The sequence below is a fragment of the Fundulus heteroclitus genome, chromosome 2, assembly GCF_011125445.2.
Source record: "Fundulus heteroclitus isolate FHET01 chromosome 2, MU-UCD_Fhet_4.1, whole genome shotgun sequence".
NCBI lineage: Eukaryota > Metazoa > Chordata > Actinopteri > Cyprinodontiformes > Fundulidae > Fundulus > Fundulus heteroclitus.
Window position 1 is genome coordinate 31036827 of NC_046362.1, and position 122180 is coordinate 31159006.

At 39.1% G+C, this 122180-nt stretch overlaps 2 protein-coding genes across 6 annotated transcripts; one reads left to right on the forward strand and one right to left on the reverse strand.

The window, feature by feature from the left end:
* The first annotated feature begins 28524 nt into the window (after window positions 1–28524).
* ndrg4 (NDRG family member 4) lies at window positions 28525–116006 on the forward strand. 5 transcript variants are annotated; one of them, XM_036124946.1, is made up of 18 exons: window positions 28525–28658; window positions 73844–73934; window positions 75604–75762; window positions 82096–82134; window positions 94352–94457; window positions 99955–100075; window positions 100971–101033; window positions 101357–101417; window positions 102376–102462; window positions 102581–102637; window positions 103704–103807; window positions 103915–103971; window positions 104260–104311; window positions 108145–108192; window positions 108900–108935; window positions 109069–109120; window positions 109269–109307; window positions 111824–116006. In XM_036124946.1, exons 2-18 carry the CDS (start codon window positions 73857–73859, stop codon window positions 111976–111978), a joined length of 1314 nt encoding a protein of 437 aa, XP_035980839.1. In that variant the 5' UTR covers window positions 28525–28658; window positions 73844–73856; the 3' UTR covers window positions 111979–116006. The 5 variants fall into 5 exon arrangements, with proteins under 5 accessions (XP_035980839.1, XP_035980856.1, XP_035980849.1 ...); XM_036124963.1 differs by lacking the exon at window positions 75604–75762 and having other exon boundaries at window positions 28533–28658; XM_036124956.1 differs by lacking the exon at window positions 109269–109307 and having other exon boundaries at window positions 28536–28658.
* A 768-nt stretch (window positions 116007–116774) lies between these two features.
* Window positions 116775–121188, reverse strand: si:ch211-194m7.5 (olfactomedin-4). Its single transcript, XM_036124985.1, has 7 exons — window positions 121080–121188; window positions 120841–120971; window positions 120543–120762; window positions 120237–120393; window positions 119844–120071; window positions 118990–119158; window positions 116775–118072 (listed from the first exon to the last, which is right to left on the reverse strand). Exons 1-7 carry the CDS (start codon window positions 121131–121133, stop codon window positions 117613–117615), a joined length of 1419 nt encoding a protein of 472 aa, XP_035980878.1. The 5' UTR covers window positions 121134–121188; the 3' UTR covers window positions 116775–117612.
* Window positions 121189–122180: the final 992 nt, after the last annotated feature.

The following is a 122180-nucleotide window of genomic DNA, read 5'->3' on the forward strand; positions in this document are numbered from 1 at the left end:
ATCCCTAAAGTTATTCATTATTATTGTGTTTTAGTGTTTGAAATGTGCTTAAATCCTTTTTCAAGGCCTTTTTGAGGTTTTCTCTGCTTATTGGTTGATATTCCTTTTGCTCTCTAGCCAGTTTCTATCCTAAAAACTGTCTTCAACAGAGAAATTGTCATTCAGCAAAGATCTAATACAGAACCTGACAGATGCATCTTCCAGCTGATTACCTGCCAAGTCTTCAGCTACAGAGTTTTGCGAAAACTACCTGAACCGTTTCACATTTTATGACATAACAACCACAATTCAAGTACACAAAGCCAAGCAGGATTGTGAAGTGGAATGAGAATTATTCATTGTGCAGAGGTTTAAAGCAGGGTTAGGCTGTGGATTAATGTCCCATGCTTTGGATATCACTTCCATCATCCAGAAATGGAACGAGTATGGCACAACTTCAAACCTGCCAAGACATTGATGTTAACCTGAACTAACAGGCCAGCAAAGGAGAGCAATAATTAGAGAGGCAGTCCAGAGGTCATTAGCGACTCTGGAGGAGCTGCAGAGATCCACAGGTCAGGTGAGTCTGTTGACTAGTAGTTTACGGCTAGCTTTGCGTGGGTCACATCAAAGATTTGTAGCAGATGTTTTTATTCACCAGGGAAATAGTTGCTGTGAAGATGGATGGAGCTAAATGCTGAGTAATCCTGTTAGAAGACCTATTAGAGGCTGCAACATGTTGGAGTCTGGGGCGGAGGTCCAACTTCCGTCACGACAATAATTCTCAAAATACAACCAGAGTCAGAGCACAAACATGACCTGCTTTGTGTTGATTTCTCTGAATAACACACACAGACCTTTCTGGTTGTTGCCTGACAAGCTGTGGAAAAGTTTAACGGCAGATACTTTTGCACTGCGCTGTAATAACTCTTTGTGAAGCCCGGATGGCAACACTGTAAAACATATTTGGCAGCAGGGTTCCCAGAGATTTAGAAGAAACCAGTTCTTTGATAAGGTATCTGTTATGTGATGGAACAACACTGGTTCATCCCTTTAGTTTAGGAGCCTTTGTTTCTTGATTTATATGATTTATAGGTGTTAAAGTATATAAAAATAACATGCTCTTTCTTTGCTTGTAAAGCTGGGTGGAAGAACTCCATCAACTGACTCTCAGTGCACAGACAACTCTCTGTTGTATTTTTTTCTTTCTTACATTTACCGTTATTTTTTTGAAAAGCTTTATATTAAGCCCCATGGCATGTGTGGATGGTTGGACCCTGGTTGCATGCTGCTGTGTTGAACACGGGTCAGATGATGGATTTAGATGATAGGTCACTGGTTATGTAAATATTGACATTCCCTCTGGGCTGTCACTATTGACCCTGACAGAGGACCAAACAAGAAGCATTCATTACGTCATGGCTCAAAAAGTGTCACACTATTTCTGCACCTTGTCAGGGAAATTAAACGGTTTACTTTAAAGGACATACTGTCCAGACATCCCTCTGTTTATCTATCTATCTATCTATCTATCTATCTATCTATCTATCTATCTATCTATCTATCTATCTATCTATCTATCTATCTATCTATCTATCTATCTATCTATCTATCTATCTATCTATCTATCTATCTAGCTACTTAAAAAACAGTGACTTGTTAATATAGAAGCTACAGTAGTGTGATATTTGCAATACAAGCCAAAAACAATTAATATTTCTCCTATAGGCCTGCAAGGAATCTGAGAAAGAAGAAGTCCATTATATTAAGTTGGGGTTTTCCAAGAATGCTTTCTAAATAAAAAAAAATTAAAGAAAAAGTTATTGTCCTGTAAAATTTGACTTTTTTTGGCCTGCCTGTGTTTTGGATTGGGCAATTTTGGACATTTATTTCCCACTGAAAAAGTTGCTTGCTATTTTTCTATTTGATTCATAAATCAGAGGTTTATTTCAGCACCTGTATCATAACCTCATGGACGAATCTCAGTCCTTGTAACTTCAACGAATCTAATTTGTTCTTTTGATCGACACATTCCTGTCTGGAAGCAGATCCGTTATCCCCGTCGGTCCTGATGGGCAGTCTCACCCAAAGGTTTCGCTGAAGCAAAGGGCAGACTGAGGGCGAGTGTCCAGAACGCTGACATACCAGACACTAATGCTGCTTCTGGCTTCTGTCTTCTTTAAGAGCCTCTGACATTTGGTATTTGTTGGAAAAGCATTCGTGTACATAATAAAATGCTGAGGGGAGCCCGAGGCTCACTCTTTGTCTCTCAGATTCGACATGCAAGCTCCTAAATTGTAATGACGTTTATATTATTGCCATTATTTCATTGAAAGTTCATTCACAGTGTCTCCGTGCCAACCTCACAGGTTAACCTAAATCACCAGAAAGTTTACTTCACAAGGCTTCTTTACAGCTCTTAATTATCTAACTTGGGAAAAAAGTACAGCTGAGTTTTAAAACTTTTTTTTTTAATATGAGTTTCTTTGCCAAGATAGCCAGGAGAAATAAATCAAACATACACACATTTTTTAAGATATGAATTAAAGGATCTAGAAAACATAATTTGAAAAATGACAGCGAAGGTACCAAGACTTCTGGAAATGTAATTACCAGAGTCATCACACTTCAAAAAGGGTCAGGAAGGTTCAATCTTCACAATGAGAGTCACACATTTCTGCCTCTGGTGTTTTTAAAACTAGTTTGAGCTGAAAGAGACTTTCTCATCACAGGAGGCTGTAGATGAATATTTGAAGCTATGGTCTGAGCATAGCCACCCCTATACAATGTATTTGAACATTCCCCTCACAAATAAAGTTAATACATGAATTAAAATTGATAAAGAGAGATCCTAACATGCCCGAGGCTAACAAAGAAGAATGATGACGATACAGTTCTTGTTAAAGAGGGTGAAGCATGTCTCAAGGCAAAGAGGGAAAAAACCCAGAACAGATTGACTAAAAAACAGCTTTTAAAAACCCAATAAATATAGTACAAAAACTCTAATAAAAAGTTTAGGTTTAAGGAATATAAGAGCTGGAAGCGGGAATAAGATGATATATAAAAAAATAAAAAAAACCTAGAGCTAATCAACAAGTTCACAGCAGATATCCATTCGCAAAATAAATGCACCAAATACACTAAACTTTAACCTTGTTCTTCTCATTAAACAAATGAGCTTAAGAAAATATGTATTCTAGTTGGGAAAAGGTTATGAAGTCCAACTATCTAATGGCTGGTTTTTAATCAAAGTCTATTTGCTGGGATTCTTTTCCTCATGCATACACAAAAGAAACACAGTCTTTTCAGATTAATTAGACACATGGTGCATTTAACCCACATAATTAAATAAATCAAAAATACAGCAAAACAATCCCTTTCAAATTAATCCCATTCATTCCTACCCATGTAACAGACCCAGGTCTGAACGCTGTATATCCACACCTGGCATGAGAGAAAGGTGCACATTCATTTAAAAAGAATGAATCTGAGAGATAATTGTACATTTTAAACTGTAGGAATGGACCCCATGTGTTTTGAATATTTCCCAGTAGAGTGTTGGAGACAGCGTCATATTTTGTTTCCAGTTTTAAGAAGTCATGAGGTCATATGACCGCTCTTTGTAAGTGGCAGGGTCAGCTTCCCTCCACCTGATTAACGTTGCGCGCCTCGCCAGCGGGGAGGCGAACAGTAACGCCTGTCTTTTAGAGACACTTCATCCCCACTAATGCCAGAGAGCCAGTAGCGGGTTAGGCGCTAACGTAATATTGAAGATCTTGGACCGCGTGGGTTAAACCTATGTTCGGAATTGACCTGGCTTGGACAAGTAAAAAAAAAAAAAACAATTGTAATAGTTTGTTTCGCCTCATTTAGCTGAAATAACTTTAGTCAGATACTTATTGCAGCCATCCACTAGTCTCTTGACGTCAGCCTGAGGAAAGTTTGTCCCACCTGTCACTTCCAGCTGTAAGATGTTTGAGGGGTTTCTCAAATGTTCAGATCATTTTGAGTCACTCCACAGCATCTAACTAAGAACATGTTCTGGACTTTGACTAGGCCTAGGACCTTCCATCTTTTTATTCTGAGCCAATCCTTGGTGTATTGACTGGTATGGTTTAAGTCATTGTCATGCTGTGGGCTCCAGTTCTGCAGCATCTTCGATTTCTTTTTTAACAGATGGTCTCACATTTTCCTCAAACACCGTTTGAGCTGTCCTGTAACTGCTACAGCCACAGCAAAGTATCCCCAAAACCATGGCGTTTCCACCTCCATGCTCCACAGTTGGAATGAGGTTCTCTTCCTGGAACGAGTTTGTTTCATGATCTTTTACTTTATTACAAATCCCTCTTTGAGTAGAAAAAACATATCATGACTCTTTTTATTGCTGTTGTCCAATTAATCGTATTGCATTTTGTTTTTTGTTGAATTTATTTATTTTTTGATGGGTTCAGTTTGACATGAGTAGGCTATTGTCAGAGGGGTTTTGCCTCACCGTTAATAACCACGTTGCCACATTGCTGGATACTCCTCCTCGCGTGTTCAGTTTGTCACATGAGCTAAATTCACAATCATCTCCTCCTCTCCACCGCACCACCCTTTTGTCCCTTCAGCTAATGCCCACGAGGAGGGGGGAGAAAAGGAGAAAGCAGGAAAGTCTGAAGAGATGAGCCTGAAGACAGCGGGAGGGGAACAGGAGAAGAAAGAAAAAAGGCAGTAGCCAGACACATCTCAGCGATGAGGTGTGAAGATTAGCTGTATCTGAGGCAACGCCCCCGCTATGCTCTCCAAATACATATTATCTCCCTCTCAAGCCCTCCTACCCTGGTTTCGGCTTGAGCAACAGCTCGTACAATGGCATGTTGTCAGGACCGGGAGGAGGAGGAGGAGGAGGGGCGCCGGTACTCTGTTGGCCTCGCCATATTATCTGAAGCAGGTGGCTGGCAGCAGGGAGGACAACATAGGCAGCTCTTTGGTAGCCACTAAAAAATATTGCCATTACAAGAAGTTATTTCTCTTTGAGGTCTAAGGTTTGATGTCTAAGAACATCATAAATCACCTTGTACTTGACCGGTCTTGAGTGGTTGGGTTTTGCAAGTTTTTCAGGAGCATATAAAACAATCTACATCAATTTATTAATCGCGATGCAGTGCTATAGCTGTGGATGAGTCTACACAAGCACACACCTTGATGTCAAGGTGGTTTATTGCTGTGGTGCAGCATACACAGGTCCTGTGTGGAGTTTGTTGCAGCATGGTTGGTCTGGTCAATCTTTTTGTGGTTGATTTGTTAAGAATTTGAAGCAGGAATGGACTCATATCTTTGATACATTTGTATTTCAGAGATACTTTCTGTTAATGGGATTTTTGCTACAGACTACTGACTTGATGGTTGTCTATTTAGCAGACAGACATTGGTACCCTCTACAAGGAGGGCGAGCCAGTAAAAGTTATCACTAAAGAACAACGTGCTGTTTTCAAGTCTACGAATGGAACGTTGACTGGATGGAAAAACTGTTATGGTAAAAGATGCACAAGCAACAGGGCTAACCACAGCCTTTAGAGGTTTGTGAAACAAAGTTTGTGTTTTTTTTTTTTGGTAAAAAGCAACAAAAAGTGGTATGCAGCTCAATTCCAAGATTTGAGAGCCACCACACAGCCATATCCAGGACATGGGCTACAACGGTCTCAAGTCAGCACAGTCATCTACCAGGAAATTTTAGAGCGTTTCATGCTTCCCTCTGCTGACAAGCTTCTTAGTGATGTTGATTTCATATTCCATTGAGATTTAATACCTAACATCATTGCCAAATGTAGTAATTTATATAGCACTTTTTAATAACAAGAGGATCCAAGGGCCGTGTGAGCTTTACTGGCCAGCAAACCAGCCTCGTCACAACACCATGGTCAATCTATGGAGTATTGTGATGAGGAAGAGCAGAGCCTGTAACATTTCCCCTCCTGTCAAGGTTTTGTTTACCAATGAACTCAGGACGCACACACGGGACTAAAAGTTTGAGTTTTTATTGAAGGAAGTATGCTGGGTGGTGAGTGATGAAGACCGGAGGTTCAGGACTGCAGAAGGTCAGGGATGAATGTGATGGCAGGAGCTGACGGCCCGGAGACAGAGAGTCCACACTTGCTAGGTGATGCTCGGCTAGCAAGCCTCATAGCACTCAGGTTAGCAGTTCATTGGAGACACCAGGGCACAGAGCTGAGCTTCTCCAGGGCGGCTAGTCCAGTTAGTAGTTCTCTGGAGACACCAGGACACAGAGCAGAACCTCTCCAGGAACAAACAGTCTTTAGAGTGACTGGCAGGACTAACCTTAACAACAGGAGCAAAACAAAGCTTCCAAGGCAAACCGGGGACTGGCATGGAGAGGTGTGGAATGATGACGGCCCAGTGCTGAACTGAAGGCAGAGGGAGGTTTAAATAGAGCACTTCACAGGTGGAACAAGGGTCTGGCTAATGCGGTACCGCGCACGTGACGTCACCGTCTCAAGAGCAACGCCCCTTTTGCCGCTTAGGTAGGGCATACAGGAGAGAAAGCACGGATAACCCAGCTATTACAAGCGCAACAGAACCAGCGATCTGACCGACTTTACAGCCGTTAAACTTTCCCAAGACGATGTTCCAGGCGCACGGATTACTGGCCGCACTGTCGAAGAACACACCAACCTTCAGCTCAAACGATGGCTTGAGGTTCGAGGGCTTAAAAAAACTGGAAAACTGGCCGAGTTGATCGAACGGTAAGCTTTGTTTTTTTTTCCTGCGCGGCGATCATGGCAGTGTCGGCCGTTTTTTTTTTTATTGTTGTTTGCAATCACCGTCCAGGAATGGGTATATGTTTAATGTTTGTCTCATTTGAAATGTTTTTCAGTAAGCTATCCTGGTAGCAGGCTATCATGTTAGCGCCTGCTACCATGATAGCCTATATGCTGTCATGGTAGCAGGCGCTACTTTATTAACGTGTCGGCCACCAAAATACTCTTACCTTGACTTGATGTCGCTGGAATTGGGTCAGGATGTTCTTCGGTTGTGCCCTTTCCTCTGACAAAATGCTTGCTACATATGTACTTGAATTTGGTAACTTTTTTCGGGTTGAACTGTTGTGTAGGCCGACCGCCCCGGTGTTCCAAGCGTACACATTTCTCCTTGGCAGTCTTGAAGAAAACATCCTTCATATGCGGCCGATCAGCGTACCTCGAGTCGCTGTTGCACGATCCATAGCAACAATGTTTAAAAACCATGGTCTTAGATTTGGAAAAAGCAGTCGTTTACCGAGTAAAACCTAGGCTAACGCATGTCTCTTTTAAAGCAAAGCAGCGGCGGGTTTCAAAAGTTTGCCCCACTGCGTACCACGTGATATGACGTCATTGTGACGTTGTGTTTCTAAAAATAGCTCGCGCGCGGTACCGCATTGGCTGGTAAATGATTATCAGGTGTGACTGACTGCTGAGGGGGTGAAGTGAAAATTGACAGAAAATAACTGATGACTGAAAACTAACAATAAATAAAGTCAAACCTAACCCAAAAGAGATGAAAAAATGAAAGTAACAGAAAAACAAAGCCAAACCAAAACTCAACCATGACACCTCCAAGCCAAGATAAACATATATATATGGTGATTCTCTTTTACTTATCCCTCCTTAGTGGTTCGCTTGAGCGTGAATATTTTCCCCGGATTCTCCAAACTCCTCAATTGTTTTTTACACAGCAGCAAATTACCAAAAAAAAAGTAATCTCATGCATCTTACAAGTGAAACAGGATTGATTCATTAAAAAAATAACATTGTTTCAACATTTTTCTCTGTTTTATCTGTTTTCTCTACTTTATTCGTGTTATTGCTACAAAGTGGAAATTAAATTGGATCTAAAGTTATTTTCCCATCACTGAAAGCAAGCAGGCAAAGAAAAATGCTGTGCTCTGTAGGTCTATCAATTGATTTTCTCTGCTCTCATAAAAGACCATCAAATCGAGCCGACAACACAGGCGTCACTGTGACCTCAGCAACCGTGGCCTTACTGAAGAAATGTCAGTTTGAAGAAAACTAGCTATTTACGAGCAATCTATCTGGGTATAAAAAAGACGCAATATGATTTTAAAGCCACAATATTTACATCCTGAGGTTTTCCAAAAAGGAAAGAGCTGGTGTCTGTTATATCCATGAAAGTGGTCCAGTTCAATCTGATGCACTACAAGACCTGTTTGAAAACAACAACATTTGAGGTAGTTAGTTTTTTTAAGGCATTATTAGATGAACCAAGTGCAATTTGTAAAATCTGGTCACTTATAACTGGAAGCCATGAAAAGTGGGGTAATAAAAATCTCACACAGCAACTGGATTCACAGAATGATGAGAAATCCAAAAATTCTTGCATTAAATCTGTCAGCATTGGCTTCCTCTGGTTTCCACAATTAAAAACCATTTAGCACGAGTTCCACAGAGAGTACACTACACTTCCAGTCCAGCAGGTGGCAGTAATAAGAAACCAAAAACAACCAAAGCCTGCCCATATTCAGCTATTTGTCCACAAAACAAGATGGAGAATGCACATTTGGTGTATGTCCTAATACTTTGGTGTATTCTTGATCACGAAATGTCCTCTAAAATATGAACATCGAATGAAGTAGAAAACAACAACAACACACAGGTGTGAGCAAAAGTCTCTGCTACAAAGGACCCACAAAACATTGTTGATTGTGTTGAAACAATGAGGTCATGTCTTAAGGGGGACATATCATGGTAAATACACCTTGTTGTCTACTTGGAGTCTCTTGGAGTGCAGAAAAATGTAATGTAGTCTGTCTAGATTCTGCACAGATATCTTTATATTCTTTTGGGGCCATATTTTTCAAGCTGTTCAGGTTTCTATATAGTATTTACCGTGGGGGTGCTAAACATGGTTACGGAGGTAGCTTACCAATTTCCAGACCCCCTCTGTGAGTCAACGCCTACTGTATCCGCGGTTGCTCCGCTCTGAGTTCCTTGGAGCTCGAGGAGAGTATGCAAGTAGTACTAGTTCACGCCATAAGAAGAGGATATAAAGGAGCCGGAAACAAAACAAAGTTTTTATTCATCCACGTCCGAAAACTTCTCTGTTGTTGATTATACATTGACATATACATATACATATTTTTACTTCCATCAAGTAAAGGTGAGTACATTGGCGACCAAAACCTTATATGTTTCTGTATTTAAAATAATTTAATTGTGTTTTAGCTTACGTTAATAGACATTTCAACCCATGCTTCACTATTTATAGGAATTTCAGTAGAAAATAGTGGGCTATTTCTCTCTAGCTGGAGTCCGACGGACTGGAATGGAGCAGAAAATAGACTTTTTCCTCTTTTGACGGTGAACAACAGAGAGCTTGTCTGCTGATGGTGATGTTTGGAGAAGTCACAGAGAATGTGGAATGGTTCTCATTAATTAAACGTAGTTGCTCCGTCAGAAGGACGTGCACCGGCGTGAACAGAACGAAGCGGTCATGGAGGATGTGGTATTTGGGGGTTACACCGTCCCCTGGCGTGCTACAAAAATGGATGAACTGAGTCTTGGGGGAGGGGGGGTAACTACTTTATATTTAAAGAGACAGCACCAAAACAAGTTGTTGTCAGACACACCTGAGAACAGGGGTAAAAGGGTGGGTGGGGTGTGGTATGGGGGTAAATTCAGATCAAAACATTGCAGTTCTATTTTATATGGACTGCAAATTAAGAATTTTAATATGAAAAGGAAGAATTGAAAAGAATGATATGTCCCCCTTTTCTTTGGTCCCCTTTTTTGGTTAATGTTGCTATGGACCAGAAGATGGAAAGATCTTGTGGATGGAAAAATGTCAATGGATATGAACAAATAATAGCTGTATCTGTAATGTTCTGTTCTGGTTTATGTTATTATTTTGGTTTAAGTTAGTTTTCCTATCTTGGATTAGTTTGTATGTTACTTTGGTTCAGTATTTTGTCTAGTTCAGTTCTGTCCTGTTTCCTGCCACTTGTCCTGTTACTCTTTCAGCCACTTCTTCTCCTTCTGATTAGTTCCACCTGTTGTGTTTAATTAGCTCTCCCTCTCTCCTTTGTTCTGCTGCCTATTTATACCTGCCTCAGTTCTCTGCTCCTGGCCAGAACGTCACATATGTGTTGCTTTCCTCATTCACCTGTCCGGTAAGAGTTTCCCAGCATTCTTGTTATCTGCCTGTCTGATTTCTTGTCCTTATCCCATTGCCTATTTTTTGAGTCTGCCCAGTTCGTCTATTTTTGTTTTTGCCTTCCTTGGATGTGTTCTCTGTACCTGGCTGTGGATTGTTTTCTGTATACCTGCCTGATCCTCCCTCGTCATCACTCCAATAAATCCTGTGAAGCATAGAACTCTAGTGTCTGGCTGAATACCGGGTTCATCTTCTGATCACAAATCATTACAGTATCCAAAAAAAACCTAATGAAATCCATCCATAACTCATGAGTAAAAGACATAAAAGACAATAAATTGACTAGAGCCTGTCGGCCATTTCTAATTCAGAAGGTAGTATAGAAACTGATTATCTTCAGATAAGAATATGATTGTGGTGCAAAAAATTTGTGGCACTTGTGTTCCTGACAGTTTCATGGTTCAGTGTTCCTAACTTTTGCTGATGATCTATGGACTTTTTAGGGATGGGTGTTCATTGATGAGCTTATTTTAATTGAAATCAATTACCAGCACGACTATCCGTTTTTTTAATGAACTACTCTTTGTGTTTTATTATAGTGTCTTAATTATTAATGTCTAATTAATAATATTAATTTCACAAAATGAGAACAAGTTAAGTTTTGCTATTATCTTGAGAGATGATAAATAGATCTAGATGGATGGATTGGGTTTGAAGATGGGGAGACTTGATGATTAAGGCTTGGGAGGAAGAAGCACAGCATGGGGGTGCAGTCTTAGGACCCCTCAGATGGAATTTACAACAAAGAGAAAAGCCTAAAGAATTAAAATAGAAGTAGGGATGAGGGGGATGAGCTCAAGAGGAGGAAGAGGAATGAGGAAAAATGGGGCTGAGGGTAAGGGATGATGGGGTTGGGACAGCGGGCCAAATTGTCAAGGTTTGGGGAACTGGGTATAAGTAGACTATATATAAGAAGGTATAATTAGAGGTGTGGCCCTACTCCAGAACCCGAGTTAACGTACTAACTTCGTCAAGTAGAGGCGATTAGCCACTCAGCCGTGGTGTGCCATGTTAAATTACAGAGTGGGTTCTGTGGATGATATTGTGCAATGAGTCAAAAGGTCAAATGCAAAGTCATTAGCTACAGATGTCCAAACTTTAAGCAGCTTTCACATTAGCTTGAGAACGACGCAGAGAGAGTCTATAGAATAGGTTTCCACGGTGGAGCAGCTGCCTCTGTAACTTACATGAACAAGTGCAAATGCGAAGCGTTGGATGCAGTGATCAAAGCATGGTGTCACTAGACTCTAGAGCAGTGGAGACCTGTTCTCTGGAGTGATGCATCATCTCTCTCTCACTGGTAAACCAATGGATGAGTCTGGGAGTTGCCATGTGAACAGCATTTGCCTGATTGCATTGTTTCAAGTGTGAAGTTTGGTTCAGAGGAGATTATGGTGTGGGGATGTCTATACTTGCCAGGCCAGCCAGACTGACTTACGACATAAACATGGCATATGAGACTGGAAAGCAGCGAGTAGAGCCTGACTTCAAAGGCGAGCCCAGGGCAGGACTAACAGGGTCAGCGGAAATAGCTTTGAACCAATGCAATAACTAACGCGCTCTGTTTTAACTCTTAGAGCAGCCAGTTGTTGAGGTTTTAAAGGTATATCTAGCTCATTAAGGAAATAATTAAGGGCATCATTAAAACATCGCTCCTTTGCGGCCGCCATCTTGGCTGTTACAGGAAAGTACTACTGCATTGTGGATAATTCTGCCACTAAGTGTGACGCCTCATAAACTTTCACCTTAGTCCGGTAAGTTTTAGACTGGGGAGTCCAAGCCTGCCCAGACCAACAAGCTGTGTATTGAATAAACATGGCGTAAGTCAGTCTGGCTGGCCAGGCTATCTCTAAACATGGCTGGAATCAGCCGTCTTATCTGACATCAGTCTCACCTTACGAATGCTATGCTTAAAGAATGGTAAAAAAAAATCTTATAAAGAAACATTTAGTTGAAATCATAAGTGTGTGAAGGCAGATGAGTAAAGACTTATGGGTTTTTGTACTCTTCTGGCTACTTTTATACAATGAGATGATTTTCATGCCTTTTTAATTTCTCTGAACTCTATTAAGGGAAAACCAGATTCACTGTAACTGATGTTAAGTTTTTACCAAGGAAAACTGAATGCTGAAATGTAATGAAAGATTGCGTTAATCAAGAATTGGTTTAAAGGTGTGCATAGTTGTTGCATTGGAGTAGACACTGTTAAGTGCTGCTCTCTGTCCCTTGCCCCTGACTTGCAGCATAGGGGGACGTATTTCACTTTGAAATGGGATATTATTTTAGGAAGGTGACACAACATCAGGTGTTGCTGATTCTGCAAGGTGAGTATGGCCTTACCGCATCATGTAAACAGCTATCCAGCCAGCGTCAAACTCAATGCAGCCTTGCGGTGGAATGCATTAAACTAGAAAGACCATTTGATGTTATGTCTTTGTATCTGTGACAATGTTCCTTTAACTAAGAAATCTGATACTATTTCAACATCTGTTTTATGGCTGTTGACAGCAATTGGCAATTATAACAAACAACATATACAGCTATGCATCTAATCATTCATTATTAGTGTTGCTGTGAGAGTAAAATATCTGATATATTCATGACAATGTTTGCTTTATTGTATGCTTTTTATGGATAACTGAAAGTGATACAATACACAAAGCAATAAAACCACAAACAACCCCAATTGCCCAGTCTTTCAAATCCAAGGTGGGTTGAACTACTCCTCGGTGACCATTATATACACATCTGAGGCATTCAAAGTATTATGCAGAGTCCAACATGAGCGGCTCACTCCTTTAATAGCCCTTATTTAATATACCTCTTTCACACAGACGCTCACCGTGGGATAAATCTACAGAGGCCACTTTGCAGTATGACCGAGCGATGAGTCATTCTAATAATAACAGCAGCTCAGCCCTCCCAGGGGTCAGTCTGTCTGTTGGCAGCCGTCACATTGAGCTCTCCTGTGGTGTTGCTGCATTGAGTGAAAGCTTTTTAGGTTTCGATCATTAGGGGTGAACATTTGGGACAAGCATGGGTTGGCTTTGTGACAGCCCCACCACTGAGTTTTAAACCACTTCCAATGTGTTTGAGCATTTGTGATTCCTTTGTGCTGGCATGAGAGTGTAGGTTGTACAGATATGCATGCATAAGGTGCAGTGGCTGAATGTTTTGCATTGAATGATTTCCATAATGTTTGGAGAGAGAACCTTATAGCTGCTGAATAAAGCTGAGTCTATGTGGTCATTAGCATTATAAGTATACAACGACAATTTGTTGCATTTTAAGATAAAACTAAAAAAGACAAACTTTTTTTTTGGAGCTTATCAAATTTTATACAAAGATCATGTTGCAGCAAGACAGATCCTGGAGGAAAACGTAGACGTCCTCCTCCTCCTCTAGAGACGTTCTATAGCCTCTCAAGATAGATCTGAATTTGAGGATTATGGCTTCTGAGGAAAACTAAAAAAAAAATAGTTTAAATATTCCAGAAGAAATATGAAAATATTATTTTTAATTCAGAAATCTGTCATGTACAATTATATGGAAGACTACTGACTTGACAGCTGTCCAACAGATGGTCACATGTATACACACCCATACTGAAGAAACTGCTTGTTAACAGTTCTCCATCCATGATGGGAAGTTTTGTGGAAGGAAAAAGTTTGGTAGAAAAAGCGGCTTGTTGTCCTCTTACGTACATTATCGGTAACCTCAGAATATGAAAAAAAAAATCCAAAAAGCATGGATACAATCCCTGATGTATTGTCTAACTGCCTTACAAGTGAAAAAGGAATGTAATGGGATAATCAACAAGAAAATGCACTACAGAAGGGCCGAAAAAGAGGAGAATCAAGCTGCTGCAGTGGCACAGTCAAAGTTCAGACCTCAACCTGACTCTGTGCAGGAACTTCCTGAAGTGATAATTATGAGTTGTGGAATTTGCTGTGTGCTCTGATTGGTACGTGCAACAGTGCATGTTAGACATGTTTCTCTGCTGAGTCCTGTAAGGCCTCGTCCTCCTGCAGCTGCTGCAGGTTAAACGTGCTCAGCTGGCTTTACTGTATCCATCAGGAGCACAGCACAAAACTGTGTGAGACACTTTTCTGATTGCTAGTTGGCCATCTGGGCATGTGAGGACTGTCAGAGTTGGTGGTGCTTTTTCAAATGGTGTTTTGGCCCTCTTGGTGGCAAGGAGGAAGGTGTTGTGCTGAAACTCCTTTAGAGTAGGAGAGTGAACCCATGATTTGGTTAGGCAGCAATTGTCTTGTTACTGAAAGTGCTTTATAAATAAACTTGCCTTGTCTTTTATTATAAAGTTTTGTCCGAAAAGTTATAGTGGACAATCTTTTTTCAGTTGTGGTATCACCTTATTATGATGTGCTCACGTAAAGCCAATGTGCGTGTTCGTTCCTTTTTTCCTCTTACTATGCATGCACACTTCTAGTGTTTATGTATCCGGTGCGTTTGGTTTCAGCCGTTCATTGTAGCTCCACTGCTCTCACCATATACTTTGAAAATGGCTGAAAGTTGCAAGAAACAAACGGTTTTAAAAGTTTATGAGAGGAAGAGGAAGGCCTCAGTTGAAAGAAATAAGACCAGAGTGGATTTGGGAGATTCTTTCATGTGATCCCCCTGAGGAGCGGAAGAGATGGTAGGGTGGTTTTGTGCAGTTGTTTAATAAGAGACTTGGGCGTGTCTTACCTACATTATCAGGAAAATCATCCACTCTACCTTAAAGTAAATAGAAATAACTTTCTCTTCTCTATCAGTTTTTATATATTTATTATTGGGTTTTATCAATAGAAGTAATTTAATTCTCTGTTGCTTCTTTGTCTCTGGTTACTTTACCTATTGTTATGCCTCTCATCTCTGGACAAATACAGGGAATGTAATACGGTGCACATGAGATTGGATTTATAGAAGGAGAAAGACCTGATCATTTCAAATAGTCCCAGATATTCAAAACCTTGGAACAATTATAAGAAAGTTGTATTTTTCCCCCTTTCTAATTGCTTTATTTGACTTCTGTTTTCTTTAATGTGGCCCCTGACTTACAGTGATCTTAGGTCCACCACTGTTTTAGACAGATAAATTGTCCAACATCTCCTTGGAAATTAATTATGAGACTAATGTATGAATTAAGTGCTGTTTAAATGGTTTTAATTCAGGTTGTGTAACAGTTACATTAAATGATTATAGAACACTGACTGCAGTGAGGAAGCTGCTCTCATTTGTGAGGCTGAAACTGCCTGTGAGAAACAGTCCATGTCCAATTTTCTGGGCAGTTAACACCATGACTTTAGGATTTGATAGAAAACCTTTGTGGCATGTGTCCTTACTTATCAAATGATTCTTCATGACATAAACATGTAACAAAAAAAATAAATAAAATGCTGCTGCCTACTGTCAGCAGGTTCAAGAGCACTTCTCACCTCTCGGCTTTCGACCAGAACTACCTCAAACTGTGTTGTTTCGTCACGATCGACTGAAAATCTTAACCTCTTTTCCTGCAGTTGAGGCAATCGGCTGACATAGTCTTCTGCGTTTTTCAGTGAGATAAAGTGCCCCGCGTCTTTTCAGCTGCAGGCCATTTTGTGCAGATACATGACTGTTGATGGACACGCTGGGAAATTGTAGAGATTGAGTCTGAGGTGGTCCAGTTTCAGAACAGTAATGGTCAACACACCCTCACTGTAGGATGAATCACCGGGGCAGCATATTGAACAATAGGGCTATACAAAACAAAAACGATGAAAACATTTTTATGCAATCCAATCCACTTTATTTATATAGCACAACTTTAACAAACACAGGATTTCCAAAGTGCTGTACAACAAAATAAAACTCGCTAAATATATATAACACAATAAAAACACAATAAAAGATGAAGTACACCATAGAAAGATAAAAGCAGTAAAATAAAAAAAGAAATGAAAAAAATAAAAGGCATTGCCCACACAAGATAAAATATGCATGTATACAGATAAAAATCAACACTCTACATGGTATTAAAAGCCAAGGAGAAGAGATGGGTTTTTAGGAAGAGATTTAAAATGAGATGCCTGTCTAATATGCAGCGGAAATTTGTTTCAAAGTTTTGGAGCTGCAATGGCAAATGCTCGATCCCCTCTAAGCTTAAGCATAGCTTTAGGCACTGTCAGGAGCAGCTGGTCAGCTCGACTAGGAGTGTAGGGTTGCAGCAGCTCAGAAAGGTAGGGTGGGGTGAGGCCAGTCAAGGCTTTAAAAGAAAAGAAAATTATTTTAAAATGAATCCTAAAATGAACAGCCAGTGGAGTGAAGCTAAAATAGGTGAAATGTGCTCATACTTCCTCGTGCCAGTTAAAAGTGCAGCAGCATTTTGTACAGGTTACAGGCGAGCAATGGAGTACCCAGTATGCCCCATATAAAGTGTGTTACAGCAATCCAGCCGAGTGGACACAAAGGCATGGATTACTGTTTCATAGTGCTGTTTTTCAAGGACTTGTCTTATTTTTGCCTGCTGCCTTTACTGGAATTCACTGCAGCGTTTATCTGGCTGTCGGATTGAAGATCATCGCTCCCTTTCACCCCCAGATTGTTCACAATTGGCACACGATACTTTGCCAAAGAAGCCAGAACAACTAAGGGAGGGGGGGGGGGTCACATAACTGCCATCACATCACAAGACCATGACTTTTTTTTTATTAATTAAACATGCATGCTTTAAGGTCATGTAGGCACTCTAGCAGTAGTTTAACAGACTAAGAGTCAGATTTTTTTTGAGGGGGACATAGATCTGGCTATAATATGCATAGCAGTGGAAAGAAACACCATGTTTCCTAAGAATGGATCCAAATGGCAGTAGATACAGAGAAAATATAAGAGGGCCAAGCACAGAGCCCTGTGGGACACCACATGAGAGAGGAGCAGTGGAGTACACATAATCAAGTCTGACACAGAAAGTCTGATGAGACAGGTAGGGCCTGAACCATTCCAGTGCTGTGCCTCTGATGCCCGCCCACCGCTCCAAACAAGCAATCAGGATTTCATGAGCCAATGTATCAAATGCTGCAGTCAAATCTAAAAGTACCAGGACACACCAGTAACCAGAGTCAGTAGCTAAGATATAATTAAAAAACTCTTAAAAGCGCTGATTATGTACTGTGTAATGTTTTAAAATGTTTAAATACAAATGCCCCAATAAAGAAATGAAAATAACTGTAAGATAACAGATAAGATGTGGAGTAAGAAGCTTCAGAAATCCATTAGATTAATAAATAATATTTAGAGGAAAAATTCACTATAAAATGAACCAAAATCATTCTAATTTTTCACCCTGAATGGAAGTAACATTCCCTATGAACAATCGGTCCTCTCCATTTACAATATCTTAGTCAAGTTTTTCTCTTTTCAAAATTAGAGGTACGTCGTGGACATATGTTGAAGCAGAGCTACTCTAACCTGGGTTAAATCTTTGGATACTCTACCAACATCTTTGTAACACTAATAGAAAGTTTTAGAACTTTTTAAAACTCAGACCAATCTATGGTCAAGATATGCAGTCTTTGAAGAAACTCAAATATTTTAATTCCTCATCAATCAAGTTGTGTTTTTCACCCTTTGGTCTGCTGCAACTTCAATTTTCTAGTATATGCTCTCTACATTTCAACAGTCGTACTTGAAATCTTTGGTGGCCCCTGAACAGACCCCCAGGAGAGAGCTAGCCTACCTTATAGGTTTACTTGCTAAGGTTTATCAGCTTAGACAAGGCTGTATTAAAGTATTGATGTAATATGATAGTATATTATAGTTATACCTTTTTATTAAGGGACGTCGTCTAGTCATACAACAAACTAAACTGCATTTCCCTGAAGAGGTTCCTTTGTTGTTTATTATAATAAAGAGTAATCTTGATATGAGGCTCATGTATTTTCTTCTCTGTCTTCTTTCTTTCCTCTCAACTCCTAGTCAGCCTTGTCAGAGAGCTGCTCAGACTGGCTCAGCTGGAGGTTTCTTCCTGTTAAAGTGGAGTTGTTTCTCTCTACTGTTGCCACAGGCGTACTCAGGACAAGGGAATACCAAACAGTCAGTGACTTGATATAATTGACTGGGGTTACTGAAAAATGTTTGTGCCAGTTGCCATTTTATATTATATTAATTTTATAAAATTATATTCAAATTTAATTTTAAAGTTGCTTACATACATAATTACGTCATCTCCTTCAACCCTTTGTTAGAGAAACAATTACAAATAATCCTTGTGTATTACATTTACCATTACATCAAATATAAATAAATAAGTGGATAGGAAATTGGCTAATTTCTTAAGGTGTATTTCATCAGGAATTGGCATCATAAAAATAAACTCATTTAAACAGAGTTGAAATTGGTACAAGTGGAACATCTTTCTAGATGAGACCTGTTAGGTGAACGTAAGTAAGTAAATGAGATCACAAATGTATAAAGGGCCCTGTACATTTTGAACCGTAAATACAATATATGAGAACTTGACTTTTGATATAGACTGGGAGCCCAAGACTGGAGTTATGTGCTAACATGTCTTAGGGTCAGTCAGTAATTGAGACTGAGGGGGGCATTTGTTTAAAGACTTATGTAATGAAGGCATTAATGACTATTTCTAGGTCCTGATGCAAAACAAAGTAAGTATTGCAACACTAATTTATTGATAGCTTTTTTTATCAACTGCTCTTACTGTATAAATAGGGTTCTGAATCTGAAATTAATTTGGAATTGTCTTGATGTTAAAAGGTCAGATTATGTGGTATTTGTTTTTCTGTCAGGAAGCACCAGCATATAACAAGAGAGATCGCTGAAAAAGGCAATGATTGCTGCAATCAGCTGGACCTGTTTAAACAATCTTCTACCACTGGACATTGAATTATCAACTGACTTTGACTGTACTCTTTTATTGTTAGGACTGGATTGGATTATACGTGCAAGGTAGGGAAATATATTATTCCTTAACAGATTTTTTTGTATTTGCTTTTTTTTGCTACACAGATGTATCTGTATGCTCCTCTTCCAAAAAGTTCACCCTTTTTCTTAATCCCTACCTTACTTTTTTTTTTACAAGGGTCTTGGGGATTATGAGAGTGTTTAAAGTGAAATTTGTGAAAGGCCTTTCTGGGTTTTTTGTTTTGGGTCAGCATTGGTTTTGGAGTTCTCCCAAGGTTAACATTTATGCCTGGTCTCTTTCTTATTATTGAATCATGACCACTGCCCCTAACTGGAGCAGGTAAGGCCTGCAGTGCTTTAGATAATATTTTGGGCTGTTGAAAACGCAGTTAATCACACTTAACTCATGATTTAACAAGGGGTGGGGGGAATTACTTTTTCACACAGGATTAGATTGATGTTGGCAGCTTTCCCCCCTTAATAAATCTATTTGTATTCACTCTGGTTATATTTGTCTGTTAATACAATTCATTGTATGATCTGAATTATGTAAGCGTAACAAATCTGTAAGGGAGTAAAACAATTTTCACAGCACTATTGAATCTGAATAGGACTTTATGATTGGGACACATTCATTTAAATTAATTCTCTTCAGATGTTATTATTTGAGCTTGTGCCTTGAGATGAAATTTGTTTTATTCACTTTATTTATATAGCGCCAGTTTACAATAAATGCCGTCTCAAGGCATTCATAAAAAGGGCCCAATTATACAGATTCCAAGACTGCATTTTAAATCAAGTTATCATTCAGCACAGTCATTTTATCATTCAAAATGGTTAAAAGGTTTAATACCTAAGGAAAGATGTATGCAATAAATAAATGGGGAGAGGGTGTGGTAGGCAGAGGACTAGAAGAATGCTTAATAAGAGATATGAGGGAACCCCCTGCAGAGCTGAGCCAGTAATGCTGGCCCTCTGTTCAAGGTTGACTGGGTTAATGTTATTATCTGTTTTGTCAGAGGTAGCACTCAGGTCTAATAAAATCACTGCTGCCTTCCCACCAGAGTCTCAAGTGAACACCAGACCATTTACCACTTTAGGCAGAACAGTTTCAGCGCCGTGATGTGTCTCAAAACTTGATATAAAGGGTTCTGGTATAACTCTAATGGTGATAGGACTTTATTTTCCTTAAAGGAAACTTTCATACCAACTATAATGTCTTTCTACTTTATTTCCAGGCAGCCATAGATTGGCTGAGATCCTTTCTGAAAGTCTTTTCAAGTGCATTTCAGTTGATTTTTCACTTACCTTCAGTGCAGTTCTCATAACTGACCTTGACAGCAAATTGTTAATTTTGTGGACAGTAAGCACCAGTATCTGAAGGTCATGTTTTTGAGAAATTTAGGGGGAGGGGGGTCCAGCATTCACCTGATGCAAGACCTCAGGGTTGCATAATTTTTTAGTTGATCAAAGACAAAGGTTTCAATTTATCTTTAACGTACTTCCCATATTAATCACTTTGGTTGTAAAATATTATTTTCTGTGTTTCAAGCTGAATTGCTTTTGGTATTTTTCACACATTGAGCAAAATAAAAATACTTCTATTTCTGACAGATTGTGAGGAACAAAGTGCCATGACTTTAAATGTACCATTTGTCCATTTCTAATTTGTCTGTTATATTTAAAACAACACTGGTGTCAACCATTGGTAAACTCCATCCTGGGTATTAAATAATGCTGGTGAGTGCTACAGGAACCGGGGCGTCAGACATGTCGGCAGAGGATTTGTGCATTCATGCATAAAGGTGACACTTCAGGGCTTGTGACAAAATTGCTGCAATGTTTAAAACAGATCCTGTGTCCTTCACTACCAGAGTCCTGGTGTCTAACAACACATACAGGAAAGGGATAAGGTTAAGTGTTTTTGTATTTGTTAGTTTTGTAAAGGGATGTCAGATGATGTTTGTTGTAAATCGGTACAATGCACAACCATGCAGTTGAACCATCATGTGACAAAAAAACTCTAGAATTTGTTTCACAGGTTAAAATCTACTGGTATTTTTCTCTTGTAAAATAATATGTAGCAGCTAAAACATATACACCCACAAGCTAGAGAGAAACAACATGCTTTTTGTGCCCATCAGCAAGCTTCTAGCATCATTCTGTCTAGATATTAGACCACTCTTCTCATCAGAATTAGTGGAGCTTATTTAAATTGATTGCTTTCCTGGCACGGGCCACGCTTCAAAGCATAGTTCATAAATTTGCAACAGGATTCAGGCCAGAAACAACTCAGAAGCCCCGTGATAGTCTGTTTTTATCCATTCTATTTATCCATGTGAGTTTAGGAATAATATTCTGTTGAAACATCCAGCTGCGTACAAGCTTCAGTCATCAAGCTGTTGTTGAGTTGAGGATTTGCTAAATTTGGGGGTAGTCATCATGTTCATTATTCCATTATATGTATAGATTTTGGAGCAGGGGCATTTTCTCTCAGCTGTTCATCATTTTGGAGGAATGTTTCTGAATGTCCCAACTGGTTACCTTTTATCTGAGAAGAACAGTTTGTAGTAGATGGTTAATTCTATAGTTGGTAATCCCGTTCAGAAACACTTTTTGTTATATTTGGTAAAATCGTCCTTCCATCCTGAAAGTGGTCAATACATTATGTATTCAGAAAAAGGAGGTTAAAATAATCCATTTCTGTGGGCAGTGTTGTAGTCAAGTCTCTATGCCTCGAGTCCGAGTCCAGGTTCGAGTCACCAGTGTTCAAGTCCGAGTCAAGTCCAAGTCATTAAAAAAAATCTGAGTCGAGTCCGAGTCGAGTCCACTACTCATCCGAGTCAAGTCCGAGTCGAGTCACTATTGACATGTGATGTATGACATGAAGCAGTAACATTCCATTGCACTAATAACTCTTTCGCTGTAGTTACCCTTGGTTTTACTCGGTAAAACTACCGCTTTTTCCAAGTCTAAGACGTCTCCTAACCATGGTTTTTAAACATTGTTGTTATGGAACGCGCAACAGCGACTCGAGGTACGCTGATAGGCCGCATATGAAGGATGTTAAAGCCGCAAGCGGCGTCGATCGGCCCTCGCAGCCAAGCGCGCTCCGGCCTATTGGCCACCGCCGTGGCTCTGGCCGGCGGGCGGGGTTCGCTCACCGCCGCGGTGCCGGACGGCGGGCGGTGTTCGTGCACCGCCGGCCGCCCGCCACCGCAGATGCTGTTACGCATTTTCCTCGCCCGTCCACCGGGCAATTCCCACAAACGCGTTCGGCAGCGTTCCCCCATGACTCACAACATATCTGGTGCAGATCGGTCGATACAGCGAGGAGATACAGCCGTTGGATAATGATAATGCATTTGGCCACCGGACCGGACTAAATTGTTCGGCGGGCCGGAAAATTTATACCGATTCTTGGACGGTGACTACAAACAGAAAAAAAAAAACGGCCGATGACGCCATGAACGACGAGCAGGAGAAAAACAACGACTTACCTTCCTATCAACTCGGCCCGTTTTCCAGTCTTTCCGAGCCCTCGACACTCAAGCCATCGTTTGAGCTGAACGTTGGTATGTTGTTCCACAGTTCTACCAGTAAAATGGGTGCCTGGACATCCTCTTGTGAAAGTTTAACAGCTGAAAAGTCGGTCATATAGTTGTGTCTGTTGCATGTGTAATGGCTGGTTGCTACGTGCGCTCTCACACTGTTTGCCCAACTTTAGCGGCAAGGGGCGTTGCTCATGAGATGGTGACGTCACGTGCGCGGTACGACATTTAGATATTAAAATCATACACCAAATAATATTCTAATTACATATTAAAATTATAGCCTAATGATACAAAAAAAGTTGAGTCTTTTTCTCAATTTCCGAGTCAGAATGATCTGAATGTAGGAGTCCGAGTCCAAGTTCGAGTCATCAGTGCTCAAGTCCAAGTCAAGTCTCGAGTCTCTAAATTTAGCTAATGACTCGGACTCGAGTTCGAGTCTCGGACTCGAGTACTACAACACTGTCTGTGGGAGCAGCAGGCCTGTCCAATCAGCCTTTCGCACCTAAGGGCATGGCTTTATCGGAGTTTTGTTCCCGCTCTCACCCATAGACATTACATACTCACCCCTCTCTGTCCCTCAAGTTCTGGGGTTATCACCTTATCTATTGGTTGTCCCACATGCCAATCATTCTGACGCGTTCACATAACGCCACTGTGCGTGTTCGTTCCTTGTTAGTTTCCGATTGCTGGCTGCAAATGCGCACTTCTAGTGTTTATGCATCTGGTTAGCTTAGCGATTAGCTGCGATGTTAGCCGTTTATTGTAGCTCCGCTGCGATGAACTCATTGTATACTCTGAACATGGCTGAGAGTCATAAGAAGCAAACCACGTACAAGTTTACGAGAACAAGAGGAAGGCCTCAGTAAAAAGAAAAAAGATCAAAGTGGATTTGGGAGATTTTTTTTCATGCGATCCCCCTGTGGAGTGGAAGAGCTGGTAAGGCGGTCTTGAGCATGCACAGTTATTCAAAAAGGGACTTGGGGAAACTTCAGGAAAAATCGCTGACTCTTGCTTAAATACTTGGACACACGTGGGTCTTCCAGCAAGACAGATCCCGAACACATATCTATAAGGATTTTGTTATGGATAAAGCACGCTACCATTAAGTGCCTGAATAGACTCAGACACCAACTCTATTAGAAATGAGTTGACAGTGCTTGAAACCTGAATCTGAATTAGGAAACCAACTGATTTAAAATGAGCTCTGCTAATTCTGATAAGGAAAGTTCAACCTGGAGAGACTCACACAGACAAAATGAGCCAATTAGAGATATTTATTGACATAAATAGAAAAGTTCTTTGGCACTCGGACCCTGGCAGACGACTTATAAACTGCAAATGTCTGTGAGCTTGGATGTTCATTTTAGGATTAGTATTAGGATTAGTGAAGTCTTCCCCCTCCGGGTCCGAACACTGGTGGTAGAGGCCATAGGACAAGGATAAGGTGCTTTGTCATTATACATACAATAAACCTTCGTAGATCAGATGGAGGGTTAGCCTGAGCCGCAGCAACTGAGCGTGCGGCTACGAATGGCTGACCTGACCATTATGTCTTTGGTGGTAGGGGAAACTAGAGGGCCCAGAGGAAAACGGATGAAACTCCACACAGAAAGGCCTCTGCCGAACCTGAAGCTCGAACACAGGAACTATCACAGATTTAGACTGGTTTGTGAATAATATTTGAGGGAAATGGTGATATTGTGTATGTGGAAAAAGTTTTAGATCTTTGAATTCATCTCATAAAAAATGGGAGCAAAATCAAAAGTGTTGCATTTATATTTTTGTTGTGTGTAGTTCCTTAGCTTCTTTTTATCTTCATTTTGCTTAGTAGTTTTAGTTAAATTTCAGTAGCCTAATAGAGAGGATTTGTTAATTCAAATATAGTGTTAATTCAGATAAACAGCATTCTATAGTGATGTTCTTGGGATGTAAATTTTTATTTCTGTTAATAAACTCACTCCTTTATTCTATATGTGTGCAGAGTTTTCTGTTAAAAGAACGCCAGTGCTTGAATCATTCCTTTCAAACTATTGTCCTAATATCAGCTGTTTGGGCTGATATTCACCAGAAAATACCTAACAGACAGAGTTATTTATTAAACATTAAATAACTTAAACAGTGTGTACTAGCACAACAAGGTGTACATATAAAACATGTGTACATCATTTTGACTCTGTGTGAATTAGAGAAAAAGGTACGTTTAAATAAAAATTTTGCACCTATTTCAGTTATTATTTCATCATTTGAGGTTATTTGTTGTGTTATTACAACACCTTCAAAAAAAAAAGGTTCAACTGTGTTTTAAAAAGCTCAAAATTAAACGGACATTCATTCTGAATATCTGTGTATGTAGTCTTCTTACCGGCTCTGAAATTCAGATACTTACTTCCCAAGAAAAGCAACACACTACGTTCTTGAGCATTTTGATGTTAAAGAGTGGCCATTTTTCCTTTTAAATTAATTCCACCCGGATCTTCATGATATTCAGCGGCATCTAGTTGCACCGCCTGTACAACTTAATATTTCATTAGACTTATCATAACCATGTGTTGCTTCCATCTGACAGAACAATAAATATACATTTGCATATTTAATGCTTTTATCCGTTTTCTTGTATGCGTTTTACACCATTCAATGACTTTGATTGGGCTTTAATTTAAGAAAATGCATGAAAATTGCATGAAAAAACGGTGGGTACTGATTATTCATAATTCCTTTCTTACATTAATTATGAATCGATTAGTCCACCAACTCATACGACAGGTTAAAAGTTTGTCACATCAGTGTACATTAAATGTAAATCAGCTTACCAGAATACTTCCAAAGTCATCTAAACTTTATTTCGTTTTATTGTTGTTTCGTGTTTGATGTCCAATTAGAATGCCTGCTCTGTAATTTTTCAACCATGCTTCAGTAACACAGTGGTCATACACTGAAGGGTTATGTAATGTTTCACACAGCTGAGAGCTATGGCAGGTTATTTTGGTTGTGTTTGCATCATGAAATCACACATAAATCAAATCAAGGCAAGGCAAGGCAAGGCAAGGCAAATTTATTTATATAGCACAATTCAGTAGAGAGACAATGCAAAGTGCTTTACATGATTAAAATATAGGAATAAAAGCAAGTAGGATGCTAATCAGTCCGTGAATGAATTACACATGCTTCAATCTGAGCAGAGTAACAATGTAATTTTACTGTTTTTCTCCAAGAATATGTTTTAAATAACATAAGCTGTCTTGGTGACTTGGTTGCAAAAATATTTTTGATCCAAGTCCATAAATACTTATAGTGTCTTGCTAAAATATTTACAGCCCTCAAATGATTTGACATTGTGTTCCTTATAAAATCAGAGGTAGGTCAGATAATGGTATCTAGGTGTGACTGTGCAACAATCCACCCCCAGGTGGAAGACCCGCAACTCAGACCAACACCCAAAACATGCTCACACTCATAACAGAAATGTAGCCATAAGATTTCTGGAGACTGTTTTTTTCCCCCATTCTTTTTGCTAGCTCAAGCTATTTCAAGTTGGATAGAGAATGTCTGTGAATCTGAATTTTCAAGTTTTGCCACTGATTTGCTTTAGGTCGAGACTTTGACTAAGCCATTCAAACACATGGATAGGATTTGATCTAAACCTCTATATTATGTTTAGGGCTTTAGTGTTTCAAAGCCTTAAACAGGTTTTTTTCCCCCAACATTTCCCAAGTACCTAGCTCCATCCGTATTTCTCTCAACTCCAATCAGCTTAAAAAAAAAAAAAATCATCCCCACAGATTGAGGCAACCACCGTGTTCCATTGTGAAAATGGTGTGTTGAGTGCGATGTGCAGTGCAAGCTTCCTAGCACATGAACTTTTGTATGTGACACAAAAAAAAATGTTTTGGTCTCATCTATCCAGAACACCTTGTACAGGTTCCCTGTATCTTGTACATGACTAGTTGGAAACTGTTAATTGGGCTTCTTGGGGGTTTCATTCAACGATGGCTTGCCTCTTGCCACTCATTCATTTATCCATCCAATGTTCCCTGCTCACCAGAGATGGGGGTAACGGGGCCAACCAGGAAACCAAGACATCCTTCTGCCTAGCGACAGTATCCTGTTCATTCTGGGGATCCCAAGGCATTCCTATGCTAGAAGAGATATATACCCTCTCAAGCAGGTTCTGGACGTTCCCTTGGGTCTCCTCCTAACCAGATGGAGCTAGGAAACCTCTAAAGGGAGGTACCCAGGATGCATCTTGATCAGACGTCTGAACCATTTCGACTCCTTTTGATGAAGAGGATCATTAGCTCTGCTTTGAGTGTCACCCCTCCCCCACCCCCAGACATGAGATCTCCTCACCCTATCTCTAAGGCTGATTCCAGCCACTCTGTGGAACAGGCTCATGTCAGTGTATGCGTATTTTCCTCTTTATTGTTTCAAATCTCTCCAAACCTTTAGCTCTGACCTGTCTACTGCGTGCCTTGGTCTCCATGACCCTTTTTGTTCAATAACACTGTTTGCTAATGTTCTTTATTTATGCTGGGACTGCAGTACACACATGTTGACGCTCCTCATTGTGACTTCTGAAGGTAAATGCTTCTACGGGATTTCATTGGGGTGTATCAGCGTTAACGGTACAGTGAAAACAACTGCACACCACACTTGTATCCTTGTGTCCTATTCCTTGCAATAAAAATAATAAACTTTATTGTCATTGCAACATGTAACCCATCCCTTAGGGAGCAGTGAGCTGCAACCGTGCAGTACCTGGGGTATCAAGTGGTATGAATACTTTTGGAACACCTTGTATGGCACTTGGGACAATCCGGCAAGGTAAAGACTCCTTAGTTCATTATTTATGAGGTTCCAGTTTGTCTGACACTGAATAATACATGGCACTTTTGAAAGCACAATAAGCGCAAACCATTCACTGCTGCTGAAGGAAAATGTATAGCTGCCCCCTCCCCCTGCCCTAAAAACCATGATAGCTGCAGTGGTAGGGCCCCTGCCCCGTCTCCCTTTTATGTTTGGTGGTATCAGTCATGATCCTTAGATATGAGCTGGGAATCAAACATGTTTTACGATAGCGGATTGTCTCCCCCCAGGATGTCCTCTGGATTCATACAGGGCACAGCAGTCTGGAAAAGTCAGACGAGCGATGATTAAACGTCTGGACGAACTGCTGCTCTACATCTCCTATGCATCCCTAATGCTCGCATCAACATTTGCACATTCATCTCTGGAAAATTGCATTAAAAAAAAAAGAAAAAGAATTACCCAGACATGATTAGGATGGATATATCTTCCTATAAACCGGCGCTGTGCTGAAGAAATCAATCTAGCAGAGACATGTAAATGTTGCTATCAGTGTTTCTGTCACTTCATGGCCCACTTGCCCAAACATGGTCAGATCCTTTGACGGCAGCTCCAACCAGACAAAATGTTCCCCTGTTTGCCTACAGGCTGTTGAGCTGGTCTGCTTGTGTTGAGTGTGTGTTTATCTGCGTGTGTGGGTGTTAGGATGAGTTGAGCTGATATGGAGTCATTTTGTGTCACGATTGCTTGTTCACAGAAGGATTTTTTCCCCCCTCCCTTTTTCAGATCAGTTTGAATATTTTCCAGTTTTCCAGCACATTCTTTGATCCCAGTCATTGCCAATTCAGAGTGGCGGACCACGCCCGTTAAATGGACATCCATGCAATTTCCTCTTTTTTTTGTGATCCTCTATTTTCATCTTGTCCATCCCTTTCTGTCCTTTGTTTCTCTCCTCATTTCTCGGCGCTGTGATTTTTCTACGTGCTGCATCGTCGGTGAAGCCACGTGCTCTGTGTTTATCATGAGGAAGGGGTGGGAGGCAGAGTGACGGCGAGATCATTTTCTCTTTTTTTTTTGTCCACTGAAACCACAGGCACACACTCCCTCTCCTTCCCTCTCCTTCCCTCTCTCCCTCTCTCTTTCATCCAGATTGTGGCAGACGGAGAGGCAAGGACAAAAACCCAACCACGATCACTGAGAGCCACACCACAGGTACAGTAATTTTGATCTATCTGCAGCTTTTTATTAATCCAACCATTTTAAATGGACAATAGAAAGGCTGAATCTCTTCGTAGTGCTTCAACAGGCTTATATTTTGCATACATCCTTCGCATTGTCCACGATAGTAAGACTTGACGCCTCCCTTGAGAGGTGGCTGTTTTGTAGAGGGTAACAACAGCAGAAGGAAGAGGAGGAGGTGGAGGATGTCAAAATGAGGACAACATTCTTTTTTTTTTTTTTCTTGGCAGAGAATCTGTGAATACTGATGCTGAGGCTTTGTACTTGTTTACACACCCGCGCTGGAGGCTTCTGCATTTGCGTGAACGGAATGTCGACAGGTTGAATTTGTTGACCCTGCGGGGAACAAAAGGGCACCATTTACTGAAAGACTGCAAATGCATGTCTAAATATTGGACTCTTAAGGGGCTTTCGTCACCGAGGCGGTGGCAGAGAATAATGTCTGGCTGTCACAGGCTGAGGCGGCTGAATGATGGCTCTACAGTAGGTGGAAGTCATAAAACTTGATTGAATTTGGTGCAGGCTTGCGTTAGCGGCGCCTCATATCTGAATGCATTTTCTGAATGCTCCTGGCAACACCTAACAGACTCTGAAACTGCAAATCGGCTGTTCTGTTGAGAAGTGAAAATATGCATCTGGTTTTTGATCTGCCAGTTCTGATTTTGTCAGCGGTAACCATTGAGGAGATTACATTGAGATTAGTCCTTTGTGTCACCAAATAACAAAAAATTGCATTATTAAAATGAAATCTTCCTGCCAGAATTGCCTTCTTCTACATCCAGTGTGTGTTTGGTTTTTCCACCCTTTTCCCCCCATTCCCATTGAAGTCGAGTCAGTCTTCCCTTTGGGAGTGGTCTGTTTCCTTGCTCTGAATTTATTAATAGACCTACAAAGACATAATAGACTCCTGCTTTTTGTTCTTTTACCAGCCACACATCAGCTTTAATTTAGGCTGTATCTCTGTTCTGTTAGGCTCATATTTGACATCTGAATATTGAGATTTTTGACGGTGGTTAGGAAAAGAACCAGATCAACCCGGAACCCTGTGTGAATACTAATGTGTAGAATTGAGCGCTTGCTGAAATATTCATTCTGGATGTATCTGTTGAATGTTTCTTTGGCTGCACAGTAATAAGCGACCTACTCGCGCCCTCTATTTATTATGGTGTGCGTTAGAATTGGTCCACACAATTACTTAGGCTTATTCTGCAACACAATCCAATAATATGAATTAAGCCAGATAAAAAGCTAACCCTCTGTAATCTATTTGTTTCCATGTTGTTTTGTAAATTACATTTTTCAACTGTTTTCATTTGGATGTCTTAATAGCTTCCTTCATTTTTTTTCTTAATCAATGGAGTCTCATGTGCTAATCACTATGTATATGCTAAAGGTTTAGCCTTATTTTCACATTATAATCACATAATAATGTTAAAATGTTTCAAGGGCTGAAGGTAACTATTTTCACCCTCAAATCTACATTAAACATATGTTTTCTTAACAGAATAACCAAAACCAACAAATTGAGGAAAGCCATATCCTCAGTAAGCAGGCCAACTCAGTTAGTGTGTTTTGTAAGCAAAGTTGTTTATGGCAGGTTTTGCAGAACTATTTTGTATATAAAGTTTAAGGTAAACATTGAAATTTGTTTGTCAGAATACCAAAAAGCTAATTTTTGTTTTGAAAAGTCATGCTTAATAAGCAGAGCCAAGTTAGCGATGCTGTCACATTAGCAAGCAATTTTAATTTTATCACATTCTATCGAAGAGAACGCTATACTTCCTCAAGCTCAGAGTAAAAAAAATACCACAATTTCATTAACAGAATAGCAAAAAGCAACATTTAAAGGCATGGCAAGGTAACTGTGGATCACTTCTGGTTACTGGGAACCACTCTTTCTCGAGCCCTAAGATGGTCCAACTCATCATGCGTAAAAAGTGTTTGAAAGAATGCTTCAAGAAGTAGAACCTTCCACAGGAGCTGCTGGTCATCCTCTATACAACCATAATTCAGTTTGTCCTGTGTTCGTCCATCACTGCATGGCTTGACTCATCTACAAAACACGACCACTCCAAACTACAACAATTTTGTGGTTGAACTTCTGTCAATCCACGACTTGGATAGGTGTAGGGTCAAGAAAAGGGCAGCTAACATCTCTGCAGACCCCACAGATCCTGCACACAGACTGCTTACTTTCAGGTCAGTGCTTTACAGCCAATTTCTTACACCAGCCTGTCAGTCTGATGAACAGTACCCAGATCCATACCATGCATAAAAAATATACTATACATACATACCATACCATACACATAAAACATTTCGTGTTATTTCCCTGTTGAATGTATATATATATATATATATATATATATATATATATATATATATATATATATATATATATATATATATATATATATATATATATATATATATATATATATATATATATATATTTTTTTTTTATTTTTTTTTTAATGTCTTAATTGTAAAAGTTGAATCAAAGTCAAATTCCTTGTTTGTGTGCCCAAACTTGGTGAATAAATCTGGTTCTGAAAGAGCTGTGCTAATCATTGCTACTGTAAGTCAGAAAAATTTGTAATATTAAGGTAATATAAGGTAAACACACCAATCTATTTAATGGAACCAGCAAATACAGCATTTTAATGAAAGGCTACATAAAGTGAGCAAAGCCAAAAGAATAAAAGAAAGAAAACTTTGAAATGTGTCTTGGGTAACAGAATTGTATACATTTTCCCAGGGTTCTTTAATTTTGTAACTGTATTTTTTTTAGATAAATATTCATTCCAGAATCTGTAGTGTAGATTATAACATGCTTCAGGAGAAGCAAACTTCTAAAGGCTGTTTAGACAAGACTGTAAAGACATTTTCTATAAAACTGCGGCCTCAATGCATTTAAGGTGGCAGTGGTGGCCTAGAGGTTAGAGCATTGTGGTTGTGAATGTATGTTGCAACAACAATAACGATTATTATTATTATTTTTATAATAATAATAATAATAATAATAATAATAATAATAATAATAATAATAAATCATTATTATTATTATTATTATTATTATTATTATTATTATTATTTGTATCCTACTAATGTCAGCTGTTGCATATTCCACAAATACCACAGATTGTATTGTGAGCACTTTGCCGCCCTCTAGTGGTTGGACTAATTACCATATATGCATAATTTAGCAAATTTACATGCTATATTTATAAATACATTGCCATGGTACATGCAATATTAAAACAAACAATCAGTACCTAAGCTAACATCTACCTGACAGGAAATATATAAACACAACTGTAAATACTGTGACTCCCATCGCAGGTTTTACTTGTTTGTGAGTCTTGCTGTTTTTCCTGCTTCTTTTTGTTAAAACAAATCTCTCTCCCTGGAGTCTCCAAACCTCTCTCTAAACATCCATCTCCCTCCCACCCTGTGGCACTCTCAACAGCCAAACAATGAGGTTGGCACTGTGAGTGAGCCACTGGAAGAGCAGCCCTGTTATTAGTGCGTTCTGCATGCTAATGCATTTCCCTTTTCGCAAGATGTTTCGCCCGGATTGCTTCTCTCATTTCGCTGCCCTCCTCATGTCTGTGTGAAAACCGGACAACCGCATTCGTTTTACAACTGTCAAAGATTGTCAAAGCCATTTTTGTTGATAAACGTCGGTTTAAGATGGGGGGGGGGGGGGGTTTAGCTGCCGTTTCAATGAATTTGTGATAGTCGCAATCCCATCAGTTCAGAAGCATCAATATTTCAGTGCCAAATATCATATTCCACAATTTTTCATGTTCACATCGATAGAAATACTTAAAGGATCCTTCTAAGTCTGTTCGGTTTTCCTTTTATTTAGTGTGAGGAGCTGAATTGCAAGAAGTCTTCTCATAGAATTATGTGAAAATTATTACAACCATAGCCCCTTGAATGCAGCCACCAGCATTACTATAGAGCTTGTCTGTTGTATCTTTATACCGGCTGATAGATGGCGCGAGGATTGCTTTGGAACTTCCCTTCCAAGGCTGTCTGCCTATTGAGCCTCCTGCAGACCATGTACGTAGGACTGTAAAGCCACTGTAGCAACATAATGTGCCATACCGTGCTTCACTGTCCCCTCCCTTATCCAGCTTGCCTGAAATTGTTTACAGCATTTTCCGTTCATCTGTTTCATTCTGTCAAGCAGTCCGATGTTGTGCATATTCATTATGCAGCAGTCAGCCATTAGAGAATCATTATCTAGTAATTAAACAAACATGCTTAGTACATAAGTAGTTCATTTTTCATGTCATTGTTATCCGTTTAGAGATAATTTTATAGTCACACCAGGCATTAGAATTATGCTCAGAGGAAAGCTAATGTTCAATCTGAAGATTTTATGCACATCGTGTGGCTTCAGGTTGAAATTCACAGTTTTCTGGCTCTATTTTAGCCTCACAAAGTTTATTCATTCCCCAGATTGTTTATTCATTGAATGATTATGCTGTGTCCATTTCAATACTGCTGCCAAATGTCTATCCCTCCTGGGCCCCTGGATATTTTCTGACATTCATATTTGCTTAACTTTGCCTGTGTTGGTGCAAACGGCATAGCGTTTGGCCAGGTTGTGCATTTTGTGGTAATTCTGAAATTGTAATGCTTTTTTTTCTTTTTGAAATCTTTCATATACATTTGTTTAATTACAGCAATCTGTGTTTCTTTCTGCTATTTTTTTTTACCACTGATTTATAGTCAAAATACATTTTTAGTGGAGCTACAGAATTAGTTTTATTCCACCAGTTGAAGACATTTTTCAGGTAGTGTACATAAAACAGTTTCCATGTACAGACCAATAAGAACACAAAGGCCATTTGACGTTTTTCAAAAACACCTTGATGAGTCATAACTTCAAAAGTGACACAAGGATTACATTTTGTGTAGTATGACTTCCAGAAAAAGAGCATCTTACGAATAATCAGATGTGGTCGTGGTATTGTAATAATCTTGGACTGCTTTGCTGATTCACAATCTGGATGTTTTGAAAGGGCCGTGGATTTGTTTCTTAAGCCAAAAATCCTGCAGGGAAATCTCTGCACCCTACGCTCTCTGTGACTCTAAGCAGCAAGACAAATATCTCAGGAACATCAGGAAGGCCACTTCTAAATGTCTGAATAAAACACATATAGGTTTTGGAATAGCCTTATCAAGGTCTGCATATACAGTATATCTGATTAAAGTGCTATGGCATGACCTTACACGGGGCAATCATGTTTTAAAAATATACAGTGTGGCTAAATTAAAACAATTTTGCAAAGAAGAATTAGACAAATGTTCTCCACATTGATGGAAAATACCAAATAACCAATTGATGTTGCCAAAAAGGATGACACAACCAGGAATCAGATTTAGGGGGCACATACTTTTGTAAACAGGGTCAGATTTATATTTTTCCCCACTATAACTTAAATCAAGATGTGAAAATTGTATTTTATATTCAATCATTGTCTGTCATATATAAAAAATGTGTAAAAAAAAAAAAGCAATTACTACAACTAGAATTAAACATTTTGGGTTCTATTGATCATTTGAATGGTAATCTATTAAATAAGGAATTGTATGTAGGTATGTTAAGTTAAATGGGTAAATAATATCTATATATATATATATATATATATATATATATATATATATATATATATAGTCTAAGGGACACAGCAGAAACTCAAGCTGAAGGGATCCTAAAGGCTAGGGTTCAATTATTTGCCTTGTGCTTTCATTAAAATACATTTTAGTTTAATACAGAAGTTTTTATGATAAAAATAAAATAAATCTAGGGAAAAAAACCACAATCTCGTGGTTTTGTGCTGACAATACGTGTACTACTGGCTTGACCAGTTCTACAGAGTACAGAGTAGTGCACTAAACGCAATTAGAACACATTGCTAGATTACATTTTTACAGAAGACATCTATTTCACAAAGGATTAGATATTTATTTGTATTTTTTAGCAACTTGTACGGCCTGTATTGGATTAAAACATGACTTCATAGCACCTAAATAATACTCACTAATAAGGCTTACCAACAGCAACATTGCCCTACTAATATTGTCCTTATTATGTATTTTCAGTCCAATGCACAGCAGTCAAACTGCTTTTGCAGTTATGACAGAGCAGTTTTTCTGTTCAGTTAAAGAGTATGCAACTCAGCAGGGAAAAAGACTTTCAAAGGAATCAAATTCTCATTTCCTGTTAATGTTTTACCCAGACATGAAATGGAGCGTATCAGCAAGCTCTGCTGTTACACATTTTTTACAAATATTGTTTTCTTACCCCGCGGTGAATGTGTTTTAGCAGTTACTGTTGAAATACCAGCCTGTGTGCTTGGCTTACCATGGCTACCGTCTCGGTCAGTCTGCAGGGAACTTTTCATTAATATCTCCACGGCATTTGCAAAATACAACCAGTTATTGTCAACTTGTGTTTTCGCGATCGCTACAGTAAAATGCTGAATGTTTAGAAAGTACTTTGCAAATGGAGATTGATCAAGTGAATTATGCACCGACCTATTGGTAATTAGATTCATGTGCTTTGACACTCTGTGGTCACTAATGGAGGCCTTGTTTTATAATGTAGGCTGGCGGGGTCAACAGTTCATCCATATGCGTCTTTCTCTGGTCAAGAGGGGTTCAGGATAGTATAAATATATGTGGGTACTGTTTTTATTCCTGGTTGTGCAGCAAGTATTGAGTTAATATGAGCCAGTCATAATGTGGTCCTTGATGTGTCAAACACACCACAAATAAGTGAAGCTTTGTAAGGAAAGTTTACAAAGAGAAGTCTAACACACTAAAACAACCTGCTAAATGGAGCTAAATGCGGAAATTCAGTCTGAAGAAACTCATTGCTTACCTCCATCAATCAGGGACTCATTCGCCTCCGACGCAAGCCAATCAGCTTTGAACTGCTCCTCCTCAAAGCCAATCAGTGTCCTGGATCCGTCTTAAAAGAACTTTAAATCCAGCTCAACTTCTACCCAGCAAGCAAGCAGTCGCTGTGCGATGTCTGATCTGGACTCAACCCATGACCGGTTTCAACCCACCTCCATCCCCTTCTCCACCATCATAGCAGCTCCATCTGGCTTTCCTATGTGCTCCTACAACCTTGTTCCTATTAGAGTGTAATTCCTCCTGGACTCTACAGAATTCACTGTCATATCTCAATCGGTCCGGCAGAAGACCGCCATGTTGAGCCTGGTTCTGCCAGAGGTTTCTTCCCAAAGGGGAGTTTTTCCTCTCCACAGTCGCTTCAAGCTTGCTCATCATGGACAATCATGCAAACCTGTGTTTATCAAATTGGACATCTAGCTCAAGCAGATCATCATATGGACTAAACAAACTTCTTCTATCTCCACTCCACCACCAGTTTCAGGCCTGGGGGATCATTCCTATTCTCATACACCTGCTTATGCATATTGAAGTATAATTCAGCGTGAATGTTTCCTGCCGAGGTCTGAGCGCCAAAGTCTTAAAATATTGTATCAATAAATTCTTCTAATTGTCTCTTCTTTCTGTGTGAGTTTTTCAGATTGAATTAATATTCAACATTTTATCAAAAATGTTAGGAATTTGACAAGCTGTCATAATGAGCTAACATTCTTTCAAAGTGTCAGCTTTTTTACAACACCTTACCTGACTTAACATTAACTAAACCTGAACTTTATCAACATTTTAAGGGTTTCATTTGCTTCATTAAAAAAATTATATGATCTATTTTGTTAGTTTGATAAGTAGAGAATTCAAACAATCATTCTCTACTTAACTTATGATTAGTAACTCAGTACTTGAGTAGCCTTTTTACTGAATACTTTTTTACTCTTATTCCAAAAAAGGTAAAAAAACAAAGCAACTGGACTTGTTTTCCGTAGTTGAAGACGTTTCGCTTCCTCTCCAGGAAGCTTTCTCAATTCAAAAAGGCTGGAGTAATGTGCAGTACCAAGCTTTATACAATTGGCAAACAAAGGCCTTGTAATGGCTTAGATCAGGGGTCTTCAACAGGGGGTCCGCGACCCATAGGGGGTCCGCGGAGGTACTGCATCGGGGTCGCGAAAGTTTAAGTTAAGTTTATAACAGGTATGTTTATGCATGCCAGTGGCACTAACAAGCATCACTTATTTTCCTTTTCACATTTATGTTTTAAAAATGTCCATTTAAATAGCTTTTATGCATGATTACATGTAATTGACAGACATTGTTGATCTTGGCAGGTATCAGTTTATTGTGTTATGTTATGTTTATAAATGGAAGTGGCATGGCCACCCTACTCACTGTGCCTCGCACATGTTTAAAATAAAAACATGAATATATGAACCTGTGTTTTATTTGAGTATCTTAGTATTGAATGCACAATAACAAGGTACATTTACACATGGCACTATAGGACCAGTTTGATATAACACAATTTTATACAATATATATAATTAGGGGGTACCCGCTCCATCTCGCCATCAGTTTGGGGGTCCTTGGCCTGGAAAACGTTGAAGACCCATGGCTTAGATAACATGCAAATTCAACCGAAACAGGACCACCCCTTAGTAATGGGTGGTCGTTAAAGCCATTAAGCCAGCAGATTGGACCAAAACTGGTCCACTCCTCTGTAACGAGGAGTCGTCAGGGTCGTTATTGGCTTGGCTTAAAGGAACAATGTTTTGATCACCCGAATGAGGGTGAGAGTTAAGGTGATGGTTGGCTGGAATTAATCCTATAGCTGTGTTGTAAGTTTTTGAGAGTTGAAACCTAAGCCCCCCTCCTCTGTTCAAAGTTGTTTTTTCACTCTTAACGTAGATGGCTTCCTTCACACCTCTTTCAAACCATCTGTCTTCTTTGTCCAAAATGTGAACATTTTGGTCCTCAAAAGAGTGTCCTTTGTCCTTAAGGTGTAAGTGTCCTTAAGAGTCTTGTCCCGAGGAGGTAGCTCTCCTGTGTTGAGCCATGCGTCTGTGGAGAGGTTGTTTGGTTTCTCCAATATAACGATCAGAACATTCCTCACTGCACTGTTATGAGGTCAAGAACACTTTTCATTCTCATTGCAAAAATTCACGCTAAGATTTTATAGTCTTTGTTAGGAAGGCACATTGTTCACCAATTATAAATGAAGGTTTTTCTAGGTTTTTGAAGTAAAGTTAAAAGGCCTTGACACAGAGTGGGAGGAGGAGTTTAATTATAAATGCTTTCTACAAAAACACAATGGTGGAGGGGGGTGCCAGCTGTTCTGACAAGGCAATGAGGAATTCAGACGTAAGGCCGTCAACTCCTGAATATTTAGATTCAGATTTTTTGTGTTGTGATTCATCAAAGTACTATAAAATGGGGAGAAATATTTGGATATTTCTTTGGGATCATTAGTGACACTCTATTGAGTCTTTGAACTGAACTGGATTTACCACAGGCCATTTCTAACTGAAAGAAATAATCAGTGTATGGTTTCCCCTCCTCCACCATTTCCTTCTTGAGCTTAACAAGGCTCCCTCTGCTTTCACTCTGGGCACAACATTTCATTTATTTTCCAGTAGTGCTAAATCTCCTAAATATTTTTTAGATACATTTTCGGGTGAAATTTGAGCAAGCTCGTTTATTCTAGATATTGCATTTCTTTCTTTGCTGGATTGAGATAGTGAAGCTCCAAAACACTTTAAAAAACGTGATTGTTTTCCATTTCTAGAGAAACAGTTTGCAATTTAGGCCTTGTTTCAGTAATGGTATATTAATGTTTTGAGTTTTAAAATTATAAGTTATTTTTTTTAGGGGGGGTTGTTGAGTAGCCAAGTAGCTTGTAAATGTGTGAGTAATGTTTGAACCAAAAGAGGCAATTAGCGAAATTGTTTTAGGGTCTGTTAATGGCATTATTATACTAGCAGTAATGTTATTCTCATCTAAGCAATTACAAAACTTACAAGTAATCAATGCGAGACATTTAGGTGCAAGAATTATTATTCCATGTATGATGTTTTGCATTAGATTTCTCTCCCCTCCATATATCTAACCAGATTAAATTATTGTCGGAATGTGGGCAGATTGGAAGCAGATGTATTGCAGACACTCAGAGCATTGTTGAAGTAGAGCGTTTGGGTATTTTGATAACCAGTGTAGGTAACTAGATTCTAAAACATCACATAAAAAGTAATTTTCTTTTAGGTTTTGTATTGTATCCATAAACATTGGCAAGAAAGATAATAACGTTGTTGAAATTCAGGGTTTATATCATGTAATGGCCACGAGGGTCACTTTCTGAGTGTAGGACAACACCATTAAAGTTTATTTTTAATAATACCGCCTTCACAAATTTGTAAGCCATGTAAAGACCAAATGTCTTTTCCCCATTGAGTTTTCCAGAAGGAGGCATAATCTCTGTTTGTGACGTTTTTGCAAATAAAATAAATCTTTGTGTTTAATATTTCCTCTTAAACCCCTGTAAAGATGTAGTCAATCTACTTTTTCCAATGTTGATGTTATGATTGCTCATACTTTCTAGATTATCAGCATGCTGCACCTTGATTATATTAGCCATGTTGCATTGCAACTGAGAGAGCGCCAAGTCACTTTTCAGTCATGTGGTTTAGTATCAGGGTTGGAATCTGGCTGTGGGGACAATTCTGGGGTCTGTCAGCCCATGATGAAGGGGCCAGTGCAATCATGTTTGAAGACAGAGATTGTGGCAGCTGTAGAATAAATCCGGGGACTGCTGGTTGTTGGCATTGTCTCTTTGTGCGAGATTGCCGATATATTCTTGGTTTTTCCTTTCTCTTTGGGTTTATAACCATACTTGGCCCGTAACGTGGTACTAACTGTTTTAGTTCTGTACGTTCGTCTAGTTGTGAAGTTAGCTTGTTGACAACAGTGACCGTTAGCCTTTTGCTGTACTCACCAGACTTTAGCAAAAATGCAATGTTAGGGGAGCCACCCTCTTGGTCAGATTAAGCAGTGATATTTAAGAAAATGTTGCGAAAATACATGGTTAAAAAAAAGAGCATAAATATATCCAAGGATGAGAGAAAATCGAAAAGTTTGTTCAGTCATGTATCAGTATAAATGTATTGGCCTGCATCTACATAGCCGCTTCTGAGTTTCCTCTTTCTCCAATTAAATCACAAGTGTAGGCGCCAAGGCTCTTTACAGTTGTGCATTTTTTTTTTAAATAAAGCCTCCAGTCAGTTTTTTTTCCCAAAACCTTGTCTTCTCTTATCTAACACAAACAGAAAAAAAATTGACATCAGCATCAACAAACCAAGCCAAAATTTCAATAACTAAGGAACATTCATAGTCCTGATGCAGTGTGTATTGTGCATTTCTATTTTCTAGTTCATTTTAAAACATTTACAAATGAATTTAAATCTACCTAGAACCCATAGAGGTTTGGGAGGGACCTACAGATCCATGCGTCATGTTTGTAAAATTTTCCTTAAAGGGAGCGACTAGAATGGTCGTGCAACACTGACATCTTTTTTCGGCATAAATTCTGCATCAGAAATTTCCCCATACCACTATTTTCATAACAATGAACTCAGAGTGGTGATCCTGTTGTTGGCCAAGCAAATGCTTCATATTTAAAACATACACTTCACCTTCTTGTCCTTGATGTTGGAAATTATTTATGAGTTGTTTTAAATCACTATTCCTTGCTACATTTAACCAGCAAGCAAATTTGTCAAACTAGCATCATATGAAGCAATAACTTTATAAAAAAAATTACTCTTTATGATAAACTTTAGCAACAGGCCAACATATCAAGCTAATATTCTGTGAAGAACTAAACGTCTAACAAAACCAACCCTGCCTTTTTGTTACCTTAACTTTGACTTTGGCAAACAAATTTTAGTGTGGCTTCGGGAAGATCAACAGGTCAAACACTTGAAAATATTAGGTTGTTTCTTTTGTAGATTATTCAACAAGAACATCAAAACTGGAAAAAAAAACATTAATATTTTATGTGCTTCATTTTCCGTTGTGTTTATCACTTATACACTAATAAAAGAACAGGAAGAACTTTTTTTCCTTTATGGTCAATGTCTGCTCCATTTAATTTTGGTACTGAAACAAAGTTTACGCAAATTAATTTGCATGTAAGGAAAATCTGAATTGGCAGATCAGACCTCAAAGAAAAAGGAAAAAGCAGGATTGGACGGAAGTTAATTGCTAATTGTCTTAATTTTGTCATTAGCAAGAAAAGCAACATTTGTTCAGCTCAAATCTAATTACACACCAGGATAGGATATTGCAGTTATCTTATTAGCCTTTGTAGAATATTACCAGCCTGTACTTCTCAATATTTTGTCATTTTACAGTCAATTTAGTCACTAATAAAATACAGGCCAATTACTGCTGTTGGTTTAATGGCGCAATAAATACAAGCAGGTCAGAGAAAGACAACAAGTAGTCAGAAAAAAAAATCTATTACAACAGATTGCTCCTTTGGGCTTTGATCCTTGGCAACCAGTCCAGGAAGAAGTCCGATGAAGGTTTCCATCTCTTATCAATGATGACTGGTGGCCACACACTGTCCATCCGTCTGCCTTGTCGAAATCCGGCGGAACTATAGAAACAAAACTAATATATTGGGCATGCAGTTGCAAGTTGTTGTTTTATTCCAACAACCCAAGATGGTCATTTGTGCTGACTTACAAAGGGATATGAATTTACTCACATGTACATTCAGTTTCTTCAGCTGATGAAAACATTGCTGCTCAACTTATTCCCAGAACAAAAAGAGAAACACATTAACTTTGCACCTGCCTCCCTTCAAAGTTTCCTTGTAAACGTCATATAGGCAGTAAAATTGTACTGGTCTTATCCAAAGCCTTACATGGTCTTCTCACTGAATACATTTCTTGCCCTGGAAGACTGGTACGAACAATTATGATATGCAGATAGTGTTGTTTACCATTCCAAAGTCTCATTTTGTGACAAAGCTTTTATCACCAGCATGTTAACATTTTGAAAATTTAACTCTAGGACACAAGCTCAGCGACTTCTTTAAAATTCCTCCTCTATCCATAAAAGTGAGTGAGTTGGAGCCAAATAAATACACCTTTTTCTGCACACTGTCTGAATGCTATTATCACCATTATAATATGTTAAAAAAAGAAAAGAAATGCTTTTGGAAAAAGTGCAAAAAAATAAATACAGATTTTTCTAGGCAGGTACGACATTCTCAGGGAAACTTTTATTTAGTGATGCATTGGATAAGTTAAACAGTAATGCATAAACAGAGTTCCATTAAATTAATTAAATTCAGTTTTATTTATATAGCGTCAGTTCACAGGACATGTCATCTCAAGACACTTTATAAATCCAAATTCAATCAAATCATACAGACAGGTTGGTCAAAAAGTTTCCTCTCTAAGGAAACCCAGCAGGATGGATCAAGTCTTGACAAGCAGCATTCACTCCTCCTGAAAGAGCGTAGAGCCACAGTGGACAGTCGTCTGCATTGTTGGTGGCTTTGCAGCAATCCCTCAAACTGAGCAAGCACGAAGCGACAGTGGAGAGGAAAACCTCCAGCAGAACAAGAACCAGGTTCAGTGTGAACGGTCATCTGCCTCGACCCACTGGGGCTTAGAGAAGACAGAGCAGAGACACAGAAAGCACAGAAGCACAAATTGATCCAGGAATCCTTTTTACGTTACATGGTAATGGAAGCTGATCTGCCACCCAGGATGACATCACAGCTACCAGAACGCCAGACCAGGTGTACCTACTATGAAGAGGAAAAAGAAAATAACAGAAAATAATGCAAATTGGAAAACAGTAGGAGAACATTAACTACTAGTAAAATAGTGACAGTAGCTGCTGAATGTGTCTGTGACATTTTGCTGCACGACTTGACAGCATACACCTCACTGAATTGGGGAAAAAAACATCTTTCTTGCTTCATTCTCGCAGTTTGCATGGTAGAATAATACTGAAGGAGGATAAGACTTTTTGAGTAAATGAAACACAGTCCCAGGGCTGTAAGCCCTCCACCTCCAGCACCTGTCACCACGCTGTCAGACGAGTAACATTCTGGTGGGAATCTCCTGAATAGAAGTGTGATTCTAAACTTGCCTGAAGCGAACAATCCTATCTGGCAACATATTTCTACAGCTTAAGCTCTGTGTGTCCTTAACCTCATTGAGCTGCTGCACCTTTGTACCCCACTTAATCTCTCAGGTCAGTAGACTAGCTGCTCCTGAGCATCCCAAAAAAATGGGAGTCACCTCCCAACAAGCTAAGATCCTGTGGGACTTCCAGATACAAACAAAATTCATGGTAATGGCCAACCAACCGGACATTGTGGTCTTTGATAAGCAGCAGAGGACAGCTGTTGTGATCGATGTGATGGAAACATCAGGAAAAAAGAGCACAAGAAACTGGAGAAATACCAAGGGCTCAGGGAAGAACTAGAAAGAGCCTGGAAGGTAAAGACAGTAGTGGTGCCCGTGGTCATCGAAGCACTCATGACAGTAACCCCCACTCTGGAGAAGTGGCTCCAACAGATACCTGGAGAAACAGCAGACATCTCAGTCCAGAAGAGCTTAATCTTAGGAACAGCTAAGATCATAAGAAGGACCCTCAAGCTCTCAGGCCTCTGGTAGAGGACCCAAGCTTGAGAGATAGAGAGCCACCCATCCTGCTCTGGAATACGAGGGGTGGGTGAGAGAGTATTTTATATGTATATATATATATATATATATATATATATATATATATATATATATATATATATATATATATATATATATATATATATATATATATCAAGTTTTTTCAGTAAATCAAAAATATTGGAAAAACAAATAATTTTAATAATGAAATGTTATGTTATGACCTACACAATCGTAAGGAACAGTGTTGAATTGACCAGCAGTAATTGACATCCTCCACAAGTATTGTAAACTGTAAGAGGCTATTCCTAAACAAGTTGGATGTTCACAGAGTGCTGTACTAAAGCATGTAAGTGGTAAGTTTGGAGGAAGGAAAAAGTGTGGTCTAAGAGAGTTTGTTAGTGATGCTTTACCATGATAGAAACAAGGTGACCGATTTACATGAGAAAGGGACAATACATTGGTATTTATGCTAACTGGCCGTCTTGGTCGTGTCCTCTCATTTATACAAGCCCCACTGACTACATGTTTTGGACCAAGTTTATGTACTCTGCAGCAGGATGTTGCTTTATCAGTATACATCATTTTTATACTTTCAACTTTCCATCCAGAAGCATAGAGCCTCTGTGGTTGACCAAAATGCATCTATTTGAAATCTATGTAATGGCCTCACTTCTAACAGAACCACACCATGGTTTTGTGTTTATTTGCCTAATGCCTTAATTTGTCTCTGTGTTGTGTCTTGATGGGAGTGATACAGGGCCATATAGAGGCCTATCATAGGTTTTTGTTTCATTTTTGTGGTTTTATCTTGAAACCGCGTTGTTCGCAAGAAGCCTTTTAAAGAATGACAAATAGAAAGATTGCTTTAGAAAAAACCCTTACGCCCATGAGATCTTCCTGTTTTTAGTTTTCCTGGTAAAATTGTGGGATCAAGGCAGAACTTGGTGTTAAGCATCTCTTATTCCAGCCAGATGTAGCGTCCTTTTTTTTTTTTTTTCATTGGAGCTCATCTGTTGTGGTATTTGAATGCGTTTACAGGAGAACAATTGTTCTTCTAAAAATATGTAAAAATTGTACTAAAATGTCATTACAGTCATTTTCAGACAGATGGATGCAGCAGTCACTTCTGTTTAGCACCTAATTGAAATTCTGAGCCGCATCAACAACTTTGTAACACCACCAACACCAATGACTACATGTATGAATACTGATGGAAAGCACAGACTTGGTACTTTATCTTCTGCACAAAGCTATTTGACATTACCTCCACAATTGCATGTTGGCTTCCATTTGTTGCGTTACAAAAAAGAATTAGGGGTGGGCTTGTCCTCTTAGACCTAACCCCCACTGAGAGCTCAGGCAAAAATAGATATTTGAGCGAGAGTTTTGTCATAAGAGTGATTTCCCCGCTGTGTGACCGGACACCCCCTGCATCTGCTCTCTGTTCTTCTTTATTTTCTGCATAAATCCACCAGGAATGATGAGTATAAAAATGCATTTTTTTTTATTGAGACCAAAGCCAGCTACAGCATGTAATGCTTTGCTGGACGTCGTCTTTGAGACAAGGGATTTTTTGAATGCCAGAAGAGAGGTCTGATGAGTGTCTGTCTAGAGCTGAGAGCTGATATTTAATATTTAATCCTCCTCTCAGAAATTATATCTGTGCTCCGTGAAGCTTCTCTGCCATTGAGGGTTCCTCCAGACGCCCAGCGGGTATTAATAATTAAAAGTTTCACTTTAAAAAGGCACAAAGATCCCCTCTGCGTTTTGCCATGAAGGTTATAATACCGCCTGTGTCAACCGGTGAAGTGTTTCCGCTTCCAAGATCACTTGGAGACCAACAGGTTGGATGATGAGGAGCGGGGGGCGCGACGTCAGTCAGGATTAACATCCGCACACACAAAAAAGAAAAGCCTGCATACTTAGCTCAAAAGCTCCGACATCCAAAGACAAGATATTGGCAACACATCTGGGAGATTGCGTCATACTATTGTTTTCATCAGCCTTTAATTTAATCAAATTATTGAAGACATTGAGGGTTTACACTCATTAAAACAGAGGAGATAATCCTTCATTTGTCTCAGAGATGAGAGTTTGTGTCTGGGAATGAGATCACATCCAGTTGAACAAGTTGGCAGTTGCAAGTTGAAAAAGCACTAGTATTTCAATCTGAAAAACTCACACAGAAAGAAAAGGCAATTAGAAGAATTTTATTGATACAATATTTTAAGAGTTTGGCGCTCAGACCTCGGCAGGAAAAATTCACGCTGAATTATACTTGAATATGCATTAGCAGGCGTATGAGAATAGGGATATTTCCCCCCGGGTCTGAAACTGGTGGTGGAGTGGAGATAAGCAAAGTTTGTTCAGTCCATATGATGATCTGTTTGAGCTTGATGTCCAACTTGATAAACACAGGTTTGCATGAACTGTCCATGATGAGCAAGCATGAAGCGACTGTGGAGAGAAAAACTCTCCCTTGGGAAGAAACCTCTGGCAGAACCAGGCTCAGCATGGCGGTCTTCTGCCGGACCGTTTTAATGAGTGGCTGGGAATTCCATGAGAGTCCAGCAGGAATTACACTCTGATAGGAACGAGGTTGAAGGAGCACCGTAGGAAAGCCAGGCGGAGCTTGGTACGATGGTGGAGAAGGGGATGGAGGTGGGTGGAAACCGGTCGACAGAGTCCAAACCGGACACGCGCAGCCACTGCTTGCTCGCTGAGGACAAGGCCGAGATGAGGATGTGGAGTTCTTTTTAAGATGAACCCAGGATGCTGATTGGCTTTGAGGAGGAGCAGTTCAAAGCTGATTGGCTTGCGTTGGAGGCGGATGAGTCCCTGATTGATGGAGGTAGGCAATAGTGTTTCTTCAGTCTGAATTTTCGCTAAAGCTGCATTTTATACTTCAACACAACACAGTTGGTAGCAATGTTGCCTTGCAGCAAGAAGGTCCTGGGTTGAACTCCAGGCATATAAGTTTTCATGTTCTCCCTGAGCACGCATGGGTTCTCTCCAGCTTCCTCCCACAGTCCAGAAAATTGACTGTTAAACTTGTTTCATCTCATTGTGTTAGTTGTTTGTCCTCTGTTGTTTGTCCATTGTGGTGAAGAGAGAGCTGAGCCAAAAGGCGAAGCTCTCGATTTACCGGTGGATCTACGTTCCTACCCTCATCTATGGTCATGAGCTTTGGGTCGTGACCGAAAGAACGAGAACAAGGATACAAGCGGCCGAAATGAGTGTTCCCACCTAGTGTGTCTGGGCTCTCCCTTAGAGATAGCCATGAGGTGAGGAGCTCAGTCATCCGGGGAGGACTCAGAGTAGAGCCACTGCTCCTCCACATCGAGAGGAGCCAGTTGAGGTGGCTCGAGCATCTGGTTAGGATGCCTCCTGGACGCCTCTCTGGTGAGGTGTTCCGGGCACGTCCCACCGGGAGGAGGCCCAGGGGAAGACCCAGGACACGCTGGAGGAACTATGTCTCTCTGCTGGCCTGGGAACGCCTTGGGATTCCTCCTGAGGAGCTGGCCCAAGTGGCTGGGGAGAGGGACGTCTGGGCCACCCTACTGAAGCTGCTACCCCCGCGACCCGACCCCGGATAAGAGGAAGACGATGGATGGATGGATGGATGAATGGTTTGTCCTCTAATGGGCTGGCAACCCAACCGTGGTGCACCCCACCTCTCGCTAGTGACTGCTGGAGTTAGTCCTTACTACCCTGCACTGACAGGCGGGTATAAACGATAGATGGATGTTATTACTGCTGAATTCACCTCCCTCTGATAATGACAGGAGATGCTGCATACTAATATAGACACTGGTGAGAAATGTCATACTATCTAGGACATAATTCAGTTTCTTACAGGGTGCTGTGATTTATGCATATGAAAGTTCAGATGAAGAGCTCCCTTGAGTCATTCCTCCGTCGAGAGGAGAGGAATGACTCAATTTAGTTTGGGATGTGGGAAGAGGGTAAACTAATTGGGCTGTCTAAAACTACACAATTAGATCTGAATTAGAAGTGCTCTACTGAGGGTGACGAGGATTTTCAAGGAATATAAGCAATTAATCCTTGAAGAGAAGCAATTAGACGCAACATTGTTTACAGTCTGTTAGACTTCACACAGACTAATCTGCTTTTACTCTTAGGAGATATGGGTTTGTTGTAGATTTTTTACTTTTTTGTTTTACCAACTGAATATGTATGCTCAAAGTTCCCACTTTAGAGATCACAAAAACAGAGGGTTACTACAAGGTTCATAACCTAAAAAGGCCAAGTCGCTGAACTTCTAATCACAGTTTCTAATATCTTAGAATAGCTTAAAATAGAAGTATCCATTATTGTCCTTCAGTGGGGAAATTCAGTTGGACCAACAGAAAAATAAAAAGGCAAATGGAAACATGCAGATGCAAACAAAAGTAGAAAAAAATATACAGTATGAGAAAAAAACAAAGTACAGTTATTAAAAATAGCAAGCTCAAATTAAAGAAATGTGCAAATAGGGTGATTTCAGAATATGTGGAAGAAAACAACAACAGACTATTTACAACTGCTAAAAAAAATTGTAAATAGAAAAAGGTGTAAACCTGATTATTGACCTATAAGAACAATAAGCGGAATTTCATTATCATTATCATTAGATAGAAAGAACTAAATGTGTCCTTTTAGATGGACTTTGGTGTGACGTCACACTATTTCTCTGTGTTGTTCTCCAATCCCTTCTTTACATAGCTGGGTTGGCTGCTCTTGCACGTACGTGCACGTGAACAGCTGCCACTCGGGGCTTACCCACTCCCTGCCCATAAAATGCCACACCCAGGCACAAAATGGTGAAGAGCACACCCATTGGATCAAAACGATCTCTTGCTAACAGTATTATAAAGTTATGATTTACTTACTTCTTCATTAGACATGTTCCTTACTTCTTCACTAGACATGTTCCTCTGAAAGGTGATGCTGTTCTGCTGTTCATTTATCCTTTGCAAATAGGCTCATACGAGCCAATGAGTGAGAGGTGACAATGGGTGCCGAGTGTTGGAGCGAGGTAAAGGCAGGTGTGGCTTGATTCACGTCGTGTTTTAGTCTACAGACAGTGCTCAAGCTCCACCTAGATGTGAAATATCTCTTATTGCTCCTTTAATCTTTATGTGTAAGCAAGCAATAATAGAGCATAATTTGAATAATCCTGCGAGGCATTGTGTCACAAATAAGGCAAAGACGCTTATTTTTGTAGTGACAAACAGCCAGATGATTACTGCATTTTATTTATTTATCTATTAAATCTTGTGAGGATAATGCATTCAGACTGGCTTTTATTGCTACCATGACAAATGGTCCTTCTGCCATGAGTCATAAGCTGCCAGTGAGCAAGCCTGGTTATGGCGACGCCCTCCCATGGATGCTACAGATTTCCTGCAACCCCTTTAGACAATTGTTTCACAGCAGACATTTTCAGTGAAATGAGTAGGGAAAACATGAGTGGGTTTTTGGAGACCTGCACTCCACTTCTGTATCGGTGCATGTTGTTTGTTCGGTAGAATGTGTGCAAAGCCAGAGCATCATCAAATGAAAAGCAGCCCTCTCATCACATCATTCAAAACAGAGATTGTTTGCTACTTTTGTACTTCCTGTTCACAGATACATTTTTCTCATGTTTTTGGAGACAAAAACTGAAATCTTTTGAAGGGGCTTTTTTAAAGCTGAGATAAAAATAAAAAAAGTTGTAATCCTGGTCCGTTTAGGCTGACTGGATATTCAGAGCTCATATAGATTCTCAGAACATTTAAATCACACATAAGGCCAAAAAAGCATGCATAAATGTTATTTTTAAGCTTTCATAATTATTGGGAAGGCTGTTGACCTAACAGTCGATGACACCTTCAACCTTCACCAAACAGGTGCGCTGTAAAAGCTCATTGATAACAAAGCTGGTGCTGGTACGTACTGTGGGTTGTTGTCTTAGATTTGATTTATGTTGTAAGGGATGGACACAAAAACATCACGATTGTGTCACTTTCGGCTCATGCACACTCGTGCCCTGTTCAGAGCTTTGAGAATGAGCCTAGCTTAAAGGCAATAGGGATGATAACATCCTTGAGAATATTATGAATCAAAGCTAAATCAAGCGTAATCAGGTGTCAGAGCTTTAAGAGACATGGACGTATTCTGGACAGGAGCAACATACGTATTTGTTAAGCCACTCCCAATTCTGCGACAGCATCAGAAGCATCTTACCAGGGCTGAGGAGTGCTGCTCAATTGTCCAAGTAGCTTGAGGTCTAGTGTGAAGTTTCCACAGTGATGATTTGGGGGGGGTCATGTCACCTGCTTGTGTTGGTCCACTGTGTTTTTACCAAATCCAAAGTCAGCACAGGAAATTTTGAAGCACTCACCCCGAGCTCACACTGACTACGATGCAGGTACAGTGCGGGAGCTCCAAGGAACCCAAATCAATAAACTCAGTAGCTATGTGTTCACATACACAAAATTTCCTGATCGGATTGAACTGTATTTGGATTAAAAATAAATAAATAATCGAATTGTACCATTCAAATTTCCACACAATCAACTATTTCGATCATAAGCACAGGAGGGCCAGCAGCTCGGGGCAAGATTCAGCAGTCCACCTGCTCCTCAAAACAACTATTCAATTTGTGTGACAAATGGGAAGCTGTAGTGTTTTAACTAGAGGCCCCTTAGCTTCTTATGGAAGTCTAACCTTAAGTGGCGGTGCTGCTGCAGGTTTTTATCTCATCCCAGTCTCGGAGAATTGATTCATTGCTCGTAGATCAGATATGATGCTTCCCCTTCTCATTGCTGTGTAATTGATTTCCTGACTGACAGAAAGCTCTTCTTTATGCTTACAATGCTTTACAAAATGATCAATACCCTTTGGAACTTGTTTACATTTTGTTGCATTTAAACCACAAACCTTAAACGTTTTTATTGGGCTTTTATGTGTTAGACCAATAGAAAACATGTGCACAATTGGGAAGAGAAATACATATTATTCATGGCTTAAAAACTGAAAACAGTGTGCTGTGAATTAAGCTCAGCCCCCCCCTCCAAAATCAATACTTCTCCGATCCACCTTTCACTGCAGTTACTGCTGCATGTTCTTTGAAATATGTCTTTAAAAGCATCTTCCATCCTTTCATTGTCTAAACCCATTTATCTTTGAAGGGTCCCAGGGGGACCTGGTTCCTATCACCAGCAGTCAGTGGGCAAGTGGTGTGGTGCAGCCTGGATAGGTCGCCAGTTAACCTGAGGTTAATTGGTTTGGTAGAAGGCTGGAGTACCTGGAGAGAACCCATGCATGCACAAGGAGAACATGCAAACTCCATGCAGAAAGATCCGAGGCTGGGATTCAAATCTAGGCTCTTCTTGTTGCATGGTAACAGGATGACAAACTAAGCAACAATGTGCCACCAGGCAGCCCTCATGACAGGGTAAAATTTGCACACTCCTGATTTGGTAAAACTACCTTAAGATCATTCAGATTGGATGATCTTAAATCATAAATCTTTAAGTATGGCAGCAGATCTTAAATTATACTTAGCTCTGGACTTCAACTAACCTGACAACAGCCAGCTGCATGTCTCGCTCCGCCTAGCTCCACTCACATACATCTGGGACACCGCGATAGGAATTGCCTTTACTGAAGGCTGGGCCTTATCAAAACTCCTTGCATATGATTGGATAAGCCACTTGTCTGTCATCTTTATCAACGTGCTATTTCAACCACTCACACCGAAGCTAACCCGTGACGCTGATGAGACCGACGCAGGAAAAAAAAAACTTGTGTTTGCGGCTCTAGTGGCACGCATTTTATTGACAGTGTGCTGACAGAAAGAGGGGGGAAGACAGGCGGCAAAGCGCCGCGGGTCGGAGTCGATCCCGGGCCGACCGCGTTGAGGACTAAAGGCCTCCTTGTATGGTTCGAGCTCACCGCTAACTGCTCCGGGGCGCGTCCACGTTGCCAAATCCGGTCGGGAGAAGGGCGAAAACATGGTTTCCACCAACAAAAGCCTTCAGAGGCGTTCTCTGATGTTCTTTTAATGAAACAATATCAGATAGATTGGACAACACAGAAGAAATAGCAGCATCAATGCTAACGCTTGCTTCCTCGATGCGAGCCGCCATTGTTGTTGGAATCTCACGGTCGCTTCTCCACTACGTCACATCCAGGAAACACCCGCCCTGCGTCCTGATTGGCCAGACCATAAATTTGGTTGGGGAAATCACTTTCAATGAGCCATGTCCCAGATGTATGTGAGTGGAGCTAGGCGAAGCGAGACATGCAGCTGGCTGTTGTCAGGTTAGACTTCAACAGGTCATACACATGAATATGCTGTGATCTTAACTATTGTATTGTAGCTCCGGATGTTCTCCTACTAAAGGTTAATCTCCATGTTTCATTTTCCCATTATTAAGCTGCATTGTTGAACTCTATCCAGCTTCCACGTGCCTGCTGAGGAAAAGCATCCCCACAGCATGATGCTTCCACCTCCATGTTTCACTGTGGGGGGTGGTGCAATTTTCTCATAAACGACTTGGTCTTTTTACTACAGTTATAAAGAACACAAGGAAAACATCTTTTGGAAGGAATTTTGTGGAAGCATAATGAAGAAAAGACTAAAAAGAAATTACAAATGGATGAACCCAAAAGATCTTTGATCAGTTGCTTTGTGCCTTATGTGATAGAAACCAAGGTATGTGCAGGCAGAAATGTTTTTTTGTTTGATAGATTTTGTCTTGATTAAATACTATTGTAAAACAAAACAGCAAAAAAAACAAATGACAGAACTGACTAGCATACTGTTCTAAAGATAGCGTCCGTCCGTCCGTCCGTCCGTCCGTCCGTCCGTCGTCTTCCGCTTATCCGGGGTCGGGTCGCGGGGGTAGCAGCTTTAGTAGGGAGGCCCAGACGTCCCTCTCCCCAGCCACTTGGGCCAGCTCCTCAGGAGGAATCCCAAGGCGTTCCCAGGCCAGCCGGGAGACATAGTCCCTCCAGCGTGTCCTGGGTCTTCCCCTGGGCCTCCTCTAGCGTCCGTCCGTCCGTCCGTCCGTCCGTCCGTCCGTCCGTCCGTCCGTCCGTCCGTCGTCTTCCGCTTATCCGGGGTAGGGTCGCGGGGGTAGCAGCTTTAGTAGGGAGGCCCAGACGTCCCTCTCCCCAGCCACTTGGGCCAGCTCCTCAGGAGGAACCCCAAGGCGTTCCCAGGCCAGCCGGGAGACATAGTCCCTCCAGCGTGTCCTGGGTCTTCCCCTGGGCCTCCTCCCGGTGGGACGTGCCCGGAACACCTCTCCAGGGAGGCGTCCAGGAGGCATCCTGACCAGATGCCCGAGCCACCTCAACTGGCTCCTCTCGACGTGGAGGAGCAGTGGCTCTACTCTGAGTCCTCCCCGGATGACTGAGCTCCTCACCCTATCTCTAAGGGAGAGCCCAGACACACTACGGAGAAAACTCATTTCAGCCGCTTGTATCCGGGATCTCGTTCTTTCGGTCACGACCCAAAGCTCGTGACCATAGATGAGGGTAGGAACGTAGATCGACCGGTAAATCGAGAGCTTCGCCTTTTGGCTCAGCTCTCTCTTCACCACAACGGATCGGTACAGCGCCCGCTTCACAGCAGACGCTGCACCAATCCGCCTGTCGATCTCCCGCTCCATCTTCCCCTCATTCGTGAACAAGACCCCAAGATACTTGAACTCCTCCACTAGGGGCAGGACATCCTCCCCAACCCGGAGAAGGCACTCTACCCTTTTCCGGTTCAAGACCATGGTCTCGGATTTGGAGGCACTGATTTTCATCCCGGCCGCTTCACACTCGGCTGCGAACCGCTCCAGTGAGAGCTGTAGATCACGCCCTGATGAAGCCAATAGGACCACGTCATCCGCAAATAGCAGAGACGCAATCCTAAGGCCACCAAAGCGGATCCCCTCAACACCTTGGCTGCGCCTAGAAATTCTGTCCATAAAAGTTATGAACAGAATCGGTGACAAAGGGCAGCCTTGGCGGAGTCCAACTCTCACCGGAAACGAGTCCGACTTACTGCCGGCAATGCGGACCAGACTCTGACACCGGTCGTACAGAGACCTGACAGCCCTTATTAAAGGGTCCGGTACTCCATACTCCCGGAGTACCCCCCACAGGATCCCCCGGGGGACACGGTCGAATGCCTTCTCCAGATCCACAAAGCACATGTAGACTGGTTGGGCAAACTCCCATGCCCCCTCAAGAATCCTGCTGAGGGTATAGAGCTGGTCCAGTGTTCCACGGCCAGGACGAAAACCACACTGCTCTTCCTGAATCCGAGATTCGACTATCCGACGGACCCTCCTTTCCAGAACCCCTGAATAGACCTTACCAGGGAGGCTTAAGAGTGTGATTCCTCTGTAGTTGGAACACACCCTCCGGTCCCCCTTTTTAAATAGGGGGACCACCACCCCAGTCTGCCAATCCAGGGGAACTGCCCCCGATGTCCACGCAATGTTGCAGAGCCGCGTTAACCAACACAGCCCCACAACATCCAGAGCCTTAAGGTACTCAGGGCGAATCTCATCCACCCCCGGAGCCTTGCCACCGAGGAGCTTTTTAACAACCTCGGCAACCTCAGCACCAGAGATGGGAGAACCCGACCCAGAGTCCTCAGGCTCTGCTTCCTCAATGGAAGACGTGTTGGTGGGATTAAGGAGGTCTTCGAAGTATTCCGCCCACCGACGCACGACGTCCCGAGTCGAGGTCAGCAGCACACCACCCCCACTGTAAACAGTGTTGGTACTGCACTGCTTTCCCCTCCTGAGACGCCGGATGGTGGACCAGAATCGCTTCGAAGCCGTACGGAAGTCTTTCTCCATGGCCTCTCCGAACTCTTCCCACGCCCGAGTTTTTGCCTCGGCGACCAGCCGAGCCGCCTGCCGCTTCGACTGCCGGTACACATCAGCTGCTTCCGGAGTCCCACAGGCCAAAAAAGCCCGATAGGACTCCTCCTTCATCTTGACGGCTTCCCTCACCACTGGTGTCCACCAGCGGGTTCGAGGGTTGCCGCCACGACATGCACCGACCTTGCGGCCACAGCTCCGACTAGCCGCCTCAGCAATAGAGGCGTGGAACATGGTCCATTCAGACTCAATGTCCCCCGCCTCCCTCGGGACGTGTTTAAAGTTCTCCCGGAGGTGGGAGTTAAAGCTCCGCCTCACAGGGGACTCCGCCAGACGTTCCCAGCAAACCCTCACAGTGCGTTTGGGCCTGCCCGGTCGGACCGGCTTCCTCCCCCGCCATCGGAGCCAACTCACCACCAGGTAGTGGTCGGTGGAGAGCTCCGCCCCTCTCTTCACCCGAGTGTCCAAGACATGCGGCCGCAGGTCAGATGAAACGACAACAAAGTCGATCATTGAACTGCGACCTAGGGTGTCCTGGTGCCAAGAGCACATATGGACACCCTTATGCTTGAACATGGTGTTTGTGATGGACAATCCATGACGAGCACAGAAGTCCAACAACAAAACACCACTCGAGTTCAGATCAGGTGGGCCATTCCTCCCAACCACGCCCCTCCAGGTCCCACTGTCATTGCCCATGGAGCGTTGAAGTCCCCCAGCAAAACGAGGGAGTCCCCAGGAGGGGCACTCTCCAGTACCCCTTCCAAGGACTCCAAAAAGGGTGGGTAATCTGAACTGCTGTTTGGCGCATAAGCACAAACAACAGTCAGAACCCGTCCCCCCACACGAATGCGGAGGGAGGCCACCCTCTCGTTCACCGGGGAAAACCCCAACGTGCAGGCACCGAGATGGGGGGCAACAAGTATGCCAACCCCAGCTCGGCGCCTCTCACCATGGGCAACTCCAGAGTGGAAGAATGTCCAGCCCCTCTCAAGGAGACTGGTTCCGGAGCCAGAGCGGTGCGTCGAGGTGAGTCCGACTATCTCTAGTCGGAACCTCTCAACCTCGCGCACAAGCTCAGGCTCCTTCCCCACCAGAGAGGTGACATTCCTAAAGATAGCGATTAGATCTAAAATAGTTAAGTTGACCTGTCAGAGAGATTTTGCTGTAGATTTATTTGTAATGCCTGAATATGGCTTGGTTTGAATAAAGTACCTGAGAAGAGCTGTAATAGTTGCAGTTGTACTTTTGCTGTAGTATTCTTTGGGCCTCTCATGTCTCTCTGTAGACACAGAGAGCACATCCCCCACAAACATTTGACATCAATCAAAACTATTGCCTTGGAGGATTTTACTGGCTGGAAAAGCTGCAGAGCTGAAAATGGATTATCATATATGCTTATGATACATGGAAAGGTTAAACAAAAGTCTATCAAAATCTAATAACAGAGATGGGTCCATATATGGGGTAATCTAGATTTGATAAGGAAGACTAGGGATTTGAAGATTAATCTGATTGTGCTGAATCATGGACACATGTTTACGATGTGAGTGCATTAGTAGAACAGCCTGAATTTGATGTGGTTTTTAAATCAAATCTATATTCATCCATTGGTTTATGTTGGTAAAAGCAATCCTGTTCAGAAATGTTACATTTGTGAATGAAATCATGCAGGGCTCTGCTTCTGCTGCCATTCGTGCAGAGGAGTGTTTTGTTTTTTTGTCTTTAGCGACTACTACTGTTTATAAAGGCAACTGCAGCAAGTGTGCCAAAATAGAGTTAGATATTATGAGCTCTGCAATCCAAAGCAGAGTGTTCTCTTTGTACTGGGGAATCAGACTTTCCAAACACAAGAACCCCCTCTGAAATCAGAGGAAAATCAGACATGTCCAGCAAGTCCTGAGCTTGGTGTCTAATATGACTGCTGCACAATTAAAATATTGCAAAAGTTGCAGGAATAAGCTACTTATTTGCACTCATGACGATTTGTATCTGCAGTATTCTAACGGTACATGTGCCGTACACAGTCTATGTATCAACATGTTCCTTTTAATGCTTGAAGACCAATTTAGGGAAATGCATTCTCATCGATTATATTGCTAGCCCTAGTTAGCGGCAAAAACAATCAGCAAATCCTAGTTTTATTCCAACACGCTGCTTCAATGCGCTTAACTTAGGTCCTTAGATGTATCACTGTTCTCACTCGAGGTCCAACTTCAAACACACCTTGAGTTTCTACTGATTTTGTGAGTCAGCAACACATTATTGTATGACACGTGGCTAAATACAGTGTGCAATTTTAATTCATATCTGATAACAGTTATATTCTTTAAAAACACTAACACATTGAAATTTCCTATCATACATGTTATTATTGCAACAGTTAGTATAAAACTGTTGCCCTCCTTAAGAGGTTTTTAAAAGACCTGCAAGCAATAAAAGCTACAAGGCTATGAGGAACTATGATTTATGTTATCTCAAATCAGGACTCAGTGGTTACGGGACAGACAAAGAGCCAACATTTCAGTATTTATTAGGAGAAGACCTTTACAGATATATATAAAAAAAAGGCAGTCTTAAACCGGACTCTTCAAGGACACATTTGTGTTAAGGAAGCTTAGTTATTTTTAATCGAGGAAGCACAATGAGCTCTAAAAGTCTCAAAGTCCAATGTCCAGTCCTCTGTTTGGGAAAACATGTTTTTCAGATGGTTACTTACAAACTGCACAACTGCAAGACTTAAAACAGCACACAAAAGGAGCTTTGGAGCCCTTTATGTCCCGGCAGTGGAGGGAAGACAGTCACAAAAGAAGGTTACAGTGGTGTGACTGTGAAATGTGTAATTTGGCAAGACAAGCTTGGGAATGGAGAGAAAGAAAGAGGAGCTTTGTGTGCAACATAATGCAGGAGAGCAGAGAATGGAGAAGAGTAATGATGCTTCATTAAGTTCAAATAGTCATATTGGCAAAAATTGGGTTTCACACCTGTGTTTGTCTCATAAGTGAGCAGCATTCTTTGTTTATTGCAATTTTTGTAATTTATTTAATTTTTATTTATACAGGTTGTCTTGTAGAGATACAAGATCTTATTTACAACAGACACCTGTTTTGATGAAACAAACTATTGTTGGCTGACTTTTCTTAAATTCCTTGAGTCTCCTTTTAGCTGATTGGCTGTATGCTGTCAAATTAACTATTACATTTCGTAACACCCCATTCCTGGTTGGCTGCTCCTGACCAAACTGTGTAATCAGAGCTCTTTGAAGCTGCAGTTATAAAAAGTGTTTATTTCGGATGGTACGCTGCATAAAGTTAGTTTATTTTTGTGCGGAGGTCTGTGAGATGCATTTTTTTTTTAGTTTTCACCCTTCTTTGAGGTGTGCCGGACATCATTAAGCAACGACAGCTCAGAACCTCGAGACATCCAAACGCAGAGCAAGAGCCATCACTGCTGTCCAGTCAAAATGAAGCAGTGTTTTCCTCTGTGTCCAAATGTGTCGTGAACCCAAAGGTTGAAAGAGTGCCAGCTGTGTGGAGACAGTCCCAGCAGCATTAAAACTGGCTTCACAGTTTGGACATAACAAGGCTCTTTCTCCTTGTCCTGAGCAGACTGGAATATGTGCTGGGGGGTTGTAACCTTAATGTTTTCTTCTCCCAATTGTTCTAAATTGTCCCTTTTAGGATCACAAAAGGTTAAAAATTAAGAATCTAACCATACAAAAACCATCCAATTTTACTCTTGAGTTTTAATCAAGTTTATTTTGTACAAAATTATATGCCATTTAATTATAGTTCTCATTCAACAAGCAAGGTGTAGTAAACAAGTAGTTTGTCTGATGCATGGCTCATCTTAATGCATTGGACAAACGCATCATCATGTATTACTTGTTTGTTGGCATTATTTAAAATGCAAACCAACCCTAACTTATCCGATAATTGCCATAATCTAGGATATCCCAGAAAAACTAAATATTAACTCTGAAGCTACTTTTCAATGCAAACGACTTGTCAGTGGATTCTTCATTAAAAAATGAGCAATTATTTAAGGTTTGTGGCATTATTCTTTTGGATATTTGCTCTCATCATTTTCAGGTGGAGACATATTTTTGAAGTTCAGTTTATCATCTTAGTTAGAAGTCGTTATATTTAGAAAAGCACAGACATGACTATGTGAACACATTTGACGTCATTGTTAAACTCTGTTAATGTGTACTCTAGTATGGTGGAGGAAAATATGAATGCATAACTTGAAAAGAAAAAAGGACAGGCTGAGCCAGACGCCATTGGACCCAGCTGGGTTGTCACGGCAACCCTGTCTGGGAAAAGCTACAGAAAGGAGAGACGTGAAGGAGAAAGAAAAGAGGACCAATTCATTTTGTTCTCTTATGGTTTGAAAAATGCCGACTGCGTTTTCCACTCAAGACCTAATTCAGTAATAGAAAAAAAGTGTTTTATTCTTCTCCTGGCAGCATTTATTCTTCACAAAAGAGTTAACAGGAAATAGTTCCCCCCACTGACACACTGACTGCCTGTCTGAGCACAGTCAGTGACGAAGATAGATTTTGAAGTTCGGCTCTCCTCTGTGGAAAGCGGACTGCATGCCTCAGTGATCCTCTCAGTGTCCTGAGGGGCAGAGTGGCATGGACCTAAAGCATTATTAGGATCATAGAAGTCTTAGTTAAACTTTGGGTTTCAAAGTTCATCAAAATTTCAAACACAACTGTCTCAAATCAATCCTGTAAATAGACTTTTAATGTTTTTTCCTGGAATCCTGCTCTCTTGTTTTGATATTGGTTGTTTCTATTCTATTTTAGTCATAGCAGCAGAGTACTTGATGACTGGAAGGGTTTTAGGGTTTTATGTATCAGAAAGTGATGAAGATTATCTGTTCTTCACCAGGTTCTGAACTTATTTAAATCTAACCTCAGGTGTACAAAACCATGGAAGCTAATCCCAATTTGTCATTGTTTATTAAAAAAATACTAAGCCAATATGGAGAAGCTGTGTATATAAAACTATACACCACTGCAAGTTCAAAGGAGTTTAACTAGGAAGGTAGCAGCCAACTGCTGCTAATCAAATGCACTTACAGAATTTTTCAGACTATAAGTCGGACTTTTTTTTTCCATAATTTGGCCGGTCCTGCGAGTTATAGTCAGGTGTAACTTATATATCAGATTTGAATAGTAAATTACACTGACCAACACGAACAAATGAGTAAACATTACTGTCCATAGCCACAGGAGGGCTCACTAGGCTTGTGAAAACTAAATGCTGCTCCTGTACCACTTAAAAATTAATTGAACCATTAACTTAAAGACAACAAAGACTGAACACATGTTTGTATGTTGTGTTGCTGTGTCAGTATGCATTCACACAGTGTGGTTGCATGGTGCAGCTCTAAGGGAGTACCCAGGCCGCGATCGAACCCTGTTTTTGGGCTGTCAGTGAAGCTAACAACAGATAGCGCTAGCTTACAGCTCTGTTGTCTGGGCACTTTACAACTTCGCTTCGGCACGTGAGCTTTATGTTGCTCTCAAACATCCGTGTCGTACTGTTAGCTTAGCACGTAGCACTGTTATGCTCATGGTCTAATTTAAGCATAATTATGACAACTTTCAGCGTAACGTCCATTTACGCTCAAATGCGCTGGCAAGAACCCTGCCAGTTGGAGTTGCTAGCTTGTTATGCTAATTTACGCCATTCAACCCCCCCAGTATGTTTCATATTATTTAGTCGGTTGTGGATGCAGTTGTGTATTTGAATACGTTGCCTTACCAGATTAAATGTCAGTTTTTAGTCTTGAATTGAGTGAAAAGGTTTCTAAGCAAATGAGACTTATAGTCCTGAGTGAATTATAGTCAGAAAATATGGTAATAGGCCTATCAGCGGTGACTGTGACCACCTCTTCAAAAGCAGGGGCTTTAGCAGTTTGCTGCTCTGGGGAATAAAGGTGTGTTAACATATTACCAAGGTGTAAAAGACATTGCCACCAAATAAGTTAAAAGTAATTTTTTTCCAGAAGTGTAGCTAAGAAACGGCAAAGTCACTTTTTGAATAACTGTGTATGTGCAAGACCGTCTTACCTGCTGTTCCGCTCCTCAGGGGGATCGCATGAAAGAATCTCCCAAATACGATCAGGTCTTATTTCTTTCTTCTGAGGCATGTCCGCTTCTTGCAAGTCTCAACCATTTTCAAAGTATACGGTGAGAGCAGCGGAGCTACAATGACCGGCTGAAACCGAAGCTCACTGGATCCATAAAGTCTTGAACTGCACATGTGGAGAGGAAACTAGCAAGGAACAAGCACGCACATTGACGTTATGTGAGCGGGTCACAATGATTGCCATGTGGGAACATCAATAGATAAGGCCATACCCCAGGAACCTGAAGCCGAAAAAGTAATCATCCACTATACATTCAAGGTAATTTCCAAAATTTTAAGTCAATCATTCTGCAGAGAGAAAGCTTATTCCCACAAAGAAACCCATGAGGGTAGCAGCCAGTATTTGCTGGGTAGATGCTGGGTGGATGTCATAGCAAATTAAACACGACATCAGCTTTTACAATGCTAAGAGAAATAACAAATGTCTCAAGGGTTCCATCACAAATTATAAAAGCACCAGTAAATATGTAAAAAGTAAATATGTAATACATGTGTAAGTAATATGGTAAAAGTCTTAAGGTAAAGACAAATGGAAAAAGACTGAAAAAGTGTTCCTTATTAGGACACAACTTTGGTTTATCCCTGATAATACATGAATGAGTCTAGTCAATCACCGAACAAGAAACAGAAGAGATGGCATTTTCCACCACTGATACTGGCATCATGATGCCTGATATAGCTGATAAAATGGCAACACTAATTGATTTTAAAATCTGAGGTCTTGCATAACCATATCACAGTGAGCTATAATATAAAAAAAGGGATGAGATCGGCTGGGGGGAAAGGCAGACATGGGAGGATGAGATGAGGTGTGAGAGAAGAAAAAAAACCAAGAGCAAACCAGAGAAAGTGAGGGAGGGCAGCTGCAAGACGGAGATGCTGGAGTGACAGAAGGAGAGGTAAAATGTCAAAGCCTGTGAAGACAAAAGGAGGAGATGCTTAGAGACAGAGAAGGAGTGATTTGGAAAATGCACAATGTCAAACACTAGACAAAGCATTGGAAGAGAAACAAGAAGAAGCAGAGACAAAGCAGAAATATAACAATGAGAATCCCAAGGACTAATCAGTGGAAACAACAACATTAATACTGAAAGTCCCATTTTTTGTTAATAAGGCAGCTATCAGGCTTATAAAAAGAGATTTTTACATTTTAGGGTGATTTGCTCTTGACCATCAGTTTGGAAGCAACTGAACTTAGGGTATCCAACAGGACAATGACCCGAAGCACACCAGTAAGCCCATCTCTGTTTTGCCAATATCAAGACTAAATTAATGTTTTGGAGTGCCCTTCTCAAAGTCCAGACTTAAATCAGATCAATAGGAGACTGGGGTATGACCTTACTCAAGGCTTTCATGCTCCAATATCCTCCGATATGGATGAATTGGAACAATTCTCTAAAGAATAGGCAAGGCAAGGCAGTTTATTTATAAAGTGACGAGACAATTCAAAGTGCTGTACCTAAAACAACAAACAGAGGAGAAAAAGTGATTTGAAAACAAACTCTGGAAAATCTGATACATTTAAGTGTGGCAAAACACTAAAACAGAATACATTATGTTATGTTATGGGGCGAGCACTTTTTTATGTTTAAAAGCCTTTCAACACTACCTGTCATTTCTGAATAACAGTCTGATCAGGAAGGTAAGCTCTATATGCAGCAGCTATTAGGTTCTTGAACAAACAATAATATTATCTGGACATTCCATTTACTCATTTTTTTAAATCTATGTCATTATATACTGTACTGTTAAGATAAATTATTAATCTGTCCTCCTTGCACAGCTTAAAAAACTAGTGTTTTCATGTTAAATACTGTTATGCACACCAGGGTTTTTATTTTTCTCATGTCTGTTTTGCTCTAAATCACTTTATTAATGCTGTTATAACGCAACAATTTCTCTCAAGGGTTTAATAAAGTTCCTATCTATCTAAATATAGCTAAGCACGGAGCTTTATGGAGCATCTATATAGATTAGCAGTTAAAGGCTTGACAGCTTTTATAGGCAGAGCTGCAAATCACGGTTATTAGTTCAAACTGCATTTGTAAGCACAGATCTACAATTAATGGTGGACAACATTAAGAAAGATCATACTAAAAAAAGTGCATGTTATTGTATTACTAATTAGAAATGTTACTACTGAAGCTTAGTTATTTTTTAAGTATTCATTTTTAGTTTATTTTCTTCACACAAAAAGCTAGGAAAGTTCACAGCAGCTAGAAAGGCCTAATTTTCAATATCTTATTTTGGTTCCAAGCCCTTTCGAAGTAGATTTTTCTATTTCTAATGGATATTTGAACAAACCCTTGACGGTGTATGAAAGAATGAGGCCCTGCATGCCCAACACTTGAAAGTCTAGGGACACATAAAAACAAAAAAAACCTCAACAGCTAACCCTGTACTATCAGTCTTCAACCTTGTACTGCTATCTTGCTTATCAGGCTCCCTAAATTTACACCCCTTTCCACATATGGTAGGGGCGAGTATTTCCAGGTCCCAGCTGGGAGATCCTTACTATGTAAAGAAGTGAAGTATTTACCGCTCTCTGAACTCATAAACATTTTGTATTTGTTTTTTTCTGCCTTAGCTATTTTTTGTTTGTTTAGTCCAGAAAAGAGTTCCATGGTTCATAACCATTAAATTAATCTTAAGTTTTAAAAATGGTTAAAGCTCACTTATTTAATCTGATCTCACGTGTGACATATTTCCCTGGTGCAATTTCATTGCATTTAAACACAGATCGAAGTTTTCCAGCATGATCAACTGATATGTGCTGGTTTTGCTTTTTTGTTTTGCTTCTTCTGAGCCTCACGGGATCCCGTTGTTCCCCCTGGTGAAGTGTGTTTGAGATTATGGTCCTCTCTTTTCTCTTGTATTATCTGTAAAGACTAGAGAAGGGTCAGTCTGTAACATTGCTGGGTCAGCAAAATCATTGGTTCAAAGCTCACTGTTGGACCATGCACATCCCCTTCACTGCTTCTTACAGCTTCTTCTCTCTGTAACTGGAAAGTTCCCTATACAAGGAATAATGTGTATAAAAACTATTTATGCAGTAACCCATCAAAATATGTAACCATAGTCATCTCGCCTTTATTTGGTTCTCCAATTATTTATCTACCTCAGTTATTCTGTCTAGGAGACAAGGGGAACTAATTTGGCACATTTAAACATGCACTCACAATATTACAATTGATGTGACACCAACTGTAAGATTGCTCCGCTCATGTGGAAGTGTAGCCCAGGCCGAGCTAACCCTGGACAACAAAGACGCTGTGATGCCGGGAAGAGTGAAGCTCACAGCCTAAACGGAGGCATTTCTGCCTTATCTATCAACATTAACGCAAAAAGGACAGGGGGGGGGGAATGTTCAGATCAGTTGTAAATCGTGTCAGGGTAACCACAGACAAATCAAATCAAACTTAATGCCCCCATTTTAATACCCAACATAAAATACATATTAGTAAATCAAAACAGTTTCTGTAAACTGCAATAGATGTTTTTATGCTGCCATTGAGCTATCCATGGCAAGAATTTAGAGAGAAATTCTGTATTATGAGTGCAAATTTTACATTACATTACATATTGAACACTTTGTGGAAAAGTACAGTCATGTTACCTGATCATTCCTGAAAAAAGACTCAACTTAGGCAACCAGAAGTTGTAACATACAGATATCCAGAACATATGAAACACAGCAGAACTAGCGTCAAGCATTACCCTTTCATTTGCCTATTTATTCATCGTGTTCTGTTTGGCAGAATTGTAAGAATTGTTGTCTTAATGTCAAAAAGAGCCCAACAGATTTTACTTTCGCAAGTGAAGAGAAGCTTTATTAGATTTTATGCTGGGACTATTTCATGTTCAATGGACACTGAAATGGGTAAAAAGAGGGAAAAAAGAGAGAAACAGATGAGACAGAATGCTAAAAAGGAGAAAAGGTGAAAGAGAAAGGAGAGAAAAGGGAGAGCAATATAACATCATCTGAGTCTGCTTCTATACCTGCAAAGAGAGATATAAAAAGGACAGCAAAACCAGCTGATAAATGATTACAGGTACAAACGACCAACACCTTGATACCATCACTGAAGAATATGCAGTAATATTCAATAAGAAATGTTTATTACCCTTTAATTTAACCATTAAGCATACAATGTTTATGAACAGAAATTGACCTACCTTCATACAGACAGTCGTGCTGTAGTTCCCTGTTGATCACTGATGTCTTTTATATCTATTACATTTTTCTGGACTCATGTTAGGTTTTGAAAAAACAAACTGTTTTCCACCCATTAGACGTTCATGATAACGCTCGTCTGATTTGCACTTTCCCCACCAGCAACATTTAACCAGGCTCATAAGTTACCGTCGCAACACAGTGGGTGAACGCTTATGTTAATCGTATTGTCAAGCTGTATGGTAAAACTGTGCTGCAATGAGTAATTTCTAACACTTTTCAGTGTTGAGCAGTAAATCTAGCACTGCGGTGCTCTAAAGATAAAAACACTCTTCATCGGCTTTACAGACGTTTTGTTAATGAAATCATCCTTAGCTTAATATAATATCCCGGCAAGGTTGTCGGCGCTAAAGGGTCTGCATGTAAGTTAAGAGGCTTTTCACTTTGGGCAAATTGTGACAGCTGATTGGTCATTTTCTGACGAGCCCCCAAGATTAATTGACGAGTGGCATTGCATCAATTGATTGTTGTCCTACCTATCTCTGCCCAGACTGTCGAAGACGAGTGAAGATCTTATATATATATATATATATATATATATGTAATTATATATATATATATATATATATATATATATATATATATATATATATGTATATATATATATATATATATGTAATTATCTAATTATATATATATATATATATATATATATATAGTGACTACTAGCCTTTTTTTGACAGTAGAGAGGGGGGAAGACACGCTGCTATGTGCAACAGACCAGGACTCAACCCTGAACAGCCGCATTGAGGACTGAGACCTCCAAAAATGGGCTGCCTACTCTACCCCTGTACCACTACCGCACCCACAAATTAAGATCTGTCCTTAAGCACACTGGACAGGTAAACATGTGCAACTAATTGTTACTGTTAGCACAAATTTAGGATAGCAGCACACAAAATGGGATAAATGGACCTTTGACGGTGTTGTTCGTGTTCTGTTCCCTTAATTATTACCCCTTGTAGCGCCATTCCAGTGACTGTAGAAGGTCACACTGACCCATTTAAAAAACTGGTCACGATGGGAAGGATACAGAGAGGGAGGTGATAAACAGAAGGAAGGAGAAAACAGGCTCATAAGTTACCGTCACAACACAGTAGGTGAATGGTAATGGTAATGTCAAGCTATGTAACTGGTAAAACCATGTCGTAATGACTTATTGCTGACCATTTCCCGTATTGAGCAATAAATCTAGCATTGCGGGGTATAAAAGATAAAAAAACACTCTTCATCGGCTTGGTGACTGTAACTGGCATCTGTGTTTTGTCTTTTTAAGAGTGTCTGATATAACCAGCCAGATAAAGCTGAATGAGTGCTGGAGGAGCAGCAGAGCACATGAAAAAAAAAAAGAAAGGAATGACATAGAGGTCGACAGACGGGGAGGTTTTTATAGTTGTTTGTGTTTAGAAATGCTAAACAGTTTTCTTTTACTTCTAAGTTTATGTTCATATACTTTGGTAACAGAGTAATAACAGAGTAATAGTTTAGTCTTCCACTAGTATGTTAAAGTATAAAGAAATCTTAATATAATATATTATTGTAAAATCCTTCACAATCTATTTTAAGATTATTTAACCTTATTAAAATTCACCTAGGAAAGCTGCTAGAAAGCAAACATTACTCATAATTGACATAATTGCATTCATAGTGTACATCTAACCTTTTATTCCTACTGTGCCTAATATCCTGATGTTTATGTTCTTTATGTTTTGTGAATTTGTAAACAGGAAAGCAACCACTACATAATGTTTTTGTTGCTTTTAATTGATATGCAGAAAAGCAAAAAAAAAAAAAAGCTAAAACATTAATGAATAAAGAAGGTGTTACTTCAGCACACACAAATCAGGAACTGATCTTTTAATTATTCGGACTTAAAAATAGCTTCTGGCCTAAAGAAATCAACTACACTTATATCAACATAGAAAGAACTATTTTGCATCGGTTATATAGAAAGCATGCAACTAAAACCTTGACAGAAAGACACGTTTTCCATTATATGTAAACATTGTAAACTATGAGACAACAACATAGAATAATCTAAACAAATCATTGAGACGTTATATACAAAGTGTTTTTCAGTAGATTAGTATATCATTAAAAAAGGAATTAGTTTCAGTAATTCAATTCAAAAACATAAATTTTCTGCTCACAATCTTGATGATGATGGTTTACTGCTAGTAAAAACACAAAGTTGTTTTTCTCAGAAAATTGGACTGTTACCCTAGACCAGTAGAAAACAATAAAATAAGGATCTTTGACACAAAAATATCAGCATATAGAAAAGCTGAAACCATTTACCTTGAACATTCTTCCTCCAGGTCACTGCTTGGATGAGCAGATATAGACAATAGATGATGGATGGATCCAGTCAGAGCAGCTGTTTAATGAAAAAAAGGGCTCAGTTGATGTAAGAGGAGAACAGGCAGGCTGCTTTGACATTATAGAAAAGCATCAGTAGCTCAAGTAATCACTGGCTACAACTATTTATGCAGAATACCATCTTTCAACACACAAATAAGCATGTGGAGTACAGCAGCCAATCCTGTCAGATATGAACAGGAAACCAGGGACACGATTCTCACAGGCTCACAAAAATGAACAATGTAATATTGGAAAAATGTTGCTTGGTGTATTGAATCTTTATTTTAGCAGCACAATTCAGATGCTCAGGTTAGATATGGTGTAAACAGAGTGAAAACACGGGCCGTGGTGGTGGTGGTGTAGGGGTAGAGCATACCACACACGTTTGGAGCGCTAAGTCCTCAATGCAGCCATCCTGGTTTCCAGTTGCTGTCCATAGACGTTTGATGCATTACTTGTCCCTTTTTTCTCAACCCCATTTTTTATCAGCTTACTATCAATTAATGGCCACCAGTGCCAAAAAAAAAAAAAGAAAACATGAGATCATTGATACAACATATCTTGTATCAGCAGTTTAGGGAGGTTGTGGTGGCGGTGAAATGGTGAGAGGAATATTGTCTTGGTACACCCTGGGGCCCAGTGGAGCATTGATTAATCTCTACAGAGTATTACTGCTGGCCATATCTACACCCCTATAGTTACTGTGTACACAGTAACATGTCACAAATCTCAAATCATCTTAAACAAGTTTGAACATGGCACTGAGTTTGCTGTACTCCATTGGTTTCCACAATGACCACATTACACTCCAGTAGCATACATTTAGGCTGTGGTGGAATGGGAGATTCACATCATGAATGTACAGCTGACAAATCTACAACAGTGCAATTTGTATTATCATAGATCTAAATTTCTGAGGAATGTGTCCAATGTTGTGTTAAATCTATGGTTCAATCTGGTATGTGCAAAACGTTCCCAAAAAGTGTGTGGTAAGTAGCTTTGTTCCATTTAGAAAGAGAAGGGCATTGAATGCTTGTCTTTTTCTGTGATTTTCTTCACTTCCCAGGATAAAATGAACTGTTAGGCAAAAAAATTTCAAATGGGAACCAGAAGTTAAACCATTTGGTTTAAAAAGAAGCTTGATGGGTTGGAGGACATTATCTGTAGTCAAAAGATCTTTTTTCACTATAGAGAAAGGTTAAAGTAAAAAAAAAAAAAATTATATATATATTATATATATATATATATATATATATATATATATATATATATATATATATATATATATATATATATATATATGTGTAATTAGTTTAGCATAAAGGTAAAAACATTGAGAATAATTGATTCAATTAGGAAAAAAATGGCACATGCGCAGACCAATGAGGACAATGTAAAGTTTTGGATTTGAAAGTAGCTGGAAGATGAAGAGCAGGCACCAGATGGCATAAGTGATGGCATCATGAGTCGAGCAGTAGTGTCCAAACAGAGACTGAAGGACGCAAAACAAAGCGGATGCCCAGAAGATCCACTGAAAAGCATTACTAGCACTCAGTATGCCCTCTGGTGCCCGTTCTAGGAGTACCAGCTTCTTAAAGATAAAATAACAATTTACACAATTATCACTGGCCGGCATGTAAATAAGCTGTGGTTAAATTTGGGCATTCGTTCGGCATGGTTAACCTAGTGCACCTGTTTTTAGAGACAATTTTGTATTCTGAATTGGAAATTCATGAAGCACTGCAGCCTTCTCCGTTTTTTTGTAGCCGTTTTACACCTGCTGTTCACTGTTTCTCTGGATGCATGAGAATCGCCACCCGTCAAAGTCCAGCAAAAAGCAACGATTTACACCTACGTCAGTTTGAGTGGAACATCTGACGAGAGGAATGATGGATTTTTAAATCAATGAGTGAAAATTCTCATTTTGAAAGATGAAATGATGCATTAGTTAAACTGATTTGTTGGGAAATAAAAATCACAAACTGAAGTAAAACTGCATTAGATAATTACATATGAAATTTACCACGGGGATACATTTTTCCCCAGAGCACCTCCATTTCTGCAGTACAGATGGATTTTCTATACAGAGTCAATCTGAATTCTGTATCTCTGCATGTAAAGCATCTGTTGGAAAATTCTAAAATTGTTAACTTTGCTTTTTTTGTTTAAAAAACCCCAAATAATTTGATTTCAAACATTATTTAGACAGTTTATTTGTTTTGAAAAATAATTTGCAAGAATATCAGACAGGAAACCTTACTGGAGCGAATCAGTTCTTCCTCCTGGAATATACCTGACCCAGTGTTTTGTTGTGTCTGCAGCACAGAAAGTCACCAATTTGCTGTGGCTGTAATTTACATAAACACATTCACAATGGCTCATTTAAACGCCATTAAACTACTTCCGTACAGATAAATACTGGCTGCCCGGTCTGTCTATTTTAGGAGCAGATCTACCTTTGCATCTATTTTAAGAATTAGAAGCATCTGCAAACTCCATTCATTTCGCACAGGCAAATGTGTGCTACGTGTGATGTGAATCAAGAAGGGAATATTTAATGCTAAATCATGATTAAACCCAAAAGTACAATCCTTTCATCTAGTCCACTGTTTTTAAACCACACATTGCAATCTGTTTATTCAGTATTTACTTTTCAAATTTGTATTTTAATATAGTAACTTTATGAAGTTTTAAAATTATTGTTTGGTACACTGTCAAAATTTGATCATCATTAAAGAATTAATGTGGAAAATTGGAGAAACACTTTTATACTATTATCCCCTATTTAGGTCAAAAGATTTTTAATACTAATTAACCAAAATTGTTGAGCTCCTCCTGTATACGTTATAACAGGACTGTTTAGTGTTCAATTCATATCATTTTATGCACAGTAAAATGTGCAATACATTAAGGGTCACAGGAGAGAGTTTTATATCAGTACGAGCATTTGTATGGTTTTATCTGGTACTTTTAAATACCCGATGAATGATTTTTGCAGTTCAAGCCCTGTAAAAAGCTACTTATCTGAGCTCATATATTTACCTCAGCATCAAATAAAAGGTATAGTTGTACCGAGAGTGTTATTTAATACAAAAAAAACAATCTTACTGTAAAATTATGCAGTTTGAACATGGAAAATTTAGGCCATCGACCGTCTGAAGCTGTAACAGTGTGGTCATGCTACTCCGTGTTTCTGTGTTGGTGGGCTGATGTCACGAACTAGCACTATTGTTGTTTCATTGCTGTCTGACCCTTTTCTTGGCGTGTGTTGATGTGCCTTTAAACTGCACGGCGCTGTGTGTTTAAACACAGCGCGCCGTCCTGATTAGGGCTTTTATCAGGGCTCAGCCCACGTATTATCTTTGGAAAAAATGCCGTTGTGCTTCCAAGCTCCACTATAGCCTCTATGTCAGCTCCTGTGTGTTTGTTATAAGGATCCCACTCAGCCGTGCTTTTGTAAAGGCTTCAGAAAACAGCACAAATTAGCTGAAATGATAAAGCATTTTAAAATATCAAACATAATGATGGAATAAAGGTTAAAACAGTATAATAATTTGTCTTTTGACATGGATATAATTTTTTTTTGTTGAAGGACAATGTATGACCAAGCACAGATTGTGGGAGAGCAAAGAAAACAAAAACAGCCTGAAAAGTAAAGGAAGACAATGATAAGAAAGGCAGTAAAGTACATTTCTCATGTTTTAACCATTTTGTTTAAAATTTACAAAGGAATCAGACCATTATGTTTAAAGAGCGTACTTGTGTCATGCCCTATGAATAACACTCAAATTAAATACACCTGTCTAGAATCATTGGGAGAAACATCTCTGTTCTGGATTTATCTGTCCACAGGAAATTAACAAATGTGCTGAGGTAAAGTCAGATGTAACTTAGCAAACCTAACTTTGAGGTGCCTGTTTTTTTTTTTTTGTTTGTTTGTTTTACACATCAGGTGCTTACTTCTACACTGTGAAACAAGTCACACTAGTTTAATGTCATGTAATTGTCCTGCCATGAACTTTTTTTCTTATTTTATGTTTATCTGATTATTTAACGATATGATGTTGTGGTAAATATCCTAGGACATCCACAGATGTGCAGATGTCTTGCAGATGTCTCAAATGTTTCCCAGTTAGGTATAATACCTCCTTGTAAAATAATGGACTTTACATTGTTTAGAAATAGTGTCATAACATTACCCAGATATATACTAAGAAGTGCATTTGACTAGCAGCATCTAGCTACAGGTTTGATTCATAAATCAGAATCAGAATTAAATAATATAAAAGCTCCAGGACTGTGATTCGGTTCCAATGGCTGCTTCAGTGAAAACCCATCAGTAAAAGTCCAGCCGCCAGACACTTGCTTATGAGAGTTTAATTCAGGACAGGCTTCAGAATAAGGCTTTAGTGTCACTACTCCAGGCAAGGTAATTTTGTCCCTTGGTGCTGACAGACTTCTTTTAGTCTGTCCAGTCATCCAGACTTAATTGGGAGGCGAACCAACCAGTTGTAAAACTTCCCCAGAAACAAAGGGTTCCTGGGTAAGTGAGGTGCTCAAACCAACTCACCAAAATAATTATGGGATTTGAGGAGGAGAATTAAATTAGATGAGATCCCAATTGAAACCAGCCACTTCAAGTCCTTTGGCATCTGAGAACAATGAAGGCAAGGCAAATTTATTTATATAGCACAATTCAGTACAGAGACAATGCAAAGTGCTTTACATGGTTAAAATATAGGAATAAAAGCAAGTAGGGATAGACTGTAGAAACAAAAAAGAACATTAAAAACAGTAAAACAGTTTAACTAGAACATTCAAAGGCAATTTCAAACAAATGTGTTTTTAATCTCGATTTAAAGGAACTCAGGCTTTCCGCACTTTTACAGTTTTCTGGAAGTTTGTTCCAGATAAGTGGAGCATAGGAACTGAATGCTGCTTCTCCTTGTTTAGTTCTGGTTCTAGGTATGCAGAGCAGGCTGGAGCCAGACGACCTGAGTAGTCTGGATGGTTGATACACTGATAACAAGTCTGTAATGTATTTAGGTGCTAAGCCATTTAGGGATTTATAGACTAACAGAAGTATTTTAAAGTCTATTCTCTGAGATACAGGGAGCCAGTGTAAGGACTTTAGAACTGGAGTGATGTGCTCTACTTTCTTAGTCTTAGTGAGGACGCGGGCAGCAGCGTTCTGGATCAGCTGCAGCTGTCTGATCCACTTTTTAGGCAGACCTGTGAAAACACCGTTGCAGTAATCTATTCGACTAAAAATAAATTCATGGATTAGTTTTTCCAGATCCTGCTGAGACATTAGTCCTTTAATCCTGGAAATGTTTCTCAGGTGGTAGAAAGCCGATCTTGTAATTGTCTTTAGATGCTTTTGAAGGTTCAGGTCTGAGTCCATCACTACACCCAGATTTCGGGTCTGATTGGTGGTTTTTAGCTGAAGCGACTGAAGCTGTGTGCTAACTTTTGATCTCTCCTCTATTGGTCCAAATATTATTACTTCTGTTTTGTTTTTATTCAACTGAAGAAAATTGAAGTCCCTCCAGATGATTTTTAGAGATAACTGGGTAGGTGGAGCTCTGGGGAGTCTAACCAAAGCTATTGACCAGACCAGGTCTACAGGAGTGATACAAATATTCCTCCTAAACATGCGTAAAACATTGTGTTTACAAGCATGCTAATGGTTGCATGGGTTCTTGATCTGGTCAAGAATCATTTACACTGTCTCTCAGATGCTAATTTACATTTGCACAAGCTTTACCTACTCTGAGGTATATTGCATAGTTTTCTCACATTGTTCTGTAAATCAGTTTCTGTCTTTCTCTATTTATTATATATTTTTATCTGAATATACCATATTATCAATACTTGTGCTGTAATTTATTTCTAATAAGTTAATTCTCTTTTGCTTTAGAGCTAGTTATTCATTACCGATCTAGTGTATAACTGTCTATGTGTTTTTGCCACTATCACATCCGAATTTCCCCATTGTGGGACATTAAAGGCATTTCTTACTTATCTTACCTTATCTCAATTAAATTTCATTTGAAGTTAATAATTAGATTTGTCAAATTATCTTAAGGAAAGCTGTAACAATTTCTCTTACAGTGTGTTGCCATGAATGTTCACGTATCTAAATAGGCATTTTGCACAGATCTAAGGTGAGGTAATTAGGTGTATTTTGACAAAAATGAAGTTCTACATATAAAATATTTAGGCTTCTTATGATGTGCCTTTAGTTAATGCCTCTTTATAAAGGATGACAGGTGTAAAATGAACTATATGCTACTATGATGGGACATAGTAAGTTACTTTTGCTGTGACATCACTGTGTAATGTTTTCTTCAATCTATAATCCTTGTTTGACAATCTTGAAATGAAAGTTCAACATTCTGCTCAATGTCTAAGAGGGTCCCAAGAGGTCAAATAATAATTTGCTAAATTAATCACAAAATGGCTTGGAGTTGTCTACTGTCGAAGCCCCTTTTAATATTCAACATGCCAAGGAGAGTGAATCTTCATCAGCGCAGACAAAACATCTGCATAGTGCAGCATGAGAGTAAATCATATTATTGGGTCACTGATGCAACAATTGAGAAGCACTTTAGCAAGTGATGCTTGTGTGTGTGTTTTTTTAACATTGCTTCTAAGGTGTAATGGTCATGCAAAAAAATAAATGTAACATGTCTAATTCAGGCTTAGTTAGCTGTATAGAAATGTGATGCTGTAGCATAATTTAATCAAGCAGCAATTAAAACACAGGGAAGAAATGCAACAGTGAGATAAAAATTCAAAATGCTGATCATTAATTTTTTTCAGATATGTTTTGCACATTTGAGGATAACCTCAAATGTGTTACTTTTATTCCGTGTTGCCATGATGTTTGTAGGTTGCTGTCCAGGATGGCAGGGATGAAGGAGCAACAGATCACGGAAGAGAAGCCCCTGCTGCTGGAGCAAAGAGGACCGGACACAGACATGGTCAGTCCACCATGTTTATCATTTGCATGACTTTTTGTTGCCATTAGCCCTTCTATCTGGGCATTCACATACCATTAGTGAGGGCTTTTAAAAACTCTTGGCATAATAAGACTGAGATGTTTGCGCTCATTATTTGTGATGGCTTATAATTAGACAATGGGCCTGTTTACCAGCGGAGGAGGAAATTAATGAACTCTATCCAACCATGACAACACTGTGAGAAGATGAGAGCTCATTTAATCTCTGAGAGGAAGAGAAAAAGACTGAGAGAGTGAAAAAACAAGAGAATAGGCTGATGCGATTACATAAACGGTACTTATTCCAGTCCACTTACCCATTCAATAAGCAACAGGTAGAGGCTGAGGCTAAATCAGGGGCTCTTGAATACCTCTTGATGCAGGAATGCTGAAAATGCTGGAGACTTCTCTGATGGAAAAGTGACTTGAAGAGGCAAGTTTTATGCCCGAAAAGCACACTGTTAATGATATCTTCAAAGTTTTCTAACACTTTCTAAGTCAAGTGACTTGGTTTTTATCCTTACCACCTATGGAGATAAAAGTTGTTTGAGCTAAAATAAGAGCACAGATAAGCCTAGAGAGGACTGACTGAACATTCGTAATGGCACAGTGAGGGATGACTGAAAAAGAAAGAAAATCACTTTCCAGAAAAAGCATCTCTGTCTGCATGTACCAACCTTAGTTTTACTGACAAGCACTGACAAAAGTGATTGACTTAACCGTGACTATCTTGGTCAAGAATATGGTGCATCCAAATGATACAGGAGGTCAGTTTTTTGATGAGAAGTAACATAATATGCTATCCATTTGTACAAATCTCATTAACCACTATTGATTAGTTGAAAAGGTCATTGAGCCTACTCATTATAACTCTCTGTTGGTAAATATTGAAGGCCATTGATCCAGTTACATGTTGCATGACTGACTTGACTGGCCGCTGTTTTATTCTGTGAATGACCTATTTTGCTTAAGCACACACTCTGATGCCTCTCACAACTTACTTAATGTCTGCAGCTCTGCAGCGTAGGTGACCTTTAAAAGCAATGAGTGATTGCTTGTTACACAAGACAAAGGTAAAACCCACTACCATTCATGTCTGACAAATCCTTTCTTCAGTTCACATGGGAAAAGTAAAGGCAAGATTGGGATATAAATGGCAAAAGAACTGTTGAGCAGACAGTACATATTAGACATTGTGCTCCTGGTCACCTTTACAACACAAGTTAAACAAAGGTTAAAAAATGCACTGACATCTTGTCAAGAAATGTTAAAGTTTTCATGTCTGTCATTGGTTCAAAGTACTATTTAGCATGCAAGAATGGAGCAGATTCCTGGTTTACGGTTGCTTGAGAAGTAATCCAACTGCTCAAGACCTACAGCTGTTCCTCTACTCTAATTAAAGGAAGGCTGCAAATCTTAAGCCTGACCTTTCTGAGCAAGACAGGAACAGAAAAGCTATAAGGAAATGGGACAAGATGTTTATCCTTTGGACATTAAAAGGACAAGAAGCTCACCCAGAACCTAACAAACATCAGAAAATCAAAATGTAAATTACAAGGATCATGGGTTATATTGACTGTATGTTACTGCGCTGTCTGCCCTGGTTGTTGCCCAATAACCAACTTGTTGTGCTTGTTGTTTTTGCAACACAGCAGGATAAAGGAGAGGAGGCATCGGGGGGACTCCCATGCCCCGAAAGCCCCGCGCCCCCTAATGAACCCCCTCCCCCCCGCCGCCCCACTCACCGCTGGCATGCCTTCGCACGGCACTGGCTCCGCCAGACCCGCCGTCGGACCAGCGGGGTCCTCCCGGTAACTACCAGAACAACCAGAAACATGACTGGCAGAACACAATATTCAAACACACAACACAGTTAAAGCTGCAGTAGGTAAACTTTGTATAGAACAATTTTTACACATTTGTTCAAACTGTCAACTATGTCCTGATAGTAAAATATGAGACAGATAATCTGTGAAAAAATCAAGGTCTTCTGGCTCCTCCTAGTGGTTCTACTGCCATTAGCAGAAATACAATGCTCCCAGTCAGAAACAACCAATCAGAGCCAGGATGAATGTCTGGGTCTGACTGGAGCTCGTCTGATGTCTGTTCATATTTTCAGGCTAAGTCCACAGTTTACTCAAAACTTCCTACTGCAGCTTTAAAACGTAGAAAAAAATTAGCTGAAAATTAAATATTAAGACATTTTGTTCAGAGATAAGCCTCCTATAAGTGAACCAATAAATGCTAACAAGTCTAGTTAGATGTGAGATCTCTGTATTTAACACTAATGAATAAAATATACATGATTAATCGTTATTACATAACTTGTTTTGAGTAGGCCTAACTAACTCCAATAAAAAGCAAGAGAAACCCATATATTGTATGATTATTCCAGATTGTAATTACATATTTTGATTTATACAATTGACAATTCATCTAATAAACTCCTTCTCCTGATGAAATAGTAAGCTGAAAATGAAACACAAACAAATGTTGTCCTGAACTAATCCCTCTCCAAGCAAACTAAATGCTAACAAACTGAGCTTTGCTTAGTAACAATTGATAAAAGTAAAAATTGATAAAATGTGTATGTGTAATGTCCAATTGATATTTTTAAAGGTGTTATCTTGGCAAAGAAAGTAAGCTGGAAAAAATTGGGCTTTTTTAGATTTAGCTCCTCGATAATCAAACTGACTGAATGCTAACACCTTTAGCTTAGTAGAGGAAGTTCAGACACAAAAAGGGAGACACTTTATTGAATTAACTTATACTGAAATCACATGTTGTAATTCATTTACTAAACCATTATCTCGTCTAAACGTGATCTGAAAATGACATGAGGACATTATGAAGGATTTAATTTGGCCTTAAGCTAACTAACTAAATGATACCCTGATGATTTCAGCAGTTTCATGCCAGATCAAGGACAGTTTAGACTGGCAGAGACCTATAGTTAAATAATTTTGATTTGATTAGTTTGGGATGATTTATTAAACTAGCAACTAGAAGAGTCGATAATGAAATATAAAGACTAGTATTCAGATATAGAATGTGTAAGCAAACGTATGTGAGTTAATTGCTGTATTAGCAGAGAAACCCCTTAAATAAACATAAATAATTACAATTTATGGGATCTATTTTAAATCATAAATTAATATTTATTCAGTTAATGCCTGATTTGTTAAACTAGTTTCCTTGATGAAAACATGTGCTGAAAAAAACAACAACCATGAAGGCAGTTTCTGTGTATCTAGTCCTTACAAAGTAACTTGCTAATTTGCCCATGTTGGCAGAGAAAACACAACTTCATTTGATTAATCTAAACATAAATCACTATCTGATTGAAGAAGTTTGTTATTTATATATTAACCCTTTACAAAGCTACTATTTTAATATAGTAATCTCATTATTATTATGGGAATATTATATCAAAGTAGCATCTTTGTCAGATGGTATCTGAAAATTAAATTAAATATGAAGACATTTTGTTCAGATCTAGTCGTAACAACCTTACTAGTAGAATCCTGTCCAGCCGAGTTTAGCAGAGACAGTCCAGAAACAAGAATATTTAAAGCATATTTGGAAGGTGAGCCAACAATTAAATCACAATTTATGCTTTATTCAATTAGAGAATTAGTATAGTAGTATCTCAGTAAAAAGCAAAGCAGAATAATAAATAAAAACAAATTTTGTTGAGGGGCATAACAGTTTTATCAGTTCTAAAAGACCAAACAGAACAAAAACATGAAGTTGAAGTTTGGTTTCTTGCCAAGCTGATGTAGAGTTAATATTTTATTTTCTGTAGGATGTTTTTTGTTTTATATGGTTAGTTTGGTACAGCTCATAGTGTCCAAATATCCTTAGCAGCAACACAAAATACAACAGGACAAGATAATTTAATCCCCTGTGGATTTAAACAAGTCATTCCTTGATCCTCCTAACAACTTAAACGTAGTATTTCTGAAATCCTCAAGAAAAAGCCTGAAATCTAGGCCAAAATCTGCATTCATGAAACAACTCAAAAATACACACACACAGACCAAGAAAACCCATTATGTCATCTTTAGTGCACCTTCACACATAGCCTTAGAGTTTTTGTAGTCTGTACGGATCAGTAAGACTAAAGGAGTCTTAACACCATCTTTAGGAATTCATTTCCTTTGGTCATTCTCTCATCTTTCTGAACTGAGACATTACCCATCCTCTACATCAAGTCTGTGGGTATTAGGGTTGAAGGAAAGAGACGAGTGCCACCTGCTGGTCCGACTACCTTACTTTCATTACTAACGTCTTCCCTGTTTTAACAATAAACTCCCATCTGCATGACATCCACAGGGATCGAAGTGGTTCGAAGCTGCATATTTGCCTAAGAATTAGCTAAATAATTAAATTATGTAACTGGATGTCCTCTCCCTGGCACATCCAGCTAATATGGTACAAACAAAGTAACATATTAGAATAGTTTAAAAATCACTTGAAATTTTTCACATCTGCAGTTTGTTCGCTTGGGCAGCTTCTGACCCTGTGCTTTTGTAACTTATTTGCCTTTTTTTTTTCTTTTTTTTTTTTAAACGTATCCCTCCTCTAACTCTGAACTCCTGTCATTTTCTTTCAAGTCATCACTGCTACCTGGCTAAAATTTCACATCATGTGTCCATAATTCACCACTTTTACTTTAGCCTTACTTTTGTATTTAATATTTTCATGTTTTCTTTCAGAAGCATCTTGAGAAACCCCCCCTTCACCTCACAAATTCAGAGCTGAACATGTCTAACAAGGAGACAAGCCAGCTGTTCTGATGGGCAATCTAACCCCACATGCATGCCCTTAATTTTGTGTTTTTTGTCTTATTCAGAGTTCCAGATGTTCCTGTTTTGCTCAAGGCTTTTAACGCTGGTTATGATAAGTGAACTTGAAGTTTGAAGAAGAAACTGGACATGCAAATAGTTGTTGCTCTTAAGCATATCATGCCTGTGTTTTATGTCCAAAGAGGATTTTCTAAAGAATGGGTTTACAAAATCACTAGTCTTAAATTAAGTGATAAAAATATATATATATATATATATATATATATATATATATATATATATATATATATATATATATATATATATATATATATATATATATATATATATATACATATACATATATGTATGTGTGTGTGTGTGTGTGTAGAGAGAGAGAGACAGAGAGAGAGAGAGAGAGAGAGCGAAATCCAGAACCTCCCTTTCATTATTTTTTTAACTCTGAGGTTGGTATGTGAGAAATATACTTTTTAAAATGCAAAACAATAAAACAACTATATAAGAGCATTTTAGGATGTCACGTTCAATAGTTTTCTCAATCAGAACTGTGTCTATTCTGCCTGAGAAAACAAGTTCTGAAGAGCCTCTGAACGGCTCCATAGGGATCAGCCAAAATTTAATAAATTTTAACCAATTTTTGTAGACATTACTCTTTGAGTAATTTTGATTACCAATCCCAAAAAGAATGTCTATTTGATATCAGGAAATATATAGCATATATATTTAAATGATTTAACAGTGGTTGAAATGCTTATAGATAAAAGTGTTTCTCATAAATAATTTTGTCACATGAACTACCTGTTTTGAAGTGACTTTATAAAAGTCTGGCTGAGGAGCAACGCATTAAAAACAGCCTTTATGTATGAATGTTGTGCAGACATGTTCATGTTTTTTTTTTTATTTTTATTATTTTGCTATTAATGTGCCCTGTCTCTGTTTAACACACTAAATGACTGAGGTAAGAGAAACGCCTTATGCCTCACCAATGGACGAACCTTCTGGTTACATCACACAGTTTTGGATGTTTTAAGTAACTTTTATGCTCCTGAATTGATTTTGATTTTCTCTTTTTAAGCCTGTTTGTAAATTGTTGTTATATCAATGGAATATCCCTTTACTTGCAATGCCTACAAAAAGTATTCACTTCACTTGGATGCTTCAGCCTGCAAGAATCTGCAAAAAAAAAAGAAAACATTTGTATCAAAATGAAAACAGATGTCTACAAGATAATCTAAAATATAATGGTAAAGTAAATTAATGTTTAAATATTCACCCCCTTCAGGTCCCTTTTCATCATTTTTTCTTGATGGACCATCACTTTTTAGATGTTGCCATGCTGTGTAACCTGATGATCAAAAAACTACATTTTGGTCTCATCAGACCCAGTAACCCTCTACTATGATTCTCCCACATGACTTTGGATGAATGCAAGGGGGAGATGTTTACCACGCACCCATTCAGATTTGACAGGAGACAAACCAACAATTGTTCACAAGTTTTTTTCTTGCCAGATCACTCAGAGTGTGAAACAGATTTACGTAAGTCCCACCCTCCCTCCATTTCTTAATGATGAATTTAACTGAATTGCATGAGATGGTGAGTGTGTCGGAGATGTTTTTGTTTCCATCTCCAGAATCATGTTTTTCAGTGATTCTCTACGTTTCTTAGATGGTTCTTAGATGGTTCTTGTGTTCTTTTTTTGATTGTCAACAACATAAAACACAAGACATATGTGTATCTATTCTCAACACCATATACTTACAATATACCAGAGCACTGAATTCCTTTAATAAGAACCTCACTCGTCACTTTTGTAATTTTCTTGATTAGCATAGCATCTTCAGTTTTGATGATCTTAAAAGGAGTTGCATGGTATCTAAGGTACTGAGCAATTTGTGTAAACGCATTAAGAGGCAAGCTGTGTGTGTTTCTTTGAGTAGAATCACCAGAGCCTCCAGCAGAGGCGACTGTATTATTCCACTACTACTGTGGTCATTGGGAGGTAATATTTTGGAACAACCTGCCAATCACTGTCAGGGAATGTCCAGAAGCTGAGGGGATGGTTTGCATACACCCACATTTGCAAACATAGTCAGTAAAACTAATTCTGAGTGGGATTACATTTATTGTGTGTTTGTGTTTTTGCTATATGTGGCGGCATGTGCATACACAGGTTGTGTAAATATGTCTAGGATGAGCACCTGTGTAAATGTGCATTATTTTAGGCCATTCGGTCTGTACCATCTGGCAGGGAGACAAACAATGGAAATCAGCCTTGGCTAAAAATGGATGCATTTGAATTTCTGTTGTTCAAAAATGTTCATTACTACACAATGCCCTTCTTCAGCTAATAAAGTAAAGTAAAAAAGTGTCTTCTTGCTGTAATTGTAGCAGGAATACAGATGAATCAGAGACCGGACCACCTTCTTCTTCTCGGGTTTAATTGTGTTTGGGAAGCCAGCATTAATTTTATGTATAAGGTGCATTACCACCACTATTAGAATCAGCAAAATCTGGGAACAAAAATAAGACATTTGACTTTGGTTCACTTTACTCTCAAAGAAAACATTTTAAATAAAAAAAAAATGTGAAAAGAACAATATGGTATATAAAACGTACCACCTACTGCATTGGAGTGTGGCGAGGAGGGGGACAGAAACATAATTCTTCTCATTAACCTTGTTTTCTTGTTGTTGTTTTTTTGTGTTTTTTAAGAAATGTGTGGCCCCTTGTCTTGATAATACAACTTTTAAGCATGTAACATGTAATTCATGTTCCAATACTCCTGCCATGCTCTCTGGACATGGTTGTTATTGAGAGTTTTGGATTCCTCTTTACTGAAGGGAATGTGGAATTCAGATTTTAGTGTTTGCTTTGTGCCCTCTACTCCCACATGTGCCACTCCAGCATCTGAGGACAGTCCCATTAGATTAGAGGACAAAAATCTGTTTTTACTTTGACATAAGAGTCTTTTAATTCTTCTTCTTCAAAAAAGAAAATTACATTGACCTTGGTTTCTGTTATAAAACAAGGCAATAAAAGGCTGAAGCACTCAGATAGGGTTCATACCTTTGAAGGCATTGTAAATTTAAAGACATGCTATACCTTTTATTTTAATGTCTGTGGCTTTTTTATTCCCATTAAGGCAGCAACCATTGATAGATCTGCATGTTCTCTGCTGCTAAGGTCCCTCTGTTTTTGTTTTTTTCTGCGGTTTGGGCCTACAGAGCACTACTGTCACTGCTCTACAAAAATGGACCTAGTAAAGTTCATCTAACTTTTCTCATTGTGATGTAACAGCTTCTCCGTGTTTTATGTGCTTGTCTCCCTGACCAGGACTGCCCTGACCAGCTGATGCCCCCAGGCGACTGGAAGGTAGGAACGCTCTCACCCCTCTCCTCTTTAAATATTATTGCTCTGTCTCTTTTCTCTGTCTGTTGTAGTTCATCTCATTTTGACTTGCTCACATAGGTAAACTGTCTAAATTCTGTGATAAACCTTTCATTCTAAGACCTTATACAATCCCTGCCTCAGATTAGAGCTGTTATCTGGAAAGTGACTGAGAAATGGAGCTAAACAAGATTTAAGTTATAAAAAACAGAGCATTTATTCTGCATTGTAGCAGTTATAGGGAGTGTGCAGTTCGCTTGGTTGTGATATTCAGGAGTTCCCCTCTTTTAAAATTTGGTTGCTGTCATATACACAAGATTTTGTACAACTAGTGGCCTTTATTTGTACTAATCAGAAAGAAGGAGACATGCAGCAAAGGTCCCAAGGTCAGGAATCGAACCCTGGACCCTACACCAAGGACTAATAGCTTGTTGAGTTTTGTGGGGTTTTAATCAGCAGTCAGTATCCTACCTGCAGTTGTAGACTCTTTGAACAACATCAGGTTAAATAAGTAGACCAGTTTCTCCTGACAGCTAGTTGGAGGGATGACAGAAAAACAACCCAAAAAGAAAAACTGTGATGTAACTAAAGTGCTTTTTATTTATTCTTTGAGTTTATTTTTTTTAATTTTTTTTCAAGCTTTTAATTTCCTTTATAAAAAAACAACATGGATAAGTCAATGAGGACATTTCTAAAAGGGACAGTTATTAAGCAGAAAAAAATATAGCAATTCAAATATTTCATGTGTTTATTTGGAAATTTTCAGGAATAGCTTGGATGTTGACAATTCAATTCAATTCAATTCAATTCAAAAACACGTTATTAATCCCAAAGATAAATTAAATGCTAGTGTAACTCATGGGGGTTTCTTCATTGAGTTGTTGTAGATGCTGACGACTGCAGACAGAAAGGATCTCCTGTATCGTCTGTCTTACAGCAGATCTGGAGAAGCCTCTGACTGAAGATACCCTGTTGTTGTACAACAGTCTGATGAAGAGGATGCTTAGGGTTGTCCATAATATTCTTCATTTTATGAAGAATCGTTGTTTGCAAAGTTATTTTTAGAGGTTCTAGAAGGGTCCCCAGATCTTGCATGTGGCTCTGAAGTTCTGATTTGATGTTTGAATCAGCTCTTTGCTTAAATCAGAAGAGATAAATGTGTGGAAATAATGAAGTTGGCTGCTCCTTCAATATTTTACCTTGTGGTTTTATTAAACAAAATATAATTAGCATAAAATACTGCTGTGGTGTAGGCCACAAGTCTATCGAAAGAAATTAGGAAATCATTTAAAAGTTTATTTCAGTATTTAAATTCAAAAAGTTAAACTATATGGAAAGTTTATATTTGAATTATTTAATTCTATAAATTCTGATTTTTAATAACAGCTGATTAAAATCCAAAATTCAGTTTGACACATATACTCTCACATGATCAATAAAAATAATGTGATTTTCTTATTAAAGAAATGTTTTTTATAACCTTAGTTGGACTATACAATCATAGGAAGACTGTTGGATAAACAGCTGTCCAGGAGATGGTCATTGACCCACTCTGCACAGAGTCAAACTACAAAAAGTATTTACTTGTTGATTCATTTCTCTGGTGATATATTTAGTTCATGTGGTAAGAGGCAGTCAGGTGCAATAGAAAGTTTCCTAACAAACACCTTTCTTTCACCTTTGTTATCGCACCTCAGACAGAGGTCTCAAGTAACAACGCAGCAGTGAGGTTAAGTGTAATGTGATTAATAACATTTTTAATCACTAGCTAAATCATAAGACATGAACTTTTGTTGTTTCCTCTGAACAAGACCATGTTGTGTGTAGTGAAGGTAATTCCTTCTGACAGGGCTACTTTACTTATCACTTATTTTCTTCCCTTTTGCCCTCTTGACAGACACCTATATGAGCAAATATAGTGTTAACGTTTTTAACCTTGACAGATCTATTAAAATTGTCCTATATTTTGGTCACTTGTTTTGACAATCTTTAAAGTGTCAAAACCCAACTTGTGTGGTCAGGACAGAAAAACAGGAGATACACTGATTGTAGCAGGAAATTTAAATTTTTTAGTTTTTTTTAAATCAGCTTAAAGAAGTAATTAGAAGTGCGCATGCACAGCCAGCAAGCAGAAACTAGGAATGAAAGAGCACGGACACAAGGATTGGTTATAGTTTTTACAGATTTTTTAACCTCCTTTTTGTGAATACATAATGTATTAACTACTTTTAGGATGGAAGGACGATTTTTACCCAGTATAGCAACAAGGGTTTCTAATCAGGATTAAGTTTACCCAGAAAAAAACAAGCAAAAACACAATAAAACAAGAATAATAGAAGTACAGGACGTGAGCATCAGTAAATCAGTTTGTTGGGAAAGTTTATGAAAGAAAGAATGTGCAAATTGTTGCACAGTGTAGAACAAATAAATCCCAAACAAGCCAAAGCAAAACTAAGCCAGACAGTGTGGTATGGGGTGAGCAAAGACAGGCACCAGAGCGAGGAGCAGCCAGGATTAAACAGACAGAGAACATTGGGTCCAAGTGTTCCCAGTCAGGAGCCAACTCCGAAACACTCCCGCTTCACCAAAGGCTGGCAAAGGACAGGAGTTCTCACAAGAGAAATTCATGTGAAGTGATTAAAATGTGCATGCCCCTTTTTAAAAAGGGGGCACAGTCTTTCCATTAAAGTTTACACTAGATTTTTTTTAAGAAAATCCGTGTTTTACATTGAATACGATGAGAGAATTATAAAACGTGTTTTCTGAGAACCAACCATGGAGAAAGAGAAAAAGAAACAGAAGGGATAAGAAGACAAAAAAGAAAACATACATAGGACTTCACATTGTACATAAAAACACCCACCTCTAAAAAGAGAAGTTGGAAAAATACCCACAGAAAACATGAAGGGCATTGTTTTACCGTCGATTTATAACGCTCTCTGGTCTTTTTGTGTTCTTTAGTGTAAAGGACACATTTAAAATGGGTTGATCCTATCAGTTAGTGATATAACACAATCAAGAGTCTTTTATTGTCACCATGTGTTAACATGGTGAAATTACCTTTGAGGCAGACACCGGTTTTGGATACACACAACTAACATGATACACATACTCAGACTTAGTATTTGCAGTTTTTTTCCCCCCACACATTAGAGCATGCAAGTTCGTATCAGAGTCTAAGGGCTCTGATATCAGTCCCTTTGTGAACGCATATCAGCCATGTTACATGGATCAGTCACTCCTTCGTGAATCTAAGTAATGAGGTAATTGACATGAGATTATTTTAGAGATTAAGAAACATGTCAAACTAATGCTAATCAATTGCTGCCACAGCACTGTTGTGTTGACAAAACTCACCACCAGTGTCCCTAATGTGTTGTGTGCACTCTTTTAAAGGTGACTGTTAAACTTATGACAGCAAAACCTCCCAGCCCTGGGAGGCTGATGTAGGAATCATCTGACACAGGCTTGTGGTTTTGCGCACTTCCTGCCAGAGTTTCATCTGTTGAAGCGCTGGATGAAACCCCATGCACTGTTAGATTGACAATGTTTCTGAAAGGATGATAGAAAGGCTGCAGCAATTAAGTTAAATACTGCCTAACTGTGGAAGGGCTCTGGTTGACTGAATCAAAAGCTCCTCAAAACATCTGATGAGGGATTCTACGTGTGGCAGACTGGATGCCGGAGCAACACATGTAGAAATCTGGAGTTAGGATTTATAACATTATTTGATTTATACACTTATTGTTTGATCTATCCATCAGTTTAAATTATTTCCCTGTTCAAGTGTTACCAGTTTATTTGTGATGTTGTTGAAATTGAATAAAAAACTTTAATTCTTAAAGCTAATTAAAAAGCAGAGTTGTTAACTAGTGCCTCAATGATCCCTGCATTGATTGCTCTGTTGAAGATGGAGTATTGTTACATGACTTCCTTTAGCCAATGTATTTCTTCAGTTAGCTGTTCATCAGTTTTGGTGGGCAGGGGGAGCATATTGTTGCATTTGCTTGACAAAAAGTGAGCACTAAACTTGTCATTTCTTTAGCTCGTGTTATTTCTGTCTTTCTATTTTATGTATCATGCTAAAAGGTAGTTGGGGTGTGGTCACTACCTGCCCCATTATTCACACTTTGAGGTCAATGCAATACATGCGCTGCAAGATCACCCTGAGATTTCTTTTGCCCAAATGAAGAAGCTGCAAGAACTTTCAATCCAGAGCTGCAAGGAAATACCGTAATAATATCATTTTGTTCTTGCAGAGAATGTGTAGGTCTTTATTGCTTTATTATGTTCACACAATGATGTTGTTTATATTATTTTCTCTAATAATTTTTCTCTTACGTTTGTAATGTTTATAGATAATAGAGTAAGAAAACAATACACAATTAATGTACACATGAAATTGGAGCCTTTCTATGACTATTTATTTCCATTATGCATGAAAACATCTATGTTTGATAGTGCAGTACATTTAAATGAAATGGTTTGTTTTTGGGTGTGAAATGGAAGTAAGAGGAAAGAACATGCTGATGCATAAGTACGGAAGAGGAGTTCAAATTAGCAAGGAGTTAATGAACCCAGAGCCTTTTCTGTCTCTTAGCATAATTTTTGTCAGTTGTGTTGATTTTGTGATTATATTTCAATATCTGAAATTGTTTGGGCCATATTGCAATAATCCTTATATTTTCTCTCAGATAATGACATCCATGTTAAAGCCATCTGCTACAGAGGAGTTTCTTCTTTCTGTATTAACAAGATAAAGATTGTGTATAATATGTAAAAGAGGGTAGACAGGGAAGAAGACAAACAAACCCTGTGAGCTGCTTTAGGCTAAAAGGACATCTGAAACAAGCTATGCAAACCTTGACCCAAATGGGAAAGTTTCTTGAAATTTTTAACAAGCACACGTTACAGGTCCCTCCCCCTTGCTCTTTGCTGTGCCACATCTCCTGTTAACCCTCGCTTCACTTGGGGCTCAGTCTAATTCTTTCTTTTTAGCTTGCTTGTCATCGTTGTTCTTCTCCTGTTTACCTGTCTTTACCTGTCAAATTGGCAGTTTTCCGGCGACGTTAGGTTGTTTCTCCACCATTTCTCCACACTTAGCTGCTGCACACCGGCCGTCTTGAGCTTGAACGACAGAACGCTCTGTCCGGGGGAGGGGTGTGAGCGCGGCATGCACAAACATGATGGACTCTGGATCCTCTTCCTGGCTCTGATTGGTTGTTTCTGACCGGGAGTGGCGTTTTTCTGCAAATGGCTGTAGGATTATGTGGAGCAGACAGAGGAGTTTGATTTTTATTTCACAGATTATTTCTCTCATATTCTGCTGTCAGCACGTAGTGACAGTTTTAACAAATATGTAAAAAATTTAAACCGACTGCAGCTTTAAAATCCCCTTAATGGATACTTGGAAGCAAAGTAAGTAGTGAATGATGTTAAATCGCTGCACAATACCATCCCTTCTTCATTACAGGAAGGAGCTGCAGATCTATACGGTCTAATGCGAGTATCAAGCAGCTCTAACTCGCCGCCCCCCAATAACACTGACGCAGTTCATCACTGTGTCTCTATCACACTGGAAGAAAGGCTGCACAGTCACACGATACAAAATGCAGCTAATGTAGATCAGAATAACTTCCTGGAGAACAAGATGGGGGGGGGGGGGGGGGCTTACATTTATAAAAGCTATTTGTTTAGCACAAAGAGTGAGTGTAATAAATTTCCAAGTATAAAGCATCACACCTGCATGATGATCAGGAGAAAATGATAGGTGTGGCGTCGTGTGCTATGTCATGTTCTGCGTGCAATTAGCACATGGAAGAATTGAGAAATTCCTCCAGGAGATGAAATGAAAAACACATATTTCAGTCGGTCTCATGCACATGTCTGCTCGCTGTGGTCAAATGCAGAGCCACACAGACTGTATGTTTAGAGCTGACGGGGAGCTGCAGAGTCAGCAGGGAGAGAGTTAATCTCCTGCATGAGGGTGAAAAGGGGGACAAAGTCAATGACAGAGGAAGGGAAAGGTGCTGAGTGATCTGTCAGCAGCAGAAAGGAGGGATGGGCGATGTGAGGCAAAAAGTGAAAGATGGAGGGGAAAATAGGGAGAGATGGAGTTTAAGAGGTAGGACAAAGGGCTTGTTGATGAATGTGAGTACGGAGCAGAGAGAGGGAGGCTCTCCAGTCAGCACACCATTGCTTCCCTGTTGATGCGCACGTAGGCTTCTGGTTCTCCACCTTGGCGTGTGTTGCTATAACTGGAAAAGAAATGTTGGTTTACTGTAGTGTCTGTGAGCGTGATACAGCGTTGTGAGCCCTGTGTCGCGTCAGTGCAGGGGTGAGGGGTGTTGCAGCGCCCACGTCTCTAAATGGGAGAGTCAAGGTCACATCATTGTCAAACCGCTGCAGATGTATTGAAAAATCTTTAGGTTTGTGTATCGAATGAAAACATTACATATTTCATTTTTGCCCCCAAAGTTCTGCAGGACAAATATGCTCATAGTGTTTCATTTTGCTTTTATTTAATTTATGCAAGCGAAAGAAATTTAAATAAAGTCATATATTTTTCATGTTCTTTTAAGCCATCATGTCACTTTCCTGTGTGTTTTGTGCAGCTGTGCTCATCGACCTCCTACACAAGTGACCACTAGCTGATTACTTTGTTCTGACAGTCTTTTCACTGGTTGCTGGTCAGATTAACGGGTTGTGGAGGTGGCTCTGCTGCTAGTTCATTGCCATTGCTTGGGTGGAGCCTAGTTTATGTGGACTGTTGATTGGATGGAAATCAAAGAAAATGGAAAAATGTTGACGTATCTTATTAAATGGAGGACTAAGCACTAGATGGGGGTAGCCAGGTATGTTTACATGTGTAACTCCACCCATATGTTTGAGGTCTCCATGTTACCTTTTGCATAAACACCATGTGGATCTCTGAAATTTATTGTTGTTGTGGCCTGAAATGACACCTTGACACCTTGTCAAAAAGTTGCGGTAAAAGTGGCAATTATTTTTATGCTTTCTCTTTCTTGTAACATGGTCTGGTCAACACATAGTATGAAGGAAATGTATTTTGCAGTTGATTCTTAAATCTACACTTGCACTCGGCTGCAATGCTGGAGCGCAACATGTTGTGCCCTACAACACACCGGACATTTTAATGAATGAAATTCCCCCCAGATGCCCTGAAAACACGTTAAAAGTGGGAATGTTTGTCAGAAAAGTTGCGACGACAGGTAAAAATTGGAAGTCGGTGCCAAAAATTCCGAATGATTGCATGAATGATGAGTTAATTTGCGTTAATAGTTGCGATGGCAACATCCTGGAGGGACTGGGCAGTGGACAGGAAAACGTAGTTGTTTTTAACCAAAAACACATTTTATTTAAAATAATCTGTCCATCAGAACATGACCATAACCTTTAATGACAAATTAGATTTTACATTATTACACCTTTTCAGTTCCATGAGCCTTTCCTAAATTCCTCTCGTGCTTGATTTTGGACGTTTGAGGGGCTATGAAGAAGGACATTCAGCTGGTTGTACTTATGATATCCGATGTGAGTGGAACAATGTACAATATAATGACTGTATTCCTTATTTAACCCATCTTGTTCTGTGTTCAAACAACGATTCAGATGCTGTCTACAAAAGGGTAACAAAAGTCGGTCGATACAGAGCCTGGTTCTACTGGAGGTTTTCCTTCCCGTTAATGGGGAGTTTTTCTTTCCACTGTCGCTTCATGCTTGCTCAGTATGAGGGATTGCTGCAAAGCCATGGACAATGCAGATGACTCTCCCTGTGGCTCTACACTTCTCCAGGAGTGAATGCTGCTTGTCGGGACTTTAATGCAATCAACTGGTTCCCTTATATAGGAAATCTTTGACCAATCTGTATAATCTGACCCAATCTGTATAATATGATTGAATTTGACTTTGTAAAGTGCCTTGAGATGACATGCTTCATGAAGTGGCGCTATATAAATAAAATTGAATTGAACAAAACAAAATACTTAATAGAAAATGCATGCATCATAATTTTTGTCTGCATTTGCATTGCTCACATAATCTAGTACACTCTGATTCACTGTATAATGGGGAGCCCTGATTTTGAGCATGAGAATGTTTGGCCTAATTTGAAGTCACAAGCAAAACAAGGTTGTAGAGGGAAATAGGTAAACAACATCACATCAAATCAGACGCAGTGATGCTGATGAGAGAGCCTCTGAAAACTGACTGGATAATTAACCAATCAGAGAGTGGGGTGGGTGCTCTCTGAGCCTATCACCAAATGCTCCCCTACCTCCGCCTCATGCAGAATGTGAGGCAGAGTGAGGAAAGGGGAGGGAGGGAGGAGGAGGGGCGGCAGCTCCCAGAATAAGAGCGTGGGGTTGGGCGCAGAGCAAAACAGACAAAGACTCTGCGGCGCTCTGCACCATCACCATCCAGCTCTCCATCCTCGAGCGAGTGCTCACCAGGACCTAGTCCCGTAAAACAGGAGAGGTCTGGCCACTCGTCTGCCTTCCTGCTGCCGCCAGTTAACCCGCTGCAACCATGCCTGAGTGTTGGGACGGGGTGAGTGATGAGTGCAAACAAAATAACATCTATGGGTTTTGTTTTTTTTCAGCTTTCTTTTATATATATTTCCATTTTATGTTAAAAACGTGCATTATGTGTGATTATGTGGGCTCTGCTTTAACCTGCAGCAGCGGTGCCGAATGGTGCCAAACGGTGCCAAATGATGCGCCACCCTCTGAGTTTGGCCCACTGACACATATAAACACACATACACAGTGGCATGTTGACACTTTACAGCTCAGCCTCATGCAAATTTGAGGAAATTCTTTTATTTATTTTAAAAAAATCTAGGTAAAGACAAGAACATGTTTACCGCACGCCTCCCTTTTCCTTTCCTCATTTCGGGCAAAAAAAAAAAAAAAAAAGAAAAAAAGAGAAAGAGAATATCCAAATAGGGTGCTAACACAAAATGTTAATGCAATGAGGTCTATTTCACATTTCCTGTGTTCATATAGAGGTCATACAGTGCTTGTGTGTTGATGCACACGCTGAGGCAGAGCGGAAACAAACCTCATGCAGTATTTGCCTCAAATTAGAGTGTGGATAACACTGATGATAAAGCTGAATAACAACTAGATAATCGCTTTGGATTAGCTTAAAACTGTTCCCTGCATGACTCTCTGCTTATGGATGGGGATAATAGAAATTTCTGGAGCTTAGCTTTTGTTTGTTGATGTTTTTTTAATGCAGAGAGAGTGATTTAAATGGCTGCGGCATGATTGTTTTTCATCTTCCAAACACAGAGATTGACAGCAGCAGATTGAACGAGTATTTTCAGCGCAGGGTGAGAAAACGTACAGGGAGGAGGGCAGTAATGATGGGCTGTCAGAGTGTATTTCAGGGTCTGTTTGCTTCAGAGAGGAGGAGAGGCTGCAGCAGCATCATCAGAGAGGTTTCAATGCAGCGGAAGGCATGAATTCAGTTCTAGTGATCCCTGCTGCGCGATTGTGCGCGTGTGTGCAGTCACACTTGATACCTCCATTTTGATTTTTTCCTAGCTGTGACCAGCAGACAAAATGTGGGTCATAACATGAGATGTTTTGATTCATGGCTCAGCTGATGAAGCGACTTCTGCCTCTTTTGCAGCTGCTATTTCGGTTTCACAGACACTTAAACACCTAATTACACGGTGCAAGACTGAGCACCATTCACTAAATCGCTTAGCAGTATCTGCTAATAATTTTGCATTTTGAGATTTGCAGATGTATTTAATATATTGAAAAATTTCCAACTGCAGGATTACTGAAGAAAGCAACGAGTGCTTAATTTTCAGTTGCAGAATTTTCTTATTGTTTAAAAATTATTTTGAAAAAGAGCGCTACAACAGTCAATTAGCCAGAGATCATCAATTTTAACTTGATCAGGTATAATCAGTGATCTATCTGAAACTTAAAACTCCGGGAGTTTTTTTCTTCCATTGATTAAATGCATCTAAATCAAAATAATAAACACCAGCTAAAGGTTAAGGACATATGTATCCCATATGTATCGATACCCATATGTATCGATCAAAAGATTTGAATCTGTAGGTCAGATGTCAAAGAAAAGTGGAAATCAGCGAAGGCATTCTAAGTTGGTGTTTTCTGTTGTTGTTTTATTATACCTAGACTGAGAAAGATTAAAGTTCGCATGTCTGTAAAGTATTCAGTAAAAGACTAAATAATGAGTAACGCTGAAGATGCCATCCAAACTAATTATTACAGCATTAAATCAGAGATACGCTGATTGGCTTGGTGGCTGATTTTGGATCAGAAGGTTTCAGTTTTCTCTTTTACACGTAAGATTTACAGGATACAAACAACTTTTTCCAACCTTTTTTACATAAGCTATCAATATTTGATATAAACACAGGTGACGTCACACTGCATGTGTGTGTGCTTGTGTGTGTGTGGGTTTTATTTTTATTCATGAAAACAAAGGCAGAATTGTTACTTGACATTTTCAGATGTCCTTTGCATCATTGTTGCTCTGCCTCCCAGCAGGGGTCTCTCAGGCGAGTCCCTTCTGAGGAAACCAGTCCCCTCCCTGGCGTGTCTCGCAAGTTTTAGATCCTTCGTTACTCCAAAGCACCAAACTTAGTGTGCTGAAATACCTTTTCAGCATGCAGTTACCTTTTACAGGGTGATGCTAATGATCTAATTATTTGATTCAGGTGTGATGAAGCAGATGCGCATCAAAAACTTGCAGGGCACTGACCTCTGAGAACTGGAGCTTAAGACCGCTGCCTTTGACAACATAGACTCTTAACTTAATCCTTAGATTCACAAGATGTTGCCATCATTTCCAAATCTTTCATAATTGATGGAAGTTGAAAGCTCAAAAGCATAAATGTCTCCCTCCTTATCTAAGGGCATGTCTCACTCCTTGTCTTAGTCCTATCTCGAGTAAACAAGATAATATTTCCTCAGTGGAAAATATAGTTTCCTTTTTAGTAGCTTCTCCTCGTTTTTGTGCTTCGTCTGACTTCATTTTAAACACCTCATTGATACTGAAACAGCTAACTTTGAGTCCTTGATCCTCAGTGATAACTTTCACATGGATGAGGAGTGTTGTGGTCAGCGTAGCATGGTAGCGCTCATGCAGTTTGTTCACTGATTAGAAAAATACTCGATTTTTTGTGTCTTACTGGCTGATTACGTCAAACTGAAAACTGGTCACCAACTGACTTCATGAGTATCTCTAGTTTAAACAAAACATAAAAGTTTTGGGCATTCCCTGAATAAAGTAATGTTATATTTTTGGTCAACTGCTCCATTTTGAGCATTATCATGTTATTTTGTGTTTATTAATTTTTTTGTCATAATACTTGATGACTTTGTGATTAATGACTTGTTTCAGAATAGTCCTCTGAAACTGTTTCCAACATTTTTTGTTCTTGTTACCCAATCTAGGAGGACAATATCCAACAGATTTGAAGCTCTGTTGTGGTATATGTCAACTTTATAACATTGTTATACACTTTTGTGTTTCTAAACAAAAGGATTAAATTGTTTATTGATGATATATATGAAAATGAAATGACAAAAATGATCAAATCTATGCTGTTAGATATTATTTATCAGTCATATGACAACATTTCCTCAGAGCAGACAGAGTAGAATATGAGTCGTCAGAGTTAAAACAAAATTCCTCCTCGATGGCTATGAAATCATGCAAGGTCTGCATGAAATGTCCCATTGCAGAAGACGGCCATTTGTACTTGAAAAAGTCAGATATGAATAAAAAAACACACGGGTATAAAATGCCGAAGGGGTGAAATGAATAGCATCATTTCCAGTCAACAGAAGATAAAACTGCATTTTTATTGATTTCACAACAGCCTTATTACGTAACACCTTTTTAAACAGGGTTACCTGGTATTCCCTTTGAAGCATTTTGCCCTTTAATTATTAAAAATGTGACATTTAAAAATGGCAGCGCTGCATAATTGTTTGCAACAACTCTGTTCCAGCAATGAATAACAAAGATTAATTGGCCTGAATTGGATGTTTTTGGCACAGAAGTCCAGCCAAGGTCAGGTTTATATGTCCCACTTGAGATGGATCAGAGAGGACATCTGTTAACTTTCAGAGCATTCTTGTTTCTTTGGCGCGAGCCATCAGGTGAGTTAATGTTTTTGCATGTTTCACAGGAACACGATGTCGAGACCCCACACGGGATGCTGCATGTGGTGATCCGAGGGGCCCCCAAGGGAAACAAGCCTGCTATCCTCACCTACCATGACGTGGGACTGAACCGTGAGTATTCAGAAAAAAAAAAGTGGTGCCAGATGTTAGAGTTTCTGCACTTTTCAGAGGCGATAATTGGCCTTCTTTGTTATGTTTCAATAAGACTTCTGGCCTTTTCTGTGTAATAAGCAACCTCTCATGATCCTAAAGTCACAACTACAGAAATAAAGTAAAGTTTTAAAAATAATAATTACATTTTTAACATTTACTATTGGCACGACTATACTTCATTGCTAATTTTTAAATGATTTACTGAAATCACAAATAGGGATGTGAATGGTAGTTAAAAAAAATTAAGCATTGCATAACAAACACAGAGTTACAATTTGTTTGGCATCATTGCTTTTTTTCTTTTGTTCAAAACCGGAAGGATCTGTCCTCTCAAGGTAAGAAACACAAACAGGACTGGAAGGGAGCATTGATAGGCAAACTTATATTCACAGTCATGATGAGAGACTGCTGCCAGGGAAACAGACATGCACTGTCAGCATATCGTCATGTGATCAAAGTGGACCAATCCGGATAGCGGCTTTCAGGAAGGAGAAACAAGAAAAATCATTAAGGAGTTTGGTCATGCCCATTGAAATCTGTAAAACACTAATTTATTGCTGAAAGCGTGTGAGCTTTCTACATAGTCGGGTGGAGAGAAAGGACTGAGCAGCGGCGCTCCCTCGGTCAAGTTAATTCATCCTAGCCCGGTTTTTATGAGCATTTTGTCTTATGAGTTTTGTGCACAAATTCATTTTCATTTAAAATGGTAATACTAACCATCACAAATTGTTTTGTGCTAACAATTAAACCTGATAAAATTATTATGTAAGAGGAAAAAAAATGAGTTGCTCGTGTGTTAAATTCAGTTTTATCATTCAGTGTGGCTGTTGAGAGACACGGTGATAATGAAACACAACAGTCCCCACAAAAAAAAGAAAGGGTGTTCTCCCTCTTTGTGTGGGCCGCACCGAAGCTAATCTTCCACTGTGCCTCTGAGCCAGGGAATGGCATGTTCGCAGAGCTGAGTTTAAAAACAACACATTCGCCAGCTTTACTTGTGTAAACACAAATGATTGTACATCGCAGCCCTACGGAGGAGCGCATTTCTGAACTCGCAGCGGAGATTAAAGATTCTACACTTTTCAATCGTCACATTTGTTGATTTTCTTCATTCTTGCAGCATTCTGGACTTTTGAGTGTAAAATGTTTACATTAAAAATGCAGTAGTCATGTATGTTCCACAAATAATGAAGCGACGCAAGCTTGAAGTTGGATTTCGATTTGCCAGTTTGATAAAAAGCTATTTCACAGCCATTTTTTTTAACATTTCAAGATCTATAATGCTTTTCAAAATATACAAATTGGTAAAGAATTATCCTGACGTATATTCAGCTTCTTTATAGCATTTGATAAAAGGAAGTTTGGTAGTTTGCCACTGACTTTTATTTGACATCTAAACCAGACCTAGTTTAAAACCCTGACTTAAAATTATAAGGACAAGAAGACATATTTTGAAATAAGTTTTATTGAGGGTTTCTCAATCAGTAAACTCTAAATGAAAATACTCATGGTTAAAATCTTAAATTTAGGTTTCTGTCCATCTGGAAAATGTAATCCATATCTAAAAAATAATCATGTAATTTCTACCTTTTGCCGTTTAGTAACTCCAAAAAAAAAAATCTGAATTTCTAAAAAATAGATACCTATAATAAAAAGAACATCACTACAATAAAACAATGTCTCATATGAGCCATCAAAGAAGAATATGTCTTTATCTAATCTAGGATGCAAAATGCATTTCAGACATGCACCAACATTAAAGTAATATTTTATATATCATATTCTTAGGTTTTCTTAAATTCTCTGTATACAAAAGATATGCAAAGTTATGAAGCCTACAACATATTTTAAAATGAGTCATTAGGCTTCATTTAGTAATTAAGACTAGAAAACTTTGACACATCAGTACTGCCTTCTTTTAAAATAAAACATAAACATTATAGCTAATCAAAAGGGCTAATTAAATGTTATGTTCATTTCAAGCCAGTGGAACGGGGAATAAGAGTGTCTGTAGAAAACATGAAAAATCTAACTTTAAACCCAGTTAATGGAGTCCGATTTAGGCTTATGCAGCTTAGTAGGCTTTGAAATGGCAGAAAATCAGGATTATCACACTGTCACAGATTTCACCCTGAGCAAACGAATGAAGACAAACCCAGTCACTGAGTTCATTCAACAAACGAGAGGTTCATTTATATTTAATGAGGACAGAAAGAAAAACATCCCAGAAAAATCCTAGAATAGACGTTACGGCTTGCTCACTGCACAGAGATCACCTCCAGCTCTGTGTTCAGCTGTCACCACATTTATGTCAAAGTTAAAAGTCACCGATTGCCCTGTACGCCAGCGTCCCGACTGCTACTTCATTAACTAAGACATGCGAGGAAACAATACGTGACAGAAATTGTCTTTGAGGGTCGGCTGTTTAGAAACGTAAAGACAAAAAAAGGAAAGAGGTGATGAAAGAGGCATCGGTGAAATGTAGGTCAGAAAAACATCCCTATCCTGTGGAGAGAGGTGGGCGGGGCCAACCAGCAGCAATGCGGCGCTGCCTCCATGGGTGGAGGTGGGATAAGGAGGGTTGTGGGGGGTTGGGTGCACCATCCACTGCTGGTATGACTGCGGATATCAGGTTGTTGTTGTCATCTGGCCTGCTGCTATTTCTTCTGGTCCTGCCTATCTTCATCTGTTAGGTAAATAATCAATTAATAAACCCTAAAAACTAAGGTACTATTAGACAAAACTGAAAATAAATAGCAATTCAATATGGTATCCAAGCAAAAACTGAAAGATAATTATGTATTTCACTGCAGCAGAGCCACGGGGCTTAGTAGTCACAGCTTGTCATTCAACAACTTAACCGCAGCATACCAGTGCACGAAACAGAGGGAAAAAATACAGAGAATCAAGACGGAAACTTGGTCAAAGCTCATTATTCCATTAAGATGTGTTCTAATAAGCAGATGGTGTGGCAGTCTGCCAGAAACCTGATGACAAACACTGAAGTGGACAGAATAGGGAATAAGAGGTTGAGGGAGAAAAAAACAGAACCTGAAATGAAGAGAAAGAGAGCAGAAGTAAAGAAGCAGGGGGTCGATTTCAGAAGTAAAAAAAAAAAAAGGTCATGCAGCCCAAATTGTTGCAGATGATGACGCTAAAGCATTAAATCTGAATGCAGAGAAAGCACAGGATGAGAGCGGAGGCTTATGCAAAGAGAGAGAGAGAGTGAGAGAAAAATAAAGTAAAAAAGAGAAATTAGGTCATGGAGTCAGTGGGCGTGTAGACACCGAGCGGGCATCGATGATTAAGCTTGTTTTTAATGGGAAAGTTCTCACCTCACTTAGCAGCCACATTGTTATGAGCCTGCATTGTAGAACCAGTGGTGGTGTAACTGACTGAACATCCACCTTTTTTTTCTACCCTCTCCTTCTTTTCTTCCCTAACCCAGTTGTCATGTTAATTGGTCCGTTTAATTAAAGCCGCTCCGTCAGGGCCCCGAGGAAGAAACATTGTTGCTGCGTGGTTTCACCGACTCAGACACACATGGGCTGAAAGTAGGACAACTGCAGTGGGTGGAATGGGGGGCAGAGAAAGCGCTGACACTATAGATAAAGCTATTCCAGAGTTTAATGTTCTGACTTTTTTCCACTGCGCTCCAGGAAATAGAGCTCTAAATTCGAGGCTAATCCGTAGTGAGTCATTCCCACAGCAAACTGGTTTGTCTGGGCATCACAAACCAAAAGCATGTTTAAATTTTAACAGTAGCTATGTTTACATGCACACAATTTCACGATTGGATTAACATGTATTCAGACTAAATAATCAGATTGTACAGTTTATATCAGTTAATCAAATCATAATGTGCGTGTATATTCACCTGGTTTTATTTAGAATAGAACCACTCTGACATGCGCAGTTATCAAAATCAAAATACGTCATGTTTACGTTGGGCGCACTTGTTCACTCGGGTAAGTTTTCCACATTCCGAATAACTTAAGCCTGACAAGTGTTTATATTCACATTGACCAAATTATCAATTGACATAAACCACCCCTCTTATTCAAAATACAATTTAATTCCGATTCAGCCTAATCCAATCATCATATTCCGATGTTACACAATATGCAGCATGTTAACCAGAGTGATATAACTCTCTATATATGCCGCTGGTGTTAACACCATATCAGGGAGGGATCTATTTTCAGTCAAATCTCAGGCTCCAGTTAACTACTTGTGAGTACGCCATATAAAAAGTCGATGCAGTGGGGTAATTTATTTCTTACATAGGATCCCCAGATAATGGTTATCCTGTGTGAATATGGCTTAATACTGAGTTCAAGCTGAACGTTTCTCAGTCATCTTGATAAAAAAAAAAAAAATGATTTGGGAAAACATGGCAAATCAGCATTTAGCTTTAGCTGAGCTGTGACCGTGTTTTTCTGGACGCATCATAGAACATGTTTAAAAGTAAAAATAATAATAACAAAATAATGGCTCTACTATTGAGCTACATTTAAATAAATATTCTGACTACACTAAACTATAAGATAATAAAGAACATTTAAAGAATTTGGCATTTGCTTTGGCTAAAGTTAGCATTACTGCCATTAACTGTAAAAAGTTGATATTTAGAACCTGGCAAGACACATTTTCACATTTAGCGGGACAAATGTAAGAAAAGGTTTACAGTTTTTATTTAACTTTATACTCTTAGTCTTTTCTAAAACTGAGCAGCCATCTTAGGACTGGTAGTAATTTGCCTATTGATGTCAGTTACTATCCCTGATAGTAACTACGCTGAAGGAAAATACATAACTTGCTTATAGATAGCTTTAAGATACAATTAATTTACTTAGTTAGAAGGTAAAATGCAAAATTTTTGACCCTACTTATTTCAAATTTGCATAATTTACCGCTCCAAAACATCTTAGGTGTTGGCTTATGTAAGGCTAAAAAACCCATAGTTTGGGCCAATGCACATCCTAAAAATGACCCTTTTTTAAAAGTCAGCTGAATCACAATGAAACTTTTAAATGAAACAGTTATCAGCACAATCTGTTAGTATGGTGGTAGAAACAGATTCTCATCCATACTAAACTGGAAAAAAAATGAACAGCAAAAGCAAAGTTGGTATATTTAACAGTAGCACCTCTTACATGATATAGTCCTGATGAGGGTGTAAAAAGATTCCCTATCTGGTCTATTTAAAAATGCATCCTCCACTAACTTCATTAATAAACCCATAGTCATGTTTCTTGGTTAGATGTAAAAGTGACAGTAAGCTTCATGACAGATGCATCAGGAGTCTTTGCATCCTGACTGGCACAGACTCAACTGTGCAGTTGGCCACCTTCAAGAAACCTCCTGCAACGTATAATCTGATTATATCTCTCTGCTCCTATCCCTCCTTCTTCTCGCTCCTCATTTCCTGTGCTCCATCCTTTTCCCTCTCCAGACAAGATGTGCTTCAACCCCTTCTTCAACAACGAGGACATGCAGGAGATCACCAAGCACTTTGTGATTTGTCACGTCGACGCCCCAGGACAACACGTTGGAGCTTCACAGTTCCCACAAGGGTACAAAACACTTGATTCTTCTTAAAGGCAATTGTCACCGATGAATAGAGATGTGTTCGTTATGAAATATTTAAATTATCAAGTGTTTAGATCTGTAATTAGCTGTGCATGATTAAATTACCAAAGACACTAATTTTTGAACTTGTTTTTAATTTAGATATTCTTTCTGAATTTTTCTTAAATAAGAATTTATCTTATTTACTTCACTTATTATGCAGCTCTTTGGGATTTGTATAAATATAAAGTGCATTACAAATCCAATGTATTATTATTATATGTGCACCTAATACTTGAATATTACAATACCATAATTTTAACCTTTCAAGGTTCAAATGACCGTGGTCAACATAAACATTAGGATTTATGCATAAATACCCATAAGGAATAGATAAAGATTACAGAACCAAATTTTTAGGCAAGCCCATGTATTGTTGAAGGAACAGTCGTAGACAACAAAATCTATAGTCTTTATAACTACAGGAAAGATATGGACAAAAATGACAGTTATTATTATTATTATTATTATTATTATTATGAAGAGACAATGTAGTTATAAAGCTACTGATACATTATAGAGGTTTTAACAAAGTTTTAATCATTTTGTTTGAAACACATACAGTATGTTGTCTTTATATGTATGTAAATGTAAATATAAAGACAATTATTAACTTCAGAATTACATTCAATTTTAAAATGACCCCGATAGAGCTGGTTTTATTTGATTTTAAAAGAAAGGCAGGAATGACAGACACCTGTAAAACCGTGTTTATTCCATGGTTGAAGTGAGTCACTGATTATTTCAAACAACCCTTAGTAAAAGTTAACGTGTAACTGAGTAACTGTTGGATCAGTGGTTTAAATTGAAAAATACGAACCATGTCCTTTTTCTCAACAGGTACCAGTATCCCACTATGGAGCAGCTGGCTGGGATGCTGCCCACTGTTGTGCAGCATTTTGGGTTAGTGCTCTTTGCATTTAAAGTGTAGAACTTATGCATGTATGTGTTTATATTCTAGTCAGCACTTCATAAGCAAACATTTATTTAAAATCATTTTAAATGATCATGAAAAATCAGTTGTTGCTTCTGTGGAGCTTCTCGCTAATCTTTATTTGTTATTTTATAAACATAATTTATAAAAATATTAAAGAATGTCGACATAAGGAAACAATTTTGTTTCTTTAAATAAGCTTTTTATTGAAGTTTGCTTCCTACTTGTACAGCTGCTTTATTAAAATTTGCTCTGAGGAGATTGTCTGTAATTTATTGGTGATCTTATTCAGATTCAAGAGCATCGTCGGGATTGGAGTTGGAGCTGGTGCATATATTCTGGCCAAGTTCGCTGTGAGTCCAACTCTCAAGCTCGATTCTGTACCGCTTCAGGAATGATCAGCATCTTTATCAGTGTTTGAGTGTTAAACATTTTCTGCTGGTACAGCTTCTAGTTCATGTCTAAGACGTTTCCTATAGCCCCCTTTCCATTGCCAGCCCCAGCATTTAAAGAAGCAGGCTTTGGTTTCCCGGGGTAAACACATGAGGACGAGCCTCCATGTGCATTGGGCATATTCTAACCATTCGCTGCATTTTATTCATATATGAATGTAAAAATTTACAAAGGAATTTAGACAGCAAATTGGCTTAAATCAGAGACTTTTACTCAGTTTTTCAGGAGAGAAAAAAAAAACTGAGCGAAAGGTCAAAAAGCAGAAGGAAAACTGAGCATCCCATAACAACCACTGCAGTTATTTTGGAACAATCAAATAAAATACATTGAAAACATTTAACAGGAGACCACTGTTGCCTAAGGCATGTGACAACAATCCATGAAAAATGTTTGTTTTAATTGCAAGCTTAAAGCACAACACACTCCCTATTCCCTACTAGACGCTTTGCTGTGAAACTCAACGGTATGCGCATGTGTACCAACACTCCATGCTTAAAAAGGCACCACCACTAAATAACCCTTCAGAACGGCAGGGAGTGAAATCTAAATTTGGACATATGACCAAACCGACACTGTGGTTTTAAACGGGTCTGTTATATTGTGCAACGTCATACTGTCATACTGCACATGTGCATGGGCTTCTCCAAACCATTTCCTCTTAACCACAGTTATAATCACAGATTTTTCTTGAGTAAATACAAAGAGGGCTGTATTTCACATTTATACCCCACACGATTGTAAAATTATTTAATGAGCTGCATTTGCATGATCCAGTTTTGAGCATTAGCTGATATGTTGCTTGCTCTCCAGAAAAACATTTATTATAGAAATAAGTCTACCCTTATCTCCTTCTCTCAGCTGATCTTCCCTGACATGGTGGAGGGTTTGGTTCTGCTCAACATCGACCCCAATGGCAAAGGATGGATTGACTGGGCTGCCACCAAGGTGCCTTTCTCTTGGTCGTACCAATAATTTTTAATCTGGACCTTCAAAAAGTCAGAAGAGATTTTTGTGTCAAGTATTCTCAGTAACTATAATGTATGTTTTGTTGTTGCATCATCAGCTGTCAGGTCTGACCAGCACTATTCCAGATACTGTGCTGCCACATCTTTTCAGCCAGGTAAGATCAGAGTTTCATTTCACCACTTTCCTATTTTTTCCACTAATTTTAGATTAGGAAAGTATAAGAATTGGGTTTACACTAAAACGATAAAGAGAATGAATCCTTCTTTGAAACTGTTAATGTTTATCCTTTTCTGCATCAAATTCTTGACTGTTAGCAGTTTGTGGCTTTCTGTAACAACCTGATGTTCTTTTTGTTTTAGCCAATTTGACCACAAACATTTTCATGTGTAGTTTTATTTTCCATTTGTCAGTCCTGTTTTTGATGATGTGCTGATTTACATTGATAAAGTTAAGGCCTCTACATCTCTCTGCAAGAACAGATAAACTTGACCTCTCTTCCACAGCTGCTCTTGCAGCCTTGGTTTGAAAGATCTTGCAGCTTGTTCTTGAGACATCAACTAGCATTTACTATGTTTAATTTTTTTCTTACTAGACCTGTTGTGCCAACATATTGATGTTTAATCTTGTATTTGTTGTCACATAAAAACAATTTAGTAAAGTAGGACTTAGGTGACGTGTAAAAAACTAGAGTTCTATGACCAATTTTCCACCAGAAGCTACTGCCTTTAAAACTAATCCTTTTCAGCCTTTCAGCACCATTAACTGTTAGCAGTTTGTGGCTAACTGTTAGCACATCATCAGCCTTTCATCTGTTAGCAGTTTGTGGATAATGGTAACGCACCAGTGTCTAATGTCGCTTCCATAAACTTAAACTGAGCAAATTAAAGGAACTAAGTGAGATAGAGACATTTCTGCATGCATTGTTTGCCCTTTTAACAGTGTTACACCATTGTGGCAAGTTGTGTTCATTCAGATGTTTTGTTTTGTTTCAATAAACTGGAATAAAATAAGACCTAAGTGATAAGATCTAATGCTTATTTTTCAAGCTCTGTGACTCAGTAACATGATGCATAAATCAAGATACTGCTACATTTAAATGTTCAAACAAACAAACAAAACAGTAAATTACTTTTAAATTGAATCAGTTGTAATTACATAATTTTAGTTCACATTTGTAGTTTTGTAAGTCATTTGTACTTTGTGTGTACGTGTGTATACAGGACGAAATGGTGAACAACACAGAACTGGTTCAGAGCTACCGACAACAGATAACCAACTCCGTCAACCACCACAACCTCCAGCTTTTCTGGAACATGTACAACAGGTGAATGAGCAAATCCACAATCGTGTTTCAGTTTGAAAGAAACAGCCTCAACCTGACAGAGCGGGTGAAACTCACACTGTTGTCTTTTTTGTTTTCGCTTATTTCAGCCGGAGGGACCTGGAGATGAACCGCGGTGGAACAGCGATTAATGCTAAGACCTTGAAGTAAGTCTTGAGGAAATGTCTTTACAGGACAACTTCATCCATGGTTTAACTGTTTTTACCAGACCTAATTACAAATTACTAAAAATGTTTCCCCTTTTGTGGCTCCATCTCCTTACATGTTACATTTACTGGCTGTGTTACGCAGTATGAAAACAATTCAAGAAACAGTCATAGTTGTTTTCCTAGTTTCATCACCTCCCATGAAAATTAATGAGAGGAGTTTGGTTTCTTTAGTCAAAGTTGTTGACTGGGAAGACTATTTAAAATAAATAAAAAAAAATTCTGCAGGTGTCCAGTGATGCTGGTTGTGGGAGACAACGCGCCCGCTGAAGAGGGAGTGGTGAGTCTCACATCATACTTCATCTGTAAGGCATAGCAACACATCCAGCTAATAACATAAGACGATAAATGACCTGGTGTAAAAGGTGAACAAAAAGTATCATGAACTTAGATATATTTTTGGTGAAACTGATATTCCCATTATTTCCTTTTCACAAAGGAAGTTTTATACATCACACAAACAGTTTTTGAAATGATTTAATCAGTGTAGGTTTGATGACCCAACGCTAAAGCCACTACTCACAAAAAAAAGGGCACTGATAAAGTTCTCAATTTGTGATTTCACAAACATAATTAATCCCAAACTGTGTTTACAGTGGAAACAAACATTTTAGGTCTAAGTAGTCTTACATTTTTCAGACTTTGAACTTGATGTGATCAAATGCAGCCCAGACCAATCAAAAAACAGTGACACAGCCCTTTAGGTCAGCGCCAATGTAGCTTTCAGCTTGAATGTAGTAGCCAACTTCAGTGTTATTACAGGCTAATAATTAAGCAGTTTTGATATTCTAACTGTGCCTATGATGAGTAATCAACAAAGACCAGTTTTATTTAATCAATGGTTAAATCAAAACCGTTCTTTTTTCTTTTATTTATGTATTTTTACAGTAATTAGAACAAATACTGTATAATAAACTTTATTTAATTTAGTTAATCAAAACAGAAAACCTATGTTGTATTCCATATTGCACTCATTATACAGCTATGTGAAGCTTTCCTTTACAAGATTATAAAAATAAATTTTCAAAAACATCCTTCCCTTAAAATCTGCCAAAAGTATCCAACGGCATTAACCTCTCGGCATTAACCTTGTTGTCGTTGGACCGAATAAATCCACTTTGGACTCATCTGGATTAAATGAGTTTAACAAAGATTAGTGTTTTGTATAAATTCTGCTGTTTTGTCAGCTACCTTCCTTATTTAGCAGAGCCTGTCAACATGACTAAATAAGTAATATAGGAGTAAATAAGTAATACTCTAACTAAAGCTCTAGGCAGCCGACCCTCCTTCTTTCAGCCTGCTCTGTTCAGCATCCTGTTCTTGGCGTATTCATTTAGTCAATGACTGTTTGTCCTCATTCAGGTAAACAGAAACAAGTCAGCCAGCAGAGACCTGGTGCTCTTACGCCACAACCCCTCTTACCCTCCAGGAATGCTGTCCATCTGTCTCTTTATGAACATGATGTGTGTCTGCAATACTATAGGTGTGCAGATATCTGTGTGTGTGTTCTCCAGGGGACAGATGGCCTGGCTGTGTCTCTGGGGTTTCCTAGTTTGAAGTGGCCCAGATATGCACGCCCTTCTGCGCCAGTTAATCAAACCTCTCTTCTTGATGTAGGCAGTGGATGAGAGAAGGGAGCAACGCTGTTATAAAACCTTTCAGTAGAAAGGAAAGTAGAGCAAAGATGAAGAGAAGGAATGTGAGGAAGAGGAGGGATGTAAACAGAAGTTGTTTTATTGGCTCTGACAGATGGAGGTCAAGTTTTATATTTAACATTTCCTGATTTGAGGAACGGCTGCATCTTGCCAGACTTAATAAATCACAATTTGCATAGTGTTATTAGAAGAAGACATGTTGAATATTTACACTAAGACACTAATTCATTTTTCTAGTTGTCAGATTTGATCAGATTACAGTTTGTTTTTGTTCCTGTCTTGTGACCTAACCTGCATTTTTCATCTTGTTTTGGGAGTAAGTAACCCTTGTAGTCTAACAATTGGCATCAAAACTTAAACGTCATGGGATGAAAAGAGCTGTCATGTGCATGATGTTCACTTTGTGTGTTTGTATCTGAGGAGTGTTGCATCATGTGCACATCTGTCTAATTTATGTGTGTGAACACCGCGGCTGAGCCTCTGCTGGCCTGACTGACTCATCTCTGCAGCACACTGCAGCATCTGGATCACTCATATACACAAAAGTGTCACCTCGAAAGCATGCTATACCATCAATTCTGTGCTAGGATTATTGAATTTATAGTCTTCGACATACACTAAAGGTAATCAAATTGATCTAACTGTAGTAAAAATAACAAATAAAATGCAGAAATACGCAAGAATATAAAACACAGTCCAGCTAACTATGTGATGGATTTGGGTTAATGACCACTACTCTACTATGACAATTTTGACGCTGTAAGTAAACTATGGGTACCTTGCATTTGTTCTGATTATATATATCACTAGGGCTTAGCTGTTCCTGTACAAGAATTTTATAGTAAAATTAGTAACTTTGCCATTACTGCAAAGAAATGTTCTATAAGGAAAACCTGCATTTCATTGCATCTGATTAAGGTCTTGTAAAATAAATTCTGCACCAAAATGACAATGGTTCCCCATAACACCTCTAAAAGCAGAATTTCAACAGTGAGAAAAATTATTTTGAATATAAGAAGAATTGATTTCCAAACTTCCCATATTTTATGTTAATTTTATTACATAAATCTATCTGTCAGGACTACTCCAAACTGCTGCAACCAAACTGCTATCCCAAAGGATTCTATAGTTCTTTGTTTAAATTGTCTTTTTTCTCAAAACTAATTTTATTTCATTTTACGTTTTAACCAAAGAGTTTTGCAAATGGCCACTAAGGGTGGAGCCAGGACCAAAGACACCAGCTTAAAATGATGCCAACCTGTTGCTGTTGATGTGCAAAACAATTTTATTGGTCATTTCTTAGGCCTATATAATTATTTTTTTTGCATCATTCTAAACAGTACAAATACATTTTTTTCTTTCAATACAGCAGCATGCCACTTATGGTTTTAAATCAGATAGATATGTGATGCTTCTCTAAACATGCAGTCCACACGGTCATGTTGCATTTTATCCAACCTTTCCGTCACTGTATGCAGTGCAGGAGGTGTTAAGATCAAATTTAAACAAGCAGGCATGGCAGATTTTGTGACTGTTGTTTTTTTTTTTAACAATTGCCAACTCATCCAAACCTGCAGGTTTCAGCTGCATCTCTTTATACAGACTCTGTGCAGTGCAATGCAACCTGTATGTTTGTCAAGATAGTCACTCTGAAATGCTTGTTTCATGTTAGAGTCAGTCCCCGTCAAGTCTTGCCACAACAGTTTTTATCAACATTGCAGCCGACTGCGTTGATGGAGCTGGTCATCACTTTGTAGGCTCTGATTGTGCATCAACTTCAGTGTTGGTTCAAATATGCTGACATGTGGAGCATCATGTAAACATAATATGATGCATCATGTCTTCTTCTGCACATGTGGGTCACTTCAGGGCCGTAGCTTGTCCAAACTGGAGACTGATTGCTTTTGCAATAAAATAACAATGAGAACAACAACGCAAAAAGTTGTATATCAACCAAAATTTGGATTTGAGTGGTAAAAGGCTGTGGCTTCATTATTTGTGTCGTTTTAGATTTATTCCCACCAAAATATTTGCATTTATTTAGATGAATCACAAACATTTTGAAGACTCTTAACAGTAATTGTGACCCAGAGTCAAGTTGCTCGGATCTCTTTTTTGTTTTTTACAAGAAATCTAGTCATCTAACTCTGGATGAGCTCTTTATGCTGAACAGTGAATCAAAGGGGCTTGATTTGCCATTCTGAAGTCAGCAATTTCACGACTTATTTTAGAGATTAAAATATTTTAGGACAAAGAACATAAATGACTGTGTTTCAGAACCTCAAAACTGTAACTGCATATATTCAGAAAAGGCTAATGTTTTTGCTATTTGACTTGAAAATTACACAAAAAACTTGTTTGACGTACCTTTTAACATATAAATACAACTTGTATTAGAGGTTCCCTGTTAGTAAAATCCAATTTTAACTTTAAGTACTTTATTTATTTTGTCTTTAAGGTTGAGTGCAACTCCAAGCTGGACCCAACTAACACTACTTTCCTAAAGGTAACTTTTCATCTTTCTTGTACTTATAGTTACTGCATGAAAAACTAGCAGATAGATTCATACCTTAAATAGCCAAGAAAAGGTTCCTGGACTCCTTCATCCAAGCAGAAATATGTGTTATTGCATCTCACATACCATACCAAGTAAAATGTCAATGAAGCAAAAAGAAAACACAAAATCCCCAAAAAATGTAAAATTATGATCAATTTTAACATAAAGTAATCAGATTAAAATGACAAACGAGAAAGACAAGAAGTAATAATAATAGTACATTTATTTTGTAGAATTTTCATTTAAACAATTATCTTATGGTGCTACAGGATAAAACAATAAAAACAGTACAGAACAAGAATCTAATCTGGCAGTTTAAGAGCAGAGTGAAGCTTATCAACAACCTGCTTAAATGTGGAATAAATAAAGTATGGTGTCATCTGCATAAAGGTGGAGTTTAACAGCAAAAAGAATTGAAACAAATTCAATTCAATTAATTTTATTTATATAGCGCCAATTCATGAAACATGTCATCTCAAGGCACTTTACAAAGTCAAATTCAATCATGGGTTCTAAAATTCTGCCTTGGGGACTCCTTTTAAAATTATCAGATGCAGGAAACTGGGGCATACTGCTTTTAGCAATCTAATGCAATTAAAGTCAGGGACTGAAATGTTTTGATCCTTGCGCCAATGCTTGATCTTTTCTGATTGCAGATGGCTGACTCCGGTGGACTTCCACAGCTCACACAGGTAACATCACATACAATTAAAAGACTGCCCTTTCAAAAAAGAAGAAAAGAAAAAAGAAGACGAATTTAAGAAAATTATCCAGACAGACAGTGTAGAGGATGTGGGCAATTAAAAATAATGACCTTTCTTTCAGCCAGGAAAGCTGACTGAAGCCTTCAAGTATTTCCTGCAGGGAATGGGCTATAGTAAGTATTCTCAACTTTTACCAAGACAGTCAGTAAAAGTGACGTGAATAAATAATTTTAGTATAAATGTCTTGTGAAAAACAAAATTCACACAGAGGGACATGGATTGTTAATATTACCCTCTGTCTTCCTTGCCCCGTTTTTTCAGTCGCTAATGTGAAGGATCGAAGGTTAAGTGGAGGGCCAGGTACTTCCTCCTTCCCATTCAGCTCTGACCTCTTACTGCTGCCCTCTCCAACAGCATTTTCAAATTTATTTTCATTTATTTTAGTTCATCTTTTGGGTTATTAATATTCTAATCTTTTTGGGCTGTGATTATTTGTTTCACGTTTTTATTTTTATTTCGTTTAATCAGACCAAATTTTTCCTTCAGTGGAAAAATATACTGTCCTCACACCCTCTTTCCCCATTCCTACTCCATTGCATCCCCAGTTATGCTCTTTGCATGGCAATATGCTAGCTATGAGCAAACGCGTTCAAATAATTTTCACAACAAATGAGAATGTCTTCAAATGAAAATAAAATCCTGTTAAATCACATGCAAAAAATGGGACCCACTGAGGATCAAGATATTGAAGCGCAATTTTTGCATATTAGCAAGCAGATATTTCCGTACTCTATAAAAAGACACATAATCTTTTTTTATTCTTCTCCTTGTCTGAGATTAAAGCAGACTACATGTTTCCTATAAAAGCTCAATTACTATTACCGCTTTTTTTTTAAATTGCTGAATACTAAGAGCTTTATAAAGACATTTAGTTCTTTATACTTTTGTCAAATTCAGAGGTTTACCTACATTTCCTTAGAATGTGAAAGAAAAGCTACTTTAAACTCTGTGACTCTGGTTTTTAGGGTGTCCACCGACGGGCTTTATGTGATAGTTTGATGGAGTTTTGGCACATTACCGCGATGAAAAAGATGCACCTTCAGACATCTGGGAAATTGTATTCAAGAATAAACCAGATTTGTGGAATACCACAATTATCTTCCTGAAATTTTGGCTATTTTCCCTTGATTGTTCTATGTTGTCCCTTGAGGAAACAGTACTGCCTTAAAACAGGTGTGCTTTGAGTTAACTCAGTTCTCATGAATTAACTGAAGTAAATCAAAGGCTCACAAAGACTTTACATCATCATCTGGGCTCTCTTAAGATATTTAAAGTCTTTGTAATCTTAGTGTGTGTAAAATTCTGCAGAGGGGGAAAAAACTCTCTCATCATTGCATTTACCATATAGAATGTATTTATTTATTTGATAATTGTAGCTGACATAAAAGGAAAAGTTCAGACTGATATGTCAACCGAAAAAAAAAATTGTACAGTGGATGTAAACATCTTATTCAAGAGTACATGCTTAGTTTTTTTGTTATTTTTGCACACAATATTTTTAAGTGAAATCCCCGGTTTTGGAGGGACTCAAACTTTGATTAAAGTGGCTAGTTGTAAAATGCCTTCATATTGAAACATACTGGACAATCTATGTTTCTAGGCTGTTATAATCCTCACTGATAAGATCAAAAAAATTAGTTTTGAGGCTGTTCAAAAGTGCTAAGATTGTTTGGAAAACGGAAAGAAACTTTCTGAAATAAAAGCGGTGGTCACTCTAAAGCCAGCTGATAGGTAGAGTTGACAACAGACAGGAATAAAAGAAATAAAAAAAGTTATATGGTTTTCTCAAATGTGACTGATATTAAAAAAACATCTAAACGAAAAGTAATACCTAATTATTTTTTACCTTTTTCCTGCTACAACTTTTACTCGGTCTGTCACATTTTCATGTTTGAACACTGACCTTGAGGTTTTCTGACTCTCCAGTGAGATGTAGATGGAGAGTGAAGCTGGACGGCTCATTGATGACCAGCCTGTCACGGCGTTTACTCACACTTACCAGTAGAACTACTGAGGAAACTATGACTGGACAATTATTGGACTTTGTCATAGAAATGGTGCTTGAACAGTGGAAAAAAAAAAAAGAAATGGTGTTTAAACAGTGCTCACTCAACCTTCTCTTCTGGGCCCTGCTCACAATTAGATGTTGAGCAAGTCAAACATTTTCTGCTGTGTTTGAACAACTCCTCTATATGCAAAATAGGTTCAGTTTAAATAATGACACCTGGTCGTTATTTGGGGTAGAAACCAGAACAACTTTAGCAAGATTTGTTGAGACGCTGTTGAGATGTGTGGTAAAACGTATATATTTTTTTTATTAATGAGACTAAACAAATCATAAATTGATGAAGGACAGTCAGTTACCACCTACTGACCCGTAATGAACATTTCAGCATATTGGCATTTTTGAAAGTCTTTACTTTCTCGCAGAGAAGAAAAAATATTAATTACAGAGGAAAACATAAAGTAATATAATCATAGTCTTTAGCTAATGAAATAGATGAACGGAACAAATTAATTTAAAGTACAGGTCTGAATAAATCTTTAGTTATTCCCATGGAATACTGCTGTATATGTTAAACTGAGAATAACGTGCATGGTGCTTACAATGTGTCTCTTTGCCGACACATTAGCAGCTTTTTTTTACCAGCCCAAACTTTTTATGACTGCCGTATAAGCCCGTCAGCTGAAAAAAGAGGTATATTCTTCAGTTATTCACATTAGCATGTCCTCCCTACATCTCCCCAACATTACCACATTACGTTGGTTTTTCCCTCTTTCCTAAAATCTAACTCTGGCTCTCCTCTTCCTCACAGTGCCCTCCGCCAGCATGACCCGCCTGGCTCGCTCCAGGACGGCCTCCCTGACCAGCGCCGGCTCCGTGGAGGGGTCCCGCTCCCGCGCCTGCACCAACTCCGACAGCGGCGAGGGGGTTGGCGCCGTCTCCCAGACCATGGAGGTGTCCTGTTGAGGAGCCACAGGGAGAAAGGGAGGAAGAAGGGTAGTGGAGGGTGGAGAGGGAAGAACGGGATCAAAAATTGGGCCTGATGATGAGTGTTTGCTGACGGCTTTCTCTCTCTCTGTCTTCATCTTTGTCTGCCATCTTCTTCCCCCGGTCACTGTAAAATACCATCTGTCCTGCTTCTGACACACACACCCAGCAGACCTTTGAATATCCAACCAAGCCTCCCCTCGCCCAACACTTAAAGATTTAAACTGCTGGTTTTGCTCTTGGAAGTGTCATTCTTGTGTTTGCTAAGTGTGTTCCTCATTTAATTTGCCTGTGCCCCCTTTGACCACCCCACCACCCCCAAAAGACACACACACACACACACCCATCTAAACAAACAACTCTTTACCCAGACACCGATGTTTAATTAAAAAGCTGCTGTTAACATTTGATTGAAAGGCAAAAATGAGGAGGGAAGCAGGACTTTTGGGGGCGCCACAAAGGTAAATTAATGAAAAAACAGAGTAATGCATGTGAATTTTGGAAAGTACTTCATGTTATTAGTGAGAAGTTGGGAGCATCTCTCTCTGCAGTGCTTGTAAGGACGCTGATCTGGCGCCATGAGTGGCCAGGTGAGAACAAAAAGGTGCGTCCAGAGTCGAACAGATGGCATCATGCCGTCCTACCGTAGCCGAGTGCACCTGTAGCTCTTAGACATGATGTGTTAGTTTATTTTAGAGCCTAGTTAGAGCAGAGCACGCTGATTTAAAGCTGCATTTGGTCTGAATCTATATTGATTCAAAATACAACAATGTGATGTTGTCATCTTCCCCAACCTGGCTTTATATTTACTAAGAACTGAAGCAGAGGGAAGGGTTAGTGTATGAGGGATTTTTATGCAAGATGACAATCTGGAGCTGCGTGGTCTCATGTGAGGCCCTGACATGCAGTTTCTGAAGAATGTGCATTTTAATTTACAAGAAAGTAAAAACACTTAATACTTTTTCAGACGGTTGTAGTTGTATTGTGCATTTTTATCACCACATTGTGGCAAAGATTGGAACTAAGCTTTCCTTTCTTAAATCTTTCACTGCACAATTTCGATGTTTTAGTTGAGCTCATCTATAAAAGCGTATAGATTTTTAGATATTTTTTTTTAAAATGTTGCATTTTTGGATTATTTTAAATGAATGATGGTCATACTGACCTGGGAAAGGTATAGAAACTGTTTCATAAGCATGTTTGTATTATTTGTTCGTTCTAGCATGAAATACCTCAAGATCTGAGCAAGTTTAGAGGTTTATGAGAATGCTATTAGTACTTGAGAATGAAAAGAGTATTTTATGTTAGTTAGCATGACTGTACAAATATATTTTAGGTCTTTTAAAGCACTTCTCTGCATCTTTCAAAAGAAAGATGCACCAATACTACACTCAGAGATTTGGAATTAAAATTTTTTTTTGCTTGGTGGCCGATGAATGGTGATAAAAACAATCAAAATTTTCCCACCCTGTTTAATAAATGCATCAAAATTAAGAAGTCACATTATTTTCATTGTATTAATGCATGTGGGCAACAGCAAGTACTTTGATGCACTTTTTTTATTTATTTAAAAAAAAAATCAGATAAAGTTTAGGAGCAAGTGGTTTAATGCATAAATGAGGGATAATCTTGTGTTTTTGCTCTTTGTTGGATTTAAATCTACTACCTCTATCACAAAAGCTGGAGCGCATTTCTTCTCTTCTGTGTATTATAGTCCTTAGAATGAAAGACAATAAGCCAGAAAAAGCCTGGTCAGTGCTTCTCTGCTCTCTAACTGAAATAATTTCAGGAAAATCTCTTTTTTTTTTCTTGATTCTGACAGGCCAGGCAGGTGAACATGACTGCTGTATTGGTATAAACTATATGGCTGTTGAAGCTGAAATTTTCGGTATTACTGCAATCTGCTAAGTGCAGCTTTAAGGTGTGTGTAGGTCACTTCATGCTAAAGAAAATCCAATACATAAACATAGTGTAGAGGTATTTATTAACACATATTTGCATGTCAATGTAAATCTTAGGGCATTCCTGTGTCAGTAGTATGTAATAATATGAGCATTTTTACTAGGATAAAATAGATGGATGTTTAGAGTAATAGTTGCAACACCCATCATCGATCTGAAGCTCTTCTGCACGGACCTAGTCCTGGCCGTAGTCGGCTAAGTGTGATCACCACCGTGACAATCCCAGTCTGACCAGAAACCAGACCAGACCAGGTTTAGAGAGCCAAGGTATTAGGACTGGGCCAAACCTGGCTGGCACCAAAGAACTACCCTTACAGCACTCAGCCCTTTTGCGTGGATATACCAAAGCTACACCCTCATACTGTACACTCTCCACACACACAAGCACACACTTTCACTCATTTACTGAAAGGAAAGATGCGTGGGCTGGGTGTTGTGACGGAAACGCCAAAGAAACGACTGAAACACACAAAATTTACACAAACGAAAGAACTCATCGCTTCGTGGTCAGTGAGTGATTTGGTGTTTAGCCGTAATCTGACTAGTTTAGCGCTTTTAGTCGTGCATATATACAGCGAGAGTAGTTTGTGACTAGAAAAGGCACGTGCTGTTGTCTGCTGTGAACTCGGACCACCTTTACTGATACTAAACGTGGCGCTCCCTGGTTTTATTAGCTGCATCAGTGTCCAGTATATTCATGTAACACCGCTTCACCTGTTACTGATTTCAGTTTTTAAAAAGTATGAAACAAAACATTTCAGTCCCCTTTAGGAAGGGACATAGCTTCCAAACATTGAGGTGTGTGTTCCCTGAGGCGGCCTGTCAGAGGCGGGGCTGTTTTGGCGCCATTTGGGCTCCAAGCTCGGAATGTAGGGCAACCCCCAGCCACCTTTAAGTAAAAAAATACCCACTCCCCAAAAAAAAAAAAAAATCACAAGGTGCCCCGGCTCTCACAGGCAAGCCCAGCCGCACCCTAAAGGGCTATCAGCTGAAGTCACTTTTCAAGAGTGTTGTAGTAACTGCTCTGGAACACCAGGGGGCGACGGAGGGCACAAAAAAGTGGACGTTAAAGCAGAACAGAGAGAGATGCTACCATGAAATATAATTGAGTGAATGTTAAAAGAAAAGAATGTGAATCTGTTGAAGCATGAGAGATTAACTGTTGTTCATATTTAAAAAATGTAAAAATAAGCTGAAGATGGATTATGAGATCAAATCAAAACACCCTGCGAAGGAATTTCAAACATTCGAAGGCTGCACGTAGCGGAGTTCACGTTCAATCATCATTCAGTGTTTCTTCTTTTCACAAAAAAGCTATTTTCTGCCATCTTACACTCTGGTTTAACTCCCACACTACTTCAACCCACACTGCCTGGGGGCCTCCTGAATGTATCTTGTCCCTTCTTTGAAGTGCTGTACGGTATCGTCATCCTACACCTCGATCTCACCACGGTTTGCACTTCTTCTTTGTGCCCCCACAACGCTGACATTCAACCCTGAACATGAAAACAGCAGCTCTTTCCTCCGCCTCCCTCTCCGAAGGTCTTTAAACAGAAACGTCCGCGGCACCCTGTCAGCGGCTCTCTGGATCGGTTCATTTAGACCTCCTCGCTCGTGTAGATACTTTTTATTTCTAGAGCAGGTTACCATCACCAAACACTAATACTACTGTAACGTGAGAAAACACATTTCTGTTTCTCTCCCCTGAGTTTTTTTTTTTATAGTTAGCTGTAGGGTGTAACCTCATCTTGGTATAAAGATCTTGATTAACGTGTACTACTACTCTTATGCTTCTACTTACTGCCAATATTATTGATTTGTATGAAGCAATAAGGTATTTTCTTTTCTTGTTTGTTTCATATTGTGGGAGTCTTCCCTGTTAACTTGTTTCTATTCACAACAGTAGAAAGACTCTTACCTGCTTTGTTGTCATTCAGATGTGTAATGTAAAATTTAAATATAATATATATACTATATAAATGCAAACTTAGCTGTCTCTGTCCATGTACTGGTCAAGTAACAAGAAATAAAGACTTGATGTCATCATTTCCGAAGTTGTGTGTGGCATTTTTCAACATTTTGTTTTAGACATAAAGTTTAGTAAATCTATAACTTTAAACAGTTATGAAACTCACACACCTCTCTCACTGCCTTGCATATGCCTCAGACATCAGGGCTGGGAATGGGGCAAACCTGAATAAAAAGCGTTCCAGTTAAACAAAAAGGATAGGATTCCAGTATGGCGACACCCAGGAAAGCTGTTGTTTTGTTCGTAGTACCTCTTATAAACATCCTTTTAAAGCTGTGCTTTCCACATGCACGCACAACTTTTAATTTGCTTGGTTCAGAGTTGTAGCATGTAACATTGAGTTTAGATGCACTCTTACAACTGTGCCTTGTAAAATAAACATGTTTTATCTCAGCTCACGGTTGCTGATGCGAGGAGCCGCCATATTGGAACCGACAATCAGCCTTGAAAAATTTCTCTGACTTTCCGAGGGAAAAGTCGAGCTAAAGTAGCCATCATATTGGATTTTTCTTATCAGAAGCCAGGATTTCTGTGTCCCAACTGCAAATGCAACACAATATGTGTCCTACTACCCTGGTAGGCATCTAGCTCAGGTCAATTTACAGTGCCTTGCAACACACTATTGAAATATTTGACCTTTATTCATTTTACACAACCTACAGACACAACCTTAAATGTATTTTATTTGGATTTTATGCGACAGGTCAGAGCACAGGTGTGCAAAACTCTAGATGAAAGAAAACTATACATGGTTTCAAAAAGATTTTAAAAGCAGAAATGCAAAGGGTGCCTTAGACTTTTATTTCAGACCCTTTTAAATAAAACCCAGTTCAACCAGAAATCCCCAGATTAGCAAATAGAGTCCACCTGAGTGTATCATGAAGACAAGGAAAAAGAGCAGACAGGTCAACGTTGTGGGGAAGTTTAAAGCAGCACATCAAGCTGTGAACATTTTACAACTGTTCAATCTATGACGAGAAAATAAAAAAAGTATCAGTAAGATTAGCTGCCAAGATGCTCATGGTACTGTAACTCTGGAGGAGCTGTAGAGATCCACATGTCCGGTGCCAGAATCAGTCAACAGGAAAACAGCCCTGCTATCCACAGATCTGGCCTTCACGGAAGAGCGGTGAGAAGAAAGTCTTTGCTGAAAGAAAACTAAAAGTCTGACTTTATGTCTGGGGTTTTGTGAAAATCTTTTCAGTTTTTTTTTTTTTTTTTTTTTATAAAGCTCTCCACATTGTGACTGCTCCCCCATTTTAGATGCACTTTCTGTGGATCATCTTTTTGGTTGGGGATTTTAATTTCATCTATTCACCTCTGACCATCTCTGAGATTTGTCATTGCTAGCTAGATTTAGCAAGCTATTAAACATTATGATTTCAGTTGATGGTTGAGAACGCAACTAATTTCTTTTTTGTACAACTTAAACAATAGCAGACAGTAGGGAGATGACATTAGTTGTTGAAACTGGAAAGCAGAAGTTGATAACTTTATTGAAGGAAGACCATTTGTTTAAAAATATATACTTTTAAGACATAGAATAACATGTTTCTCTTACATTAGCTCAATGCTTTAGTGAATCTGTATATTAATGGGAACATTACTGTTGTTTTTAGCTTTTTAATATGTAAAGGTGTTACCCATCGATTCAAACAAAACCTTGTAAGAGACCATTTGGGCATCGCAGTACGCGTGCAACATCTGGTCCACTGGACTGTAGTTTAAGGACAGAATGTTAGGCATCACCTTGTTTATGTGGATGCCAACGTTGAAATTCTCCTTCCCCGTTGTCGGGTCAAAGGAATAAAATATCTCCTCTCTGTTTTGGTCGACATAACGTGTCGCATAGAGGACACCGCAGGCCATGAAGGTGTTGGTCACGCTTCGCTTGTAGACTGAAGTCCACCAGGTTTTGCCGAGCTTCGGCGGATCACTCTCCTCCACCTTGGATAGCACCAGGTTCCCAAAGTTCTGGGTAGTGGTGTAGACCACCCAGACGCCCGACTCGTCCGTGGCCAGGTCCACGTCGGTAAACGGGTAGCAATCTTCAAGGTGGCAGAAGTCCCCCTTTGAGTTATACCTGGTAAACACAGAAAAGCAGAAACAGATTAATTGTGGTCATTTTTGAAAATGGTGTCCTATTTCTAGGGCAGAAGGAAAATACATTCTGCTGTGAACTGAAAAAAAGATACAACTGACAAGGTTCAATGAGGTGCAACACTTTTTAATTGACTTAAATTATTTAGGTCTCCTGGAAGAAAGACGCTTGCCTTCATCACATCTACCCATGTGGGGTCACCCTAGAGCCGCTGCAGCATCAGTATCAAAATGATTGTTCTCTGCCTCACATCAATGCTCCTGACCGTGTGGTTCACTGGGCAGGGGTGGCACGGTCAAAGTAGGTACTTCCTGCAGGGGGGGGGGGGGGGGGGGCGGTTAACGACTGCTCCACGTACAGCGGTAATTAACCTTTTCCAGGACAGTGAGGCGATGCTGGAGGATTACTCAGACATGCTTGAATGAAGCCAAAGTAGCTTTGCATGCCCAAAATACCACTTTGGCCATTTAATGCATGCAAACCCAGAGTTAATTAACAAAATGTGCATTTTAATAAATTTGTGGAAATATGTAGCAGACTGACAACATGTTTAACTTCACAGAAAGCATTAAACAGCGATATAAAATATCATGGTGACTTTGTCTTGTCTATCAGCTAATTAGTAGCCCCTGGGTGTCGACGCTGTTCCTGCTAATGATGCAGTGCACTTGTATGGCTATGGTTCTCGATGAAACCTTAGAGACAATCCAAATTATTGATCCTTAACTTAACTTAATTTGGAGCACTTTGAGGGCCTTGAAAAACTAAAATAAATTTATAAAGAACATAGATGTTGACAGATTTTCATAGTTGCCTTACAGCAACAACATGTTTTTTGGGCTGTAATTTTCAGAATTTTATTCATGCAATCACACCTTCAATAAGAGTTAAGCACCAACCTGGTTCCTTTCGGTAAATCTAAGGAGGTCACAGTTTTGGAGGTGAGGTTGAATCGACAAACAGCAGCTTTGTTGTAACAGTTGTAGTACAGGGCCCCTGCGTACAGAACCGCGTTCGGGCCTTGGATGGTGTTGGTGGTTGGGTTAGAAGGAGAAATCTGGATGTTACCTGGTAGAAAAAGGTACAATTAAGAAAATGTGAGAATACTGTTACTGATGTGATAATAATACCCGGACCTCAGTGTAATTGAGGTCTAGGTATTATTAAAAAATTAAGAACCTGATCATTTAATTGATGTTGTCTTGTGATTGTGTAAAGAACATTCTACTATTATAGGTTTGATAGGTTAGATGAATGGATTAGGACATTTCCTGAAGAAAAAGAAGACTAGAAGGTCAGTATGACAGATCTTAAAAAAAAGAAAATACTGTACTAGTAACATTTTCTGTTGTATGTCTTCTTTTACTAGAAGAGGTTGCTAAGGATTACTTTTTTTCCAAATTAAATACTCTTTTTTCGTTGTGCGATATTGCATTGACACATTCCTTCCTCTCTGAGAAGTTTGGCACACCAAAGCAAAGAGAGGACAAGCTTATGAATTAATTTTTATGATAATAATCTGTAATATATACACAAGGTTTTCCAAGTTTCATAAATTGAGTTCATCAAAGTTGAGTAGATCTGGACTACAGGTGAACTCACACTAACACAGAATTTACAAAGAATTCTGACAAAATAATACAGATTCCTATCAATCCTCTACTAAAAATAGTCAGATAAACAATTTTTTTTTCTTGACCATTTAGACCATTTATTTCTAGTTAGAAAACGCACATGAAAAATAAGTTCTTACCGGGAACACTGATCCCAACAATGAGAGAGCTCAGAGTGGAGTAGAGACGGACGTAATGGGCGTATCTGTTGCTGGACGTCAGCATCACCCTCCAATACCAGCTCTCCTTCCCTGGCTCTGGTTTGGGATCCCGGCCCCAGGCTCCATATTTGTATGAACCAGCATATTCTCCACCTGTGTGGACCCTCGGTCCGGTGATATTGATGAACTGACCGTATGGACAGGTACCTGGGAGAATGTAAAGTTAAATTATGCAGGAAGATATCAAACTTACAGTATGTAGGGGGTGTTATAAGTGCTTCACCGTTTCAACAACTTCTAATTTTCACCTGCACTAAATTTAAGGTCAATATTTAGGATTCAGCCAACCACCAACAACCTTTTATGACTTACCAGCCGTAGGCTCAGGGGGTTTTATGGTGCCGTGAACTCCATTGTTCATGCACTGGTCCAGGTCTCTCTTCAGGCGCTGGTTGGCTTGTTGCCTTTTCACCACCTGCATGGTGTCAAACTTTTCCAGCTCCACCATCTCTTCCTTTACGTCCTCCAGCTAAAAAAAGAAAACAAAAAAAACATTGTAGATGTAAAATGATGATTAAGAATTAGTCCAGTTCTGTTGATGTGCATAAATTTGTCCAAATGTACCAGTATCTATAAGAGATATTTTTAAGTCATTCTGCTTTAACGCTGGGAATCTACCTTCTGAGCCATATCTTCACTGAGCTGCTTGCTTTCTCTAGCAGTGCTGTTGAGCTTATCGATCATCTGCTGGATCTCTGTGAGCTCGTTCTCGACGACGTGCAGACTCAGCGCTCCAAACAGTTTTCCATCGTCCTCCTTTTCCAGGACTGCCACGTCCTGCTCCAGCTGGGACAGGCGTCGATTCAGGCCCAGCAGCAAGCTGTCCAAGGGCAAAGGCCTGCAGGACCGGCAGTGATCAGGCGACGCATGGATGCAGACCCACAGCAGGATGAAGTCTGTATGAAAATTACAAGACCGGCCTACCTTCTGTGGAGTGATGGTCTTTGTGCAGCTTGAAGCGCTGTCCTGTGCTGTTTTCAGCTTGTCATAAGGGAACGATTTCTCTGAGCTGATGAACTCACACACACAATTATCTGATGGTGCATCCTGAAATAATGACATGTATAAAACCAGGGCAAAATCAATAACTAATTGAAATCTACAAATAAAACAGTAAAAATAATAAAAAGAAAACACTAATAACCTTATTCTTACCTGCTGGGTGACGGTGAACAGGGCCCACAGCGGGAGGATTACGTAAAGCTTCATGATGTATCAGAGAGGACATTGAACTGTCTCTGAAAACAGTCTGACTGCAGAACAAACCACTATTTCACGAACACTCCCACAAATTTCTACATGTGAGTTAGGGGATTTGCACGTTTGCAGAGATTCACTTCCTCTCTGCGGTTTGGAATTGCGGCGGAGCGGACTTTCTTAGTTTGACCTGTTGATGAAACACGCACGGACGGGTATAACGTGCAAGTATATTGCTCCCGGGTGGATGAATTTACATAAAAGAATGCGTCGTTCAAGCTTCTGAATGCATTTCTTAATCAGTTAGTGTGAAAAACATTATGCCTGGAAAAAACACTCCTGTTGATTAAAACCTTTTTAAGAAATAAACAATGTTTCTATAACCAGCTGAAAGTAGCATTTTACCTTGTTTTATATATTTATTTTTAAAAGATTAGAACATTTCTATTCCCTTTTTATTATATTGATTTGATTACATTTTCTTTTTGTTCTTTTTTGTATTCCATAACACCTTTCACATTGGAACAATAAAGCACATTTCATTTAAATAAGAATACTTTTGACTCTATAACGGGATTAATTTCTGTAAGTTGACCAATACTTTAAAGTTAAAGGCTGTATGAAGGGCTGTTGAACAAAAAGAAATCCAAACAAAAATAACCCAGTAAACTTTTATATTTTTGTCATGCAACAACCAAACAATAATTGTTTTCCCTTGGGCTTATTAATTTTGTGTGATGAACCAGTATCTCTTAGTTGTAATTTAGGAAGAAAATCACACACATTATTTGTATCTGATAGATGAGTTAGATTTACAATTATTGAATTATCATCGCTGTGAATTATTGGAAATGGGAAGAAAATAAATATAAATGTCAGGGGATGCTGTTTTGAAACAGAAAGGGAAGGACTGAGTTGGATGGCAGCTTTAGACCTCAAATATTGTAAAACTTAACTTAAACATGAGAAGTCAGCTCAAACGTGGGTAAAAAAGGGGAAGGGGCGGCTCCTGAGTCGACCATATTTGTTGTGAAACCACATCTTTTTGTAATTGTTTTG

What these genes read in the sequence shown, in the direction of transcription:
- ndrg4 (XM_036124946.1), top strand. Translation starts at nt 73,857, where the DNA reads ATGGCAGGGATGAAGGAGCAACAGATCACGGAAGAGAAGCCCCTGCTG. An exon ending in GAGGACCGGACACAGACATG is followed by an intron (nt 73,935 to 75,603) that starts GTCAGTCCACCA and finishes TTTGCAACACAG; the next exon opens with CAGGATAAAGGAGAGGAGGC. An exon ending in GCTTCACAGTTCCCACAAGG is followed by an intron (nt 100,076 to 100,970) that starts GTACAAAACACT and finishes TTTTCTCAACAG; the next exon opens with GTACCAGTATCCCACTATGG.
- si:ch211-194m7.5 (XM_036124985.1), bottom strand. Translation starts at nt 121,133, where the DNA reads ATGAAGCTTTACGTAATCCTCCCGCTGTGGGCCCTGTTCACCGTCACC. An exon ending in TGTTCACCGTCACCCAGCAG is followed by an intron (nt 120,972 to 121,079) that starts GTAAGAATAAGG and finishes TCATTATTTCAG; the next exon opens with GATGCACCATCAGATAATTG. An exon ending in GATTTACCGAAAGGAACCAG is followed by an intron (nt 118,073 to 118,989) that starts GTTGGTGCTTAA and finishes TGTGTTTACCAG; the next exon opens with GTATAACTCAAAGGGGGACT.